General features: G+C 41.0%; 7 protein-coding genes across 9 annotated transcripts; 4 read left to right on the top strand and 3 right to left on the bottom strand.

Annotated features, from left to right (window-relative positions):
* The first annotated feature begins 10,757 nt into the window (after nucleotides 1-10,757).
* On the top strand, nucleotides 10,758-14,388 carry ttll9 (tubulin tyrosine ligase-like family, member 9). The gene is made up of 14 exons (XM_073470976.1): nucleotides 10,758-10,772; nucleotides 11,076-11,122; nucleotides 11,195-11,287; nucleotides 11,378-11,489; nucleotides 11,608-11,793; nucleotides 11,931-11,999; nucleotides 12,098-12,188; nucleotides 12,351-12,391; nucleotides 12,497-12,584; nucleotides 12,846-12,904; nucleotides 13,025-13,221; nucleotides 13,647-13,760; nucleotides 14,057-14,181; nucleotides 14,318-14,388. Exons 1-14 carry the CDS (start codon nucleotides 10,758-10,760, stop codon nucleotides 14,386-14,388), a joined length of 1,308 nt encoding a protein of 435 aa, XP_073327077.1.
* A 387-nt stretch (nucleotides 14,389-14,775) lies between these two features.
* fam217ba (family with sequence similarity 217 member Ba) lies at nucleotides 14,776-18,616 on the bottom strand. The gene is made up of 4 exons (XM_073469437.1): nucleotides 18,088-18,616; nucleotides 17,886-17,985; nucleotides 17,710-17,774; nucleotides 14,776-17,597 (listed from the first exon to the last, which is right to left on the bottom strand). The coding sequence occupies exons 1-4, from the start codon at nucleotides 18,192-18,194 to the stop codon at nucleotides 16,163-16,165; spliced, it is 1,707 nt and encodes a 568-aa protein (XP_073325538.1). The 5' UTR covers nucleotides 18,195-18,616; the 3' UTR covers nucleotides 14,776-16,162.
* A 291-nt stretch (nucleotides 18,617-18,907) lies between these two features.
* On the top strand, nucleotides 18,908-20,916 carry ppp1r3da (protein phosphatase 1, regulatory subunit 3Da). 2 transcript variants are annotated; one of them, XM_073470471.1, is made up of 2 exons: nucleotides 18,908-19,104; nucleotides 19,412-20,916. In XM_073470471.1, the coding sequence occupies exon 2, from the start codon at nucleotides 19,437-19,439 to the stop codon at nucleotides 20,349-20,351; it is 915 nt and encodes a 304-aa protein (XP_073326572.1). In that variant the 5' UTR covers nucleotides 18,908-19,104; nucleotides 19,412-19,436; the 3' UTR covers nucleotides 20,352-20,916. The 2 variants fall into 2 exon arrangements, with proteins under 2 accessions (XP_073326572.1, XP_073326574.1); XM_073470473.1 differs by lacking the exon at nucleotides 18,908-19,104 and adding an exon at nucleotides 19,214-19,300.
* A 1,498-nt stretch (nucleotides 20,917-22,414) lies between these two features.
* sycp2 (synaptonemal complex protein 2) lies at nucleotides 22,415-40,867 on the top strand. Its single transcript, XM_073469784.1, has 46 exons — nucleotides 22,415-22,480; nucleotides 23,050-23,110; nucleotides 23,223-23,363; nucleotides 23,450-23,581; nucleotides 23,674-23,778; nucleotides 23,903-23,927; nucleotides 24,272-24,357; nucleotides 24,444-24,538; nucleotides 24,635-24,669; nucleotides 24,759-24,901; nucleotides 25,016-25,068; nucleotides 25,408-25,453; nucleotides 25,605-25,709; nucleotides 25,827-25,887; nucleotides 26,141-26,289; nucleotides 26,389-26,463; nucleotides 26,737-26,817; nucleotides 27,555-27,663; nucleotides 28,354-28,502; nucleotides 28,591-28,659; nucleotides 29,037-29,100; nucleotides 29,200-29,245; nucleotides 29,363-29,442; nucleotides 29,587-30,011; nucleotides 30,108-30,223; nucleotides 30,314-30,356; nucleotides 30,449-30,519; nucleotides 30,608-30,653; nucleotides 30,754-30,797; nucleotides 30,903-30,963; nucleotides 31,192-31,357; nucleotides 31,451-31,515; nucleotides 31,610-31,795; nucleotides 32,886-33,002; nucleotides 33,359-33,509; nucleotides 34,216-34,508; nucleotides 35,370-35,645; nucleotides 35,806-35,860; nucleotides 36,082-36,210; nucleotides 36,718-36,911; nucleotides 37,166-37,260; nucleotides 37,531-37,630; nucleotides 37,861-37,919; nucleotides 39,995-40,073; nucleotides 40,408-40,464; nucleotides 40,700-40,867. Exons 2-46 carry the CDS (start codon nucleotides 23,087-23,089, stop codon nucleotides 40,754-40,756), a joined length of 4,758 nt encoding a protein of 1,585 aa, XP_073325885.1. The 5' UTR covers nucleotides 22,415-22,480; nucleotides 23,050-23,086; the 3' UTR covers nucleotides 40,757-40,867.
* Nucleotides 40,868-41,788: 921 nt separating this feature from the next.
* On the bottom strand, nucleotides 41,789-78,516 carry phactr3a (phosphatase and actin regulator 3a). The gene is made up of 12 exons (XM_073471026.1): nucleotides 78,414-78,516; nucleotides 55,889-56,053; nucleotides 53,380-53,547; nucleotides 52,562-52,777; nucleotides 51,823-52,051; nucleotides 51,311-51,561; nucleotides 49,261-49,414; nucleotides 43,774-43,829; nucleotides 43,344-43,405; nucleotides 43,072-43,212; nucleotides 42,338-42,414; nucleotides 41,789-41,873 (listed from the first exon to the last, which is right to left on the bottom strand). The coding sequence occupies exons 1-12, from the start codon at nucleotides 78,514-78,516 to the stop codon at nucleotides 41,858-41,860; spliced, it is 1,638 nt and encodes a 545-aa protein (XP_073327127.1). The 3' UTR covers nucleotides 41,789-41,857.
* A 1,019-nt stretch (nucleotides 78,517-79,535) lies between these two features.
* On the top strand, nucleotides 79,536-87,505 carry pigt (phosphatidylinositol glycan anchor biosynthesis, class T). Its single transcript, XM_073470970.1, has 11 exons — nucleotides 79,536-79,965; nucleotides 80,836-81,013; nucleotides 81,362-81,489; nucleotides 81,591-81,691; nucleotides 81,868-82,042; nucleotides 82,170-82,267; nucleotides 82,682-82,838; nucleotides 83,475-83,675; nucleotides 85,447-85,612; nucleotides 85,833-85,916; nucleotides 86,048-87,505. Exons 1-11 carry the CDS (start codon nucleotides 79,560-79,562, stop codon nucleotides 86,295-86,297), a joined length of 1,944 nt encoding a protein of 647 aa, XP_073327071.1. The 5' UTR covers nucleotides 79,536-79,559; the 3' UTR covers nucleotides 86,298-87,505.
* A 1,072-nt stretch (nucleotides 87,506-88,577) lies between these two features.
* Nucleotides 88,578-90,093, bottom strand: wfdc2 (WAP four-disulfide core domain 2). Of its 2 annotated transcripts, XM_073470262.1 has the most exons (4): nucleotides 89,987-90,092; nucleotides 89,674-89,817; nucleotides 89,351-89,488; nucleotides 88,578-89,266 (listed from the first exon to the last, which is right to left on the bottom strand). In XM_073470262.1, exons 1-4 carry the CDS (start codon nucleotides 90,072-90,074, stop codon nucleotides 89,133-89,135), a joined length of 504 nt encoding a protein of 167 aa, XP_073326363.1. In that variant the 5' UTR covers nucleotides 90,075-90,092; the 3' UTR covers nucleotides 88,578-89,132. The 2 variants fall into 2 exon arrangements, with proteins under 2 accessions (XP_073326363.1, XP_073326364.1); XM_073470263.1 differs by lacking the exon at nucleotides 89,674-89,817 and having other exon boundaries at nucleotides 89,987-90,093.
* Between the last annotated feature and the right edge of the window lie 30,479 nt (nucleotides 90,094-120,572).

Here is a 120,572-nt window from a genome sequence, read left to right on the forward strand (position 1 = left end):
CATTATTTTGAAAAGCATGACTTTCGCGTGCACGGAGAGTATCCTTGCCATGTCAGATATTCCCAAAATGAATCATAGCCTGGTGAGGATGCAGCGCACTAGTCAAATCAATCTCCCGCCAGCATCGAGTGGAAATCCATCAACGTCAGTGAAGATGTCCATGTGCGGCTCATTTCATGTGGTCCAGACGTCAGGTAACGACTCAGAAGATGTTTGTTCCTTTTTTATATGGATAGCTTCATGTCATGAATCCTACCTGTGACACGCGCATTGGAGTGGGAGGAAAGCGGTTTCCCTGAAAACAAATGTCTCTCCAGTAAAGGTGATGTTTGGAGCAAAGCGATGCTCCTCAAACTCACTTCGCCCTCTGAAAGCTCAAAGTCAAAGATAGAGGGATTTGGCGAGGTTTGGGTACACGCCCACACCTCCCTGAACACCCACTCTGTGCTATGTTTGTGTGTGTGTGTGTGTGTGTGTGTGTGTGTGTGTGTGTGTGTGTGTGTGTGTGTGTGTGTGTGTGTGTGTGTTCACTGAGATCAACAGCTCCAACTGAGTTCCTGTTGATGCACGACATGTAAAATCTGTCTTGCTTAAACAAAGTGAGAGATTATTCATCAACACTTCACATTACGGGCCCCGGGGCCAATTACATGGCCTCACATACAGCACAGCACTCCAGCTGTGCAATGGTGTGATTAACGAAACACTTGATTTAAAGTACAGGCAGACAAAAATACCTCACAATATAATGCATCTGACGCAACGTGCGAGTCGCTCTGAACTGATCGCAGAGAAGATGAGGTGCTGCTTCTGAAGTTCAATAAGTTAAATGTCTGCCAGTGTCGCGATGACCCAGACGAGATGTTCTAACATCATCTTAGAACGTTTAAACTCTCAATTAATTTCTGAGGAACAATCTGTGCAAGTGTTTCCAGAAACAGCAGACCAATTTATGACTTTTGGACGGAGAGTTGACGTTTTGAAGTTTAAACACCCACAAGGGGAAGGGCGGAAAAAAAAGGGCACCAGCTGTATGTGGTGGGGCACCAGCACGCAGAAAGTCATGAGGGTCACTTTATCATGTTTTCTCCACTGGAAGGGCACCTTATATTATAAAAGGTGCCCTTCCAGTGGAGAAAACATGACAAGTGCCATCTATATAACTTATATAGATGGCACTTGTCATGTTTTCTCCACTGGAAGGGCACCTTACATAGAGGGAACTTAATTATGTTTTCTCCACTGGAAGGGCACCCTAGAGGACACGTTTTCTTCACTAGAAGGGCAACTTAGAGGGTATTTTATCACATTTTCTCCACTGGAGGGGCACCTTAGAGGGCACGTCACCACATTTTTCTCCACTGGAAGGCAGCTGCCAAACAGGAAATTGGGCCTATTGTTTTAGCATTTGCAGCATAACTCTGTCTTTGAGATGTAGCCTATGCCAAGTCCTCACCCGCACCAAGCCCTGGCAACACATCACCCCCACTATCATCCGCCTTCACTGGCTCCCAGTCAAATCACGCATCACTTACAAAATTCTCCTCCTGACCTATAAATCTTTCCATTCCCTCGCCCCCCAATATCTGTCTGACCTCCTCCAGCCCTATACCCAGTCTCGGAAGCTGCGCTCATCAGGCACACACCAGCTCTCCATCCCTCACACCAAACTGCAAAACCTCGGCAACAGAGCTTTCTGTGTAACAGCTCCCACTCTCTGGAACACTCTCCCAGCTGAAATCCGCAAACAGACTTCTCTGGAGAACTTCAAAAAAGACTTAAAAACCTCTTTAATAAGGCCTATCAGCTCTAGGTCCAGCCCCAACAATCAACTTTTCTAGTTCTTTATTTTACATGTATTTTTGTTTATCCATTTATTCTTTGTTTTGTATGTTCCACTTTGTTAAGCGTCCTTGGGTACCCCAAAAGGCACTATATAAATTCAATTTATTGTTATTATTATTATTATTATTATTATTATTATTATTATTATTATTATTATTATTATTATGTTATATAAGTGTTGGAGTTCACATAAATATATCTCAAATCAGTGTTTTCATTTTTTCAAGCTCAGACAAATTGCAAGCACTTACAGTTAATGATTTTTAGTTTGGCTGCAGTAATTGTGTTTATTGTTTACATTACTAAAGTGGTGTGCATTATACTGTATGCCTTTACTATAAGCTGTTTTTGTTTGAAATGGTTTCATAAAGAAAAACAAGATGATCTGGCAGAATTATCTATGGTTTTGTATAGCTGGAGTCTCTACAAATCTCCATCTGCTTTTTGAGGTATTTTGGGTGAGGGGCCACATAGGGGCACAGACTCAGGGGAGTACACTTCTCTCTTTCCCTTGGACAACCCCATGCAATTGTATGATTGACTGCTCAAGTGCCTCGCAGTCTGCTCTCAAATTGATTCTGGGTGGTTCGTCATTGGAATGGGTTGTCGTCTCTCAGCATGAGCACCATGCACCAATGCCAATAAAGCTAACCACTGAGAGGCAAAAAATTCTGAATGAATGAAGCAGCCAAAATATTACTGTTGGCGCTGCTGCTGCAAAGACAGCGTGAGCAACATGGCCACCGCTAGCAGCCTGGCTACTGTCCAAAGCAAAAAACATCCATAAAAATCTGAATTTTTATTTGACCCAGAAACCCAGATCTAGGTGCCATGAAAAGGCAGAGTAAGGTATCCGGTTGTATAAATGAATAGGCAGGCTTTGTTACTGATCCAGTAGAAAGAATATTGGTTTTGGACAGTCTCTTGTCCTGATTGTAAGGGGGAACACATACTAGTGGGGGAACAGACTTTGACACAACACCGGTGCTCTCCAATGAGTGAATGCCCATCCGCTCACTCTTTTTTGTTTACCTCAGTTTCTATCACTCTCACTCTTCATCTTCTTTGCCTCCTCAATCAGCAGGGTTCTTTTTCCATAGCAGTGTAGAGTTTCCATAGGTACTCTGGTTTTTCCACCATTACCTGGGGATAGCAACCAAGGAAACAGTGCCTCTTCCTGTTTTGGCTGCCCAATGACAGCCACACTTCTTTGTGTCATAAACCAACCTTGATTTTTCTAGGAAAAATCCAGCCTGGCAGTAGATCAAATAACATATCTGGGTATAGCGACCACCGTAGCGCCTCTTCCTGTTTTAGTTGAGCAATGCCTGCTGTGCATCCTTTGTGCTGTAATTCTACCTTCATTTTTCCAGGAAAAATCCAGCCTGTTAGCAGACCGAATACCATAGTGAGAGCAAAACTTATCATGAATCAGTCTATACGTCCATGGTGTCACTTTTCTAGATTATATAGATTGTACCAGACACGTTCTTCCGACTGACATACCATGTGGAATGATGGCCCTTCGGTGGTCCACTCTTGTTTTCAAGACCTGAGCCACAAGCAGGCCGTACCATGGCCACATGTCAGCCAAGAGTGAACCGAATAAACCAGAACTGTCCTAAGTCTGGGCCACAGATCATTTCTATCCTGCTTGGCTGGATATGGCTTAGACTTAGGCCAGTTCTGGTTTATTCGGTTCGCCCAAATGGACCACCCAAGTGCCATCATTCCACAAGGTATGTGGGCTAAATGAATGTGTCTGGTGTGGCCCAGAACTTTGCTATCTGCAACACTGTGCAATCCCTATTTACTTTGGAATGATAAGTTAAAGCAAAAAAGTTGTCTATTGCCAGTGTAAGAGGTAAGAAACTAGTGAGCTCAGGTTGCAACGTGGTCTTTGCACCTCTGGAGTTTTTTGAAACTAACTGAAATGGAGGCAAAGATTAATCTGGTCCAGAGTGGCAGAAAAAATGGAGAGAATCATTACTGAAGGCATCACTCTTCATCTGTCACACAAGGAAGAGGTCATGCAGCAGGGCGATAACCCATCACCATGCAACCATAACAACCAAGGTGTTTTACTTGGACTCTCATACGTCCAAACAGCGGAATGTTGAAAACTGATTGAGTCAACCACCTGACTTCAGAAAAAAAAAACAGCATGCTTCTCTTTAACAAAGACCAGACTGAAGCTAATAATGGCAGCAGTTCAGACGTGGCACAGTATCTCCAGACGAAGTGCCTCCTGATGTCTTCGGGAATGATTTAGTACCAAATGTAAAATGCCAAACTAATTTCTGAAAGGACCACACCCGGCCCTGCTACTGGCACTGAAGTCACTTTAATTATATCTTTTAAAAGGGGCAGTTACGACATAATGAAATTTAACTGAGTGGCGATAAAGTGGTGGTCAAATTAATTTTAAAATTGTACTAACTAGTCAACGCAGTTAAATTCAACTTAATTTAAACGATCAACTCTCTTACCCAAACCACTGTGAATGTGTTTGTGTCTGTTTCTGAAGAGCTGAGCTTGTTGCACACAACATACACAAGCCGCATGGAGTAATCATGAAAGCTGCATGGGAACACCTTGAAGGCTATGCTATGTGTGCATAGGGATCTGAAAAAAAAGGCCAGCAGGAGATTTTATAAGGGGTGTACTTACAGTTCTTCTTAGATCACTATTATGAAAGCAAACATACCTCCCTGAGCCTCCAAGTCCAATTTCCTTTCACTTTGTGTTGCCTCCCGGGGCGATCATTACTATCAAACACCAGACTGCCAAAGCTGGGACAGAAGAAACCTGTTAATGTGTTTAGGTTTTCTGTGATTTTCTCACCTAACTGTGCTGTTTTCCCTTCCCTTCCAGAAATAATGAAATCCATTTAAATGCAAGTGTTGGATACATACTATAAGATGAGGTCTTCCCTGCTGGACTTGATGGATACACACTCAGACCCTGTGTGTATCTCAACCCTAACCGTAACCATTACTTGTCTAACCCTAACCCTAAGGAGACCTATTGTGCTCTTTGTTTTCTTCCTTTCTTTCAGTGTTTTATATAGGTCATTGTAGTAGTAACATAAAATTAAATTATGAACCTGAAAATGAGCATGATATGTCTTCACCCTAAAAATGTATCATTTACATTATGGTGATCAATATATGTCCCTGTAACATGAATCATGCATGTCCACAGAATTTAAACACAGAAAAAGACAAACACATGAAACAAATCTGTGCCTTCATGGAGAATAATAGGGGATTTTATCTACATGCTCTGTAGAGCTACCTTCTCACTCTCTGGGCTAAGTGTCCTGGATTTGTACTTTGCTGCAGAGGCATCCAGTAAACCTAGATCCGTCTGACTCATGACTGCCCTCTGGTTCCTTCCCAAATTCCCCAAGGCTACGGTTTTGTGCCATACCCCAGTTCTCTGGCACATTCCCCAAGCTGGGAAACAGAGAGAAATTCCACATAAATGAAGACCATATTATGTTTTCTTTCTCCTGACCAGAATTGTGGAAAACAGAATGCTATCAGAAAGTTGACTGCATGTGGTTTACCGGTCACATGATGCACGCATGCTTTCAAGGTGTCATTTCGGGGTTTTCTTGTGAAAGACCTCTCACAACCTGGTCTGGTGAATGTGATGCTGATGATGACAAATGGTTGTTTACACCAAACAGCCAATCAAAATATGATTGCATGCACGAAACACAATCTCCCTGAATACACTGGTTTGGCATATGAAGGCAATAAAAACTGAATGAAATGTGTGCAATCTCATAGTATGTGTCATTTAGATTTATTGTCATTGCACTGCAAAAACCCTTTTACTACCTAAATTGTTAACCTCATTCATTAGCAATAACATTATTTAAAAAAATCACTCCGGACCTAACAAGTCTTCTGGTATTTCCCACATCACTTTCTTTTTTTTTTCCTTCTGTTTTTCTCCTTGCTGAGAGGTCACACATATGGTTTCAGACCATCACACATCGATTGTAGGTTCACCATCTGCCTGCCAACATCTGCTTGCGTAGTGTTGATTGTAGCTGCTCTTGATCTAGCCGCACTGGACTCTAGGCTTAACTGGGAGACAAGTGGGAATGTAATACATTTCACTAGGATCCCCCATGCCACTTTGTCCTGTTTTTCTTGGCCTCCTCTTGTGTTTTATACGAAAACATTTTGGGTGTGCAAATCCAGGGGATATGAAGACTCATTACCCCCGGAGTGCTGAGCAGCTACTGAGGTAGGGAGTGGAGAAACAATAAACTGGTGGCATTAACATTTTGGAGGCTGCACAGCCTGTTGAAATGAACATGGAGAACTGTTATGTAAAATGGCTCTACATATCTGATAAGGGTAAGAAGACTGCACAGAAAGGAAGTAGATTTCAATATTGATGCGCTAGCACATGGAAACTTTTGATTTAATAAAAGTCATGCTGCTCTTTGTTCCTCTCCTACCCTCTTAAAGACCAGGTTAACCATCTTACTGTCTGCATCAGTGGGACAGATGTTTTTATTATGGTAATGAATAAGACAATGCCCTTGCCCACACACACACACACACACAAAGAAGCCTGGCATGAAAGCAATCATTTCCCCATTTGTTATTTACATCAAAAGATTTTGATATAAGATTTAAGATTTTTGTATTTAAGTACACTAGTGCAGTGCCCATTTAAAACTTGCTGTTCGGCACAGATTATCTGGTAATGTGAGGGTTTACAAATCCAGTTTTAAGCCTTCTGAGCTACTTAAAGACTCAACAGAGCTGCCCCGATAATATTAAAAACATTTCATATATATGATTTAAGATATGAATGGCGAAATTTTCCGAGCCGGACCACAACAACAAATAAGAGAGGCATCCTGGAGAAGCTGATCTTGATGCCAAGCAGCAGTAAACATTCTAGCCCTCGAGGCTAACGATAGCTAACAGACACAAAATTAAAATCTCACCTCCAGTTCTTCCTGAAGAATAGAAAACATGTGATGACTGCATCTCCCCATTCATCCAGACTTGTTTAACCTTCTGCTTTTTTTTCTCACTGCAACGCATTTTGTTTATGTCTGCTTCCCCATGAGATCATGTGAGAAGGATCACCTGTGAGCCCAGCTTCACTTAACAGAGCCATGATGTCACAGCGCTGAAGCCACGCACCCCACTGCTGGACAGAGCGGTGTTCACTGTTTATTTAAAATGTAATAATATTGAATGTGTTGCTTGCCTGAATCTGACACTGCACTTCATCGGGTCCTCAGCAACAAACCTGCCAACTGTGAAGTATATTAGATGAACGGTTCTCAAGACATGAGAATAACAGACAGACAGACAGACAGAGATTCCTTGGTTTATAGTTGGATAATAATGTGAATTATGTCAGCTATTTTAAAATTTTGTCTTGGTTTGTGTCAAATCTGCTTAGTGTTTTATCATATCAGGTGATCTAATACTGTTGGTTTTTTTTTGGTTTTTTTTTCTTGACTAAAAGCCATTTTGGTCTCATCTTTGTAAAAACAAGAAACGTAATTATTTTATTCTAGTTTTTGTCCTTTTGCCTTTTTAGTCAATTTACTCTTTATTTGTTATCTGATTAAGAATGCAGCTTTGCAGAAAATGACCGGTTTATTGGTCTGATGGTATCAAAGTAATCAAGTTCAATCATGTTCAAGGACAAATAACCACACATTGTTATGTCGCCAATTTCATGCCAAATAAGTTAACTGCTCAGATGTTAGGTGCTATTGTTTATGACTGCAAGGCCTTTCCCTCTAGCTTGCTAGTTTGAGTCTTAAGCTCGAACTGCTGCTTTAAATAAAGTTTAAATTGTGATATGCAAAGACAATATGTCAGTGGCAGCTTGGACCTCAAATTATGTCACTTACTGGTTCATTACAGTGGACAGATGGCACATATTGACTCAGTCCCATTGCTGCTTTTACTTTGTCAATTATCTATCCTCACCTTTGCTTCCTTCCCCTGAATCAGTGACTGAGCAGAAGTGTTTGGACAGGGCATCAAGGCTCTGCAGAGAGGTCTGTGTCTGAGTTGAACCCTCCACCAAACAGAACATGATTCCAAGGTGAGGATTATCACACTAAAGTCAGCGAGATGCCTCCCTTATGAGGAACAGCTGATGCTCCTGAATCCCACAGATTCCCTGCCTTGTGGTCGCTGTTGAGGAGCATACGATGTGCCAGAACTGATTACTATCAGCCACTAGAAATCGGATTACCTGCGGGATGCTTCACAGAGAGTGGTGGTTTTGAGATAAAACTGGCATTGTCCAACTAAGCCAGTCAAGGAGGGGCAGTTGAAAGAGATATCTGGAAAACCTGCGATTTAAAATGACAATTCATGAAGTTTGAATTTAACTTCCGAGCCATACAAAAACACTGGCTGCATGTTCGAAATGTCAGTTCGTCAAAAACAATTCCCATTCCAAGAAACTGGCAATCACAGAGTTGGTTTTTCATGTTGCATAAGGACAAAAATAAGGTTAGCAAAGTGTTTAGCCACAATTATAGACGTAATAGATAGAGCTACTACATGAGACTGATATAAATTCTCTGGAGGGATGACTGCCAAACCCAATGCAGGAAATTGGAATGAAAATAAATGCCTGCTGAAAGGTTGACCCTTTATTGGCTCCTATGGTTTAACCGATTATAGGGGTTAAGAAAAAGAGTTTTGTGGAGGCTCGGTTTTGAAAGTGAAAAATATGCTCTAAACTGTTGTCTCCAATGAGACATGAATCACTCAAGTTGAAAATGGGATTTGTGATGCTGCGGCCGTGATGAAAATGGAAACTCAGTTTATGTAGGAATATTGCAGTAATTTGACTTTTTGACTTTTCTAGAATGTTTGTGGTTGGCTAAAATGTTCTCACTGCAAAATTAGAATAACTGTGAGCAGCTGAGAAATTAACATGTTTGGACCAGATGCTCAGATGGCCGTCAAAGACAGGCTTTAAGTCTCCGTGCATCTTGCTCGGATTTCACCTCAGTGTCATTTGGTGAAGATATCACTTCTTATATAACCGTTTGGACAATTCATCAGTTATCAATCCCCCACATGCCAAACAGATTGATCGTGGATGAGTCGGTGGAGGCAAAATTAAAATGCCTTAATATTCAAATTACACACATTTCCTTTGCAGCAAAAAAGAGACATGCATGTCTGTGTTTTTTCTTATCTGAGGCCCGGTCAAGTTATTGATATTGATGAGGTGTGAAAGGAAAATGATTTTTTTTAAAGACAGCTGGTTTAGATATGACAGTGCTGCTACATTTCACTGGATTTTGGTCTGTTCTTCGCTATGGTTAGAAATAAGCCCTAACAACCTTCATGACAGCACTTAGTAGAAAATCAGTTCTATATCATGTTTTGTAACAGTCGCAACGTCCATGAAATTACATTAAAAATAAAGCACTTGACTCTGTAATGTATCTGCATGCTAGGGAGGTTTTAAAACTGGATTTAGGCTCAGCAAGTAGATCCAATTACACAGTAGTGAGAGGCCTGGCCTACAGTATGTTCTTGTGGACACTTTGGTGGTGAGCCAAACCACACATCCAAATTCAATTTAAAGCCCTCTTAATTCTAGTTTGTTCTGATTATTTATGTCAGAGCCTAAATAATGATTGATTGTTTGATTAGTGGTGGGTGGCTGAGAAAGAAAAAGGCACAGGAATCAGCATAGGAGATGATAATCTATACCCATTTGTTTAGCTATACAATGGAATTTGAGGTTTGAGGTGTATAATATTTAGAACAGGTGTTTAAAACAATAAATGTAAATGTTTTATTGGCTGGGCATGTATTGATCTTTTATTAAATCACTCAGAAATGGGGAAGAATTCCACCCTGTACTCCAAACCCAACATGATTTTATATAATAAACAACAACCAAAGGATCACTGAGACGTGTAGCAGCTAATTCCTTCGAGGAAAGTAATGCATGCTGAAAGAAAAGGCTCTTGTAGCCAGAAACATAAACACATTAGATATGGTCTATGAAGCATTAGCTGATGTATGAGAAGGTGAGTGTGCACTTCATTGTGTAGCCTCAATGTGCCACAGAGGGTCTTTCTTTAACTTCATAGAAAGAGGTCGAAGGTCAAGTATGATGTAGCTCTCTCTGCTCCAAACTGTTTTCTTTCATAATCTTCCTGACACGGTGAATCACCGTGGGCTCATTTGCCCCTCGGTTTTTGTCATCTTCTTTTGGTTAAGCAGAATACTGAAGCATGTACAGAATGTTAACAGACTGATATCTAGTTAGAACAATATAGGATTGACTTAAGTAAAGCAATCAACTTTATCTAAATTAAAACATGTTGGTCTATTTTTGACCTCAAGCCTATCCAAAACACTAATATGTTAACATAGATAACAGGTTAATACGTATTTAATTTGATGATCAGGAAATATCTAAAAGAAAAGTCTTAAAGAAACTGAATGAATCAACATATCCTTAGAGGAACCATTTTACTCAGTTAGATGAGGTTTTGGCGCCACTTAGTGGTGATTTTACAGTAAAGTTTGGAATTGATGATAGGTGTGCACTTTTGCTTTACTTGAAGATAAAATAAGTACACCAGCTTTTGATTAATGCTATTAGACACTGTAAACTCAAACGTTTGACTTCACATAATGCCTGATGGAGTAAGACTAAATGATTTAATTTAGGCTTACTATTTATTATCGGTAGTTTCGAAGAGCTACGGAAGCCTCAGAGGGCACACGGGGACGTTTCCCCTTTGTCAAATGGTTACCATGGTAACAGTGGTCCAACAACGTTAGCTAACTGCTAATTACATGTTACTTTTTACTAGCTTTAGATATTCTTAACACAGTTAACTATCGGAATATTTTATAGTGTGCGCCTCCATGTCGAAGTATAAGGTAAATAGAAAGCACTGTGTGTAAATGTTGTCTTGTGTGCTTTATACTGACAAGATCATTTATGTGATATATGCTAGTAAGCTGCTGCGTAGGTTACAATGAAGAGTAGCTACATAGGCTAGTTGTACTAAAGACTGTCTAAACATACCTGTTTGGGTGCTAGGTAGTGTGGTGGGGGTCAATTAGCTGGTAGAGGAGTTGCTAACTAATGTGGAGTTTAACTTAAAGTTTAACTTGATAACTTTACACTCCATAAGAAAATAAGCTAGACTAAGTCTTGCTTTGCTTTCTTCCCCTTTGCAGACATCTGGATACAGAGGTTCATATGACTATCCCAAAACTGAGGAGCGGTGAGTGTTGATGTAAATGAACATTTTTTAACAAGTACTGGTGACAGTGACAATGTTACCATTTCTCCTCAGGGATGTAAGAAGTTGTGTGCGTTACAAATGTGGCCTTATAAACACCATACAGGACGTCCTGCGCCAAAGACCAGGCTGGGTTGAAGTGAAGGAGTGAGTAGGGTTGTCTGTTCATCATCACATCAGCTTCCCTGTCATCATATGTGTGGCTTGAATCTGGTGCCTGCTCTTTTTTTCTCACAGTGATGGAGAGTGGGACTTCAACTGGTGTGATGTGGGCTGGCTCAGGGAGAATTTCGATCACTCCTACATGGAGGAACATGTGAGGATAAACCACTTTCGCAACCATTATGAGGTGAGGCACCATCATTCTAGCATGCCTTTAGAGTATAGAATAGAGATTTCAACAGCAGTAATCACATTTAATTCAAGCCAAAAATCATGCAGTCTTTTTCTGTGATTCTGTGTTTCAGCTGAGTCGCAAAAACCTCATGGTGAAAAACCTCAAAAGATACCGAAAAAGCCTTGAAAGGGACGTAGGCCGCATGGAGGCATCTAAATGTGATTTTTTCCCCTGCACCTTTGCACTGCCCAGCGAGTATCATCTCTTTGTAGAGGAGTTCAAAAGAAGCCCTGGCAGCACCTGGATCATGAAGCCGGTTAGCTTAAGTAGACTGCAGATGTAATCTAGCGCAGTGAAATGATCTTTAATCCAGTTTTTGGATAAATCCCAGAAACCAAAGTGAAATTAGTACAGATTTGCAAGTCATGAAAATTAACTGTTATGTTTATTTAGGTGGCAAAATCTCAAGGGAAAGGCATTTTCTTGTTCAGGAAACTGAAAGACATCATGGATTGGAAGAAGGTAATATTTATTTCATCAAGTAATATAATTAACAAAAATAGACATTCTTTATATCTACACATCCACATATTCAGATTGATCACATTGTTCTTACTCAGGATGGCACCCGCTCAGAGGAACAGAAGGATGCGGCTCAAGTGGAAAGCTATGTGGCACAACGCTATGTAGAGAACCCCTACCTAATTAATGGTAATAAGCTGACTGAAGAATGCACTTTTATTGTTAATCCAATTGGGGAAAAAATCATCAAATGTGCCAACAGATAAACTAATAATGGACAGATTGTGAGCAAGAGGATTAGAGAGCAGATAAAAGCTTTCTTAGTACTTTTTATGCTTTTTGTCCCCACAGGCAGGAAATTTGATCTGAGGGTCTATGTGCTGGTCACATCTGTATGTACTGCACCTTTTAAATCACAATGTTTCATACGCAACGTAAATTTTGCTGCATGCGTCAGTCAGTGTGGGTGAACAGACGTCTATGTGTGTGTGTTTCAGTATATTCCCTTGAAGGCCTGGCTGTACCGAGACGGCTTTGCCCGCTTCTCGAGCACCCGCTTCTCCCTCAGCACTATTGATGACAAGTGTATCCTTTCCTTGCCATCTCCATTCATTTGGATGTTGATTCACTCATGTGATAGTCTGAGTTGTTAATACCAATGTGCCAGTTTCCCTTACCAAGTTAAGCCTTTGTCTGAAATATTCAAGCAAAGTTAGTTTTAAATAGCCTGGTTTGACCCAATTTCTGAGGCAGTTGTTCCTAATTATGTCGCGGGCGTGCACATCCCTGTGGAAGGCGTGATTACGTCATTTAAGATCCCAAATTCTACTTAGTGCCTCTGTTCAGACATGCACCTCACCAATGTGGCTGTTCAGAAAACAGCGCCAGACTATGATCCTGACAAGGTGTGAAATTCAAGAACCTCAAACAATAGTAATCAGTAAGTCAGTTTTTCTTAAATGTATCCCCTTTGACAAATTCTGTCTCCTCTTTATTCCTGCGTTGTTTTATTCATCTCCAAATAGGGATGTAAGTGGCAGATGCAGCAGCTTCGAAGGTACCTGACTGCAAAACATGGCAGAGAGACAGTGGAAACCCTGTTCAAAGAGATGGACAACATATTTGTCCGCAGTCTTCAGAGTGTACAAAAGTTCATTATTAATGACAAACACTGCTTTGAGCTCTATGGGTACGACATTCTACTGGATCAGAACCTCAAACCGTAAGTTATTGTACAGTCTGTCTGTCACGTTCTCTTGAAATTTCCAAACAAGCACCAAGGCTTAGATGCTCATAGATAAACAAAGAAGAGCTCATGCACAGACAAGCAAACATGGCACAAATTCGACTCCCCTTCCTGATTTCTTAAAAACAAAGCAGTAAATCTGCTAGTGTTCGGCTCCTTTAATTGCGAAGTATGAAAACCTCATAAATCTCCACAGGACATCTGAAAAAAGCAGGTATGCTGTAATCCTGCTGTAAATAACACAGACACACTCTAATCACAGTGCCTCACTCAAATACACACATTAATTCTCTTGCTCATGCCTACCAAACAGTCTTTATACTGTTTGCTCGTACTTGTGGTTCGGCTTAAAAGGCTAAGTAAATGTTTGGTGAATGTCTTCATCCTCCATCTCTCTGCAGGTGGTTGATTGAGGTTAACGCCTCGCCGTCACACACACCAAGTAGTCAAGAGGATTACGAAATGAAGTGCCGGCTGCTGGAAGACACTTTGAACGTGGTTGATATGGAGGGAAGGTAAAGGCTACGTTCTCATCATGTGGCTCCGTGTACGGTCCATTCATTACATACATCACATTCTTTGATATTCACTCATCTATATCTTTTTAGCCTGAGTTAAGGCACATTTGAAAGTTAAGAAAATAGGGGGAAAGAAGCACCTTTGAAAACACTAGCAACAATAAACAACTGGCTCCCAATTCCTTTAGAACCCAAGGTGAATGCTGTACAACAGGTGATGAGATGGGTTTCTCTTATCTCTTTCTGTCACACCAGTGCTGCATTCTAATTAACAGTGTTTTTGTTCTCATTAGGCTGACTGGCAAGGAGAAAAGGGTGGGTGGCTATGATCTCATGTGGAACGATGGGCCTGTCAATAGAGAGGATGTCAACCTAGAAACATTTGGCAGTACATGCTTCACTGCCAATACACACTTAGGTAACTTTAATATGCTCTCTGATAAATGTGCAAAAGTTAACATGCAATTATATCAATGCTATTTGTTCATGTGGAAAAGACTTTATCATTCCCCTCTTAATAACTGCTGCACATATATACTTGTTCTTTGCTGCAGGGTGTGTGAATGACAGAGAGAACCAGCTTCGAAGGCTTCTCAAACCATTTCCAGGCCAGAGGAGGATGTAAGACACTCGTCATTTTTATGTCCCACTGTGACAGTACAAGATACGTGTCTGGGAAGACGGGCTCCAAATAACTGAAAGACATCAGTAATATATCATACAAAATGAGCTCTCCGTGGTGATCTGATTCATTTCCAAGCACCTAGGTTGAAATCTGAATATGCAAGTTCATGAAATCTACATTTTGTTCAAACCACAGCAGACCTTGTAATTTCAGATATCTGAGACATATTTACTTGTCTACAAATGTTTTTTCCATATGAGTGCAGTACTTTGCATGATTAATGACCACACATGTGCTAAGGTTTGGGATTTCAGCAGTGTCTCGGTAATAAAGACAGTTATGAACTGTGTATGTCTTCATGTGTTCGACAGAATGGAAAAAAATGGATCAATGTGCCTTGAGTGCAAAACATTTATTTCTATGCCTTACAAATACTTGCATTCAACATTGAGAAAATACATACCACAATCTTTCTGCGTGCGTGTCAACATAATGTACACATTTGTAATAACATCGCCCCTCCCGGCCCTTTATCTATGGCTTTGATACTTGACATGAAGATTGAGTAAAGAGGAGCAATCAGAATACATATCACATTATTTACATGAATGTAGTGCACATGGTAGATCACAACAAACGGATAAGACACTAATGTAAACACAGTGTTCTACACGCTTCAAGTATGCAGTGGAATATGATGATATGTATAACATTACCATGTTACAGCCTAACAACTGGGATGTTGACATTCCATTGAATGGAATGACCAATGGTACAGCACAGCAGACAATAAGTTACATTCAGCTCTTTTACTAAACATTTTCTACTTGTGCATGATGATGTAAACATAAGAATGACATGGATGAATACAAGTCGACCACAACACTTTTTCATAAATATAACTATGGTATAGAAAATTTGGAAAAATATGCATTTACATTCGTAGCAAACATTACACTGTCTTCAGTGACGGAAACAGCTCAGCTCTATGCAAAATACAATATATCATATCATAGACTACAATTCAAGCTGTTCAAACATGAAAAGCCCTTGTAACCAAAAATGTAATACCATTGCACAAATATATCTGAAACAAATTACATTACTGCAGCACACCACCACTTATTGCACCTCCTTCTGTCTTCAGCAAAAGATGCTTCAACTGAACATATGTCTGATAACATGATGAGGCACCAAAGAAAAGACAGAAAGCAAACATTGAGTAAAGTAAGTGCGATGAAAACAAATACATTCCAACATCAAAAAGTCCAATAGTAACTGCTATGGTTGTGTTCGATGACTAACATGGAATGATCTGTGTTTAACTACTATGGATTACTGATGGTGAAAGCTTTCCAGTAGTACAGTAGATGCTTATTTTATGCCTATTTCAACATTAGTAGCACACAGAGATGACTGTGTAGTGCAAGAGTTCAGTTTACATAGAAGCTGTGTTTATAATCCTACTAGTTTTTAGGGTCATAACGAGCCTTCTGTCACTGTACATTTGGAATGAAATACACTACGTACTGTATACACTGTATAACTCTGTTCTATTAATGTGTCATACTACGTTTTGAAATCATTGCTGTTTTGTCTCTACTCTAGCTGCTTGTTAGTTTTGACCTTTTGAAGGCTGTACACCACGGACTGATTTAGACTGCTGTACAACAGTTACGACATGTTAGTATTACACAGATTACACAGAAAGCAAGCATAGGTTCAAGCTCCTGTACCAAGTAAAGCACTATAAAGCACTGTAGGTCTATAGGGTTTACTTTGCAACAAAGTGCACATTTTTTGTTTTGCCATTCTGCTTACTGCTAAGCGGTGCTTTGGAGAGAGGCTGCGGCTCTTTAGCAGCTCTTTTCAGAGCGGTTTTAGAGGCCTGACCTGCTGCCTCTGTCCTCTGCCAGTCCTTCTCCACTCTCTTGGGGGTGAGGACCTCTCTCTTACTTGCAGCAAAAACACGTTTCTCTGCACCAGCTGCTTTGCTGCCACCAGGCTCCTTCTTCACATCCGTCTCAGAGTTAGCTCTGACACGGCTTTTCCTCACCTGACCTCTGCCGTTCGGGTTAGTCCCAGACTCCTGGGGTTGCTTACGGGCGTTGCCTGCAGCCTGCATGTGCCTGAGATGACTCCTTCCAGCTGAGGGGCTAACTGGGGTCTGGGCTCCTCCTCCGCCGCCGTTTTGTCCTCCTGGGCTCTGACCTTCGTTGGAGGTTGCTCGGGTCTCGCTGCTGCTCCTCTTCGCTGGTGCCCCAGGTTTGGCTCTGCGCTCAAGCAAAGGGCTGAGGCGCGAGTGGCGCTGGTAGGCGTAGGCAGAGCAGCTTCCATTGCACAATGGGTAGCGAATGTGACAGTGTGGGCAAACTGGGAAGCGGGAGTGCTGGTGCTGTGCTGAGGCAGGTGATGGAGGGTTGTTGACTGGTGCGAATGGGAAGGCTCGCTGGCTGTGCCGCAGCCCTTTCGGGGAGTTGAGTCGGGATGGTGGGGCTGTGTGAGGCCTCGGTGGGTGAGCAGTAGTGGCAGAGGGGAATCCCTGTGGCCTTGAGCGGCTCCCAGGCGGACGGCTGCTCTCTGCTTGCACTGTTTGGATCTGGAGCCACTCAAGCTGCAGCAGCCTCTCCAGGTACTTCTCTAGGGGCCCCACAGGCTTGGGTCGGGGGGCACCACGGCCCTCCGTATGAAGGAACACTGCCAGCTGTCTCAGGCTCCAGCTGTTGAAGGGAGGAGGCAGGAAGTCTTGGTAACTGTAGCTGGGTTTCTCACTTTCATCTTCGTCGCCCACAGTCCCACGGGGACCTGGGAAGTCCGGGGGAAAGTCGTTACTGTTGATGACCTCGGCTCGGAGGTTGAGGTGAGGAGGGGTGCAAGGGGTGCAGGGAGAGGGCAACACGGGCAGCCTCTCGGAGTCTGACAGATCGCTGGCGCTGTCAGTGTCAACATCCTTCTGGATGTAGTGCTGCTGTAGTGCCTCCGGGGTGGGGGCTGGGGAGTGTGTGAGGGGGTGTGCTGGCATGTGTCGTAGCCCTGATATTGGGGAGAGAGGCAGGGAGAGGGCTCGCCGATTTTTCCCCATGCCGCCGCGATTCGAGTGGAGCTCATTGCTGCATGGTGACAGTCGCTGATTGTCGCGCTTCTCCTCCTTCCTGTGCACAGATAAGTGTTTGCGGAGTTGAGGTCTCAAATCTCCTTCGTCTTCAGGGCTGTAAAGAGACAGACGTGTGTGATGAGGAGAAAAGCTGTTGGGGATTTGGGGATTTACTGTACCTGAAGCAAAGCATTCAGTTAAGACTGTAAACCCCTCTCCACACATACCTGGAAAGTTTGCTCGTATTCCGTGTAGAGCAAGTTTTGACCCTGGCTGCTTTAGACTGTGCACCCTGTAAAACACACATTATGGAGACTGTTTTGAGTCTTATTAAGCACACAGCCCACACCACACGCTGCAACACCATCTTACACTCTGATTTAGCAGAATGCCATTCACTCACCCTCTGCACTGCTGTCACTGTGTCCTTATCCTGACCTGGTCCTGGGAGGCCATTTTTCACTTGTCCCGGTGCTTTCTTCATCTTGTTACCTTTCTTTGAACTGTGGAAACATGATAGTGTGTGTCAGGCTCGCCTCAAACCTACGTCTGAGACAAAACACGACAGGTCCAATTCAGATGTGTCGCTGTAAAATGGGGCCTACCTGGTCACCGGTCCGGTATTTTCAGTATTTTTTACCCGAATCTTCTCTTTGGAGACCACGCGTTTCAGTGTCGTGGATGCTGTGCGTTCCTGCATGATGGGCCCCATGATGCAGGTCGCCAGGCAGGGATGTTGTTTCGAGTCCAGCACAAAAATCAAACGATACGGTAGCTAAAGAACCCAACCGACATCTCGGATCTGATGCTCTATTCTGAGAATGAAGCTAAAAACACCCATTTTCTCAAAAGTGCTGCAATGCATCATGCGCAGATGTCGACAGTCGTTTCTCCGCTGCAGGTTGAAAACTCGTCCTTCCTCCGTTGCCGTCGACTCGCCTCTCTGTCGAAGAACGATTTAGCGAATATTTTTAAAGATTTGGTGACAGAAGACGCATCTTTTTTCCGACTGTCATCTTCCTCGCCATTAAAAATGCAACACGGGCTCACGGCGCATACGCTTTGTTTGGCTCGCCGTCCCAGGCAGATAGGTTTGTTTACCTGCCGCTGACTGGCTCGGCGCTTGTGTCGGAGCGGGCATGCGCGGTGCATCATGGGACTTGGAGTAGAAGCATACTAATCGCTCTTTCAAGCCACACAGTGAAACGCTCTTTAATGAGTCTACTTAGCATTCACAAACTATGCAAAATTCAAGTGGGGGAGCGGTGGATGCTGTTTGATGAAACGGGTTAGAAAGAATTGAAACGAATACAACTGTTAATCTTAAATCACTCAATCTCCCAGACAACGTCAGTGGTATTCTGGTGCGTTTGCAGCTTCCTGTTATACTGCGCGCATGTTTAGCAGATCTCCATCGAGGGCACACTACAGACATGCATGTGATTTGGGGGGATATGACGGTGGATGGCAGTCGCAGATCAGGTTATGTGATCGCGGCCGATAGCGGAGACTCCATGACGCACGGAAACGCGCAGCTCCAGTGAATACTGATGAACATGGAGGAGCGAGCTTAGGCTTCATCGTGCAGCTTAGATGTAGCTAACGCGTCATATCTTTATATGGTGAGGTGAAGTCAACGTCTTGTCTTATTAAACTATAATATAAGCAGTAATGCTGCAAATGTTCAGAGAGAGTGGTTTAGGCTGTATGCATTCAGGCACGTACTCCCAGAGCACACGCCCACTCTTCTCCTGTTTGTTTGTTGTCAGATTGACACGAACAGAGTCTAATTCGCAGCAGGATATCATGCATCATCAAGTAAAAGAGTGCACAAATGCTTCAGCTGTCAGTATGTTTTTAGTTAGAGCACATTCTGTGCATGGATGTGATATAATACTAATGCATTTAAACTTCTTTAAATCTTTACAGGTGAGGACACCAGATCTCACAAAATATGGATAGAGGGTGGTTTATTGGACATGACAGGATTCGGCCAATGAGATCAGACGAGCAGATGCCAAGCAGCGTCTCAAGATCCTGCATGACTATCAACCTGACTGAAATGCTTCGAGCAGACAAACCTAATGCACCAAAAAAGCCAGTTCCAATCCGCCCCCCGAGCCCTCGAGTCTCTCCGCCGAAGGCACATGAGTTCCACTGCAGTCACTCCTGTGAACCCCCTCCCAAACCCATCATCCGACAGCGGTCACACTCTCTGCCCTCCACAACAGAGAAGAAGAAGCGATGCAGGAATGTCGGTGTGCGGTTTGTTGACTCTTTGGGGGTCGACCTGGAAGACGTTAGGCTTTTCAGATCTGGAGAGGATCCACGTGTACCACATCATGTCACCTTTAGATTGTTGATGGGAGCAGAGTTGGCAGATGGAAGGCATCTGGAAATATCCTTGCCATACCTGAAGCCAAGTTTTGCCCAACAACCAGGCGAGCAGCCAGGATTCCTGCAGCGTCTCCACGAGCAGAAAGTGTGTCTGGAGAGAGTCTTGTGCTTTGAGCTGGGTGTCATTGGAATCAGCCAGGTCCTCAATTTGGACTTTGAGAAAGATGTCACAGCGCGGTTTTCATTTACAGATTGGAAGAGCTGCACAGAAACTAAAGCCTCTTGGGTGTCCACCATCACCAAGACCTGGGAAGGAGGAGGGGGCCAACTCAGCTGTGATACTTTCCGGTTTCACCTGCCTGTTCCTCCATTCCTGCAGCCTGGAGCAGTTTTGCAGTTTGCCATCCGGTACAAAGTCGGTGGGGCTGAATACTGGGACAACAATAATGGAGAGAATTATAAGTTAGTTTGCCATAACTACAAGTTCACTGTGCCAAAAGAATGCGAGGATAGCATGGTGCACTTCATTTAGCGTGCTGACTAAAGGTAGAAGAATCTATTTAGAGCACTTTATGATGGTTGTCAGCACAAACCACTGAAAATGTGTAACTGCATCGTAACATGTAATGTTCATTTTGTTCAAGATAAACTGTTAACTCTGGACAGACCTAGCCAGAGCAGAATTAACCAACACTGGTGCACTTATACCTGATGCCAACTTTAGTCCCACTGTTTCACTTTGGTGTATTATTTTTTTCAAACTTGCGCTGTATTATTTGATTTTCTTGGCGATTCGAAAATTGCACTTTAATGTGGGAACATCTAATGGAAGTGACAAACACTGAGCACTGCACAAATACTCTGTGCATTTGAAATAATTGCACATTTTCTTCCTGATGGGTATTTGACCTGGAAAACAGTATACATTGCAGGAATTTGGTCCTCTGAAACCATTTGCTCTGTATTCAGAGCTTATTTTTGAGTCAAATTTTGTCAAACAAAATGGCCAGACCATGCAATAGATTCAATTTGAATATCTTTGAATGAATCAGAAAAGAATGCTTATTTTGTATAACAATAAAGTACAATTGCACACATTTGTCTGCTTGTATTATATTAATGTGTGTAGTAGTATAATTGATATTCTGTCTGAAAGCTGAAGTCCGACCTCCTCTCTTAGTTATGACTCATTAGTTCTTCTCCTAGCTTTCTTTTTGGTAGAAAAAACAAACATATTTTTAATGAAAAAATATTTTTGTCAAGTTTTTGGATATTAAACGTCAAATTCCATTATCATATTCATCTTAAAATAGTTAAATGGCATTTTTAATTTTTCTTATTGTCCCCCAAAGGGTTAGGGTTAGGGTAACCATTCTTCAGTGAACGACATCCTCTGTCCTTAGAAAAACTTGCTGAGGAAAAACACCCTTTTAACAGGGGAAAAAAAATGATGAAAGAAACCTCAGGAAGAGCCACAGGAGGGATCCCTCTCCCAGGACGGACAGACATGCAATAGATGCCACATGTACAGAACAGAACAACAAAATCACAGTTTACAAGTTGCATTGACAGAATATCTGATACAAATTATAATATATGTAAAGTATGTGGATCCATGAGACGACTGAGCAGGCCAAGGCATCGCCAAGTCATGCCGGAGCCACACGACCTCCTCTCCACCGCGGTGACCTGGAAGAGGGCAGGCCACACAAGATAATTAGCAGTAAAACAGAAAAGATCAGAGGTGAAGAGGCATACATTTTTACAGAAATACAGATATAAGGAGATAGTAAAACAAAGGAGAGCAATGGTCCAGCGGAGCCCAGGGTATGATGATCCATATGCATCAATATGTGAGGCAATATGTAAAGTGAATTATTTTATTATAATTTACTCAAATAACACATACACACGTGGAAATTATAATTCAATTTCGGAAATACATTTTAATTTTTAAGCTTATACTATCATTTTGATAAAGTCCCTTATGGGCTTCCATATCTGTCAATGCTTTCAGCTAAATGGGAATAACTATGTTGCTTATGTGGAGATCATGGATGTATAGATCCATGGTGGAGATGCTCTGGATGTATAGATCCATGGTGGAGATGCTCTGGATGTATAGATCCATGGTGGAGATGCTCTGGATGTATAGATCCATGATGGAGATGCTCTGGATGTATAGATCCATGGTGGAGATGCTCTGGATGTATAGATCCATGGTGGAGATGCTCTGGATGTATAGATCCATGGTGGAGATGCTCTGGATGTATAGATCCATGGTGGAGATGCTCTGGATGTATAGATCCATGGTGGAGATGCTCTGGATGTATAGATCCATGGTGGAGATGCTCTGGATGTATAGATCCATGGTGGAGATGCTCTGGATGTATAGATCCATGGTGGAGATGCTCTGGATGTATAGATCCATGGTGGAGATGCTCTGGATGTATAGATCCATGGTGGAGATGCTCTGGATGTATAGATCCATGGTGGAGATGCTCTGGATGCAACTGTCCAGTTTAGGAGTAGACGTCTGTCGATAACGTCTGCCACGCGCATGCGCAATGACCGGAAATGCTTCGCGCGGTTTGCGCCTCACCGACTGTGAACCTGTCAAATAAAAGGTATCATGTCCTGATTTTGATATTCAACATCACAGTAAGTAAATTAATGTAACACAAATTATAAAGTCCGATGTCGTATCCTGTGCGATGTATGTTTACGGTGCTCAGTGCCTCCTGAACGTTAACTCGGAAAGCAAGTCAGTTAACAGTAGAGCTAGCTAGCTAACGTCACCGCTGCATTAGCAGCAGATATATTTAAGCTAACGTTACTTTTAAATAGTGAGGCTATTGATTTGACTGGTCAGCGCAGGTCCGTAACCTATAAAGATTGATGTAATCTTATGGCAAACTAAATGTACAGCAGCAGTTATGTAAAGTACTGAGCTAAAGTGACTTTAGGTTTACATTAGCAGCGTTAATGCAGGAATGGTCGTTACATTTGCTAGTGTTAGCCAGCTAGTTTAACTAAATGGCTGTAATGATTAGCATCTCACTAACGGTTTGGAAAACGGTCCCACTGAACCAGTCAGAGAGGTCACTGCACATGGAGCTTGATTTACTGCCTAACTAGCCTAACAAATCACATCATGTTGGAATTATCCTAGTTTTAGATGAGGTCAACTCATGTTCAAGTAACGCTGATGTTCGCAATTGCCTCCACAGTCACTCTGAAGACAGTAGGGTCCAGCAACATTAAAGAATGGCACAGGTTCAGGTCTCACAGGTGGGAATACAAACCTTATCAAAACTACTATCAATTACAGTCACTTTAACAGTTGTCGTTCAAGTTATAGGGAAAAGTTAACTTTGATTTACACTTCTCATGTCATGTGTAGTTGGAGAAAGTCATTGAGGAGGCGTTAAAGAGTGGGGATGTCCAAGCACTGGATGTGTTCCTGCAAGGGGGCATACATGAAGGGATGTCAGTAAAATGTGCCCACCAGTTTCTCACCAAATTGGATAAGCTTGTCAGCAGGGTAAGATGAAGCCAAGCACTCCCACTATGCCATGATGCTCTGTTGCTTGCAGGTTCATTGATGCCATGTTTGTATTGTTTATGCAGAGTTTAGATCAAAAAGATTCCAAATCAGCCAGTTTGGGTTTCGCTATCCTGTACAAGTTTGGGAAAAACCTGAAACTACCTGGTGATCGTGAAGGTCTGTCAGGATTAATAGCAGAAGGCCTGCTCAAAAAGATAAGTATACATGTATTGCATACAGGCACAAAGTGTATAAGTCTTCTATAAGTAGCTGTACATAGTAATTAATTGAACCTGGTTTTGTGCACATGGTGCAGTGGTTTGAGAAATGCAGGCAGCTGTGGATCCAATGTGGCCCGCAGTGGGATGAGATCTTGTTCAACCTCTCTGAGGACTTCTTTGATGCCTTAATGGTGAGCTAATGTAGAACAGTAAAACACTCTTTGTGTAATAAAAGTACTGTTACTTGTACCACTCACGTTATTATAATAATGTAATATCATAATGTAAAACAATTTTTGCTCCTCTCTTTTACAGGTGGTTCATGAGTCATGCAAAGAAGGTACACTCTTTGTGTCTATCCATCCTTAGTACGGTGTTGTCATCTTCAATTAGCCCTTTTTAGGACCCAAGTTAAAACTTACATGCTTTTATTCCCCCTGGAATGTTTTAAAAAAAAAAAACATTATTTATTTAGAAAAGTTGTAATCTTAAAATCGCTGTATTTCTTGAATGTTTTTGTTTGTTCCACAGATAGGAAATTGTTAAATTCTCTTTACACAAATTTTTTCATCAGACAAGGCCAGCTCCTTAGAACCAAGTCAAAATGTCAAAAAATGTCATGATGTGTATAAGAAACTGCTTTGTCCCTATTCACAGTATTGCCACATACATATTTTTTTGTAGGAACACACAAAATCACAGAGTCCTTCCTGTATCCTGTTGGTCAATTGGCAGTAGACCCCAGAATCTACGTCCTGATCCAAAAAGAGGTTTGATAGGCTTATTTTGGAGTAGCATTAAAAATCTTGAATCATGTATTTGCTCTTAAGTTACCATTCTAATAATGTTCCAACAGGCTATTCAGAAATTTAATTTAATTCTGGACAAAATCCCTGTGGAGCTCAAGCGAAAGAAGAATATCCTAACATCACAGGAGGCCTCAGATATTATGTAGGTCGTAGTGGTTTCTTATAGTATAAATCGCTCTTACCTTTTTTAACAGTATACACATGCTCTTGAACTTTTGCTTGTATCATATTTCTGCAGGCTCAAGCTGGCTGGTCAGATAATAGAGGGTGGTGGTAAGTTTTTTTCTATGAATATTACCATTTCTATTCTCACAAAAAACATATGCAGACATAAAAAAGGTACAACAGTTTGTTTGTGTCAGATTACGACTTGCAGACAGCCCTGATGGAGGCATTGTGCAGAATGGCTACTCCTGACCAGAGGAAGGAGCTGGCAGATCGATGGTTCAGCATGCAGCACATGGCCAGAGCATTTGTCAACATCCGTGATTCTGAGTTTGAGACGGTAAAAAATTGTAATTTATCCAAGTGCATCACCTTTGCCTCTCATTTACATTTACATAAAATTACAACAGCTGCTCAGCTACAAAGAATTTAATGTTAATGCGTGTGATTTCAGGATTGTCGCAAGTTTCTGAACTTGGTGAACGGGATGCAGGGTGACAGGAGAAGGTACAGAGATACCATAGCTCAGCTAAAACGCCTCCCCAAACTGTGTGTGGGGAACTTTAGGTGTCATTAGTTGCCACTTAAAATAGTAATATATTGATTTAACTGTTTTCTCAAAACCTTGAGTCTAGCACAATGAGTGAATAAGAGTGACTGTTCCTCCTCTATCCCCAGTGGTATCACCCACCTATCGATATGTAATTGTGTACTAGCTAATTTCTAACAATATCTTTTCATTAAATTCAATGAAAGTACAAAGTATTTGGGGGGGGCTTGATAGGACAAAAGTATGGAACACATGAATGCACATAACTGTATAACAATGTCCTCTCTGTGCTATAGAGTATATTCCTACCCCTGTTTGGAGGTTTATCTGGGCAAGTATGAGGTCAGTGTCAAAAGGATTTCTATGTTTTACAAATTGGTACAGTTTAGTCCATTTAAGCCTTAAGATAGCTTGCATATAAGGTGAAATGTTACATGATGTATTCCTCAGTGTATTAGGAGATGTGTTAAAAGGATTGTTGTTATGGTTCCAGCTGCTGATGCCCACTGATGAGAAGCTGGAAGAATTTTGGATTGACTTCAACCTCAGGAGCCACAGCATCTCCTTTTACTTCTCTTTGGCTGATGAAGAAGCACAGGTACCTCAAGATCATTAATGAAAGTGGAAATCTAAGAATGCAGCATTTAGATTATCAACAGGAGATGTACAGTGTATCTGTTAGAGCCTGACATAATGTGGTCTCTCCTTCATTAAGGAGGGCCAGTGGGATACTATATGCATCAATGAGAATGAAGTCAAAAGCTACACTGTCACAGGTAATCAAAACTTTTAAACTTGTTTTATGGCATTCCATGCATCCATCCATACATGGATAGAAAAATAGCACTTGTCTGCCAAACCAGAGGCATTTTGATACATGAATCAACTTGATAGATCTATGTGTCATTAACCAAGAGCGCTAAACTTCATGAAGATAATATCCCCTTTTGATTTGTATGTGACTACATTTGTTCACATTTATGTGTGTGTTTGTGTGTAACCATAATACAGCGTGCTCTTTATTTCCAGAGGAGGGCAAGAGGCACATCTTGCAGTTAAAGCTGTCGGAGGTGCTGGTCATGGGTGCGGTGGAAGGATCAATTCTTACCATCCACTTCAGCTCCTCCCTGGACATCCTGCAGGCTGCTCGTAGTGTCTATGGACACAGTAAAAACAAAGTAGGCTGTGGCTTATTCACTCCATCCTTATAGGAGGCCACAATATCAGTAAGAATATTTATTTGTCAGTTTGCATTAACAAACAACTCTTCCCGTCAGGACTTTGTGGGAAAGAAAGGCACATCTGTAGTGAAGACTACAGTTAAAGTTCTAATGGAAGAGAACAGCTCCCAGGTAAACAATGGTCTGTTAACATATTGACACAAATTGTCAAATACAAGATGTAAGTTGTGTTTCATAAATGGGGTATGGCCGAAGACAAAACATCTCGTGGCTGATGTTTGTGTTTAGAAATTAGGTCTTTTTTAATGTGATATTATTGTATCAGAAGCGCATTTTGAAAACAGCTTCCTCTGTGCAAACCAGCTTTATAGCTGTGACGTGTGTGTGTGTGTGTGTGTGTGTGTGTGTGTGTTTACAGTATACTTCATGTCCCTCTCCATGCAGGTTGTTCCAGAGAGTCAGGTGTCCCATGGTGAAAGTGAGAAAAGCACTGTCCCTTACCCTTTGCCTGCCCCGTCTGCACCTGTCCAGGTGACACAGCTTTGTATGGTATATTAAATCAAATATGAAGAAGTTAAGAGTCCTTTAGCAGAACACATGGGTTTGTCAATGACAGCTGTCTTTTGAAAGTTCAGTGAGCTCATGAACTCACACAACCAGGCTCCCCAGTTCTTTTATTTTTGTGGTTACAGTAATTAATACTAATTCAGTCAATATGTGGTCAATATATTATTTTTTTCTGATGACCTATTTCATGTAACAATACAGTACATACCCTCAATATACTTTATGCCTATAACTCATCAGTAGATTCTTTGAGAGACAGGATAAAGGATAGTGAAAAAGGCCTTTCTCAAGACTGTTGTGGCTTTGATGGACTTCAGTTGAGACTGTGCACAAATCTAATTACTCTACTATCCTGTGTTATGACTGCATTGAAAAACAAAAACAAATATAATTTAAAAAGTGTAATTGTTGGTTACAGTTCCACTGTGAAAATATGCACTTGACACTTAGCTGTAGATCACTCACTGAAACAATGGCCAGTAGGGGGCGTAGATAGCAAGGGAACTAACCATATCAGGTTCAAGTATTTGCTCTGCCAAGGAGTCATGATCCACAGTATGTGATCCTGTACTATTAGCTTAATGTGGAATAGATTCCTATATATATGAGATCATTTGAGATTCACATTTAATTTGACAATTAAAGTAGGCCACACTGAAAATTCACAAACACAATCATTCTGATTCTCCCTCCAGACGGTGACCCCAGCCAAGATGAGGATGTCAGAGTCCACCACCTTCATCAGCAGCAGTGGAGGAGGAAGTGTGCACAGTGCCCGTTCCCTCTCTGTTGTGATGCCATCAAGTAGGTGACACTAGAAACTGTTTAAATTTCTGTCACATCAGTGTCATTGTTATTGTATTATGTTGAATGAATACAGGGTCAATAGTACAATACTCAAACATTTATTTGCATTAAATCTGTTTCACTGAACTCTTTGATTACATGTTTCCTGTTACAGTGCCTCCTGGACTTTATTGGTGTCCAGGAAAGATGAGCAGTGTACTGTTGACCTTTGTTTACAAGATAAACATAAAACAACATTCATAAATTTAAGTGTACACTGTTTTTTTTAGATCACATTACTGTGTCCCTTAGTTGGGGAGGAAACCGCATATATATTAGTAGGTCGCATCTATTGAGAGATGTAAACTAGTTAAATAATTATAAACTAAACTCAGATGTCTTGAAAGATTTTTCTTTTTTTTTTCAAAACATTTTTTTCATATCTTTCATTTCATAGTCTCCGTTGGACAAATTCATTCTTTACAGTGTGTCAACTTAACATCTATCAAGATTCTTGTCATATCCATATTAACATCCACAAGACTTGTGGTTCAAACCATTCCAGGCAGTTGTAACGTCTGATGGGAAGCTCCTTATGAAAATTCTGTTCTTATTTTCTGCAAAGAAAGTGAAGATAAATTTAAGCTAGGCGTGCAGATTCAACTCTCAACTATGACAATGTACTCTTCTCCCATTTAGACACGTCAGCCAAGGGTAAAGGCAAGCCATCCCTGGAGATGGTTCGTTCTTGTGATAGGAAGGGTGACTCTTACCTGGGAGAGCTAAGGACGACTGCTAAGACCTTCAGTCATGGCGCAACACCTAACAACTCATTAGTAGGTAGCATGATAGAGCAGGTAAGAGACATACTTAATATGCTACCTGAAAAATGTCATATTGTCTTTGCTTTTGACAATTTGCTTTAAATCATGGTGTCTGTCTTAGAGTGACACGTCTCTACAGAGCATGGCTTCCAAACAGGCCAGTAAGAGTAAAGATGGCAAACACAAAAAGGTATAATCACCAAATTATTATGTTAATAAATAAGTTTAGCTAGTATGTGTTGTCTACTTTTATTTTACTGTTTTAAGTATATGATCATGTGACACGATTGAAATATAAACACAGCTATATTTCTTTTCAGTCTTTTTCATGATTACATGTATTTATTATTAAATTTAAATCTGATACCCCAAGGCCCAGATAATGTTTGACACTATTGGTCCCAACCTCCCCACCAAATAGGATTTCTATTTAGCTTGACAAGGAAATCTTGTAAAATTTGGCCTGACAATCCTGTTTTGTATGTTATTTCAGTGGAAGGAAAGCTGTATTTGCAGAAATTACAGTATAGCATTTTGTAACATTTGTTGTCTCTGTTTGTCCTACAGAACATACCACTGGCAAAAGCAGCAGATATGGTTCTAGCTGGACAGGGAGAAGAAGAGCCGATAGGTATTGTATCGCTATGGTGACTTGACTTTGGCTCAGGCCAGAAATAGAGCTACATTGTTTTTCTAGTCTTGAACTCACAACTCATCTTTTTACCTACAGAAAATAGTTTTGTGCCTGATACCCAACCCAGCAGTAGCAGAAACACGTAAGCACTGTGACTGTGATCAGCGTAGCCAATGCTCTGATAGGTAATGTTGTGTGTATTTGTGTTAATGCATTATGACATGGATATCTAAACATTTTTATTTGTTTAAAAAAATAGATCCTCTAACTGGAGCAAACTGTCGGTTTCTGAAATGCTAATGATGCCCACACAGAAAATTGCTTCTCTGCCAAGACCTGGTAAGCAAAGAAGTCAACAGATATCATATAAGACGTCACTAAATGTTATGCATATTAAAAGCTAGTACCACACACACAATCTAGCTAGATAAAAATGTATGCCATCTAACTTTTATTTGGTTATGAATTATTTTGTCCCTTTAGAGCCTCGTTCAAGTTTGTCACAACAGCAGGAGCACCAGTCCTCAGCACAGAGATCATCAGTTCCACTTCACGGCCCAATCAGCCAAAAGCAATTCCACACCGAACTCACCCAGCGCCTGAAGCCATTCCTCAGCAAGGGGAAGCAGGATCTTGCACCTCAGGAGCCAGCTCTACCCCAGAGAAAAATGTCTGAGAACAGAGAGGGCTCTAAAGACAGAAGCTCTGTGGAGCGGTGTGTTCCTAAAGAGCAGCAGGTTCAAAGAAATCGCCTGGTCAAAGGGACGAGCAAAGGCCAGATGTCACTGGAGGCCGATGCTTCTCCAATCAAAGCCCCAGCCAAGGCCTCCACGACCAAAGCTGTGCAGGAGAGAAGACCAGCCAACATAAAGGGTGAAACAAACAAGGCCCCCTCAAGCAAAGAGAAGGTATGAACTCTGTAGGCTTTAAGTAGCTTAATGTCCATTCAAAGGTTATTAATGATGTATATCATGACTCTCACACCTTCTGCTGTCTCTACTCAGAGAGATGTAGAGCTTGCAGGCAGCATGGTGAAGCTCATCTCCAGCCGGTATGAGTCCACAGCAAAACATACGACAGAAAATATCCCTCAGAGCTGCAGTCCTCCTTTGATCAACAGGTATACACGATGATGATTGTTGTGTTACATTTTGTTGTAAATACACACACTGCTTGCATACATGCCACTTATTGACTGTTTGTGTTTTAGTAATAGGCCGATCTTCAACATGAGCTGGTTATCTACTGTTAAAGTAAGTGATCACTACTTGATTTATGGTGAGCTGTAACTTAAAGTTACTTTACTCCTGCTTGATTTACTAAAGGTGATCTTTATCTGCTAAAGAAAGAACTATCTGGAGCTGTGAGCCTAAAGAAATCAAACAACAAAACTGCAACAAGCTATAAAAAACAGAGGTAATTTAATTTAGTTAAATTGTTTAGATGTTTCTGTGGCTTTTAGTGCATTTTAGGATGTATTTAATGCCTTTTTTCTGTTACACAGAAAAGACATTTATGAATTCAGCATTGATGCACCATTGAGTATTTGGGTAAATATTACTTATGTTAGTATTGTATATCATTAATAAATTATACCTGGGTTATCGGTATGCCAGTGTAGTGTTTAAAGTCTGTTTTATTGCTTTTTAGGGAAAGGACAAAACCTTCAACAACACTTCTGCCATATCGAGCAGGCACGTCTGACAATTGAGAATGGCCTTGGGGTTTATTTTTTATGAAATATAACCTGTGAAACAGAGGATTTTGTCTAATTTCATACTTGCCATATTATTTTATAGTAGCATCCATGACTCCTCAGCATTCCCCAGCACAACCAAGAAAGGACAACTTGTGGCAAAAGTATGCTTCCATCATAATTCATTTGTTTTTTTTGTTTTATTATAATTGTGCGTGTGTGTGTGTGTGTCAGTACTTGCTGCATGTGTCCTCACATGCTTCTGCTCCTGTCAGGAAAATGCAGTAGTCACACTAAAAAGTTGAAGTGCACTGTATGCTAACCAATAAGACATCTCACTCTCTCTTTCCATGCATCAGTCTACCTGTCTTCCACTACTTTGTGTGTTGCAGGTAAATAGGCATGTGAAGAAACATCTGTTCAGTGACTCAGACACAGACTGTGCCACGACAGAGGTCAGCTGGCTGAGGGAGTCGGGCAGGAAGCCCAAACCCAAAGTTACCAAATACTCCAGACAGGCGCCTGTCAAGCCCAAAGCTGTGTCACCTCATGCTTCATGTAGGCAATTAAAGCCACACGTTCATGCTGTTCACAGTCTGACATCCATCACATCACATAAACATAGTCATAATAAGTTTTGTTTTCTTGCAGATGAATCTCAGGATATACCACCATCCTCTCAGAAACTTCTAAATGGCAATACCAAACCCAATAAGGTAAGGCAGTATTGTTGTTTTCAGTACATAATGTGCTTTGAGCCTGTGATGCACTATCCCATTCAGCCACAGTGTGTCATTGTTGTTTAATCAGAAGAAGCCTGATATGAAGGAGAGAGTGGAGCAGCCAAAGAAAACAGTGAAGCCAGCAGCAGCACCTAACAGACCAAATGCAGCAAACAGGAGGCCTCAGAGAGCTGCAGCCATCACTACCAAGAGCTACAAGGAGCCAGACACTGATGAGAGCCAGTCAGAATCAGAGAAGCCTCCTGTTTCCAAGGCAAAGAACTTTCCTCTATCTTATGTAATTTTCTCTTTTTTAAAGAGTACATAAATTGTTTAACATAACATAGTTGTTATGTTATTGTGTATGCACGTTGATGAGACAACGTTTGTGCTGATCAGAATATATGATCTCCATTATCTGTCTGAGTTACTATGTATTGTGAATCTGCTTATACCAGGTACCATTTTGGTATTTTGTCAATGAAAGTAATGATAAGACCAGTGTGATCAAAGTCAGCATTGCAATGGAGCAATCCAACAAATAATGATACCATATTTCATGCGGTCAGAATTGCAGTACAGTTAGTACTGTACAGGTAGTACACGTGAACAATTGAATGGTATATTGTTTGAAAGCCAAGTACTTGGTGTTGAGCACAGTTCAATCAAAGAGATGGAAGTTAATTACAGTGCTGTTGCAAATAGAGTGAAATCATACTGTCTTTGCCCACTAATAATAGTCCCCCTCCATCGATCATCTGGAGCATGCTGAGAAAACTCACAAGGCTGCTCAAGTGATGAAGAAAAAGACTGCCAGCCATCAACCAACCAAAAGCTATATAAAGCTGGAGAGAAAACATGGCAGCAACCAGTTAGAGTTGGTGTCAGAGCCGAATCACCAAATCACCAAATTTACTGATTTCACATGTCTCAACAATACATATCAACCGCCCGCGTTTCTACCTGGAAGTGACTGTTGTTGTTACAATCAATCTGAGCTCACAGTGCTCACAATGCCACAGATGGATACAGTTCTTCTCCAGGCATCATATATTGTTTTCAGAGCAACAAGGATAGAATTCAAATAGTCTTGTGGCTGGCCAGTTTAGCTACAGGCAACTTTTCTCAACAAGCTTTACATTGTTGACAGGCCACACATCATCTACCTTACTGAGCTCTGTGGAATATACAAAACTTCTAGTTAGTAGCTGATTATGTTGTGTACAGTGTGAACGGGTAATATCATTTTTGAATGTGGCCAAACTGATCATCATTTTGGAATCATAGTTTGTATGAATAGTTGAAGAAATATTCAATTTCCTTTTTAGTCTGTCTGCCAACAGAAATGTTTTGTTGGCCAACAGGGGAGAAATGAGAAGACCTGTTTAGAGGTTCCTCAGATAAAGAAGAGAAAAAGCACCTCCTCCATGAGACTGGACAGCAACAAGCAGTCAAATCTGAAAAAGCCATCTGATCTCAAGGTGGGAGACCAGAATTGAGCACATCTGGTGATACTAGATTTATTGTATTGATTGATTGTTAATGGTCCCATTTGGAAAATTCTAGTTAAATTCTAAAGAGATTCTGCAAAATTCTGCTAATAAATATCAGCATAAAGAAAAACCTAGCTGGTGCAAAATGTTATAGCATTTATGAATAGCTGGTTAGATTACAATCATTGTTCCCAAACATCCATCTAGATACAGCATATATTTAACATCGGAAGTGTATCTTGTGTTTTCTTAAGTGTAGTAAGCTGGCAATGAGCCATGGTCCTGAAAGTGAATGGGTTTCGTGCTTGTTGATCATATATAACGGAAACACTGTTTTTCAGCAGCAGAGGCCTGAGAACGTTGTTCCAGAAACTTCAAAGTTCTATAAGAGAAATGCCTCGCCTGCCCAAGAACAGATGAATGCATTGAAGGATTCCTGGGCTGCGCGCCAGACCTCTTTTCAGCCGTGCCCTCCTTCTATCGAGAGGATGAGATGTAAGACTGTGGAAAGCCACTTGCCGACATCAGAGTTAGATAACAGTCATTTGACTCCTTTGACATCAGCTAATTTCTGTTAGATATTTCATGCTGAATCAAATGGTTTGTTAATTCCATCACAGTGGCCACATTACTGAATAACTTTTTTGCCACTTTGGCTTCTAAACTTGTTTCCCGTCACTGACGAACATTGCTTTTGCTCGAATTGCTTAAGCAAAGTAGATTGTGTAGCAACATAATGTTTGGTTTTCACTTAATTAAGCAACACTGCATGTTTATTTAATTAGCTCAAGAATGAATGAAGGCACCCATCTTTGGAGATTGTTCAGACTGACCCAAGTCCTTGTGTTAACAAAAAGCAAAAAGAGGATTCAAATTTGTCAAATTTATAGAGTATTGTTCACCTAAAACCCAAATTGTACTTTCTTCACTTGGCCTGCTCAGTTTCAGTCACGAGATACTTTGTATTAAAGCTGTAAAAGTGTTAAATGTGTAATAATGTTCATTTGCACTAGATGTGTTTTCACTCTCACTGCCTTTATGAAGAAAGTTGTAAGACCGTTACATAAATGACCCTATTGCTCTCCAACCTCTTCACTGTAAATTGATATTTAGAAAAGCATGTATATATTGACCTTCTATTCTCTGTGCAACTTCTGAGGCCAGCTGTTTGAACATCTGTGCTTATTTTGGACCCTCACAGCTGCCGAGAGGTCAGCCCCAACCTTGGGTTTGACCTGCTCCCCTCTCCTCACCCCGCGGGGATCCCCACTCCCTGCCTCCCCCGACCCTCCATGCCAGGACACCCCCTCGCCAATCCTGCTGCTACCCAAACCTCGCTCTACAGTCAGCAATAAAGGACACTTCAAGCCCTCCTGCTTCTACAGTGCAGAAAAGAAGCACAGCTCAACCAAGACTCAATCCATCCAGTCTGGCCCCTCTCTCCCCTCACTGACCCCTGTAGGTCAAACTCTAGCTGGACCTAGTGCAGAAGAGGTAAAACAGCACCTCTCTGACACCTTATGTAGGTCTTATCATCACGTGTGGATATGTGCTAAAGGTCACAACAACATTCAGAGATTTCAAGTGTAGCATAATACCACATGGATCCCTTTCACCCCAATACATCTCGGCTGTGTACCGAGAATGTTATGGACTTCTTCGGTTCTAGCGACTGGTGGGGAGTTCCCTGGTATTTAACATCTTTGAGTGATTCACACACCTTTACACTTCTTGAAAGTCATTGACGTCACTCAGCAGTCATGTGAGAATGACTGGAGTGATGTGAATGGAGGTGTGAGTTATTAGGTGACTGAAGGCCTTCATAAACAGTAACCTAGAATGTAAAGACATGGGTTTGTGAGCTAAACATTGCTGGTTGAAATTCCCATACCAGCTGAGAAAATGTGGTGTAGAAGAACTGTTTTTGAGTTTTGAGTTTTTTCTTGAAGCTGTTATATGTCATATTGAGTCTCAAACTGCTCCACCCTCAACTGCCAACAGTTGTCAGGAAGCCATTCACAGGGGGGTAAATGTGTGTAACCAGTCTAAATTCAACTTTCCCTGATATATACATTATGTAATTATGTAGATAATGTTGGAATTGCTCATGATGATCTGACTGATTAAGTAGCATGATTGAAATGACCTAAATAACTCCAGTCAGTGCAGATAATAGCACTCCAACACTTCATCTGTGCCTCTTTAATGCATCGTAGAAAAAGTCTTTATCATTTTACTGTCACTAATCCATGACAGACATGGTGATTAGACCCACTAAATCACTTGCCATATTTCCTCTTGTCCATCATTTTCTCATCACTTTCTGTCCCTCTTCTTTCATGTTTTTGTTTCCAGAATAGTCCAGTCCAGCAGCCCTCACCACCTTCATCTCCACTGTCTCGACCCGCTGTGCCCCTGTTGACATCTACACTGCTTGAGCTGGACAAGGTGTCTCTGCCCTCTCCTCCTCAGTTACCATTCCCTGAGGACACCGTCAACCATGGCCAACATTATGGTTTTAGCATGTCCTCAATATCGCAGGTTTCGCTGAGCGTGTCATCCACCAAGTCATCAGTAGTCAGTATAGGAGTTAAGGACAGCCCCACTGCTGTCTCGTCTATCAAAGCAGAGGTAGGTTCTAACCACACTTGATGTTTTATGATCAATTGATTATAATGGATGGATGGATGAGAGCACTGAAAGAGCATTAATGAGGAACTGAGTTATTGTAATTTTTAAATAGCTGTAGCCACCAAACAAACAACTAATGCATTACTGTCCATCCTAACAGAAATCACCACCTTCAGACCGAGACCCACAGCATGCACGGCATCTTCATATCTCAGGTAAAAGACCTTTCGTGTTCATATAGAATTCTTACTTGCTACTGTCTGAACTCAAAGCTACCTCACCTCTTCCCATAAATAAGGTTACAATAGTGTTACGAGTCCAAATTTCCCCAAATGGGTCCCATAGTCAAATCACAGATCTGTTGTGGAGGAAATCCTTGAGTTAAGAAACAGTTGTGTACTAGAAAATGTATTTAAACTGCTGCTTCTTGTTTCAGGACCCAGTCGCAAGCGCCACATTTCCTTGTCCAGCAATTTCGAGGAAGACGAAAAGGAAGAAAGGAAGAAAAGCAAGATGAGGGTGCAGCGTTCGCCTCGGATGAAACCCAGGAAGTTGTTCAAGTCCTGTAAGACATGTTACTACAAACATCATTCTAAAACTGAAAGCTGGGACACATATACTCGATTTAAAACAGTACAAAGGCACCCTTTTTTCCAGTTTTACTTGGCATCGCATTGAGTGTCAGGTGGTCTGTCAAAGAAAAGATCTTGTGGTCCGAATCCTAGTCTGAACAGCTGTCTGTTCAACATTAGAAATTCCAAAAGCACAAAGGTTCATTTGTTTTAGAATAAAAGGCATGTGAGGTACATTTTTTACGTATTAGATTGTATTCAACAACCAACAGAAAATGATTTCTTGAAGTAGTGTTAGAACATGTTTTTTTTTATGGTCGGCCTTGTTGAGATACGCATGCAGTGAAGATAATTGTTTTCAATGCCTTCTTTATAATTTTGGATGAAAATCATATTTGCAACCTGTATAATTCAAATGATACATTTGTTTTGGTAATCAACAAATTCGACTCTCTGACATTATTTCCTGCAACGGATCATTGGATGTGTCTGTCATACAGTTGTTGAGGTGTCTGCTGACAGCCATGTGAGCCAGGTGCTGTCTTCTTCCCAAACGATGAGCTCCAGTCACTGGGAGGCTGATGTCGGGGATGAAGACATGGACATGGATGAGGATTCAGAGTTGCCAAAACTTGCTGTAAACCCGAGTAACCTGTGCCAGCAATTCAGCTCTGAGCTAAAGAAGAAGTTCGAGGTTGGACATACACATACAACACACATATAAATAGTCACCAAGGCAAGAGAGTACTGACACACAACAGTATTAAAAACTAATGAAACAATGTGTTTTGTATGAGGTATGGTACCAATGTGTAGTTTTAAACTTAATGTATTCTCACAACTTCTCTTGAGCACGTCACATCTCATGTGTGCTTTGTTCTCATAATCCCACTGAAATGTTGAACATGATGGCCTTACTGAACCACTGTCTATTAAATGTGTTTGTAGAACCGTTATCAGATGATGGAGGTTTACAACAAGCAGTCTTTGAAGACCGTCCAGCAACATGTCTCCTCGCTCAACATGCAAGTTACCAAATACAGGTCAGTTAGTATGTAATTGATGTACACATTTGACTTTTGTTTTCCATTGACATATAGCTTAATTTGATGGCTGCTTACCCTCCAATGCGTGTGGTGAGAGAACGACCGCACAATCCACAGTCAGGAGTCAGTGTTCTAAGTTTACTCTGATAGTACATGAGTACTCTTCAGTGTCCTGTCTTTCTGCAATCTGAAAACACTCAACTTTTTGTTAGCTTTTCATTTTAGATTTCCACTTTGCTGGTTTATTCGCTCTCCTCTTCTCTACAGGACTCAGAGGCTTGAACGGGTTCAGGAGGTTCTCTTAGAAGAGATCTGCAAATTGGAGCAGGATGACACTGTGCTGAAAAACATGGAGAAAGACCTGGCTGTATGTAACTCTGTCTTAGTCTCTCTCTCCCTCTATCTATATGTCTTTCTAATATACACGCCCTCTTACGTAACCTTTTGGTGGAGAATGTGAAAAGTAATATCAGTAAAAACAGAATATGCAATCATAGAATATTCTGGTAAATGAGACTGACTTGAAACTAACTACTATGTGATCTGTTCTTCACGTTGATTTGACCTTAAAAGCGTTTGGTTTCTGTCCTCTCACAGATGTACTGGAAAAAGCAGAGCGTGGCGTTCCATTCTTACAAGGAGCAAGAAATCAGGAGGTGAAATTTAGGCCTGTGTGTGTGTGTGTGTGCGTGTGTGTGTGTGTGTGTGTGTGTGTAAGCACTGAAAGAGCCATGTTGTTAGTCTTATGCTGTTTTCCTGCCACACTCTGATCAATGCTGTTGCCACAGGCTTAAACCCATATGCTTTAGAAAAGGTTGAATAAAACACTTGTTTATTCATCGAAGCATGGATTAAAAGGATTAAGCAGAAAATATGTTTTTTCCTCAGGCTTATCATCATAAGCTAGATATGCTATTTTTTGGAGGGATGTGGCCGGCGCTTCTTCATATGACTAAGCTGAATTCACTGATGTTTATTCCGCAGGCTTTTTCCGACCAGTATCCAGCCAGGCCCCGCTAAGGGCCATCCTATCGGGAGAAAATATAATAAGGTTATTGATGCTTTTAAAAAAGGAATGAATGGCCATGATTTTCCTGTTAAATTTAGAGCAACCAAATTTAGAAATTAATCAATCCACCTTTTTCCAGTTCCAGTCTGATATCTGATTTTGGATATCTACTGATACCAATCTGGCTTTTCGGTGTTTCAAAACTAAAATTTCTCCAAACTAAGTACATGATGGGTTAGCTAACTGTTATTAGCACGCTCAGTTACAGACCCATGTTACATCACAGCAGGGTACTGGTCCAGTGGCCCCACCTGCATGTCAAACTCACAGAACTCTAGGAGACAAAAAATATGCGGACTACTGGATATCTGTGTACAACTGTTGTTAAAAAGGAATGTAAAGGAATATTTCATCCACAGATGAAAGTTCAGTCATTATCTAATCACCATCATGCTGGTGGAAGGTCAGGGGAAGTTTCTTAGTCCTTTTTTTCTGGAGGTTCACAGCAAACCAGTGTTGCAGTATTGTCCTCAACAACTGAAGAAGATGCGAACTTGTCTTAAAATGTAAAAAAATCCCAAAACAAATTGAAATGTGAAATGACTTCATACAGCTCGTTACCTGAAAAAGTTGTTTATTAGTTATTTTACACTTAAAACAAGTCATCGTCTATTTCAGTTGGTTAGGAGAATAGTGCTTAAAAGCTGTTCTGCTGTGAAGCTCCAGAAATATTTTGTGGACCACAAAACTTCACCCGAGTTTTCCATCGGCATGCGGGTGAGTAGATAATGAAAGAATTATGATTTTTGGGTGAACTGTTCCTTTGGCTATGGGCTTAAAATTAAATTACTATATTTTTTATTTATAATTCAGATTTCAGAAAAACAGACTATGGAAAGGATCTGTGGGGTCCGCCCAACATCTTATGAGAGAATTGTGTCAGTTACGGGACCCAATTGCAATATTTGATTAATTCTGTCCAAACTCTATCCAAATCCATCAACATGCCTAGCCTCTCTCCATGCTATGAATAAGAAGTATGATATGAGCAGTGTCCTGTCATACATGCCAATAATATACAAAGAATAATAATAATAATAATAATAATAATATACAAAAAAGACACAAAATGTCTGATTTTGCTCAAAAACAAGGTTTTTGAGTTGACCCCATTCATTGTTTCCTCTGTCTGTAGACAGTGTGAAAAACACAATGTATATTATCCTGCTGCTTCAGTGATTCAGAGTGTTTGCTGTTAGATGGGTGCGCTGTGGCTTATTTGTGGCCATACAGCACAGATGTTATGCGACATAATGACAGGACGTGACGAGGCGAGGCCTTCCATTACACAGAATTTTGTCAACGTCTTTAGTTCTTTGTCATCTTGCTGGGTAGCTCCATCTGGACCAAAATGCACAAATCTGTAGAATTGATATTTCAGATCCATGCTTCCATAAACAGACTTCCTTGTAGGCGTTCTGCTTTATAAGACTTTGTTAGAAATGTGTTGGCTTCTTAATCACTGACATCTTCTGCAGCAGGTTAGTGTGGACTTTCAAATTGCTGAGACATGATAAAGTGCACTTTTTAACTTAATAATGTGCATTTAATGTTTTCAGTGTTTTCCCTTGAACCCGCCCTATCTTTACATTTCCATTACCTTTATCTTGTGTGTTCTCCCACATTCTTCGGCTGCGTGACTTTCTGTCTCCTTCCCTCCAGAAACGAGACCCTGTCCACAGCCCTCCAGAGTAACGTGTGTCACAGCGTGGAGTATGAGGAGAGACTATTCACGTCCCAGGTCTGATCCTCAAGCCTAAACTTCACAGCTGACATCTAATGTGTTGTCATATTGTTGCCCAAGTGTTAGACTTCTAATTAGCTGTGTGAATCCAGAGCTCAGGAAGATCAGAATGAGGAATATTCATTCACAGTTCATCTGTTTTTAAAAACTAGAACATGTCACCTCTGCCTGTCAACCTATCTATCCAATCGGTTTTCGCTGAGTGTCCTTTACAACATTTTGCTTATCTCATTGTCTCATGTGTCAACTCATCACCTTTACCGTTTGTCCTGACTGTGTCATCTTCTATGTTTCCACCGTCAAACCCTGCTGCCCTGTCTGTTATTCACAGATGTGCCTGATAAGAAAAGACATGAAGTCAGTCCAGGACAGACTTCTCAGTCAGATGGTGAGTAGACATGACACACAGGTCAGCGTGGACTAGAGCAGAAAAAATAGGCTGGTTTTCTTTCTGTCTTTCATTTAGTGTCCTTCACTCTGTCAACAGAACAAAAAGCCTGTACTGTCCTTTGAAGGCTTGTACAGAACATACAGTAGAGTAGAGAGAGTCGTGAGAAAGTGTTAGCTCTGAAAATAGTTTCTTTCCTGAATGTTTCTTTTTGTGCTTGTGTACTTTTTTGTAGCAAGAGGGGGAGATTCGGAGTGTGAAGAGCAGTCTGCATGCTTTGTTTTTCCCCTGATGGAGCCAGGTTTTCAGCTGAACAAAGTCCTGCCAAAGTTCTCTCCACTATAAACAAGGTTGTGTATTTCACCACACCGTGCACACTGCGCTGTGTACTTCAGCTCTGCTGATTTCATTTCAAAGTGTTTGCCTCAAGTGTTGATTTTTCCAGGTTCTGCTTTTATTTAATGTTTATTCTGACCTGGATGCGTTGTTGTTATTTGTTTTTAATAGAAATGTTATGCTGATATTTATTATCTTATGAAATCTATAAATTCAAATATTTTTAGCGTTCTTTCAAAGTAAGTACAGATAATATTTGTTTTCCATGCCTTAAATGTTCTTGGTTCTGTGATGTTTTTGCTATAAGTTTCTGATTTCTTCATGTAGGTTAGTTAAGTTGAAAAACTAAATATTTGAAATGTTCAACATATCACTTGTTTTTAAATAACCTCTTTTACCTGACTGAATAAACGGTTTGAAAAATGAGAAAAGCCATTCTTAAAAAAGACCTTGTATTTTGAAGACAAGTAGTGCTTACAAAGGTTATTTCTCTTTTCAGTGAAGACATTGACGGTCTCATTCAGATTGACATACTGTATGTACAGTTAATATCAAATTCATCCCCGAACACCACCTTCCCTAGACTGCACAGTCTTTACACAGTCCAAGTGACACATTATTCATCAGCTAAGAAAAGGTGAAGCTGGTCACATGCACAACTTCCTCCCACTACACGGATTCACACCGCCTTGTCAAAGGAGTCCATGAAATAGTACAAAAAACAACACTGACTGAATGACAAGATTGTTTTTTTTCTCCCTCCGCTCTCATCCTGAGAGTCAGAGGCTCCACCAAAGTCCTCTTCCACCAGCCAGCTTCCATGTGGCGACGTTCAGTAGTCTCCAGGACACACTGCCGCAAACATTACCATCATCTTCTCTCCCACACCCGCGCCCTCACACCGCTGATATGATAGTCGAGGGTGCTGGAAGAATGCTAAAGACTCGCTGAAGACGAAGAGGCTCCAGGCTCTTTGAACTGTCACCGCTGAGCAGCTTCTAGCAGCTTTGGAAAATTTCTCAGCTCAGCATTTCTTCACAGAAGAATCTCCCTGCTTTCATGGTCGGTGGAACCTGCAGAGAAAGAACATGAGGATGAGACCGCGTGTGAAGGGGAGAAGTACAAACCGTGAGAGCAGAGGGTGCCTTTGTCATCAGCTACGAATGCAGCTATTAATCAGTTCTGTGGAGCTATTTTTAGCCCAGCCATTAAACGCTTTGAGGGGCTGGAGACGTACTCGCATCCAATCCTCCCTCTGGGTCACTGTTACAACTCACAACAAGGACCCCCGCTTTCCAAACAAGCTTAGCCAAGGACACCGTTCCATTTTATCATTTCTCCCTGCATGGCAGTACGAGCTCTCCCGAGGACAACCTCCCCCGCCTACCCCCATTTAGAAACACTCCCATCTATCTTTAGCTCCTCGGTGCTTTATGGATGAGCAAGGAGAGCTATATTTAGACCACTGCTGCCAAGAATACAGCACGCATGCATTTCCCAAACACACAATACACACGCATACCCTCAGAATACTGACCTCGTTAGGTGTTTGCTTGAGGCATGCACTTCCATCTCGGTGCTTTTAAACTCATTCAGCTCTTTTCGGATTGCAGCCTGTTGAGAAGAGGAAAAAAGAACATTAGCGTGTCCCTAAGTACATCCTAAGCCATCGCGGTGCTGCAACCTTTGAACAGCCAAGTGACAGCAGGAGGAAGAGATAATATAATCAGCCTAAAAAAATAAAAGAGAACCAGGGATTTGGGGAGATAAGCAGATAACAGCTACATGCAATGGGAATAGTCTTGATGAGCAACAGATCACAGAATTTGGTGGAATTTTGTTATCAGACTGACCCAAATAGTGAAGTGTTAGTGATAAGTCGGGTCACGACTGATTTGATGGGTCATAAAGGCTGGGGCCGCAACTAAAGATTATTTTCATTTTTTATTAATTTATCAATTGTTTTCTCGTTTAATTGATTAGTTGTTTGGTCTGTTAAATAACAGTGAAAAATGTTGATCAGATCATCAAGATACATAGCTAACTGTCCTAGAGGAGTAAAGAAACCAGGAAATATTGACATTTAAAAATCTGGAATCAGAATTTTGTCCTTTCTTTTCCTAAACAAAATACTCAAACCGATTAATCGATTATCAAAATAGTTGACGATTAATTTAATAGTTGACAACCAACCGATTAATCGTTGCAGCTCTAATAAGGGCTGACGTGTGGCTGTTATTTCCAAAAAAAAGTTTCTTCACAAACACACACCTTGTCAGCTGCCGAGAGCCGAGTCCAGGGCTTGTCTGCTCTCCTGTCGTAGTCCTGAGCTTTGGCCACCTCCACATAGTCACTGAAGCGGATCAGAATCTTTCTGTCTCGTAGCTCATCTACTGTGGGCCGCTGGTTGAGCTGGAAACACACAAGAAATTAAACATTTAGAGCCGGCTGCCATTCAATGGGAATTAGGTTTGTGTTTAGTTGATATTGTTGTGGGTGTTAGTTCTCATCACACACGAGTGCTTTTAAATGGAAATTTGTACCTTTCTGTTTAACCGCTGTTTGATCTCCCTCCTCTCCTCTTGCTCTGTCTGGTCGTTTCTCTCTGGGAAAAAGAAAACAGACAACATTTAGACTTTGTATCAGCAAGTCCATTTTATAAAAAAAAAAAAAATATGAGCATCATCACCATTCAGGTTATTAAACTGATGTAAAGTGTAAATGCATGTAATCCTTGAATCCCTGTACAGATTGAGCTCCTGCAGCTTCAGCAGGTTGTACAGTGAAACAGAAGGAATGTGCACTCATGCGTCCTTTTCTCCTGAATAATGTACCACACTGGGCGATCTGTGCTATTATTCATGCACCATCCTGCCCTGTCTTGAGTGTTTTCGATCAGAGATGAATTCACATATATTTTTTTTAATTGAATATAGTAGTTTGGAAAGATACATCGGGAGTGCTTGAACTTACGTTTCAAGATGTTCCGACTCTCCAGCTCCTCCACATTCGGTCTCTGGCTCAGCCTCCTGCGGAGAAACACCAGAACCACGTTTTGAACCATTTTTTCTCCAACCCCCGTCCCTGTCCTGTCCTGTCCTCTTTAAACCGGCTGTAGTTTCTTCACTGTGCGCGTTCTCGAGAGGAATCCCCTATGTCTCCATCTCGCATCCAAACCGCGGCTGTGTTGTTTCGGCAGAGGCGCTCCCCACATCTGGAATAATAGTCGAAGAAGCGCGATTCTCCGGTGCTGGAAGAATTCTCCACCAAATTATATTTCGATGTCAAGATGCTGCATTTCAGGTGCAGCTGCCCCGGCGCGTTTACTGTCCACAGCCTCTGATCCTCTGTACTACCCTCTCCGTCTCGGACTACAGGCGCTTTTGAACTGGGTCGTGATGTGCTGCCGGGGCGCGACTCCCCTAGTTTCCCTGGTTACTGCATGCATAATTTGCAGGGGGCGGAGCTTAGCGGGCTCCCACTCACGGCATCCCCAACCTCCTCCTGCTCTACACTGGGCTACTGGCACACTCATTTTAGTCGGGTTGCACCAGTTCATTTTATTTTTAGTCACGTAACAGACATTTTTTTTTTAGAGGAGGTGAAATGATCTATGTCAAGCAGGGAGTAAAATAACAGATTGGTAGATCGATTTCCTTTTTAATGATCTGATGCAATTCCAACATCTGTTCTTGCTATAATCAAGTTTAAACGTTCAGATCTCAGTATTCCGAGCCGTCACCTCGCCATCAAAGCATCCAAAAGGTCTCCCAAATCAAATGTTTTCCCGGAGTCCCCTGTGCGTGTGAACTATTCATACTTTTTGTATAAATAATAAATGTAAGCTGCACAACGGGGCTCAGCTCCAGACAGCATGCGGCACGCCCAACAGCACACCTCCAGAGGTGGAAAGGACAGAGAGGGGCAGAATGCCACCACGCAGCAGGACTCTCTTTATCCCCTCACCCAAGATGACACTGGACACTTTATAGTTCAAAGTTAGGTCACATGTACTGAGACCTGGACGCCTACAAAGCAAGTGGCCCAGTGTGTGCCACGGGGGTAGATGGGCGTTGAATAGCTTCTAAACTGTGTTGGTACTATAATTTGTGTCACAACAGATGCCAGCATTTAAACATAGAAGGCATCAGTAGCCTACTCGGCTGCGTTATGTAATACGTGTTTGTCTCAGGTTTGTTCTCTGCTTCAGAGGAGCAACACTGGCAGAGGAGAGAAACTGAATCAGATTTGTAGATATCTTTACATAATGAATACAGGTCAGCAGCCAGTATGTCTTAATTACCACATGCGTGACTAGACATCCAGCAGAAGAATGAGGAGTACAATAGACTTCTCTGACTCCACAAGTGAAGATTTAAAAAGGAACAGAAACACAAAAGAAAGTTATCTCAAGCACTTTCAGTGTTTTTGACATAATCAGAACGCAGGGATTTTATCTTTTCCTGTTTTCATTTGTGTCCTCTTCCTCTATCTTTGATGAAAAGGGGAAGCCTTTATAGTTTTTGATCAAATCAGGGATGTCTCATCAGGAGAGGAGCAGAGCCATCACGACCACTCTTCTCTGGCCACACGACTCCTCGCTAAACAAACAGAGAGACAAAGTGTTCCCAGAGCTCTCACAGCGCTATTACATTTTAAACAGATGAAACAGAAAATCACTTCCAAAGCCCCAGTGAATACGACCATCCAGCGTGTTATTGACCCGGCCGCTGAGTTGCTTAGCAACAACACTCGGTATCTTTGAGACAATGGAGTCCTCGCGCAGAAATTCTCACTTCTCCCTAGCAACACACTAATGTGGATTTCACTATCACACACAGAGCAGAATGTGCTTTACACAGACTGTGGCTATTTTTAGATTCACACCACCTTCTTTTTTTCATGCTTGTCAGCGAGCTGAATAAACCAGAGATCAGTGTCAATATTAAACATTATTCTAGTAACACAGTCAGGGTTTCTTCTTTGTGAGATAAAAATCACAAAACCTTACTTCTACCTGCTGCTCTCAGGTGACACATGAGGGTTTATTTGGGGCAGTGGTGGAATGCAAACCAAGATCATTTACTCAAGTCTGAATCCAAGGCACTTGTACTTACATATCAGTGTTTTTGTGTCAGTTTGTACTTCTTCTCTACTACATCTCGGAGGGAGGTATAGTGGTTTTTACTCCACTACATTTGTCTGACAACTTTACTGGCTTGTTGCTTTTCATGTTATGTTTTTCATACACTTCCTATCCAGTGAAAATCATGTATGTTCAAATGTGGTGATTTTTACCTCCGCCAAGGAGGTTGCATTTTCACCTGCGGCCTTTTATTGGTTTGTTGGTTTGTTTGTCAGCAGGATTAGACAAAAACTACTGAACGGATCTACAATCTATCTACGTGAGTCGGCAGAAATGTTCACAGACGAGGTGACGTTTTAAAATTGTATTCACGTTCGCAGACTTTCTTACTCTCTGACTCACTCCTGGAAGTTATAGCGACAGGTGACCAAATGAAACGCACCATTACTTTGAATAAGCTCATTGATCTCTCTGTGTTTGAACATTGTTGGAAACATTTGGGATAATGTAAGTACATAATTATTCAAACTCGCCTCTGTCCTGCCTAGTGTCGTGTAGTATTTGTAATTTTGTGTGTTTTTTTAAGGTCTGTTGTTGCTTCTGTTTTATCTGTTTCTTCTTTTCTCTGTTTTTATGGTCTGCTGTTGTAATTTATTTTACTTGTTAAGCACTGTGTGACCTTGCTCATGAAAGCTGATATATTAAAGCAACACTATGTAACTTTAAAAGTCATTCTGGAGAAAGATACTCGATGGTTGAGTCGCATTCTCATTGTCAAATGCCAACGCTTTGGGATAACAGTTCAGGTCCGACGCCGAAGACCCAACTTGGTATTTGACGAGCATACCCCACCACTTGCCCAATGTTAGCTTGGATGGATGCCCATCCCTCCGCGACACTGCAAAGGATAAGTGTTACAGATGATGGATGGATGGAAAGAGACTCAACAATCTCCTATCTTTCTGCAGAAAGTTACATAGTGTTGCTTTAAATAAAGTTACTGTTTCTAACTCAGTGGACTAGTTTCACAGTGTGGTATAAGTACTTAGTAAAGGATCCTGAGTGCTTTTTCCACCACTGATTTGGGACAACCGAGAATATCATAACACACATTGACTCACGGCAGCTCTTTCTCACCTCCACTCACTACATCCGTGTTTAATTGCTGCAATAAGGGTTTCAAAGGTATCCCCCGGTATAACACGATGACGCAGAAACGCCTGCTGTCATATGGGGTTTCCATTTGCTACCCAGGATGTTCTGTAATAACGTGAGTTAGAATAGAAAGTCTAACCATGCCAGCCAAGGGAGGAATGAAAAATCCAAACAAAGGAGTAAAAAAAAAAAAAAAACAGTGAGTGGGTGGCAGAGGCTTTCAGTCAGGCTTTATATCAGCTGCCAACTGTGCAAGGAGACAAAAATGGCCATTCCCAGCATTCTTCCTTTTTCAAGTACAGTAGCAGCCCCCCCACCTGCTCCTCCCCCCTATTATTTCTGCTGATATAACTCCCCAACTACACATCTGTGGAGAGGAGGGAGCGCAGGGGGGAGATGCATTATTGAACAGTGTCAGCGGCTAATATTAGAAACAGCGGAGTGCGGCTGCAGCACCAGTGCCAGGCGGGGAGTCTCTAAAGATAGAAAGGTCATCAGTCACTGACACACTGGACAGACAAGGTGTCATTATCTACCATAAGCCCAGGTGCTGTTTTCTGCTTGATCGGCAGCAAATGTAGCAGTAGGTTTTCATTGGAGCTGCGGGTGGGATGGTGAAATAAAAAAAAAAAGAGCTGATTGAATCTGTGGTGGGAGTCACCCGGAGAAATCCAGAGGAGGAGTGTGTGATGGATTGTTTTGTCATTCAGTATGAATTCCCGGTGGAAATGAGCTTTTTTTCTCCTCCTCTTCACCAACTGAGCTATATTTAGCCAGGATTTCCTTCCAAAATGGTGCAGTATGCCTTCAATGTATTCATATACTGAACCATAGGATGAAAATGCATTTTCTTGCATATGCTTGACACTGTAGGTGAAGGAATAATATTTAAATAACTTATTTAATGCGAGCAACAAACTTGAACTGCTGGCTTTATGTGAAGCCTCTAAAATCCTGGCACAGAGGAATCATTTTAGGTTTCTTTCCAGCATGAAGCACTCAAATAAAGCTGCCCTAAGAATCCTTGTCAATCCCCCCGAGATCATTAATTTATTCCGTCCTTGTAGAGACATTTAAACAACTATAAATTACAGAGTAAATCTGTTGAACCCTCAGTTTGCCTTTATATAACAAGCAACTTCTCTCACTGCTGTGCTACAGGTGCACCCTCTTTGTCTTTTAAGACACACACCCTGCTCGCTCAGTATTATGCAAGCCAACAGTGGTGCTCCATCCTCACCTCACCTTTACATAAGCTGTTGAACATTGTGAACACTGTTTTTTTCCTCAAATAACAATAAGATGTGTCCTTCCAGTTAATACCAGGAATAGATCAGGGAGGCAGTATTCTTAGCCGTCTCACAGACAGACGATAGGTCTTGTTCTCTAGAAAGTGTGGGTGGCACTCTGTGCTCTCCTGTGTGTTATTGCACAGCTGGTTATGTAACTATGTGGCGTTCCCCCAGTTTGATACGCTGGTGTTAAAGAACTTGGGTCTTGTGACACATTCACACACGAGACTGCTGCTGTCGGTCTTTGGACGTTACGTTTCTCGGTTGTGTTAGAAAAGCAAGTCGTTCTATTAATGTCCTGGCAGGAGAAGCAGCGTCTGTCTGTACATGCTGCACTCCAGAAAACTGTGAGAACTGTGTGTTTGTTCTTTTGAAAGCATCCAGGAATTTACTTAACACTAGTGTGATTCTTGTGCCAAAGGATTACCGGGACTTTATTCCATTTGGTTTGAATAGATATACCACTTCCCCACTTCTCATCTTCTCGGTTTTAGTTTTTTTAGAACAGTTGCCACGCTGCAATATAATAAAGAGACTTACCAGCGCGAGGATTGGCCGTGAGTAAAAAGCATTACACCCAAACACTCTCCCCTCAGCAGTGGCAGGTTACACAACATAAATCAAGTCTGTGCAAAACAATTAGATGATCCGCGCGGATCTGATTTTTTATCTCACCTCCTACTGTGTGGTGTTATGTAACAGAGGCAATAAGCATATACTGTAGGGTTACCATGCAAAAAACCCCGCCCAGACCTGTCAGCGGTTTGCATCATTGCACCATGATAATATTAAGGGATTACAGCGAGAAAGATACTTCAGCAAGCACAGAATACATTTTGCAAACAGGCGTTAAACAAACAAAAGGTGTATTCATCTCTAATACTCCAAACACAAATGTAGAAATGTAAAGAATATTTCATGTCTTACTTGGCAAGTTTCATCTCAATCTGCTGGCGGATTTCCTGGCGCTCCTGGTCGCTCCTTGCTGGGAAGATATTCCTGTCCTCCAGCTCCTGCTTGCTGGGCCTGTTTCGTAGTTTGACAGCCAGCAACTCCTTCCTTAGCCTGCGAGGAAGTGTGCCTGCAACCACGCATTAACACACATCAACACAAAGGGAACTCTAACTTGCTATCATGCATTGTAGACTCTCAACTCTTAACTATATGCAAAACCCTACAGTATATGAATTAAGCCTTCTTATCCCTCATACCAAATGCCAATGACCACTCAACCTCCACCAAACATCCACACCAACTCATCGTTACTCCCACTGCAGTTTGGAAGTGTTTGGACAGACATTCTGTTGTTTTTGCTCTGAATGAAACAATGACTATAAGGTTAAAGTGCCAACTCTCCACTTTAAGGGTGTTTGAGATTGTTTTTAACAACTGTGCAAACGACAGTACAGCTCCAAAAACCCAGAGCCACAGGTTCACTGTGTCAACCGTGTCAAGCTGAATATTTACTGATTTAATGAGGACCTTGAGGCAGAGGCCGATTGTTGCTAGATGCAGACTATGCAGTTGCATCGGGCTCCTGAAGCCACCAGGGGGCCCCCAAACAGCGTACTGGAGTGATGATCTGGACTAATTTTATTTACTGGCTTTCTGGAAGGTAGAGGGATATTTACATATCAGTTTGTTTGTTTTTTTCCTTGAAAAATTTCCTCATATTAGATATAAACATTTTAACAAATGTTTCATTTATGCATATTTGGCATTTGTTATGATGCAGATTCTGTAAAGCCTGTAAGTTTTCAGGAGTTTCTTGATATAGGGGAGCCCCAAGGTTTCCCATATATTGTAATTTTCTCTAGGTTTAAATTGCCAGGGTAAATTTCAGATGCCTATTTAAGTACACCACATGCACAGACAAAGTTGGGGCCTCTAAACAACATTTGGCATAGGGCCCCCAATGTAAAGGGGCTCAAATAGAGTTTTGCAACTATTATTTCTTCAGATAGTATGACTGTATTAAAATTGCATTAATTGATCGTTTTGAATTTTTTTCAACTGTTCACTTGTTATTTTTATGCTTAACGTATTTTTTTCTGTCCCTTTTGAGTTTCCTGTCAATGTTTGGTTGGGTTTAGGCCACACAAATACTGACCACTTTGGGTTAAAATACACCCTTTCACAACGATAAAAACGTTTTTGAAAAAAGAACTTCTCCTATGTACGTATTTGACACTGTAAAAACATAATTGGTCAGTTTTATTGATGGTCTGGAAGCAACAGTGTGATATATATATAATGCTTTCTTTAAGTTGTTATGGTGAATTTGTTTGTGTCAGTTATCTATTTACACACCCAGCAACTACAGAGCAACATCAGCATTCAGCTGGAGTTGTGTTCAGGACCATATATTTTGGCTCTGTTTTGGTCTCTACCAACTCCTACATAGCTCTTTAGCAGCTGAATGCTCCACAGTGTTTACCAGTAGTTACTATCTTTGTCTGTCTGTTGTTTGATGCTGAGCACGTAACATACAGCAGATTTATCTGAGCTTTTTAGGGAAACTTCTGCCTGCTGTGGTTGGAAAGACACTGATGGAAACAGTAAGAGTGAGCCAAAACAATGTTGTGGACCTAAAGTCCAAAACAATGAGCTGAAAGACACTAAAATGCTCAGGAGAGCTAGAGAGAACTGTGAAAACGAGTGATAATTCTCTGTGGGTTTGTCACTTTAAGCAACTCCTTTTATATTACACATTCATTTGACCCATTGTTAATATGAAAACATTAATTAGTGCAGCTTTAAATTGTGCTCATCCCAAACATTTATTAAATGACATGACAACAAATTAAAGGCCTGGTAGTATACAGGTTGGGAGCAAAGGTTGGTCTCTGAGACACCTTAACCTTGTAGTCATTGTTTTTTAAATCCAATGTGTAAAGTAGAGGTCCAAACAATAAAAAAAAAATGTGTGAATGTCAAAATGTTTACAGGCCGTACTGTAAATCACACTTCAACCCACCAGAGATGACAGAGTCGTTCCAGCCTTCCAAGTCAGTGGGGAGGCCTGAGGTGTTGGAGAAGCACTGGTCCAGCCGCACGTTCTCCTTATTCTCCTCCGCCTCCTTCTTGGGCCAGTCGGAGCCTCCGCCTCCCACACAGCCGCCCCCCAAAGATGATGTGTGTTGGTTCTCGGAGCTGCAGGAGCGAGAGAGCCGTCCGTCCGAACACCAGAGCCGCGGGGGTGAGCCCTGCTCACACCCTTCGTGGACACTGAGGGAACACAGGGGAGACAAATTAACGTTTATAGCAGCAACATCTGGAATTTAAATACAGAAGATTTTCATTCCACAAAGCAACATATATATCATCAACATATCCTATTAAAAGGGTTAATCCTTCCATTAAAGCCAGCATTAGCTTTAACACCAGCACGACAACAAACAAAGCAACATATTTGTTTCTCACAGTCCCAGTATGTCTGAGTCAGGACGCTTACACAAACAGATGTACGAGGTCAACCTGAGGACTCACCTCTCCTGTCTGTTCTTGGAAGCGAAGGCTCTCTGCAGTTCCTCCATGATGCAGCTAGGGGGCATGGGAGGGTGCATCATATTGCCTAGATGTGGGGACCCTGAGGAGTTGGCCAGGGACCCTCGCAGCGGCAGGGTCATTGAAGACAGGCTTTCTGTGGCCCTGGGTGGAGGCTCCTTGGGGAGGTAGGAGTTGGGCAGGTGAGTGGGGAGTGACACAGGGCCTGAATCTGAAAGGGAGGGATGAAAAGATGAGAAATGGAGGTGAATTAACAGAATTTCTCTCTTTTTTCATTTTCTTAACCTCATCATTTCGTGCAGGCTGTAGTTTATCTCAGGATACTGAGCTGAAGTTTGGGAAACGCATTTACATTTGTACTTACATTAATCATCTCATGACCCCTCAGATTTATCTTACTGACCTCCAGGATTGGAACCACTCGACTAAACTAGTCTATAGTGTGTAAGTTTACAATTCAAAGTAGCAGTGACAGTACAATTCTGATGACATGGGGATTGCTGTATCAGTTTTAATACTAATAAAAATAATATTTAATATATAAGTCACAGGGTGGCGAACAAGCTCTTCTACTCTGTATGGAAACATCTGCGTTTGTTATCTCTTTCTGTTCAGATTTTCTTCATTTTCAACCCATCTGTAGTTCAAACTGAGCAGAAACAGGTTTCATACAGCCGCCCTGTGAAGCACTTTCGCTGTATGTGACATACGAGACACTCACCATCTCCACCACTCAGCTGGGGCAAAAGTTTCGGAGGTACTTGTGGTGGAGAAGTTCCTGGAGGAATCTCCTCTTCTGGTCTGTCTTCCATCTGCTCTCCCAGGTCCTGCAGCCCCTCAGGTAAATCCCCGGCAGGGTGCAACTCCTCGCCACCATCCTCATCCGGTAGTTGTATGTTCTCCTCCACCCGTTCACAGTCCTGGAGAGGGGCAGCTACTGCAGAAAAAAAGAGATCAATTTGTTTGAAAAAAGTTACGTCGCATTTAAAGGCAGCTGGTGGAAACAGCTTATAAGGCAAATCAGGCGGTTATGAAGCAATTACTATACATCACAGCCTGGTTATAACTGGCATGACTGATGAAAACATTGCCTGCTTAAACTAAAACATACATATTGTAGACCTCTCACAGAGACAGAGAGTGGCAGGCGGCAAACAATGTCATTGAATTGTCTTTGCTGCCCTCTAATGGTTCATTTGTGGAGGTTCGATTCAAACACAAGTGTGTCAGTTTCGTCTGCTTCATAACTTTGTGAATATCATAAAAAATACACAATTAATTCAAATAATTACTCAACAGCAGGTTTTCTTGGTCAAAGAAAGCAGCATAAAAAACAATCCCTCCCTCTCTATTAGATTGTTTCAAGTATTTCATCAAATTGATCACAGCAATCTCACACTCTCATATTGATCTTCTATGAAGCTGCGGAAAAGACACCCACCCACTATACAAATCCATTTTTCCCTCGCCTGTTGCTTCTGCAGCTCTATCATGTCCATTGATTAGTTGACTGGACAGTACAGCGAAGGATTGACCCACCTGGAGGGGGATGCTCCTCCTCAGGACCAAGGTATTCCACACTGCTGACTGTGAGGTTTGGGTGCAAAGGTCCCCCGAATCCTCCGAGCAGGACTGTGCCATCTGAGCAGCAGCCCTGGGTGGGGGAGTTCGGGTCGTGGCATAGAAGACTGCTGGATAATGCTACATCTGGGAAAGGATCAGAAGTGGAGAATGATGTGCAGCTGTGGTGATTTCTGTGTTGTGGATAAACAAAACTAAACCTCAATTCACTGCAGGCTGGGACTTTTGGAGGAAATCAGTCCATTTCCACTGCAGGGACCAGGGTCTTAATTAAGTTCAAGGGACATTATTCACCCCCCAAAAAGTCCCCTGCTTTCCAAAAGTTCATGAACCTTGGGGATGGGGCTTGCAGCACTGAACATTTATGATTGGTCGGGTACTCGCAGCATTTGTTACAGCCACCGTTTTTAGTCTGCTTCCACAAGTTTGTTTTTTGTTCATTATGCTTTGACACATCAACACAGACTTACAGAAGAAAGCATACAACAGGTTATTATTATATAGTTATTATATTATTGTCATTTTATTTATATCATTGTTATTGTCACGTGTGAAAACAATTTGTTTGAAACAGCCATTTTTCATATGTTAGCGGACAAATTGCTTTTTGCGGTTGTTTAATGGTGGCCTTAAAGGGCAAATCACCACCGCATATAGAAAAACACTACTAGAAAACACAAAAAACAACTGCAAATAACAAAACACTACTGCAACAACTACAAATCAAAAAACACAACCGTGTTTTTCTCGCAGTGTTTTTTCATTTGAAGTTGTGATTTGCACTTCAGGGCCATTGTAGTCTTTAGACTGTGGAGGAAACACAGACAACAAAAGGCTGAAAGAACCTTTAAGATTGTTGAAAAGTACTCCCTGCCCTAAATTTTAATACGCTAAATTTCCAGGTATGTTGAGTGTAAATGTGTCTATTGGGAGCAGAGTTAGAGCACCTGCTGGAGGGACACACTGAAACACTGTCAACAGACCTCTGATGTGACCGACTGTCAACATTTCCCTAAGTGACATTCCCTCTTTATGTCACCTTGATTCAATAACGCTCTCCATGACAGCCAGAGCATCACATTTAGCCTTGTGTTCAGCAAATATAAAGCTTGACATACTGCAGATGCCTGCTATGCCTGCTTTTAAAAGCAGGCCCACAAGGTCACTGTGTACTGTTTCAGCGGAATTGATTATTGTTGCGTTATCATTTTACACAATTCAGACTTCCAAATTAATGGTTGGGAGCAAACTGGAATAATTTGAGTTTTGTTTTACAGTTTTTGTTCCTCATCTTGCAGGAAAGTGCTGCTACTAGTTTTTAGTCCCTGAATGGTTCAGGCCCAAAATACATCTCTGATATGCTTGAAGGCTCTTAGACCAACAGACTCAGGTCAGGTGGTACAACCCAGAATCAAAACCAAACCTGGTAAAGAAACATTTAGCTGCAACAAACTGCCAGAAGATCTTAGATTCTGGAAGTAGACCACTGGTCACTCCCGACAGGGAAGTGACGTCTAAGGTTTCTGACTAAGCTCCATTTGTGGGTTCTCTGTCTGGTGCTCTAAAAACACACAGTCCTGGCTACTTCCATATATTTTTGTTTTATTCTGCTGTATGTGCTTTGTGCTTTTTATAAAACGTATATCTTTTAATCCTCTTTTAAAGTAATATTCTATGTTTCTTTTAATCCTTTTGTTTCTATTTATCAAAAGCTCACCGAATTATAGAAACAAACGTTCCATTGTTGTTGCTATGTGTCTCTCATGTGTTACCATTACATTTGAGCTGCAGAGCTAAGCATCCAAGTTTTTCTGAGAAATAAACACCAGGAGATGTTTGAAAATCCCCAGTAGGTCGTTTAACAAAGCGTACCGCTGTTCTGAAGGTGTTTCCAGAATTCCTCAAAGAGTCGTTTAACCATCTGGATGAAAAAATATAAACACAATAAAATGTGTTTTAAAATCTGTTTGTTCATTTTGTACAACATGAACCAAACTTAAAGCATTCATCATTTATATTCGTCTCTGCTGATGTTGCATTCTGGATTTGAGTTTTTTGAGCAGAATAACGTTCACATTCTCACTGAGTGCTAGGACATAAGTCATTTCTCATTCCCTGGATAGGAAACAGAGCAGAATCTTTTGTCTCTGAGCAGTTTTTTCATTCAGATGGTTGGACAATTCTTTGATCTGGGAATACATTCAGAACAGCAGTAAGTGTAAAAATCAAACAACACCGAATCAAAAATATGAGTCAGTGCGAAGCCAGCGAGCACCGTTTGATTGTCTCTTCCTAGCAAATGCTGCGCTGCTCATCTCAGTGGTTTCAACAAAGCAAAAAATGTATAAAAGTCTTCTCTAGCATCATTATAAATTCAAACAGTTGGAGGATGACTTCACCCAAACTTGTTCGTGCATCTGTTTGTGGATGTGAACCTGGAAATCTACTTCTACATCCGGCGTCGTACCTGTGGAACTCTGCTTGAGCTTCTCGTTTTTCTTTTTCCTCCACTTCCACGGCTTGAAGATGCGCCCCAAGGTGGCCAGCTTGCTGTTGCGTCGGATGGGTGGAGTGTGGACCCCGCTCACCAGGCAGCCGGTTCGCAGCACCCTCTGCTGGTCCACCAACTCTACTGCAGTGACAGTGGAGATAGGAAAGAAGCCCAGAGGAGGGTTGGGAGTTGTTACAGGGGGATGAAATTGGGTGAGGGTGTGAAGCAGGGAAAAAGAGGGCAACGAGTGTGAAGGGTTTAGGGTGGAGGGATAATCACCAAGAAGTAGGTGAGAGGAGACAGAGAGAGAGGGAGAGAGAGAAACCAGAGCACAATTAGTATGCCCACCTTACTGAATAAACCATGATGGACTCCAAGTGCTGTGAACAGATTGAATTAGACAGACTAATCTGATGAAGGCACACTCCCTCACGGCTGTTATTTCCCCACGAATCCCCTCCCACCAAGATACGCGTCACACATCAAAATAAATAACTCTCGCTCTCCAAATTTGGAGGGAACATAAGAGCACACAGACACAGAGAGACTCATAAGACTACAAAAGAAGCATTTCCCCCGAGACCAACAGGTGTGCCAGCCTCGCTGCTTTCCCAGAAACAGCATCAGACTCTGCTGCCTGGAAAAACAGGGCTGATTGTTTTATTGTGTCGGCCGTCTTTTTTTCTAATGTACTCTGCTACATGTTTATGTCCTCTGTCCGTGTCCTCCAAGTGATCAGTGTTTTCACACAGGCGCACATATCTCTGCAAGATGTTCCATAGTGTCAAAGAACAGGCACTAAACATGGACAGCATGCAGTGTGTTTTTCCCATTGCATCCCAAAAATGTGTTATGTGTTCATGTCTTCCATGTTTCTTATGATTGAGAAAGACCCTCCCTGGGTTCACATTAAATAGGCTAATGAAAATACACATCAACTTAAAGACACACAGAAGGCCATAACCAAACATGCTTTAGACATCATGAAGTGAGTTAGTGAGCTGATTACCTCTGCAGAGGAAGTTATGTTTCCACATGGATTACACAAAAACTACTTTCTCCCCCGTTAAACTTTTGGTGCGGGTCTGGATAACAAGACAGATCAAGGAACATTTCTCACTTTCTTTTACATCAGGAGATAGGGCGTTTTCAACATTTTCATTAACTTGTCAGGGAATAATGCATGAATCTTGATGGAAAAAAATCAGGCCTATTTCGGTGGCTCGTATCTTTAGCCTCTTTGGCCCTGGCGGAGGTATGCTAAAAGATTCAACAGATTTTGTTTCAGTTTATGGAGCAACTTTTCTCTAGCATCATGTTATTATAATCACCAACTGATACATGCTAGCATGCTAACCAGCTAGCAGCAGATCCTAAAACCTCCTCCTCCCAGCAGTCCAAAGCTCCGGTGCTAGCACTGTAAACACCAAACACACCATCCAGCTAGCTGCACTGCTAACTGAGCTAACAAGCTAACAGTAGCTATAGTCAAGGAAGTATAAACAGAATACAGTTAGCAGTTACTCTGGTGATATACTGCCCCTATGTACTGGGTGTATGAATTCAAATGCACCTTTAACACATTTCTAGGAAACTTCTAACAGGCTTCACTTCTGCTGATCACGCCAGCTTAACTTCCAGCTAGTTCCTGTACGTCCCCTCAGCAGGACACTGAACTGAAGTGAGTTGTTGCAACTCATTTCCAACTAGTTTCTGTCAGGTCAGTAGGTACAAACCAGTTGCAAGTCTCCAGGAAATGTATCATTAACAACTATTCATTAATTGCTTGTTAGAAAATAGAAGAATGTTATTCATAAAAAATATGACATTATAAATATAATTATTGTGGTAATGTAGGGCCAGTTTCAAAGAAATTTCAAATGCTTGGTAATTACCACCTACTTGCCATGAAATATCCAGACCTGTGAAATGAAGTGTTACCAATTCATCTATATTAATGAATGAGCCGTCCCCATCTACTGTGCAACTATCCCTGCACTGAGATCCTTTTCCTCTCTCTCCAAATGTAAACTTGTATTTCAATGAATGATGGCTGTGACTCATATCAGCCAAAGTGTGGGTCTGCAGATCCATGTGCGCACATCGCTGCCGGGCTGCCCGCATGCGGTCACAAAGAGAGCCAAGAAAGAGGAAATGTACAGCGATTGCCATGTATTCAACAGCTACATACGTCAATGTGACAAAAAAAAAACGCAGCCATATCTGCCTTCGGGAGGCTGATATCTTTGTTCAAATATTCAGCTAAGGAGGAGGCGAGGATTTGTGATGGGGGAGGTTGGGGAGAGGAGGAGGAGGGCGGCGGGGGGTGCAGAGTGGCTCAGGGTGTGATATGGAGTACAGTGATGGAGGAGGGAGTATACAGCTGACTCCTTTTCATTTTTTTTTTCTATTCTTGCAGCTCCTTGCTTCTTCCCTGAAGCACATGGGAGGGGAGTAGGTAGTGATGGGAGTGATGGGTGGATGAGAGGAGAGAAGAGGAGAGGAAACAAGGAGAGAATAGGAGGAACAAGGAGAGGAAAGAAAGGGAAAGGTGGAAAGGAAAAGGGAGTGAGAAACAAAGAAAAGAGAACCAAGAGAGAAAAGGAGAAAGAGGAAGAGAGGAGGAAAGAAAATAGAATAAATTGTAGTGGTGAGAGGCAGGGGAGAATCAAGCAGACAAGTGGAAAAAGAAAACTACTTGCAAGACAGAAAAAAAGAGGCAGAAGTAAAGGAGAATAGATGAAAGGAGGTAATTTCCAGTTTAGCGTTTGACCGTAAAAGTTCCGGGAAACAGGTCAGTTGACCATGCACACCCGTCTCACCGTGTCATCATCACTTCTGTCACACATGCAGCGTGGCAGACGTGGCGCCGCACGCAGAATCCAGGTCAAGCTCGAAGGAAGCGCACCCAGTCGCGCAGAGAAAAAAAAAAAAAAAGCTTAAGAGAAGGAGGAAGGGGGGGGTAGGAGGGGGGAGAGGCGTTGTGTTTGTGTGTGTGGAGAGAGAGAGAGAAGAGAGAAGGGGGGAGAGGAGGAGGAGGAGGTGGGGTCAGGCCCGCTGCTGTTGCCATGGCGACCACATCCAGATGCTGCCGCAGCAGTGGGAGCCAGCGGGAGGAGCGAGCCAGTCTGTAGCTTAGAGGAGAGGAGGAGAGCAGAGGAGCCCCCTATACACAGACACTGCCTGCCACATCTAAAGCCAGTGGCAGCGCCCAGTGCATTGTGGGTAGGGGGGTGAAGCCACATGGAGGAACGAGATCTGTCTGCATTTTTGAAAGAGGGAAGGAGATGGTGGGGGGAGGAGGAGGAGGAGAGAAGGGGGATTCCAGGGAGAGGAGGCGAGAAGGAGAGATGGGAGGGGGCTGTTGCTATACGGAAGAGCTTGCAGGAGAATGTGGGCTCATCCAATCACGGAGCGGCTATTTATAATGCATATCAAGTAACTCTTCATTTTTCATAGAAGGGGTGGTTGTTGAGCGAAAATGACAGGAGTCTGGGCAAAGCACAGGAATTAGGTGAAAACACATGCATGCACATGGAGATTTCATTTATCCGCCCGGATGAGGATGTATGGACGTGTGTGCCAGATAAGCATGAATGGACTACATGCACCATGTGGGGATGATGTGCGGTTCTAATTAATATGCCAATGCTAAATAGGATTTATTAAATCCATGTGTCATGCTGATGCAGTGGACCAATAGTCTGTTTGCTGTCCGCCCATAGTCCTCTCCAACACAAGTCTGCACACTGTTATTCCAATCAGGCGGTGGCGTCACGGCTTTACACAAGATAAAAGATTAAACTCCAAACAGAAAACACCATATAATTCACTAAAATACCTCAGGAATGCTGGCAAACATAAACTTTGAATGCTGAAGTAGTGCAGAGCGAACTCAGAAATGATTTAAGAGTGGAATAAAGTGGGCAATATGATAATGTGACTTGGCAAGAAAGCTCCAACAGAGAGTGTTAGTGTGCCACCAGGGACCACACCCCACTTAACCAGCTTGTCAGCACATTCAGGAGCATAAGATCTCTCCCCACATGCACACACACTGAGCACATCCCCCTTCCCTGTGCCTAAGGTGAGCTAACAAACAGATATGTGCTGTACTCAAACACAGGAAGTCCAACATTGAAAGGCAACTTTATCAATGATGAAGTGCCACACACCCAATCTCCCTGTTGCGACACTGACAAAGACTGTGAGTGAGCAACAAATACAGCTGAATCTGTTTCTGACCTTTTCAGATTTCACAATGAAAGGGATTCACACTGAGAAGTAGTATAGTATCAGCAGCATAGTTTCAGCAGTGAGCTTGTACGAGGGGAAGCCTTGCTTTGCTGAATCACCTGACATGCCGATCTAATGAGTGGGTTTGTGTTTTTAAAACTGTCTCTTATTCTTTAGTATTAAAAGACAGAACAAAACAGCGACTGAGGATTAATCTAGTGGGACACAAATGTGTCAATTACTGCGACTCTTCTTACAAGCACAAACACAATCAGCCCTCAGATTTCTGGAATAGCAAAGTTGAAAAGGCTTTGGAGGGCTGTCAAGTGGTGCAGGAAATACTATTTGTCCTTTGAGTTACAGTACAACATAACTTAAAACGAGTACAGTCTACAGTTCTATTTTCATTTGGTTAGCTGAGGCAGACAATTTGAAGAAATTTGCCTGATACTTTAAAGGGGCTCTCCAGAGCTTCTGTGTTGTGCTGGAAGCCGGTTGTCTATTTATGTTAGTAGACTCCTTTTCTAAACTAACGTTAGCTTCCGTTGCTCTCTGTTAGCTGAGCAGAGAGAGGCTCTGAGACGAGGCAATCGAGAACGTGTATAAAGTCGCATCCTTTGGACTGTCGCAGAAAATCCGACACGAGTACTTCACAAAGAAATCCACTGTCCAGCAGCATTCAACAACTAAAGGAAATTGTCCACAGGCTTGTATAGGTAACCCAGAGAGACAGGGAAGCTCTCATTTCTCATTTAGTTATGATCATACGCTCATCATCGCTAACATAGGGACAATAAAAAAGCAATTTATGCATGTAAAGTGCAACAAATTGTTAAATAGAGCCCCTTTAAACGTTTTATTTTGCAGCCATTCTAGTGGCTCTAAGAATGTCCGGTCTACCATGTTTGTCCAGACTGAAATATCTCAACATCTAACAGATGGCTTACCAGACATTCATGGTTCCCCAAGGATGAATCCTGATCATTTTCAGTGTTGTAAAAGGTACCAAAAAGTCGCACTTGAGTAAAAGTAGAGATATCCTGCATTATATATATACATTTAAATGTATGTACTTATATACTGTATACTATCGATTGACCAATTACCTGCTTGGCTGATTATTGGAGCCAATATCTGACATTCTTTTGATTATCTAAATTAGTGTTTTATTTAATCTGATTGCCGATAAAATAATTGAATTTAAAACGTTCTGCTTTGCCTCTGAAGCAGCATGCAATCTGCAAAGTGACGAGTAACTGAAGTTATTAAATAAATGTAGGTGAGGATTAGGGGTTAAAATATTTACCTCCAAAATGAATTAAAAAGTACAAAGATGCAGAAAATGGAAAGTACACATTATACCCATCTGAACATTAGCATGCTAGTATTGTTATTGTGAGCCATGGATCCAATAAGGGAGTACAGCGTCACAAAGACTTCTACAAAACTGTTGGACGCCTCAAACTGCAAACGTGGTCAGTTAAAAGTCTTTCTATTATGAAAGAAAAAAAATACGTGACACCAGATGTGCGGCTAACATTGCTAACTCTTGCAGACTTTCCAAATGTTATTGGACAGAATGGCTCAAATTCTGAAAGGAGTCATTTTGAGGGGGTTGTGACGCTCAAAATGGCTCCTTTCACTATCAGAAGAAAGTATCCATAGTTTGAGAGCCGCTTCATTCACAGCGGAAACTAATGGAGCCAGTGTGCATCACGTGTTGTCGTAATCACACGATTTGGCCACTATGTCAAATTGGCTGCAAAGCTTGCCGCTGTTCCTTGTTCCTTGCTTGTTGTGAGCATGCTAGTGTTAGCATTTTGTTAGCATGGCTGTAGATTCCTTATCGGCTGCAAACAAACCTGTGGCTAATAGCAAAAAATATGTATATATCACTGTCTAACTTTTCCGACAATAAAACAAATCACATCAGACTGACCCTTGACTCCCATCATCTCTGCAGGCCTCACAGGGCCTCGGCTCCTCGCTCCAGCCACCCTGCTCCTTCCACCAAGGCAACTGACAATGTGCCCTTGAATGGACCACCTCCTTACCCGCTGCCACGCCAGCTAACCTCCTCACTTTACCCCCCTGGCTTTACAACTGTGCTGCCATCTGTCTGTAGCCCCGCTGCCTCGGGGGCCCGGCCACAGTCAGGGCACACAGCTAATGACTCGCAGGGAGAGAGTGAGGAGCAGAAGGAGCTGAAGAAACGCAAAATGAGAAGAGAATGAATGAGAAAAGAAAGATCAAGAATGGTGGCGGTCAAGTATAGAGTGATTTGTTAGAGGAGCAGTAGAAAGAATAATGAACACCTTCACAAAATTACTCTATTCAGGCTCCAAAAAGAGAAAAGTCCATCCAACACTCACATCGATAATCCCTGCAAGCTTTGAATCATAAAGACTTCTTTCTCTATGAGATTTATTTTGTCACTCCTCTCAACCTTGTTGAAAAAAATTACCCTAAGTACAGATTTGCATGTCCAATCACCAATATTCATCCTTTTGAACTGTGTTTCAACAAAGCATAAATAATAAAATCACTAATGAGAGAAAGATCTTTCTTCTCTCCGGGACAGCTTTATTATAAAAAGCTTTTTGAACAATTCTGCAACCGTAAATTCATCAAGCAGAGGGCCATAACTACCAGTGAGGACACCAAGGTCATGTCCTTGTTTTTCGATTTGTCATTTCCATTTTTCATAACACAATGTTCTTCATTAGGAAGGCGAAGAATAGTCGTCTCTCAAATGAAAGCCCAATCCAGAGTACAGCATTCTCCTGGGAACTAAATTACCAACATTAAAGGAGAATAACTGACTGTCCACGTGTAAAGATGACTCATCCTCGCATGTATGTTGTGTACTGTGGCTTGTTTGCGAATGAAACTAATTCCTGTATGTCGGGTGAAAGGCAACATGAGTATGCAAAGGTCAGGCCTCCAGATCATCAAAGTGATTACAGTCTAAGTGTGAAACTCCAGTGTGTGGGCTACTGGCATCAACAGAAGTGAAATGATGTCAGTGAGGCCAGCAACCAATAGGAAATGCCTGAGGCCCTTGTTTGTTGCCATATGTTGGTGTTGAGAATGAGGACTAGTGGGTGGCATCGTGTGTAAGCCTTTGCTGCGGCATCAACAAAGAGAAGCAAGAATCTGGTTCATTCTCACTTTGTGATGAGAGGCTGCTGCTCTGTTTTCACCCGGCAGGTTTGATTTTCATGAGGGTTGATGGACAGATTGATGTTGGGACGAGTACAAACTGATTCGACTTTGATGGTGATTGCTTAAAAGTTGTATGACAGTGTTACGCAATGTTATATTCTTAAACAAAACAGTCTTTAATATTAATGGGGCAATGATTTAGTTTAGTGTCATGGAAGTACAGTAGTTCTACTCAGACTGTGTACTGTGTAGTGTTTTCTATGACTGTAGAGATGCTTTTTCAATTCTGAAAAAAATACCCCTAGTGATGTCATCAGGGTTAATGGGTTCGACTTCGAGTCTTCAAACTTTTAACAGGAAGTGTTTTTTTCCAACTGGGGGCCACAATTTAAGTTTTTTGTCGTCACAACATGGCTGTAAATTGTCCCATGGTCTACTGTGGTGTCATGCTTACAAATGTTGAAACACAGTCTGGAACGGCGATCACTGGCTTGGCCGTCCTAATGCCTGTAACTCCACCATCATTCCTTCCACCTCCTCATATGGCAGCAGGTCAAAAACTTGTAATGTGAACGTGAAATGGGACGTTTGGTGCAAATAACACAACTCACAACTCTGACATCAGTGCGATTTTTCATTGCATAAAATACAAAAATACAAAAATCATCTCATGGTTTCCACAGGTCCTTGAAATAGAAACATTTTTATTACTAAATGTTGGTAAAGAGGTCACGTTCCACTGTCTGTGTGTCTCCTGCAGCATGTTTCACTGTTACACAGCAGCACAACTGAGAAGTGTTCACACAGTCAAGCTGCTCTCTCTTTTTTAATTGTTGTCTGTGAGCTTCTCTAAAGCCTGCTAGTTCTCATTATGAAGTTCTCAGTGCTGTAACAGTAATTAACCTTGATATGCCGTGTTGGGTGCTTGAATTTCTGTGTCTGAAAAGTCCTTGAATTGGATTTTTAAGGTGTGGGAACGCTGCCATCTTTATTTAACCTACAGGATGCTAAAACTTCAAATCTCAAATGTTGAAAGACTCTTATAATAAAGTTAATTAATGATCATTTAGTTTTCTCAGTTTGTTTAAAGCCCCTTACAACATGGGTTTACATTTTAAATACTCTTTAACATTATGATCCGAATACAAACAAGTTCAAGAATTGTTTAGGACTGCTGAAGCTTTGCACTCTTCACATGTTTTTAAATGGTTGTTAGCCTGGACAGTTATTGATGATTAATGATAAAAATTGGCACCAAGGCTTAAACAATACACAACTGATCAAAATATAGAGCCTATGCATACACAAGCGCATACACGCATGACACATTTACACACAGACACGCCTCTGCATTTCAACCAAAAAAAGACGGGCTATCTTCGACCGACTGTGAAAGCCTCGCAGCAGCCATCACATCCACCCAGTGTGCTGAAAATGTTCCTGCTAAAAGTGCTTTTCCTGTCACCCACACAATGGGGCGAGCCTCAGAAAATGTCCTTTCAACCTGCTCTCCCAACAACAACCACCAGAAGAGGGAGAAGAAGAAGACCCTGAGTGTGTCCAGGAAGACTTCCAATCCATAGTTCAGTTTTGGGCTACGTTCCCGTTACAAGAAATCTCATCCTATTCCATCAAAAAGCTCCCTCCAATCAGGTAATGGAAGTCTTGGTTCACCCTTCGTACCTTGGGCTGTGTGCAGTCTATCACATTAATCTAACAAACTGCGAGATTCATATTGACTCATTCAGCTCCTTTTATATCTTCAAAAGTGCTGCTTGCAAAAGATTCGCCTCTTCACGGAGACGCTTTAATTATAAAATTACACTTTGAGACCCCGCTGTCAAAAAAGTGGCAGGCATGCCTGTGTTGACAAAGACTTTCCCGCCAACATAAAGGTCGAAGCTTCGATCCTGCAGCAGCCAATATGTCTATCAAAAGTGTTTCAAAAGTGTCCTTGAACAACATCCTCAGTCTTTTACAGTTTACCTCAAAATGATTTAAGCAGACGCGGCTTCCTGGATGCAGCCGGCACTCTCAAAGTTTATGCACAGGTGAGCTGGCTGTGGGTCTTCACTGGGGCGTGGGTGTTTCCAGTGAAGGAGGCTAGTTGTGGACTCCAGTATCAGGAGTCAGGTGGGTGAGCAACGGTGTGTAATTTGTTCCTGTTATTTCGACTGATTTAGGTCAGTGCCTGAAACTTATATAAAGCAAACTGAGGGAGAGAATATGAGAATAAGTATCCACTGAACCCACAATGTGTGCCACTGCATGAGTGTTTGTGGACGTGTTTTTGTGTCTACACTTGACTCAAAAAAGCTGATAGCATAGCTCCACCGGGCTCCCATCGCTCTGCGGGGAGGAGAACACATCACGGTCTCCAGGCAGGAAAGACAATGGGAGGTGCACAGAGAAACAGTACAAATCATCACTGTTAGCACTGTAATCTCCAAACAAGATCCCACAGCATGGATGCCACTCATATTCGGGTTCCCTCAAGTGTGCAGCAGTGCGAGCGTGGGACGGTTCGGGCCTGTTAAAAACAACTTGACGTAGCTGCTCGAGCGGCAGCTGGAGCCAGAACAGGGAGGCATAAGTGTATGGTGGTGTGCAGAGCTGCTACTCCTCAAGGGAAACACAAGCGGGTAAAAATAGCATGACATTTTGCACCACGTTACTGTCCGAAAAGCTGTGTTCATCCCATGCGCTGGACCTTAGATGGATCACGCCCAGGCCAGGATGAACAGCGGCCAACAGCTCATTCTGTGACGGCAGACAGTATGGACATGTGTCAGTGCGCTAACTCCCCTGTAACCTCATTTGTCATGGATATATGGATATACTTAAACAGGCCAGACGGTGCATGCATGATTGTATTTGTCATTAGACCATGTAATAACCATGTCAATAGCCATTTCATGCATGTCATGGAAGAAGTACTGAGGGCATGGGGTCAAACAAACACACTGTCTGCTGGTTTTAACTGAGAGACCAGAGCGAGGAAATGTGATGTGTCCGCTCCCACCTTGACTTTAAGATGTGACAGTGTTTTTATACATCCTACTCAATAAAAACTCTTTAATTAAGTACTCTTCAATAAAAAGTTAGGGCTGGGCAATATATCAATACCATATCATTATTGTGATATTAGTTTAGTTTTTAGACATCATTGTCTTATGACATGGCTATATATGACTATTGTCTTGACAGGGCTCCAGACAAACTATTTACACTGGTTGCACCAGCACATAGGTGCACCCAATAATACATTTTAATTGCTCAATTTTAAACTGCCAAATTTTAGGTGCACCAGTGCGACCAATAAATATATTCAGTCACACTCAATCAAAATAGTCCCACCCTGGAGCCCTCCTCTAAAAATATATCCAAATTATTTTAATCACCCCATCTTACTACGTGTTTATCCAGGTCAATATGACAAGCTAGATCCTATATATCTTTCCTGAAATGATGTCAACAGAAGGAAAGGTTGCTGTTTTGACAATTGTTTTGCTCTGACTGGAGCAAAGCAGATTCAGTCCTGCAGCAGAATCTGTTGTGAGAGCTGTCTGGGACTGATGGCAGGCAGGAAAACTGTCTACAAAAGATTTTGCCCAGTGACACAAACACATTCACTTGTGTGACCACACAAGCTCGCCTGCAGTCGCTTGGTGCCAGAGTGGCTGAGGCTGCCGTGGTGAAAAGGACATTATCTGGTAGTGGAACTGGTTTGGGCCGTATGATGAATCAGTGTTGATGAAGAAGTTGCTAGAAGCGACTCGCTCATCAATAACGGCCACAGTTCTCTGTTCTACAGGCTTGGCCACGGTTCTAACAGCAGTTTTAATGGGATTGGATTGGAGCTTTTGGCTTACATGGATGTATGGGATGATTGAATTAAATGGAATTTGTGCCTGGATCTGCACAGTGAGCTTTCCTCATTAATGTGTCATCGGTGAAAAAAAAAAGAAAAATGCTGGGTTTTCTTTCCCGGCAGATCACTGGGACCGGTTGAGCGGTGGCATCTGTGATCCAGGACAGACTCATCAGCACACAGAACACGGCTCTGCTCGGTCCAGCAGCCTGCTGCGATGCAAAGGCTGGTGCTGTCCATGGTGCTGAAACTCACTCTGCTATTACACAGCGAGGACTCCAAGTCCAAAATCACTCCCTAACCCCACCCCAGTGAAGTATAGTTCATTTCTACCATTATTTTTTTTTTGATTATCTAAAATCTTGGTGTGAAAATGATCCACTACAGTACCCTCAAAACCTCTCTGTGTCTGCAACTGTCCCTCTCAATATCCAATAGATAGTGAGTTCATCATACTATCGCTGCATCTAATGACTATTTTTCGCATCAATTATTCTGCTGATCATTTTCCTGATTAATCCATTAATCTTTTAGTGCATATGAATTAACTGCTGTCTCTAAATTACTCGTCTTGTCTGACCAGCCGTCCAAAAACCAAACTCAATATACAAAAATAAGAACAGAGAAATGTGGCAAATCTGGAACCAGAGAAGGTGTAAGGCATTTTTGTCTAAATAGTTGCCAATTAAATTTATGTTGAGTAAATCATTAATCATTTCTTCTTTGTGACATAGATGTAAAAAAAAAAATACAGTGAAGGAGAAAATGTATGATTACTGTACTGCTGATTTCCCCTTGGTGTGAGTGCAAATTAAATATTTGAGGGTTTTGGACTAAAGAAGCAATTTTTAAATGTTACAATGGGCTCTACGAAATAGAAATGTCCTTATTTTATAGACTTGTCTTACATTTTATAAGTAAAAAGCTGCTGTAATTGTTATTTTCTTATTAAAACAAATAAACACTGTTACAGAGTGTTTGGTCAGTAACCCGTGTCTCTCCTCCTCCGGTTTTTTGGTATACCTGCCCACTTTATCCAATCAGGACAGAGAACTCCATAAAGAGGCGGTCCTGTCTGCTCGTGAATGCACAGAGAGCAGGACCCTCCTGTTTACCTGCAATGATGGAGCAGGGAAAGCTACCGGTGATGCTTTATACTACCAAACAGGCCAAGCAATGAAAAACGCTTGCAGAAAAGAAGAGGCAAAGAGTGCTGCCTCAGAAAAAAAGGAAGGAGTCGTGCAAGAGTGGTGACATGAGAGGGAGGGGATCGAGAACCGCAGAATGGACAGGAGGTTAGCTAAAACTACGACAATGCTTACAGCAGCTTTAATCAAAATACAAGGAAAAGAAAGTGTCCATTTGTGGCATTTTCACTGTATTACAAAACACACATTACTAAACTCTCTTAAGGTCCATCTTTCACCAGGTGTTAAAAACTAGCTTAGGCTTTGAATGCTGTGGCATTTGGCTTTGGGCGATGCATTAAAATACATCTTAAAATGCAGATTAAACTAGTGAGTGTTTGATATTGGAAATATTGAATGATCTCTCACCCTTCATTCACGTTCCTCCTCTTTTCCACACACATAGTCAGTCCAACAACACAATGAAAAGCTTCGATTCATTTCCTTTTTACGACGATATATCTTCTACTACAGTTATCTGATCTGGTTATGTATTTAATTTACCATCTCCTGAGAGGCCCTGGCCGAGATGCTCAATAATCCTGCAGTGTAAGTGCCCATCTAACAGTCACTCTGTGGAGTTCACACCACTTTCTCTCATCTCTGTGGCAGTTTAAAGTCTTTCTCATCATACGTCCCCTGCCTCGAGCACATGAGCTTCCTTCTTGTTTTCTCCCTCCAGCCTTAATCTGGGCCTCCTTCCCGCCTGTCCCCTATGTTTCCCCATCCAGACAGGAGCGTTTATCTGAGATGGGGCCCGAGACACCGCTCTGCCCCTGTACATCTATCTCTGACTGAATCTGGCAGGTTTGTTAGGAGAGAGGGACACTGCAGCTACAAAAAGGTGTGTGGATACAATACATCGATTTATGAGTGTCTCTGTGTGAGAGAGAGGGAGAGACACTGGGAGTGCTGCTATGGATGTTACTGACTTGGAGAGGTGGGAGCAAAAAGACATTTAACCAACTTTTTTTTTTAGCTAACTTTTGTTAACAATGAATAGGGTTAGCTGCATGTAATGATGAATCCAGATAAGTATAACCCATCCCTGCAGCTTGAAGGAGCTCTCTATATATTTATGGCTCTCAATCCACATCACAGGGGCTGCAATTGTTTGTCAAAACACCACATACCATTACAAATGAAGTGCTGCAGAGATGCTTGGTTGATACAGACCCCATCAAAAATCTCATCATCATTTTTCAGATATTTTTCAGTGAAAATGAAATGCATAGATCACTATTCCCACCAAAATCATATATCATATCACAATCTCAAAATAATTGCAACAACTGTTTGCATATTTTTCAGCCCCCCCTCATACAAAGTTGATCATTTATCAAGAAATTTAAATGCTTCCTATCACCAGAGTCTCATGAACGGCTGCCCGGACGGAATAAATCAATCTAAAAAGCACGCGACAAAGCCAAAGGTGTGGTCCTACAGACTAAATCAGGAAAATGCCTCAGGAAAGGATTAAAAAGAGGAAGTATTTAGTATTCTTAGTTTCAGGGCTCTATAGGATCCATGGAGAAACTGGCCTGCTATAGGAGCTCATGCAGTGGCTTCCCAAATCAGACCCACACAGCCACTGCCTCTTTGTTAATGGTCTCCTATAGACCATCCATCATCTCACCGTGGCCAGTTAGCAATAAGGACAACTTCTTGGCTTTCTTTCAATGGAGGCCGCCGCCTCCTCATCTCTTTCTCTTCTTGCTCTGCTTCCCTTCTTCAATCTCCTCCCTGCATCACTAATTCAGTCTCCAGTTCTTTTTCTTCTCCTTTCCTCCAAAAAATGTCTCCACTGTTCTACAACCTCGATGCCCAGAGGAGTTTCCTCTCTCTGCTCCTCACCCTCCACAGCATTGAGCCTGCAACTTCCTGAACTCCATTTAACCTCAGCCTTTAAAGGCTAAATAGCTCCATTACATTCTGCCTTTACGCAGGGGTCTCTGACAGGTGTTCAGTGCTGCTCGGGTCTTCATTCTCTGTTCTCCCAGGGCTGTCTGTTCAACTGCCTGACTGTCTCGTTCTAGCATAAACCGCCTGTGATTTTTTTTCTACTGCACGAGTCTGCACAGACCTGCCAGTTCCCCCTGCAGATCAGTCCACACATGGGTGCACACGGCAAAAATCACGCATACGCGCAGGTGTAGGCACGCAAACAACAGCCGCAGCAACACATGGCTCAAACGCTGTCAAATGCCTAATCTGCTCCCGCTCCCTCCCGGGAGCAGGCATGATGTAGGGTTTTTTGTTGTTGTCGTCATTTTTGTGCTCCATTTTCATGGGCGACTGAAAGACAGTGAAGGCGTCCACAGAGAGCAGAGCTCAACAATGCGTCCAGATGCAGCTTATCCGCCATTCACTGCTCACTGGTTGTGGTTTCACAATGTGACAGTTACAGACAGAGAAAGGAGTGGTATCATTATAAACTGAATATCCTTTGTATTTAGTTCGTTCGAAACAAATTAAGACATTCGATGACTCTTTTGTGATGAGATTGTGATGGTGACTAATTTACTTTTGACATTCACTGACATTTCACAGACTGCATAATGAATAAAAAAAATACTGGATGTAGATGAATAATAAAAATCACTTTGATGCAGCCCTCTCCATGAGACAATGAAGAAGAGATTTGTCATCCAGTACAGATATTGCTTCACACACTGTTAAATCTGACAAAGTGATTTTACTTTAAAAAAAAATTGTAAGAAAAGTTAATAAAGAGACAAAAAATTTTAAGTTGTTAAAACTTTTTAGCTCGTGCAATTTAAATTAAAAAGTCTACTTTACTTGGTAATTCTGAGGTTATTCCTTTCCTGGCTTTTATAACGTAAAATCAGCTCTTAAAGTCTACAGTGCAATTTCTACAAAGATATTCTTTGGAAAAATTTTAAAAGTTGACTTTACTTTAAAAAAGTCAGGAAAACAATTACCTCAGACTTTTTAATTTAAGTTGTACGAGCTAAAAAGTTTTAACAACTTAAGAGTATTAGTCTACTTTACTTTGTATTTTTGAGGTAATCGTTTTCACGACTTTTTTAAAAGTAAAGTCCCTTTGTCGGATTTTGCAGTGTGTGCCATTGTGGCCAGTGTTGCAGATCAGTGAGCCGGACTGCTTTATGTCAATACTGAATGTATTTATTTTCTGTGGAGGTGATGAAGCATGCTGATTGTGAAGCATTTCATGCACTCAGATGGTTAAAGAACGCCTCCCCAAGTTGTGATTTTGACTGTTTAAACAATTTTCTTAAAGATCAAACCAGCTGTAAAAAATAATCTTCAATTCTTTTTGCCATAGATTCTCCGTGAACTAAGCTGAGATCTGTCGACCATGACGGCCACAGAATATGTAACTCTGTGTGCACTGTATAGAAATTTCTGCACCATGTTTTTAGTCATTTTATACAGATTTTTCCTTTAATTTGTCACCTGTCTCTAAGCCATAAAATAACTCATTCATATCGCCCACCCACACTAAGTACAGTAAACTTTAAAATGCCTGAGTGAGTCAGTGCGTGTAGTCATGGACTGACTAAACCGTATCATCGCTATCTTAAAGTCCCAGCTTTAAAATATAAAGCAGGTCCTTTTGGAAGATTTGCTTCCCGTAGTCTCAACTACATCAATTAGTAATAAACAACAGTGAGCATTTCATGACGGTAAGAGCAGATACTTGTCAGGCAACCAGTAAGCTGCTCTCAGCCTCTAGATGGCTGAGTGCTTCTCCTTGCCCTCTGCGAGGACCTCTGTGCATCACGGAGGACAGAAATGAATAGCTCTCCAGTGGCTACTACTAACAGGTGGCCTTGACTGACTCACAGTCCCTACAGGCTGACCATGACGAATGAGTCGTGACTCCGCCATGAATTACAGCTCTGCTACTGAAAATAGGAAGTAAGGACTTAATTAGGATGGGCTTGATGGAGGTGCAGGTGGTTCATCTGAAGACCACATCTAGTTACAGCATACCTTTGTTCGTGCAGATGGCCTGATGTGTTCCAGTGTTTTCTTGGATGGCAGCAGGAGAACAATTCAAAAAGAAAACAACACACGTACTGAAGATGAAAGTTTGCACGTTCACCACGGTTGCATTACTCACGGAGCACAAATATAAAGCCCCCAAATTCCCTGTGAGAATTAAGGCGACACCCAGTGAGTCTGTTGATGACCAATTCATCTGCTAATTTAATCCTCGAAAGAATAGATCAATTGTTTCATCTTCAAAATGTCATGAAATAGAAATAAAGGCCCATTACAATTTCTCCCCAGTCCAAATTGACCATCCAATTATGGAAGCCAAGAACGATCGTGCTTGCAATTATTTACCTCAAGGCCAATATCTCAAGATCAAGAGATAAATATTTCATCACCTCGAGATAACAAGGCTCCTTTTCTCATGATGGCCGGTAAATTTGTCTCATTGTGTTGAGAAAAACAAAATACCGCTCATTTATCACGAGAAAACTTTCAGCTTGATGTGTTGATCAATATTGTGTACTGATTATTAAACAAGCGCAGGATGTTCACACAGGAAACTTCTGTTGGTGTCCAGTGTGAAACCAAAAGTAAGTGGTGAGTTGTTTTAACTTACTCACGTAGTTAAGTGACATCACGTAACTGCAGTTACATATGCAAAATAGCTATATTTGTAAGTGATCAGTTACATAAGTAACTTAGTTATTTTAACCAAAACCACAATGTTTTCCAAAACGGAGCCAAGTAGTTTTCTTGTCTAAACCTAACCAAACTGCGCCTGTCGCTGATACGCTACCCAGTCGTGCTGTTTTGAGAATGGTTATATATGTCGTTTTTGGAGTGACTGGCAATCGACCTATTCAGTTGTTTAGGTATGAGGATGTGTTGTCATCTTGTTATCTTGAGATAACGAAGCTCATTTTCTTAAGATTACAAAACAATTGAGTTTCATTTGTGTGACAAGCTAAAAGTGCTCTAGGCTACGCAATATGGAGCCACTACTTAACAATATTTGTCTGACAAACCATCCAGAAACACAGGAAGAAATGTCATCCATTCTCAATTTCACCTCAAACACTAATTTATTAGTTATTTATCAGTTATTGGCAATTACTGTGCATTCCCACGATTACTTGACTGTGATGAGGTGTGTTTCTGCTTAGTAATGCTTTGTAAAAGTCAGCATGATGTCATACTGAGATATGTTACTGAGATATTTGCAGAGTTGAACAGTAATAGCTATTCTGGTGTCTAATTCTCACTTCATCAGACTAATTTAGACTGAAAACTTCTCACTTCTCAGTCACTGTCGCCTGCGAGTTGTCTGATCAGACGCACACACAGCTGAATACAAGGAGTTCACGCCCTGTCTCAAGACTGTGATGTTGAAAATCATTCAGAAAAACAGATAGATAATACTTTTGTGGTTTTTGACATCAGCGTCAGTTCAGTTGTCCAGGACTAATGTCATGGTGTCCTCATGAGTGCCACTCACCGCAAAAAAGAGTTTGACATTTTGAGAAATATTCTGATTTTCTTTCTTACTGATTGTTCGCTAAGAAGATTGATACCATGTGTTTGTACAGTTAGCATGAAGCTACAGCTACTAATCAGCTAACTTAGCTTAGCACAAAGACCGGAAGCGTAAGGAAACAGCTAACCAAGGCAGGCTAGCTGGTTTTCCATGTTTCCAGTCTTTGTGCTGTACAAAGTTAGCCGGGCTCTTTCTTCATGATTTTTTTTTAGTATTCACAAGTATTCACAAACTAAATACAGGATGTTCATTAGTGAGCTTTAGAGGTGCAGGTAGACAGATTATGGTACCTTTCGACATAGCAAGGTTAACGCTGAAATAAGCTAAGCTAAGCTAACCTTAGTTACATATTTAGTGCACAGATAGGCCTATGAGTGTCTTTGAGCATGTCATCGAATCACAACCAGATCCATGTGTGCATAAAGTGCAGTTTTGTAATAATGTTTGCCCACTTGAATGTCTACATCATTAAATTCATGCCACAGCAACTCATTCAAATCTTATATCCAGCTTGCATTTCCATTCATTACGTAAGGAATTCTTGTTGCACTAATACCATTTTGTGTACATTATTACTTCCTCATTTTAAACAAACCCTTGTTAAATGGGGAGCACGTTATATAAGGCCCGCTGACTCAGAATTTCCCATATTTACTCATCAAGGCCAGAGCATAAGGGAGGTATTACGTACAAGACATTGCTGTGCTTTTGGGTGAGTCATTGTCACGGCTCAATATCAGCTTTCACAGGGTTTGATATTTCCTCTTGTTCATTAGGGGGGCTCCACTTATACCTGCAATCCTCAGAGATTCTTCTGATGTCAGATCTGAGAGGATTATCCAGGTATCAGTGAGACCAGCAGAGGAGGATGAGACCTAACAAAATACTGATCAGTGGACACCAGTCGTAAGACACACTGTCTTATAACAGAACAAATTGGGTCCGACAGTTCTCGGGTTTAAGCCGCCATGTAAGCGAAGATCCACCATCCACCTTGAGTAAGATGATGAATCCCTGTGAGCTCAACAGCCACTTTGCTCTCATTTAATCTGCTCACTGACTTAACAAAGACAGGGAAAGTGAAAGGAAAGTTTCTCCATGAATTATTACAGGAGGAGGATGGAGCAGTGGTTCATTTGGACCTAAACTGATGCTGAAACGATTAATCAGTTCATCAAATAGTTGATAAGAGTCCATTCATCTCATCTTTCATCATTTATTTTCTTCATCATATCATTATTTAGCAAGCAAACACCCCAAACATTTGCAATTTCCAGATTCCAGAGGATGATGTGCTGCTTTTCTCTATTTTGTATCAGCAGTGGCCAACCCAAGTGTCTTCAGTGACCTGGGAATGAGACTCAATAATCAGCTATCGTACTCCGGAATTGTCTACTTCAGCTTGAATTGATTATTTTAACATTTTGGACTGTTAGTTGGACAAAACGAGAATTCTGAATAGACACTGCATAGATATGAAAAAAAAATCTTAAACAGGTTAACTGATGATTGAAATAAAAGTTAGTTTCAGCTGTGGTCTGCACCGTATTTGTTACAGGTGAGAGTCACAAAGTAACCCACAACACATTTCACAATACGTTGCCCGCGACCATAGTATCACGATACCACGATTCTGCGATAATCCATACATTGCAAGACAGTCATCTGTCGATACATCAGGATATCTGTCTAACTGAAGAAGACAAAATACCCCTAAAAAGGCAAAGTGCAGGAATTATGTATTTATTCACTGCACTGCGGTTTCAGTTTCACAGAATTTGACATGAACTGAGATGAGAAAATGTACAAAAAAGGGGCATAGAGTCTTCGCTCAGTGCCTCTTTATCACACACACACTGACTGCAACTTGTCCTTGTGTACCATCAATTTAATGCAAAATAGCCATAAATCTGCAAAAGCTTGAACTGCCAGAAAGCACAACAGTTCTGGAGTTAAAATGTTTAAAGGAAGGATACAACTCACTAAATTCTTTTCAATCTGTGTAGATTAAGTTTACAGAAGTTTACACCACAAGGAGTTATGAAGTAGTGACTCCAGTAAGTCAAATCTGTTAAGAGAGCTTGTTATAATAAATATATCCATATTTGGCGCCAGTTTAATGATAATTGTATCACCGGAGAAAGCGATACAATACATATTGCTGTATCAGTATTTGGTACCACCCCTTTATTTGTGTATTTATACTGAATGAACACATATATTCTCATTCTACTCCTTCTGGTGTGACTCTTTTCAAGCTTCACTCCTAAATCGTCCTCACCGCTGCTCCTCTGACTGTGTACATCTTCGTATAGGACAGAGGCATTACTTCATGGAATAAAGCCACAGGGACTGCCCCGCTTGGACACGCTCCCTGTCCGCAAAGCTTCAAGGTGTCCTCTCCACACCATTACCTTGGTCGACACTCTGCGATGACTAAGTGGAAGTTTGAGTGAAAGTGACATTTTATTAGCAGGAGAATCTAAAGGGTCCTTGTCTGAACAAACTCACTAAACAAGTTTTTATACGGCTGCTCCCGTTACTGGACTTAAATAACTTTGAAATATGGTTGTAAATCAGCAGCTCTAAGAGGATGTCTCCATTCAAGCCAAGCTCTCGGAATAAAAACAAAAGAAAACATTATCAGGGTCAGAACTAAAACACCTTGAAATGTTACTCGTCTCACGTATTAATAAATAGTAGAACTGGGTTGTTGGACAGTTGTATTGAGTCCTGCACTGACTTGTCCTTCTCTGAGGCTCCTTACTGAACGTCCATTCAAGAGAAAACATTGCTCTGATTCTCTGTGATGGTCAACTGTAGCTGATGTCTCCATTGACCCTTCTCCCCAGTGTTTAGTTGAGTGGATGAATACAGTGTCAGCTTCTGCAGCTGCAAGGCCCAATGTGTTGGGGGCAGGCAGTCTCCGCCAAAGTAATCCTTTGGCAAAGACTGGTGTCCCAGACGCTAGCGCAGTGATGATCCACACAGAGAGGGGGTGGGCGATGTTGTGTACTTTAGGTCACCAGACACTGACATTGTCCTTGCAGCGACAACTCTGTTTGCTGTGTCTTTCATTTGCATAGTGTATTCACATGTGAGACAGTGATGCAGTTGTGCATATTCCATCGTAAGAGCTTAACTCTCATCACTAGCCGGGCTGATCTGCCAAAGCTGCTGTGTTGTTTATTCAGGTGTGTCAAAGACCCAGTGTGACATTATCACATCCACCTATGTGTGAATGAAATCATCCATAGGAGGGTTGAATTCAGGGAGGGTCCATTAAAAATGTGCTATGGGGCAGCTGATGAGCGCGGACAGGTGTGATTTCGGAGATGTGAAAAACACTGAGCCTCATTAGTGAACAGTTGAAAGGTGAATGACACTGGGCCTTTTTTTCTCAATCATTCAGTCAAGCATCCTCGGTGTGTGTGCGTGTGTGTAAAACTCACCATGTGTGGGAGTACGCAATGACTCTTTCCAAGCCCACACAATATGACCATAAATAGCCCCACTTACATAAAAATCAAGCCATGCTTTTTGCACTAAACCAAGAGCGAGAGGCGTTTTGCACAGAGCCACATGAAGTCTGTTTGCAGGAGTTCATGGGAGGAGTGCAGAACATGACTGCTCCCTGGTGTTCTCCTCTTAATAATGAAAGATCAATTCATTATTCCATATGCAGAGGGGATGACTAACAGACCACAGAGATAAACAAGGGCTCCGTGTTGGAGAGCGCACCTGCAAGCATCCATGAACTGCTGGATCGATCCCCTGTGAGTGCAAGGCTGTGCTGAATTGGGGATATTTCCACCTATAGGCTGCATCACGTGGACGGCCCGGTCATTGATCACAACAGTGATCGGATCAAGGGAGGAGGGGTGGCAGAGCTGTCAATACGCACGAGCAGAGCCCAAAAAAAATATATGCATGTGCCTTTTTTTAAATAATAAAATAAAGGCAACACCAAAGCCCATGTGGCTCCTGAACAACGAGGCTATAATGGTGGCTGAGATAAGACAACAAATAGGCTCCGGCTCGCGTCATGGAGCGCACATGCACGCGGGATCATTTTCGTGATGAGAAACACACTCGCTGGCATCCTGCAGAAAGCACTGGATAGCGTAATTGTTGCACGCGTTAATATGATATTAAACGGCCTGCACGCTGATTGCTAAATACTACTTGCAGCCATAGCAGCCCGTCGGGCTACAGGCGTCTTTATAACGCACAGATCTGGATGGGGCGCGCAGCCGTTCATAGACGCTGATATGGCACATTAATTTTCTATTTGCAGCTCCACGATTCGGCGTTACAGTCCGCGTTTTACGTCCGAGCTTGGAAGCATATGTGCTAATTACCCTCTTGGTGTTGTGATATCCCACCGGGCGAGCGAAGGATGCCTTTTGGAGGAAAAAAAAAACCCGCTGCATCCCCAAAACAAGCAGCAACATTACAGAAAAAATAAAATAAATTTGCGTCCATAAGCACATAAATATCCAGACAATGACGCGTCTGTCTTACCTGTGCCGTGAGCCAAATCGATGCCCGGTTCGGTGAGTATGTTCGGGTCACTTTGAGATCTGCCTCGTTGCAGACAGCCGTCTAGTCCATCCGATGTAGCCATGGGGAAACAGCGCAGGAATCCTGAATAAAATATTGAAAACCCAACCAGGAGGCAGGCAAGGTCAGGAGGAAAAGCAGCGAGCGAGTGCAGATTTAATTCGCTCTGACAACAGCCGCTTTGAGCATCTACCAGGGAGCCATGGCTGAGCAGAAATTCTGTGTGTATGTGTGTGTGTGTGTGTGTGTGTCTGGGCTGTGTGTGATGATGTGTGGATGTGGGAGGGGTGATATGCCCCCGATGATGCCCGTCCCTGTCCAGCAACACGACCAAATGTGCAACACAACTACGAGCATGCTGCACACATTGATGCATCTTTAGAGCTCATACTGACTATTTATTTATTTTATGTTTTATTCATTTTATTTTATTTGCAACACACATTCATCGTTTTATACCCCCCCCCCCCCCCAACCCCCCGCATCGTATATCTAGGGTCCATAAGAAGCCAGGGTACCGCTATAAAATGCCAGATTAACTCGAGCAAACATTGCAATAGGCTGAATTAATCAAGACTTGAAATTACATTGCCTGTCACTGGTTAATGAGTCGGAGAGGAGGATGAAGTACATCTGCTGTATTCTTAGATACAGACATAAATAAAAATATATGTAGCCTATTAATATCAGGGATATTTATCTATTTTTTTTTCTTACAGAGGAACCTGGATGAAGCTACCTTTGCTGCGTTTTTTTCTCCCAGGTTTAACAAAGCACATATTTTAAGAATGCACGTTTCATTTTTATTGATCTATGATACAGAAAGCTCGACCCGCATATTGTTAGAAGCACAATGAATAAAGCATAATGAAATATGAAAACGCCAAATCTTCTAAAACGAATTTAAATAACATTACTTTTTCTTATTATAACATAGATGATGCTCTGTTATTAGCACTCACTCGTGAAATATTATAAAAATGACAATATGTTGTTTAAAACAGCAGGTTCACGTCACAGGTTCAGGAATCCATATGGAAGCCGCTCATTGGCTGGTTCCACGCATGACGCGCAAATGCGGAAGTGAACAACCGCCGGAAGAGGAAAATGGCAGCTCACAGGTGCAGCCGCTCGGCTCTGCTGCTTATTTTGTGCGGTTTGTCACTGTTTACAGCCGCAGACAGTCAAGAAACGACAGTGAATGGTGGCCAACATGCCTCTGCGGTGGAAAATCCACAAACAGCCACCGAAACAGCGGAACAAACGACCGAGCAGCCCGCGGTGGAGGAGAGACGCTGGGAAGCAACTGAGGTTGAAGAGGCGACTCCGGATGATGCTGCAGCCGACCAACAGGACACTTCTGCCCCCGAAACCGTGGTGCTCTCATCGGTGCCACAGCCCAAAGACGATTTTCAGGAGGAGCTGGTCATCAGGCCGCTGCACTCAGGAGATATTTATGCCAGTTTCCAGTTCCGCACCGTGTGGGAAACTGATTTCACAAGAGGAAACAAAGGTAAGCTAACTGTTAGCAGTCATTCATAAACACGCCATTCATTGTGAGTCAGAAATATAAATGTTTTTGTTTTTGTTATGGTTCAGAATGCATCTGGGAATTCATACCCTCCATTTAAACGATGGAGCTCATGTCAGTGTATATGGAAGTTGTGACAAAGTCAGTAAATGATCAAATGTATCTTCTTTAATGGCCATAAATTGGTAGAAATTAAGTTTTTGCATTCAGTATCCACGTTTCCTAATAGTTTTTTTAAACCGTGAACAGATATGATCTGTTTTTTCTTTAGTTTTTAATTTTGTCATTTTTGAAGTTATCTGTGTTTTCTCCTCTCACTGACATCAAGTTAACTTTTATTAATAAAGCACGTTTAAAAACAGCTGCAGCTGACAAAGGTGCTGTACAAAGCCAAGTCTATGAATTAGAACAACAATCACAAAGAACCAAACCTCACAGACAAAATAGACAGAACATAGAAAGTCACAAACACACTATACAGGAATCCTCCGTCAGATGGCCTCAGGCGCTAATCTGTAAAAGTGTGTTTTAAAAGTGGGTCTTCCAAGTCAAAAAATCCTTTGCAGGCACCTTGTTCTGTACAACATGCCATATCTGTTCTTATATAAATTAGTCCCACTGTCTTTGATAATCATATTAAATTAATATTTACATTTTAAAAGGAAAAGTGACAAGACAGAAGTACTGTTCATTCGATTGGGCTTTTTTACTTAACTGTAGCCTCACAGTACTCTTTGAAGGAGTATTTAACAGGCTTTATACACATCCCATAGATTCTCACCTAGTTTTCTTGATCAGCTGATTTTATTTGCTCATCCTAACTGTCTAATATTTTGATCTTATGTGTTCCAGTGTCCCACTACCGGCTATTTCCCAAGTCTTTGGGCCAGGTCATCTCTAAGTTCTCAGTGCGAGAGCTGCACATCTCCTTCACGCAGGGCTACTGGAGGACAATGCAGTGGGGGCAGCCCTTTCAGCCGGCTCCTCCTGGGGCTGAACTCTGGGTGTGGTTCCAGGACTCTGTGACTGAGTGAGTACGGCCCTCTGGTGGCCACAGAGCATCAGGGGTGAAATAAATGTTCAGTAATTAAGGATTTATCAGCAAGAAGTTATCTTAAACAAAGCACTATTTCCCCTTTGAAAATGTAAATGAGAGTTGTGAGGGTATTAAACAGATGACCTGTTGATCTTTACAAATCAAGCACTGATAGTCAAGCAATGACGTAGCCATCAGTGCTGAAGTTTAAATCGAAAATTGAATCAAATCACGATCTTGAAATTGAAAGACAAATTGAATCAGGAATTTTTAGAATCGTGACACTCCTAGTTTATTTATAATTTGCTGTATAATTGACTTCTTTTTTTTTGCCCTTTTTAGCGTGGATAGCACGTGGAAGGAGCTGACCAATGTGTTGTCTGGGATCTTCTGCGCTTCACTGAACTTCATTGACTCCACCAACACAGTTCAACCCAGTGCGTCCTTCAAACCGCTGGGTATAGGCAATGGTACAGAGAGGCTTCTTCAAGCTCCCTTTTGTAAAACTCTCTTGTGATGAGTCCGCTGCATTACATAAAGACTGATTTTGTTTTTTGTGTTGAACTTGAAGTGACGGACCACCGCTTCCTTCGCTATGCCACCCTGCCACGAGAGATTGTTTGCACTGAAAATTTGACACCTTGGAAGAAACTCCTGCCATGTGGTTCCAAGGTGAGTGCGTGTGTGTGTGTGTGTGTGTGTGTGCGCGCGTGTGTGTGTCTTTATTATGTCTTTCTTAAACGTCAGCAGAACTCAAATGCCGTGTGTGCTCCTTTGTCTGATTCACATTCTAATGTCATTGTCAATGACTGCGGCCAACTCTTTATCTTCTTCTGTTGCACTTGCAGGCTGGTCTCGCTGTCCTGTTGAAGTCAGAGAAACTCTTCCACAGCAGTTTTCATTCCCAGGCGGTTCACATCAGGCCCATGTGTCAGGACTGGGAGTGCAAAACCACATCCTGGGAGCTGAGACAGACGCTGAATGTGGTGTTCGACCTGCACACCTCTGCACAGGGCAAACGAGGTGAACAAAAAGCACGCTCTTCCGTCATGTATCCCACATTTAAGTTAAGAATTTCTTTTTTTTTTTGTGTTTCGTAGGAGGAAAAATGCCTCCAGCCTAAGTTAACTTAATCTGTTTGTTCCCTCAGAATGGTCTCTTTTTAAGATGTTCTCTCGGACCCTGACAGAAGCTTGTCCGCTGGCCTCCTCCAGTAAAATCTATATCGACGTCACAGACAACCCTGAGGTTTGATTCCCACATTTTATAGTGTCATTGGCTCTAAATGCCTCAATGCAAACTTTGCAGAAAGCAAAAGAACATAGGTTTTAATTGTGTTATTTGCAGTATCAAGTTGGAGATATTTTAAGGTTCCCTGCAGAGTTTTTGTCCTCTAGTAGCACTATGGATCTGTTTATTTATGAGCAGGTCTCTGTTTTGTTTATGTTTGCTGCAATGCGCCAATAAAAGCAGTGAAGAAGAAGACTGCCTGCAAGTAAAGATGAATGCAAACAATGCAGGATTTAAAATACTTAAAACACTGAATGTAAAAATATGTTTTGTTTGTTTATAAGAAAGCTAAAGAAAGCTTAGATTAACAGATTTGATGGTATTGAGATGTGCAGTATTCATGGGTAAGAGAAACTGGATATCATTTTGCAGGGGGAGCAGTTTGAGGTGAGCCCGGCCACTCCTCTGCTGAGCCAGGCAGTGGTGCTGGGGGACAGACGAACCTTCTCCGTCTACGATCTGACCCAACAAATCACCTTTGGCACTGTGCGCTCCCTTAACCTGCTGATCCGCTGGAAATCCAGTGAGGGTGAGTGAGAACAGCAGATCAGGACACACAGTGTGTTGTAAGAGGCTGAAAAATACCATGACGCAGTTAACAAGAATGTATCAGCTGCATCTGTTTGTTTTATTTCCATCTTTTAGCTACTGTTCTGTCCTCAGCGTTGTCTGCTTGTTTGCCTTTTAATCATCATTTTAAATGCCTCTTGACATTATTCAAAACTGTTTTTGGCCAATGAATCCGCAATCTGTTCCTTTGCAACCTGTTCTCTGCTGTGAGACTGAAAGTCCTCGAGAAGCAGCATCTGAAGTCACTCTCAGATTGCAACATGTGAGTTTTCAAGCCAAAAAAGCAAATAAGGAAACAATTTGTGTCTGTGACCGTTGTGTTCCAAAGCAACACTGTTTCATTTGTTCCTGTTACATAATCTCCTGGTAATTTGTCAAACATTAGGGTGACACTTGGTTAGTAACAGATGTTTCTAACAAAGTTGAGAGGAGAAACAGACTGGAGGCCTGATTTGAAAACAAAGTACAGTCATACATCATTCTCCAGCTATTACATTTGAACATAAGCACCGCTTTATTGTCATATTTCTCTGCTGCGATGTTTCCCACATGGTTCATCATTAAGCCTCTTTGTCTTGCACTCGCCCACCTGCAGGTGACATGCTGCGTCCCCTGCTTCATGGTGAGCGTTACGTGGCTGGTTACGGGCTGCAGACGGGAGAGATTCACACCCTGATGTACAACAACCACCCATACAGGTCTTTCCCCGTGCTGCTGCTGGACTCGGTGCCTTGGTATCTTCGCCTCTACATCCACACCCTTACTGTCACCAGCAAGGGAAAGGACAACAAGCCCAGTGAGTCACTTTAGAGAGTAGAAGAAGGACGTGTGTGCACTTAAAATTGCAATCAAGGTCTGAAATGGACAACTATAAATGTGCCAAATTCTGGAACAACTGGTCAGTGATATATAAATGAACAAAAACCACTAAAAGCTGGTTACTTTTTGAGATTATTGAAATTGCACCAGCCTCATAAAAAGAGTATTATGGAAATTGGACAATGTGGCATTTCTGTGTAAATTAATGAAATGTTTATGTTACAGTTTTTCTCAGTTGTAAACTCACAGAAACTGGAACTGTGTACACAAGCCTGACAACTTGAACCTCATGTATCAAAAACAAAACTAACAAAACTCACTAGGTCACAATTTCACTATTTTCACTCAGAGTCTAAATCACACAAGTCACATAATTTAGAACACTTTGTTCGCCTGGAAAAATCACCAATTGGTCTCACTCACTTCATAGCTGTTTAAACTCAATTGGCAAAACCCTTAATCACCATTTAGAGTATAAAAGATGCCTCAGGTGAAAAAATGGAGCAGCATGAAGAACAGAACTAACAGAGTTAGTGCAAGGAAGGCAATCCAATATTTCTAATGGAATCAGTGCAATTTTTGTTTGAACTCGAACGATGTTGCAACATTAAATGCAGTTTACAGTCTGACTGTGGGAAGCTGGTTGGAAACAATTTCTAGACAATTTTATACTGTTGAATGTGTGGCATGGCCTCGTGAAGCCAAAAGTATATTCATGGTAGTAATTTATCACACTGTTGTTTAAATGATGCTCTGTAGGAGACATTCATATGATAGCTGTGTGTATTGTTTTGGTAGAAAGAGTCGGTTTTGACAAGAAAGAGCATGGTTTGAGTGTTTCATATCCGCAGAAAATTTGTGTGAGTATCTCAGTTTTGAGTTTAGGGTTTTGAGAAATTGAGCTGTAGTGTAAGCACATGTGACCATTGAGAAACACTGTTAGTAACCTAACATTACTAATTAGGTTAATAACTTTACGTTCAGCTGGCCATACTTGGTTATGTTATCCAAAAAGTCAATTTTAGATTAAAAAACAATTCACTTTCAGCCAGTTATTGTTCAAACTATCATCAGGAAAAATGTCTTTTCAAATATGTCCCATACCGCAACCACAGATAACAGACCAACGGCTGTTTCTGCTCAGGATCTGAATATTATTAACTGCAACTGAAGGGTCAACAATTTAATGATAATAATTGTCTCGCAATGATTTTTATCGGCGGCAAGTGCTGCTTAAAGATAAGAAGAGTCTGATTCTGAGTGGTTTGAGGTGCTCTGAGGCCCTTTTGAAAATAACATTCTAAAAAAGAATAATAATACACTAATTGTACTTCTTCTAACTTCTTGAATAAACTGTCGTAGGGTTTATTTTGCTTAACAATTGTTGTGCAAGCTTAATGAGTTACACATGCTGTACATTCACACTGTTTCCCTACAGGGATCATAGTTTCATGTAATTACATGCAGATGCTTCTTTTCACCAGAAGGAGGAGAACATGAGTCGTGTTTTCTGTCATGAAAGCTGAACTAGAAGATGCTTTTTTTTTAATCTACTCTATCTGCCTACATACCTACTTAGTGCTCTACTTTTGCTCAGACATTATATATACATTTTATGAAACAAGTATTAAGGTAATATTGTCACATTGCATCATGTGATTTCATAAAACTACAAAGGGCTATAGTGAACATTAAAATACTGTATCAATCAGTCATAAATGGTATTAATGTTTTTCATCCTCTGCCAGGTTACATCCACTACCAGCCGTCTAAGGACCGTGTAAGGCCCCACCTGCTGGAGATGCTCGTCCAGCTTCCTCCCAACTCTGTCACCGAGGTCACAGTGCAGTTTGAGAGGGCTCTGCTGAAGTGGACTGAATACACCCCCGATCCCAACCACGGCTTCTATGTGGGGTATGCATGTAGAGTTGTATTCAAAACTGAACAAAGAAGCTGCATATGTGTTGCTTCTCATGCCCCTTCAGAGGTTGTAGGTGTTGTCTGATATGTTGCGGCATAACATCAGGTGAAAATCTGTAAAAGGTTCAATTTTGGGGTCTTGATTTATTGTTGACTTTTTAAATGTCATTATGACTTTTTTTAAGTGACTCACATGTGTTTCTTCAACATTTAGGTCTTCAGTAATCAGCTCTCTTGTGCCAAGCATTGTCGCCATGGATACTAACAGCACTCGGGAACGCCCACTGTTCAGCAGCTTGTAAGTACAGAGTTGTTTCTTTTCTGGGGAAAATGCCTGCTGCTGCCACTCACTCATGTGTTGCTTGATCTCCTGTAGAGAAACTAATTTGTCTGGAAAGTCGAATGATTAAATCTCACATCTCCCTCCAGTTTTCCCTGTAAAGAGGAGTCCAGCTACTTTGTGCGAGTCTACACGGAGCCTCTGCTGGTCAACCTGCCGACTCCAGACTTCAGCATGCCTTATAATGTCATCTGCCTGACCTGCACTGTGGTGGCCGTGGGCTACGGCTCCCTTTACAACCTACTAACCCGGAGCTTCCAGATAGAGGAGCCCAACCCAGGACTGGCCAAGCGGATAGCCAACGTCATCCGCAAGATGAGGGGCGTGCCACCACTCTGAGGCCGGACACCGTGCCCGCTGCCTCTACTTTTAGAAAGGATGTTTTCCTTTTGGTGAAACCACTGTTAAACATGTGACATTCAGGGAAGAACTCAGTCAAGCACTGGTATGAATGTTTTTAAAGCAGTTAACTTGAAGGTTTTGGTTTGTATCCAGGATAATTTCCTGCCGGCTAAGGACAATGTGGTACTTGGATGAAAAGTCAGAGCTTTGTTATTGTAAAAACAGAAGAAGGAACCAAAGCTGTGCAGTATGCAGCAGTGGTAACTGCAGCAGAGTGTTTTTGGTTTGATTGTTTTTGTTTTGTGGATGTTTGAAGCCATAACTCCAACACATCGTAATACAGCCACTGTGTCTCTGAGGCATTTTGCTGCTGTGAGGAAACTGTGACCGAGACTGATGGCTTAAAACAACATTGGATGGAAAAAGCCCGACCACCTTTGTTCACATATTGTGTTCCTGACCTGCAGATTGCTTCCTCCCTGCTAGGAAAGATAAACTAACTCAGTCAGAATGTCACGTTTTCTCAAACCTCAGTTATGTCCGGATATCAACTGACAAAACACTGAGTTCTCCATCTCTAACCTCAAATTCACACGAAAATCAAAGTCTAACTATGGATCATCCTCTTTATTTAATGGTTCCTGATGCATTTGTATAATCTGACACGTTTTATAGTAAGTTTAATATATGAGAAAAGAACAAATGCCCGTAATAATACAGAAGAATTATCGCTATTTAGAATTTCATTGTTGGTCGGACATACCTGCAAGCATGAACAATAAGGTACTGTGTCTGGACCTACCTATAAAAGGAACATCCCTATTACCCAACATTTAATTTGCACTCATTGGTTGTGTTGATGCATGCTTGAATGTGAATTGCAGATGTGTGCAGGTCTCTTCATGATTAATTGCCTTTAGTTTGTCAGGTCGTTGACTCATTCACTCATCAGTTCTATGCAGTTTAACTACAGCGAAGAGAAGTCTGTTTTTATTGAAACTACCTTCCCCTGACGTGAAATACTACCACGTAAGAGCAACACTATCCTCTGTTAAGCTTTTCTGCCTAATAGTCCATTCTGTTTTATTTGCTCAGAAAAAGTGAGCACAATGAGAATGTTTGAAGCGGTACTGTGTGTGTGTGCTTGGGTCAAAAAACTAAAAATGTTCTTTATTGCCTTTTTTAATAAACTGATAAACTGATAATTTTATTTAATTAACTAGCCGTGAACGAAGGAGCAGCACTCTGAACTGTAAAGGGGCTAGAGCTGTATTACTTCCCACCGAGTGCCCACATTTTTGTGTAAACAAACTTGGCCCCACTTTGGGCAGACTCTGGGAGAATAAACACAGACTGCTCTGTGTTTGGCCGGTCAGCGATTCTCACCCCTGCACGTTTGGCAGGAGCGTGGAACAAAAACAAAGGGGAAAAAAAGCAGCATTCCACATAAATGATGTTCATATCTGGTCAGCTGCAAACTATGTTATCTCTCTAAGCAAGTAGACCAACACAGCCAGAGAACGGATCTCTGAGTCTGTATTTTAATGATAAGCAACATAGCCTTCGCCTTGTTTAGCACACATGTTTGTGTTTAGCTGGACAATTAGACCTTTTAGTCAGGTTTGCGAATGAAATGTGGCTGTTTGTATAAAAAACATTTAAAGATATGTGAGGCTGTGGTGCAGAGTTCTCGGGGTAGCAGACGTTCTTGGCCACCTCTTGGCCGTCTCGTTTTCTGCCAGTAAGCACTTTTCATTCTTGGCATATTTCATCATTTGTTTGTTCAGCCAAGCTCTCGCCTAAAAAGCCCATAAAGGAGACGAGTGAAACCAGAGACCTATAAATGGCAAGGTGATGAACACGGAGCACATTTCTAGGTCCTTGAAACGTGTTTGAAGTTCAAAGAAATGTAGATCGCTGCGTAGCCTCAAACTCCACAGGAGACAGATTTTTCATTCATTTAGAACACACTAAAATGTCACTACACACAAAGAAATAGCTTGAATGCAGAAACACTGCAGGGAGACATTGAATTCTACCCTATCAACAGCAGATTATTCTCCACTTCTTGCTTTTCCAAACGTCGATTAGAAAACTCCTTAACTATATTCAAGAGGACAATTTACTCAAAGAATGAGACTCAAATGTTTGCTAATGTGGAGCTGAATGAGTAGAAAAGTGAACATGATATGTTTTCACATTGCTTAATACACTTTTTTATGTGAAAAAACCCCCAAAACAGACCTTTAAACAGCTAGGTGATGAACACGTAACACATTTCTGGGTTCTTGAAACATGTTTATTGGTTGAAATACAAAGAAATGTAAATCGCTCCGTACCCTCAAACTCTACAAGCAAAAGATATAAGTACAGTACATTTTCCATCCATTTAGAATATACTAGAATATCACTCATACAGAAATACTTGGTTACTTTAAATGCATCAAGTTTGAATACAAAAAACACTGCAGGTCTTCTGAAGACCATGAGTTCCACCCTACCAGCATTCCTCCTGACATAACAGCAGATTATTCTACAGCATTTCCAAAAGTAGATTAGGAAACTTAATCAAAAAGCATTCACAAAAAATTGCAGATTCTTGAGTGTACTTAAAGTATAGGCACATACAATGGCTCCTTAACTATATTAAAGAGAACATTTTACTTTCTCCCCCAAAGAATGAGACTTTGTGCAAACGTATGCTCAAATGTTGGACTGATTGTGCTGATTGTGGAAAAAGTGAACATGATATGTTCTCACATCGCTTAATACACCTCCGTGTGAAAGAAACCAGACAAGTGCACACATGTAGCCGAGTCGCTGACTGTCCAATCAGCAGGGCTGGCTGCAGGCGTGGCCGCAGGTTGTCTTGCAGCACTTCTGCTCTCCGGGACACTGACCATCATGGTAGCAGTACTCAGCACACATGGGGGTCCCCTGGGGTAGAGCGCAGCGGCCCGGCTTCACTGACACCAAAGACAGAAATAGTTACTAAACACTCTTTACACATTTATGCGACAACACACACACTACTGGAGTGAGTATCTAACCTGTGTATGGGGCAATGCACTCATGTCCACATCCATTGTGGCAACACTTCTCCTTGTTGGGGCAGTCGCTGTCATTAGAGCAGAACTCAGCACACAGCCCGGAGCCCCAGCGCCTGCGAGGACACACTCCTGGCTTGGCTGAGGAGACAAGAGACATGAATACATACAAAGAGGGCTAAAGGTGACATTTAAAAACATGGCTTCTGATTGGAAGGGACTTGTCTGTTGCCCTATGGACTGTCCATCCACGTCAGTTCAGTCTCAGAGGATTTAACCAATAAAAGCTGTCCATTAGGGAGAAAGTTAAACATTGTGGCTCGTACTGAAAGCAGGAGGGACACAGACAGCTCCACAGTCAAAGACACAGCATTTGTGGTCTGCAGGACAGTCTTCATCACACACACAGCCCTTATGTGATGGGACAACATTAAGGAGACGTGGGCAGTGGCCTGGTTTTGGGAGAGTCACTGAGAAAAGGAGGCAGTGAAGCAGAAAAGGAGACAGATCAGCTGGGGTTACATTAATGAAGGTGTCCTGTTAATGTGGAATGAAACAGACAAACATACACTTTTGTCCCAGAGGAAAAACTGTCAGATTATACATTGAACACATTTTAATAAAAAAAGACAAACATACCTGTTAAATTGCCATCAGCCTCTGCAACCAGAACAAACGCACCGAGGGTAATAATCAGTGCACAGGCTGCAGACCGGTGCTTCTCCATGTTAACTTCTTGCACACAAGAATGTACCTCTGTTTGGACAAATATCCCAGTACACAACCTGCAGGCTGAGCAGCTCAGTGTGGAGGCTGCGGGGTCCTTGTGCCTGTAGAGTTACATTTCCAGCTCTGCACTTCATTCCTGCAGCTTTTTGATGGGATGTGATGGGATGTGATATATGTAAATAAGTTTCTGTTTCTTTTCAAGTTGTTTTTGTGTTTTATCCTGACTTAGACTATAAATACAAAGCTTTAAAAAAGGCTCTTCATGAGTAAAACACTGCTAACATTTCAACCTAGAGTGTGGCTATTGCTGCACTTTATGCAGTTTAACATATTAGGATTACAATATTTATATTCTTGAGCAATTAAAGGGTAATTCCACCAATTTTACATCTTGAAGTAAAAAGTATTTACAGGTCTTGGGGAATACTACTGCATATGTGAAAGAGTAGTATAAAGTCCTTTTTGGAAGCTGCATGTGATCTGATAAATTGTCTCCAGTGATGACAGTGATGACAAGTTGCATTGTGGGTAGTGTAGGCTTCAGGTTTTGTCAAGCAGTCTAGTCTAGCATTACAATCCTATAAAACTGTTGGACACATTATGTACAGTTTAAAAATGAATGATCAAAATCAATACAGCAGAACCAGAGTCGATCACCTTTGTATTTCACGCATTCTTCCTGGCTTGGTGCCTACCTTACCCACAATGCACCACTGGATACAATTATTCAGATTACATGCAGCTTCCTCTGGAGCCACAAAAGTCTTAATACTACTTTATTATGCAGTAGAACTCCACAAGACCTGTAAACACACTTGAATGTGTAAAACTGGTGGAGTTACCCTCTAAGTTGTGGTATGTGGATGAATAAATGATCATTTGCAGTTGTTATCGATCATGTTTCTGCACTTCAGCTTCATGCTGCTATTAATTCTCTTACTAGGTTATATGTTTGTACTCCTACATTTAACTTGGCTGCACTTTTACCAGCATTTCACGTGTTACAATGTTGTTTCTGTCTGTGTTGCCTTATTTTCTCGTGCTTTCGTTGTCCCTTTAATGTAAAATGTCACTTGATTAAACACTTAAATGATGCTTAAGGTTTACATTATGTCACAATCGATTGTCCCCAATGAATATTGTGTGTTAGACAAAGGAGATTCATAGCCTCCATGGTGTTGGGCCTCCTTAGTGTGACCCTGTATTGCCACCTATTGGCATAATCTAGAGTTACATGTAAGTTGTTTTTTAATTTTCTTTTTTTATTCTCCCTCTCTGTCCATGTACATTTTATCTCCTTTTTATTCACATTAAATTTGTAAAGTCACATTTATTTTTGATTTGGCACCAGTAAAATAAAAAATACATGAAAAATTGAATATTGTCATAAAGGCCAGCTATTATACATTGTCATACTGCAATGTTCACATCACAAAATTATCTTGCTTTTGTGTTAATTGAAGGTATTTATATAAAGTCAGACAAACTGAAAGAATCTCTCTGCTGGCTGTCCTCTGTCCTCACCTGGAGGACTGTACCTTTGCTTTGGTTAATTAAACAACTCCTTGTAGTGGGCTCTGTCTCGTTGTGTTCTTATCGGACATACTGTGGTGATTTCCAGTCAGCATCTGGGACAATTTATATTCTAAAGGGCACATGTCAAAACAATCATGTTCTTACTGACTGACTTAGGTTGCACATTTAAAAAAAAATTAATACTGCAAACTGAGAAAAAGAAGAAATTAGGTCTATCTGTGATGTTTATTTTCACACTGCAGGTCCAGATCTCCGCCTCCGCCTCTGATGGTTCCTTTAAAGTTTGGATCACACTTGTTAAGACAGGTTTTTAGGGGCCATTTTGGGTTAATGTGCAGCTAAACTATGGTCCTTTTCAATTGAAGTCAAAATATGCCAACCATTCAGAGGAGACAGAGAGAGATGATCACATACTTATAAAAAGAGTTGTTCTCCCAAAATTTTAATTACAGGGAGAAAAAAGTTGAACAAGCTGCTTCATTGTGAGTCAGCTTTGAGGGAAGAGTGTTTTTGTTTGACATTTTATACACTGTCTTTTCTTTTTCTTCTTCTTACCTTTTCATTTCTGTCTACATCTTCTTCTGTCAAGTTTAATTTTTTACTCTCTGTAGGACTCTAAAATCAAATAAATTTTTTTAGTCTCTATATTGAACAGTTAAACAGACAGTAGCTTACGTGTGTCTCTGCATGTTGCTTCTCACTCTTCTCTTTCCTCTGTAGATAAAATCTGACTTTTGTCCTTCAGTGCATGAACAACAACACTGCATCCATAAGCCATGATAGTGGCACATTAATGAGATAGTCTGCACAATTACATCTTGTTTCTCCACGAGACAGCAGCATGTATTAGATTTCAGATGAGTCTGGCCGAGCTCTCTTTGCAGTGAGACCCGACTGTCTATCTGATTCAGTCCACCTGATCCTGATAAGGTGTTGCCAACGCACGCAGTCTACTGTGCTGTGTCATGGTGTACCAGTCAGTACGGGATAAAGCAACAGATTCATTAAGGGTCGCCCAAACAGTTTTCATAACAACTGTTTGTTCAGTAAAAAAGAGCTCCAATGAAACTGTTCACAGTGATGACAGTGGAATATTCTGGGCAGTGGTGGAAGACGGAGGCTACTCACATCTTAATTTAAGTGTCTTAAGTAAGAGTAGCAACACCACTTTGTTGAAATACAAGTAAAAGTCCTGCATTCAGAATGTGACTTAAATAAAAGTACAAAAAGTATTGACATCAGTATATATAAAGTACGAAAAGTAAAAAATTGATTATGCAGAATGGCCCGTCCCAGAATTATGTATTTTATTATTGAATTATGTTTATTGATGCATACAAGTTGCAGCTGTTAATGGTGGGTTTTATGTTTTATCTACATATACTGCTACTGTAATAATTTGTTTATTTATTACATTTTGTATTATCAATCTGAATCAGGAGAGTAACTATTAACTGAAGTTATCAAATAAATGTGGGGTAAAAAATACAATACTTTCCTCTGAAATGTAGTAAAGTAAAAGTATAAAGTAGGAGAAAATGGAATAAAGTTAATTGCAAATAGCTCTTAATTGTACTTAAGTACAGCACTTGAGTAGATGTACTTAGTTACTTTACACCACTGATTCTAAGTAACAGGAACACTGATTCAGAAAAGACTTTCTGTTGATTATTTTCAAATGTAATCTTTTAATAGTGTGAGCACCATTAAACATTCACCTTTATTGTGCTGCACAAGTATTTAGTTCTGTTCCTTAAGAAAAAGTAGTCCCAAAGCTAATTTACAATATTCCATTACAGGAAAACATCCTGTATTTTCATCATCTTACTACCTAGGTGAAAGTATTCTCAGCAAAATGAATAAATGAAAGATTTACTGAAGTCAGTGATGGGATGTAACGAAGTACATTTACTCAAGTACCATGCTTTAGTACAATTTTGAGGTATTTGTAATTTATTTTAGATTGCATGCTGCATCAGAGTAAAAAAAATATTTATTTTATGAGCAACCAATTAAAAAAAAAAAACACTGAATGCTGAATACTGGATCCGATAATCAGCCTGGCCAATAATCAGTCGACCCATCAAATACAGTTTAAATAAACGTGCAAATATATGAATAATTTACTTTTACTTGTACTTAAGATACTTAAGTACATTTGATATCAGATACTTTAAGTCTTTTGATAAAGCACTATTTCTTTGGGTAACTCTCACCTTTACAAAAGTAATAATTTAGCACAATAGCTTTACTTTTATTCAAATCTGACTTTTTACAACACTTAGTGAAGTACAGTACTTGAGTAAATGTACTTAGATACATTCAAAACCTACAAAAATCTCAATAAACAACAAGACAGTTATTATATAGTGAAACTATAACAGGCAGCGGTAACCGTGCACTTCTTCCAATCATGTCTTTATACAATAGGTTAGTATGAGCTCTGCTGGGGGTGTAGTCTCATTTATAACCTCTGGGTGGGGCTCTCCACTTGAAGATCTCAGCAGCCTGGTCCTGTTTTTAATCATCCAGCAAATCAATCTGAATATTATTACCGATGTCCAATAAGTTCTGTAATGAAACATGATTACAGCCGAACAGAAATCACCTTCTAACAATAGAAATAGCTCATAATTAGTGTCATTATATGTGTTTAGGTCAAAATGATCAAATCTGATGGTATCATATATTTCCTCTGTCCGAATCTGATCTTTTTTGATGAAATCTGTCTTCTTGGTGTCTCTCAGATGTTGCAATGTAGTGTAACTATGTAAATGTATTCTGTCTGGCTTTGATTTGATTGACAGCTATCCCCCAAACCCTCAGACAGGGAGAATCCAGAGGGTTATTATACAGGGTGCAGTGAGCAGTGAGGAGTAATTTTACCCCCAGGAGTGAAAAGGCCATGCAATTTACATGTCCAACTGCATTGCTTATAGCGAGCTCAGCAGCCCGACGGGATCTTATAGCTGTGAGCTTTTTAAGATCTAATATCTGTTACTTTCACACACTTTCTGACATGTCTGACACTTGCGAGGCTGTTCAGGTGTTTGCATATACATGTATGCTCAGAATGAATGTATACAAGGTTATTGTATTTCCATATTTTGGTGATTTATATATGTATTATGTTGCATTCTCACCACACCAAACCCTAGAAACACCTTGCTCCTGCTCCCTCCCCTCCCTTCCATTTCCCATTTTTTCTTTTTTCCTCTTGTCCTTGGGAATTCAATCATGGAATAATGTTGCTGGGAACCTTTCCTCTATGTATTCATGTAACAAGGCTGGGCTACTGGGTGTTATTGTATGTCCTTGAAATGATGTAGATGCTATCAGTTTCACTGCTGGCTGTGAATGTCGAACATGTGAATGGGGTGGAAAAAAAGACGGTTCAATGTGACTGTAAGTGAAAGTTAGAGCTTGTACAGGGGAGTTGTGGGAAATGTTGAGAGCTTAAAATAAGGCAATAGGACCGTTTTTATGGCCTCCTTGTGCCTTTTTCTTTTGTCGCCAACGACAGGCTCGTAGATGGAAGACGGAGATGAACAAAAGCAAACTGATATGCTTGCATAATGGAAGCAAGGAGAGGGAAAATATGGCTGACATGAAGAAAAATGTGTCAGCAAGTATTAATAGTTGACTGCAGTTTTTTAGCATGACTGCCTCTCTAAAACTCAATATCTACCTCTGGTGTGACACCTTAAAGATAACAGAAAATATTAAAGCAAATTCTTTTGGGGATATGACAACATGTCTGCACATATATTTTACAGATATTAAATGAACGAAAAACATCCAGGAAACAAATTATGGTGTAGTACAGAAATCATATGACAAACATGATAAATGGCCATAATTTCCCACCTCGTGCTCTTATTGTTTCCAGACTGACCCAAAACAAGTCTCAGCGCCACCCCTTGACCTCGCTGCCCCTCCCCCGCTGGCTCCCATAGTCAATCATGTATTACATTGTGCATTAACCTGCCAGTGACCTCTGTATGCTAAACCCAATTGCCATATTATCTCCACCATAATGTTCTACTCTTAGTTATCTTCCTGAGACTGAATCAGATTTTGTGCCCCACTTCACCCTCAGGCATAAAAAAAATGTCTCAGATGACTGTAAGGCCCTATGGAGGGATGTGCGTTTATGGGTGTGTGTGCGTGGTGGTGGTGGGTGTTTCATCTAAATCACCAAAAATGGGATCTGAGGTAGAAACTGCATCACTAAAGAGGACAGGATGGTTTTTTTTCTGCTGCTGGAAAGGAAAGTTTCTGGCTGGAGTGAAAAGACAGAGTCATTATTGTTATATTTATGTGTACATTGGTCCACAGCCCAAAATGTATCACAATAATGGCTCTAATATTGTGAAATATGTTTTTCCCCCTAGTCTTTTCTGTGGTAATGCGTCCATGTCATATGACTGTCAAGAAAAAAATTATCTTTCCACTTCATTCTCAGTGGAAAATCAACATTTTAAGATTTCTGCATAGAACATGTTTTAATAGTCTTTTTAGCAGTGAATCCTGTTCAGTGAATGTGTATTACCTTACCTAAGTTTTTCCAAATATTTTGTCACGTTGTGCCAGATAATTGTCAAAATGAAATTTTTTCTTGTTTCTGTGTCGGTTGCTATGGCTACAACCCAGTCTCATATCAAAATGTCTAATAGCTACATTGGGCCAGGCCCAAATTTGTTTTAGTTTCACAATAATAATATTGTAGGATACTTTTTTTGCAGCCTATTCTTTTCCTGCGTCCATGTCATGTGACTGTCAAGTTTCTGTCTGTGAAACAAACAAATAAAACAAGCAAAAAATGGCATTTATTTAATTCCAAGTGGGAAATGCAATAGATTGTTTCTGCATTGTTATTATTTTTAGCAAGAAATGTATATTCAATTTTCATAATCTTCATTTGGTAAATGTGTATGCTCTTTAGTTTGCTAGTACAAATATTTTTTCAGGTCTTGCCAGAAAACAGTTGAAATGCAGCATGTTTGCTGCTATGCTGGTTGCAATGGACTGCATTGCGTTTTAACTGTTTTCTGGCAAGACCTGAAAAAATATTTGTAAGAACTAAAAAAAGGATCAAGATGATTTTTTTTATTAGAAATGCATTTTTAGCATTTTGCTCTTTAGAGATGTCCCTTCTGACACTTTTAATGTCTCTAATTATCTCTTATTGGCTTGAGAAATTATTACTTTTGTTATGACGACCAAATACGCTTGACCGACGCCCCCACAAATGTGTCTACTTATCCCGCTAATACTGAAAATAATGATAATCCTGTGATTATGTTTTGAAGTCAAAATAATGCTAATGCCTCTAATGATGAAGCATGCTGAGAAATCCCTCCCCGTCATCCCATTGTCTCCCGTGGCGGAGGAGCTGGCCCCCGCGGCCCCATGGGAAATGTGTAATGTATTCAGCCAGGCCTTGGGAGTAAAATGAAAACAAATGTGGTGTAATAAAGGAGAGAAGATGAAGCGATTCTGTGATGATGCTCTCCACCAGCCTTATAAATCAAAATAAAAGTGGAGCAGGTCATATGTGCCCCCACCCTCACTGGGTACACACATACATATATATGTATATATACTGTATACACTCACACCCACATGCATGCATACTAATACAGGGGAGAGAGAAGAAGAAGGCAGGAAGAAGAAGAAGAAAACATGTATAACATCTATTTTAAGCAAACATGTTTTATCTTCATGTTACATTTCTTAACATTATATAATTGCAAAAAAGGTTAATCCTCAAATTTTGCCCAATTACGATGACATTTCTTATTGACGTCTTAGATTTAAACTTAATACATACCAGTATCTTGACTCTGGTAGTAAAAACAGATATTTTAACAACCCTTTCTTTTTTTAACCGTATAAGCCTTAAAACAAGGCGATGTCTGCTTGTGACCCATCGCCATGGTTGGATATGACATAGAGTTTTTCTGTTTTATTTGAGTATTTCAGAGGCATGAAAAGATTTTTCTTTTTTTGGATCCACTCCTTAGGAACACTGAAACCACTGGGTATTACTGATGATTTTTACATGGGTGTTTTGTATTAACAAACTACAATAGATTGTGTATACTCTATGTTCTATGATGGCTGTAGCCTAAGTTTCTACATAGCATTTATCTACAGTATATTGTTGCATGTTCTTGTTGTGCATATTGTGAAGTTTGTTTATTTGATATGTTTTAGTTTGATACAGGGTGAGCTGTGTTTTTCCCCTATTTTTTAGAAGCCTGAAAAGGGTAAAATAATCTAATAATTCACAAGAAAAAGCAATTCAATTCAATAAATCTTTATTGTCCCCAGAGGGAAATTCTCCTGCAGCATAAAAAACACATAAAAAAACATGGGAGAATCATACTGTACGCACGGCAACAACAAAGACGCTATAAACAACAAGTAACAGGAAACATTAATTTACCCAGTGCAATGAGTAAAAAAGTACTGATAAAAGTTGGAGTTTAGTTCATGGGTAATTGCAACAATTTCACTATGAAGGAGCCTTGAGCTCTGGAGCTCCCTAACCAAGGGCCCCTATACCTCCAACCCGGAGGCAGAAGATGGAACCCCTGGTGCAAGGAGCGGGATGGGTCGGCCAAGATGGACGTGGCCTTTCTGACCGGGCGTCTGTCGTACAGAGCTGAGAGACTGATCTGTGACACCACCCCTGAGATCTTAGACTTTGTCTTTGTCTCACTCCTCACCTCAAGCTTCCTGAACTAACAGGTTAGGACAAAAAATAACAATTGATTTAACAAAAGATCCATAAAACCAAAAGATTAGAAGAAAAATCAGAAAAAATGAAGATACTTTTGTATTTTTTCCTGCTTCCCTAGCCTGGTAATCATCTCATGATCCCACAGATTCATCTCATGGGACCCTTTGGCTGCCTCGACCACTATTACTGTAATTAAACACGCTGGGAGCTGAAGGCGGTGGTAGTGCTGCCCTCCACCTGTAGGGGCTGCTGTGGTGTCAGTGTACTTACTGTATGAAGCCAGTGGTCCGTAACAGAGAGACAGGAGGCTTGCTGATGGTACAGTAGTGGCAGCACTCATTATACAGAAAATTAAAAAAAAATTAAAATGGAGGAAAAAAAGCTCACAAACAGCTGGTTATCTTGGCCCAACTGAAGACTCAAAGATTCATTGACATGGGGAGTGAGGTTGATTTGAAAATTGTCCCCCTCATATACGCGTGGGCTGTCAGGTTTTAAGGTCAATAAGAAGAGGTGTACAAGAGGGGATTTTTTTCTCTTTCCTCTGCATTAGCATCGTGAAAGACACTCCTCCATTCCTTTTTCACACATGCAAACTTTGAAGACGGATTTGAGACTTTTCTGTGACAAGGTGGTTGCTTATTACACAGATAAAGAATAGTAAACAGAGAGTACAATAAATAATTGATGCCTAATAAGTTGAGGGAGAGCGCGCCAGGGCTCCCTTTCTTTTTTATTTTCGGGCCAAGAATAGAGAAAGCCTCCTGAGTTGTTTATTTCCTCCATCCTTTCTTTCTTTTCATGTCCTTCTCATTTTACGAGCCATGAGTCAACACAGCACACGTAAATGATATTTTGACACAGAGAGCCATGAATAATGCATTTGAATTTACTTTTATGCCAGAGTTAGACCCCTCTCAGCACCCTTTCTCTCCCTACCCATCTCTCCTTTCTCCCCTCCCGGTTCCCCCCCTTCTTTCAGTCCCCACCCCCCGTTTCGTCTTTACCCCACCCTCCTCTTTTTTCCTCTTCCTCTCTTCACTATTCATCCTCATCAGAGCTCAACCTCATTTCTCCTCTCCTCGCCCCTCCCTCCTCCTCTCCTCCTACACCTCCATCAGACAGCAGAGAGGAAACAGGGCAGGATCAGACTCAAGCTTTCAGAACTAAATATCTACTGTATCGCTGTTTATTATCCAGGTCTTGCTCAGGTGGCTGCTCACTGACGCATTTGCATAATCATGAGATAGGAATTGGGACACAGGGCGAGATATTTATTTTTTTGTGCAAAAGTTGAGTTTAAAGATCGAGTTCCTTTTTGTTTCTTACTGAACAAATAAAAAAACACAACGCTTTTGTTTTCTGTTTCACACCAAAGATTTATTTCTTCCAAATCTTGTGAACAAATTTGTGAGCACTTCTCCGACTCCATCCACCTGACAGGTGTGGCCCCTCAACATGACAGCAGCATGATTATTGCACAGGTGTCTCAGGCTGGTCACAATTAAAGGCCACTCTAAAATGTTTTATCACACGACAGAGTGACACACGTCGCAAGTTTCAAGGGAGCCTACATGTTACGCTGACTGCATGTCCACCAGAGGTTTGAGATGTTACTTATAGTTTCATTCCAGCGCATCCTTAAAGGCCAATGATGAAAGCAGCTTATTACAGCCGTTATTTATGTTTATTGTTACGCAGCGACCTCTAGTGGCTGTAGTTATTACGACGGCACAAAAAAGGAAGTCAGGTGTCATAATATGTAGAGCAGCAGTGTGCATAAAGAGGAGGTTGGGTCAAACCACAGTACTTTCACCCAGGAGACCACTGTTCATGTCCCGTGTGAAGCTAAAGAGTTTTATTTAGTAATGTAGGTACATGTAACTCACATCACGTACATAACGTATATATTTTTTAGTTAATTAACTTAAAGCAACAAAATGGAACTGCTTGGAGAAAGATAGCTGATTGTTGAGTCTTTTAATCCAAACCACCAATCTTCTCCTTAAGCAAACTGTTTTGCTGCCTTATCCAACCAAACTGCAACCTTACGACGAAGGTACGGTGCGGTTATTGGTGGTGCGCTGAATCTTGATTCAAGTAATTTTTAGTCAGACTTCCAAAGCACTGTGTCAGCACTGGAAAAAGGTCTGGATGCACCAATTCCCATTCTGGTAGAGGATGGAATAAAAAGCTCTGGCTTGTTTGCATGACATTAACCAATCAGAATTGTCTTGGGCGGCGTTCAGCTCAGGATGGAGCAACGGTGCCCCTCAACAGAGTATCGGAGGAAACTTGGTTTGCACTTGGAGAGGTGTGCCCTGGAAAAAGAAAAGGCAACAGTGCTGGCTTGTTTATGTTCGGGCTGTTAGCCAACAGTTTAGTGTTAGAGTAACTTGGTAGTTTTGGCATGTAGGTTAATAACTTGTAGGTTGTTTCATGTAGCATTGGGTTTTTGAAAACAGATAGTGGAAGGAACAGGGGAATAGGTGCCTGCTTTATCCCAACAGTCTGCATCCTGTAATTTTGAGAGTCACGGGCAATCAACCTATTCAGTCGTTTAGGTATGAGGATGTGTTGTTTCACTTGTGTAGTGTACTCTGGGTCGATGGTCTGAAAAGGTACATAAAGTTAAAAAAAAAGAAAAAAAGGATCAATTAAAACAGATGATTGGTTTAACCTCGATTTAAAGGACAAGATGTTGAGAGTGACATTTTCTAATCAGCTTTTTCAAAAAGCAGGTAATCCCTTTACAAATGTCCCTCTACACTACCTAATAAAGGCCTCTGAGGTCAGCGAGGCTCTGATGAAGCCAACGGCATGCATTGATTCAGTGTCTAAATTAATCATCCATAACTTGATCTGTTCCGATAAAGTCATCAGCGGCCGGCATACTGCGTGATCAGCAGCAATCACTCTTCCCCTGCCACGTCGCTGACGTTTAGCCCGGGGGCCCACAAAAATAAACAAACACAGCGGTGTTTTAAAAGCAAATTCAAAACTTTTGTTCTGCTGCTTAAGAGCTCACTGGTAGTCATGACAACGGAAGTGAGGATGGGAGACATCGTCATCATCTCCATCATCGTCATCAGGGGTTTTCCAAGCTAGGATACACGTTACCTACTATAGTCATGTATTGTTTTCCAGAAGGTCCTCAGACAAAATGATACAGCTTGATTTTTTTACTTTCTGGGATATCCTGTAACTACACAATGTGGAAATCACCCCACTGACAGTATTTCTCATCATCTGTTATAGTTTTTTGTCCCTTTATCATTTGTTTTGTTAACCCACACAGTCTTGTTGCATGATGTTGCAACTTTGCTGTTTTAAATATAAACAGCATTACTCATTTTGAGCAGGACTCTCTAAGAAACATCCTGATTGCAGAGACTATCCAGGTAAAATAAAGGCTACATTTGTATAAAGGCTACAAGTGTCAGTGTGACACATACTGCAAAACAAATCTCTGCAGAAGCCACTCCAGATAAAACCCTATCATACAATACGTATCGACGTGCAAGTCTTTGACATTAAAAAGTTTGGGAACCCCTTATCCAGGCCATAATCCAGATGGAGATACCAGTCGCCGGCTGCAGCCTCCTGTAATCTACTTACTTTACACTTCTGAGTAATACAGTCCTCATCCCTCTGGTGTGAAATCCCTCTGCTGAGAAGTGGCTTCCAAGGAAAAGCAGGGATGAATAATCTGCATCGTCCTCATCGGCCACAGAGTGGTTCTTCATTCATAATTTAACGCACCCCTCCCCACCACCAACCCCCAACCCCCACCCCCCCCACCCCATTACATTTGATGAAAGCCACTGACCTGAAAATACAGAGGGAATGAGCTCCTTCAAGTATGGCGTTAACATTGTCTGTGCCGGTCCTGTGCATGTTGCCAGCAAACATCAATAAATGAGTCCGGCGACAACACTGGGATCTGATGTCGTTCCTGTTCGTCCACATGGGAATATGACACTGAGCAGGTTTCCACACAGATGTCTTATATTTGAAAGAGGCACCTCGAGTATAATGCGTGTTTAATAATGCGATTTAAAGCATAGCTGGATGTTTCGCTGCAAGATACACAGTTAAAGGTGCAATATGTAAGAATTTTAGTTCGAAACATCAACAACATTGTGTTGCAGTGATATCGTCTGAAGTTAGCATGCTAGGTAGCTAGCCCCTGGCTGTTTTGTTCTGATAGCAAACAACACCAACATAGAGTTGGGCAGTCAGCCAATAGTAGCACTAGCTGCACTGCTAACTGAGCTAACTAGCTAACGGCAGCTAAAGTTGGCAGCAGTTGGTGGTTTCTTTGGAGATAATCTGCCCCGTATTTGTTTATAGTATGAATTCAACAGTTGGCCAATTCTTACATATTGCATCTTTAACTACATAATGTTAAACTCCAGGATGATCAAATGTTTTAATAATCCAGTCATCTCAAACTGAACACCACATAAGGGGCTTTTTTGGAAGTAAGAGGACATCAAAGAGTATTTTTTACATCATCATACATTGACACAGTGCAGTGTGCATGTGTGCAGGCAGTATTGGAAGGTCTAATGTATTAAATGCATTTCTCTGCGGCTTTTCTTTCCCATGCTTTGACCCAGAAACTGCATTTTCCCCAGTGGTGTTTGAAAAGTGCAAAGATACACAGTTTGCAGTTACATTTATTTAGATTGTGCATATGTGTGTGTGTTTGTGTGTTTGTGCATGTGTGTGAGAACATATTAATGGTCTGCTTCCTTCTGGCCACACATTTTCCAGATCTCAAACCTCTTTTAGCAGCCATCCCTTTGTTGGATTGCATTGTGTCGAACAATGGAAAAAGCTTAGCCCGCAATAACAAGTAAACAATAAATTAGCGCATCCTCCTTTTCCCACAATACACCGCCTTGTACTCACAACACAAGAATAGCTCCATTTAAATGGGTATTAGATGAACTTTAAAGATTTTATTTTAGCTGGAATCAGTTAATGTTATATAACCAGTTTTTTGGCCGACACAAGTTTGATGCTCTCTCTTTTCTTTTCTTGTAAAACATGACCAGTGTTCACATTAAATATATAGGCTGTTTAATCGCAGCTAAATGCATTAGTCATCGTGTTGGCCCGAGGCAAGGACTGTGTTCACAGCGCATCATTTGCTGTGATATCTAAAGCTACCATATCCCTTTAAGCTAGTTTCACTGAGTGTATTTCTTGTTGCAGTTAAGTGCATATTTAACCGACTCTCTAGTTTCCCCTGCATAGTTATTCATATCAAGCTTTTCAGAGATAAGCCCGTCTCAGAGCACAGTTTAAGAACTTCCACCCCCCACTCCAAAAAAAAAGTGGAACAAAAAGAGGAAGCTCCAGCGTTGTCAACACTGTACCCCTCCTGTATCAGCATGAAAATCAGGGTGTATTGAGAACCTCAGTGTGACTTCAACGCACCACATGAGTCATCTGGGATTATGAGTCATATTCAGTACAACAAGAGCCCCAGCTTCACCACACACCTACAGACAAGGAAACTTTTCACAGACTGAAGTTACCACCTCAGCATGCCTGCGACTGTCGACTGAGCAAAAACTGGGACAATCGTTTTTTTCTTTTTTCTATCTTTTTTTTTTTTCTGCAGCCCAAATGTTCAACAGATGTGATTGGATCAAGTTTGAACTGACTTTAGAGGAGTAAACAATCTCCACGGTGGTGAGGAAATGGTGGCTGACGCGAAGCCTTTGACCTTTCAAACGTTGCAGTGCTTTTAAAATTTCATACAGTGGTTCTGCCTTACTGCGTTTAAAACTGCTCCGTAGATAGATAGATAGATAGATAGATAGATAGATAGATAGATAGATAGATAGATAGATAGATAGATAGATAGAGTAGTTGCATTGCATGCAGAATCACAAATGCACAAACACGCCAATGTAAACATGCAGGAACAAAGGCCCTCAACTCCGACTTAATTAAGTAAACTCCATCTGAAGTTGCAAACTCTCTTTGAAATAGATGCATCTGTGCCATTATAGGGAAATAATTGTGGCCACTTTCATCCCCCGCGCAATTAGTCTCTCTTCTGTGAAGTCGTCAGTCACATAAAGGACAAGAGCAGACAGAACCTTTGTCACTTTAATCATTCCTCTGTTTTTTTTTCTTTCCCTCCACGCTGGAATGGAACGAGTTCTCTACAGTTGAATGTCAACAACTCAACGTGTCCTTCAGGCCTATTTCACATCATTAGTGCTCTTCTTTGAGTTGATACTGTGACACCACCAACCTGTGCTGTATGTTGAGGGGCATTAGTAGCACTTTGTACTATGTTTGTTATTTACAACACAGATCTTGAGACAGCAGTCACATTGCAACACAAGCTGCTTCAAGACCAATGTGTAGTATGAAATTATGCCACAGCCGACAGACGGACACTTTATATGAAGTCAATATCTCAGTACAGTACGCAGAATGACAGCTTGTGATACGATCGTAGAGGTGCGCAGAATGTAATTATAGTTAAAGACATGAGTCATCACACGACCGGTGAAGTTTTTAAAAAAATCAGCTTTTAGTAATGTATGTATTTATTCATGAAAGTAGCACAAGCATGCATCCTAACACAGAGAGAGACTTCTGGGGAAGAGTAACACCTCAGTTTTTTGTGTTTTTTGCTGCAGTCGTATAGAAAATTACAAACATGCTCAGATAAACAATCGATTATGAAGTACTTTGATGTAATATGTTTATTCACAGGGTTGGGTAGTAATGGATTATTTATTGATTTTTCTTTTTATGAATTTGATTATTATCTGTCCAGATTATATTTGAAAAAAAAATGTAATTCGATTATAGTTAAATTGTCACAGATCACTTGATTAAATATAATATATTTAATGTATAAATGTAGTATTCATTTTGATTGTGTTACTAAAATATGGCAATTTTAAATTATAAAAAACTTTTTCCATGATAGGTAAATGCTCTTTTATCTCATGAGAAGCACTTTGTTTCAAATATAAGAGAAACAATTAATTCACCAAGGAACTTTGTTAGACAGTTACATGTTTCTTTAAGAATAATAGTATCACCAATGAGCAAACAGACAAATGAGAAGTGTTTTACTGTTTTTGTGAGTGTAATGTGAGTTGACTCACTGTAAATACTGAATATGCCAAATGCCTTTTATTGGCATTGAAAATGGTTTGTTTTTGTTTTTTAAAATATTTTGAAAGAGAGAAATTATTATTTTTGAGACTAAACTTTTTCAGGTTGCATCTATTTGTTTTCGATTATTAGGTAAAATAGTTTTAGTGTTGTTTTTCAAGTAATCCAAAACTAATACAAATGCGTTCAGATTACTTAGATTGTTACATTTTCTTTGTAATCCAATATATCATGATACACATATAAACAACTGCCATGTCATTTGTATTTATAAAACTGACTACATTTCAAAGTAATCTGACCCAAAGCTGTTTATTCAGTGATACTGTGGCTTTGTGTTTGTGTTTTGTTACTTCACACACACACACACACACACACACACACACACACACACACACACACACACACACACACACACACTTTTTTGTGTTTGGTTTCATAAGTTTATTTTTCTTTCTTTTAATCATGAGTGTGACTGACGGTGTCTCAAGCATCTATTCCAGAGGGGCTTTTAGAATCAAATCTACATATCCATGAAGGTAATAATAGTAATACAACAGTCACATTTATTCAAATTTAAATGCATCTTATATATAATTTTAATTTGTATCACATGAAGGAGATGTAACCTTCTTTTCATTGTGCAACCCAATGTTGTATAATGACAAATAAATGACCCTGACCTTAGTATCTTGGAATAATCTCTTTGTATAATATCAAGTTTTGCTTTTAATACGTGGAAACATTATGCTGATAATACCTCGCAGTGCTTTCACTTGTAAAGGACTATTTATATATTGACATATCGCTGCCTTACTGTAAGTAAAACATCTGAATTCTGACTTTTCGCTCTTTTGTTCTGCCACTAATCACAGATAAAAGTGAATTATTGTCTTGTTGTGGAGCAGTTAATCTCTGGTGCACGCAGTCACTCTCCGTGGCACCGCGGTGAAGCCAAGTGAACCAAAGCTACAGTTTGAACACCCCCACCCCTCCTCCCCTCCGCAGCACCTCCCAATAAAACTGATCTGCTCTGGCATGTATTGTTTTGGAAAATAAATCAGTCGACTCTTTCCACTTCATGCACTCATGACATCATTTGTTTCCCCTCTTAACTCAATTATTGTCACTTAGTTCATCTGTACGGCAACAATGACCTGTAGCTAAAGTATACAGGGCCCTTCCCACTCTCTGAAGCATGACAGAAAGGACTAGGAAACGGTTACGCCTTGAGCCTGTAAGTTTGTCAAAGTTAAATACAAGAGAGCATATTATACGCCTTATTTTTCTGTCGCCCAATCCTCTTTTTCCCGCCTCGAAAATAAGCTTCAAGGTAATTGTGTCATTGTGTCATAAGGCACAAGAAAAAATGGTAATCCATTAAATTGTATTCCGTGTTCTCTGTTGCTTTTGTTGTACAGAGCGACACCACAGGATTTTGGAAAGGTGAATTATGAATAATTGCCTTTGATCCAAAAAGCCTGACGAGTAATAACATTTAATGCTATAGCTGATCAATGAAACCGAGGCTCCATGTTTTTCATGTTCGATGAGACAGTTTGTCAGAAGGAGGCGGCTCGTTTATTATCATATTCACAAAGAGATATTGTGATCTGCACCGGCGATAGTGTCACAAAGTTGTTAAGTTGACTTTCGCTTACTTTACTTTAGTCTAACCTTCAACCTTTGCTGCCTGATGGGCTCATCAGTGGCTGAAAGTTGGCTGCAAAAAAAGTCATCCTGGTGAATAATTTAGCATTAAACATGAGAGGGGACAGATGTTATTGAACACACGTTCGAAAGGGTCTTTGTTGTGTCAATTAGTTGATTAAGTATCATCTACTCCCCTGTTGCTGCCGGAAACCTGATCTGTTTTTAAACGGATTCATATTACAGGGGCAGTGGAGAGCAGGAGAAAGAGGACATTTTCAATTACACGTCAGCATATTTGACTGACCGTCAGCCACCATTTGATCAGGCTTTTACTTTAATTGCTTGCATTTCATTAAGTGTAATCATTTATGGTGGAATTTAATCAGCGGGGATGCAGAGACACACTGTGTGGAGGCAAACAGCAGAATACGCTCAATGAAAGCAGGAGTGGTTCGAGACAGTCTCATCATCAGGGTTAATTTAAATCTAAAATTAAAAATATGTCGGTGTTTAATTAGGTTCATACCACTTAACTCCTGATTTGTAACATGTGGGTCAAAGCCATACGCTCAGTAAGTGGACAAACAACTGTGTAATAAACACTTGTCAGCACCAAATTACTGAATGAAAAAAATCTTTAGTTATTAACAATGAAAACTTACCCGCTGGAAATGAGCAACATGCTCCTCACCTCTAACATTTTAAAGGCTTAAAAAGACTCTTGAAATACTTTCAGAGAACTGGAAGCCTTTGTTTTAAATACTATTTCTGCCCACACAAAATACTTTTCTTCCTACACAGAATCTCTAGGATGCCTACTGCGGATGTGATCATTTGCAGAAAAAGAGGAAAACAGCAGCGAAACACAAAGACACAAAGAAGACAGAGAGCAGGAAAGAGAGAAAGAGTCAAACACAGAATGAAAAATGGACTGAGGCACCAAAAATCTTTTACTTGAAGGTCGAGTGTGTAGGATTTAGGATGATCTATTGGAAGAAATTAAACATAATATCCATAATGATGTTGTTGTGTATAATTACCTAAAACTATAAGACACACTGTGTTTTCATTACCTCAGAATGAGCCTTTTATATGTACAGAGGGAGTGGCTCCTCATCCACGAAGTCTGCCAGGCTGCTACAGTAGCCCAGAATGGACAAATTAAACACTAGCCCAGAGTGGGCTTTTTGCTTTTTCCCGTTGTTAGCAGCCACCATAGAGGAGGGTGAGGAGAGGGGTTCTTACTGCAGCCTCACTGTTAAATCCACTACATCAGACACGCTGGACCAAAATTTTACTTAAAGGTCCCATATTATGCTCAATTTCAGTTTTCATTTGATCTGGGTGTCTGCTAGATAAATGTTAATATGCTTTAATGTTCAAAAAACACATTGTTTTTCTCACAGTCCATCTCTGCAGCACCTCTATTCACCCTCTGTCGTTTAAAACTCAGTCTGCTCTGCTTGGTAAGCTCTCACAAGCCTGAGTCTGTACCGCCTATCAGCTCTGCCAATAATTTGGGCAGTGACTGTTTAGTTGTGACATCACAAAATTACAGAAGACCTGCTGGCTCATTTAAAGGCAAAGCTTCTGAATACGGGTCATGGGGCATAAGTCATGGAAATCTCACATTTCCTTCAATATGGGACAGAAGTATTACCAGCACACTGAGCTAATATCAGCAACTTAAAGGGAAACCAATTGTACACATTAAAGTGTGTTTACAGGTTTTGGGGAGTACTATTGCACATGTGAAAAGAGTAGCATAAAGCCTTTTGTGGCTCCAGAGGAAGCTGAATGCCATCTGATAAAAATTGCCCCCAGTGATATCACTCAGCGGCTAAGTTGCATTGTGGGTAATGTAGGCGCCAGGTTGTGAAAAGGAAGAAAAATGGGTGGCATAAAAACAGCTTTATGTCTGGTTCTGCTGTATCGATTTTGATCATTAACTGTCCATAATAAGTAAACAGTGTTATTGTTCCTCCTCGTAACCTGGTGCCTACATTACCCACAATGCACTGTTGGGTAGTTTAATCTTTTCAGGTATAATGTGTAGCATTTCCACATTTAAACGTCTAAAAATTAACTAGACCAATTGTGGTTGTTTGATAATGAACACAACTGCCATGGACCCACACCACTTCAAGCCCTTGTTTTCATTGATTTGGATGAGAGACCCCTCGTGGCAAAATGACATCCTATGTGTTTAACAATTAATCTTTTTTTTAGATGAAAAGTCTGTCTGAAATTTAACCCGTAACTAAAGCTCTTAAATAAATGTAGAGGAGGAAAAAGTATAGTTTTTCCTCCTTGAGATGTAGAGGTGTAGAAGTGGCATTAAATGGAAATACTGAAGTAAAGCACATCAAACTAAGTACAGTACTTGTACTCAGTTACACTGCACCACTGTGAGACACAGACAAGAAGCACTGAGCCGAGCCTTATGATGAGTGCCTCGGCCCAGCAGGAAGTCTTCATCCTCCTAAATATTTAGCAAGCACCTGATTCTCAGCTGATAGCCCAGACCTGGCCATATTAGGTCAGGAACATCACAAGACCTGCTCCTCCACCACCACCACCTGCCAAAAGGACACACATCAACAGCTTGTCTCTTTCTCTGTCAGATTCTCTGCTTCACCTGCGAGCAGGAAATCATTTTGCAGAGAGCCAGATTATCCCTGCAGCTGATGGAAGATATGTCACCTGTGGATTTGTAAAAATCTTTGGTTTGCTGATCAAAAAGGTTTTTTTAATTTTTTTATCCAGAATATGAGTACAGATAATAACTGTTGTGGAGAATTTCTGTCTATCAGCGAAGCAGGGGAAAGCACTCAGACTTAATTACTCTCACACTACAATTAATAAAGCTGGTTTTGTTTTGAAAATAGCAGATGGAAAAGGTAGTGATGTCAAATAACAAATGAATGAAGAGTTGGGTCACCCAAATTACATAAAAACTTTATTTGCCTTGGTTTTGAGATAGTCCTTATAAACCCTGTTGAGTGTGTCTTCTGTGGATCATCTAAAGTAACTGGGACACTGTGTCTGGAAAGGCACATCGCTGTTGAATTTTTAAAATGTAAAGTTTTCAATGCTTTAAAAATCCATTCACCTCCATTGTACTGGAGTGAAGGCAAAAGTCTCAGACACTGAACTTCTAACCCTGAGTGATCTGCTTGCCTCCATCAATGGGCAAATCCCCTCATTTTCCATCTAGTGCCACCATGAGGTTGACACTTATAAGTTTGTGTGAGGTGTTTTTTCGGTACTATTGTCCAGATTAATTAAATGTAATAAACTTTGCAGTGTCCTCAGCATTTCATATAGCGGCATCATCAGGTCAAACTTTCAATCTGTCAGTGATAAAATATCTGCAAAACAAATGACAGTTCCATCATCTTCAGGTTTGCTGTTTGTTTTGTGTTAATTAGCTAATGTTAGCATGCTGACAAGCAAAACTAAGATGGTGAAAATGGTGCACTTTAAACCCGCTGACATGAGTGAGTTAGCATTGTCATTCAAAAAAATCTCTATGCGAGATATTTAGAAACTGAAATATTTTGAAAACTACAGGATTAATTTCAGTGAATTTTGTACAAATGTTGGTGTTCATGGTCTTCGGAGGATGAATCCTAAAGACAATAGTGATCCCCTGACTGTTCCTCTAGCATCACCATGAGGTGACACTTGTGATTTTGAGTGAAGTGACTTAGCATTTTGCAATTAGCTATTGAGTCACATTCATGTCCACTTCAGGATGAATTGTGATGACTTTGTTTTTGGAAGTTCCTTTAAGTTTTCATACAGTGCCATCATCTGGTCAAAATATACATTTTTCTGACATGAAATAAATGGTTGGCAATTCCATCACTCTCAGCTGTACTCCATGAGTTGGTTCATAATCTTATTTTACATGCTTTAATGCTTAAAAAACACATCAGTTTTTCATACTGCCCATTGCTGCAGCACTGTATTCCCCCTCTGTCTGAACACTCTGTTTTAGCTCCTGTCTCTTTAATGCCCGCCTCCGGAATACCCAGTCTGCTCTGATTGGTCAGCTCACACATGACTGAGCCAGCACCATGAACAACAACAGAGCAGCTGTGCTAAATCAATTTATATGTGCCAAACTAGCCACTTGGCATATGCAAATGTTTGGCGTGGTTATATAGTGTGATGTCACAGAATTTAAGGCGGGACTACTGACGAGGCATTTCAGGAGCAGTGTTTTCTGTGGGAGAGTGGAGCTTCTATTCGTGGGGACTTTGACCTATTTAACTTTCAAGATCTTTTACATGCAGCAAGAACTTATATAAACACTGAAGGAAAGGAAAAATACGAAAAAGCATAATAGGTCTCCTTTAACATGAGTGTGTTAGCTCGTTAGCATGCCCATTAGCGTATAGCTCAAAGGAAATTACTTTTGATTAAATGTTGTGTGTTCATCTCCACAATATCCACAACCAGTTGTTGGTTTCATCAACCATGCTGGATTTGGCTTGTTAAGGTTTTCTCACTCTGTGTCTGTGCTGTGCTATTCTCACCCCGTGTCATCTCAGCGCTAATCCATTCAGTTTGGGCCGAAACGCCACAAATAAACAGAAAGAGAAGACAAAACTGCAGGAGACAGGCATAAACAAAACCAATTCTCTTTGACTGCCTTCTCTGACATTGTTTCTCAGTAAGAAATGGGGAAAACCATGAGGTGGTTTCATTCATCCTATATGCACAACGCAACGCGTGGGTGTTCACCTAACAGATGGACATCCTGATCTAAATTATAATCAGGTTATCCAGTGAGAAGAGGGACAGCTCATCACTGATGGGCATGTAATTTGCATAAAAGTACACACTGCCGTGAAAACCCCCATTGCCTGTGACATATGCCTTCAGTTCACTTTATCTAGGAATGCACAGTGCCCGAATCACAGGGTGACAAGACAACAGGCGTTAAAAAAAAAGAGAGAAACTGATTCACGAGCATCGTAGAGAAACAGTTCACTCCTCTTGTGCCATTTGTTTTTTCATAAGCTCCGAGCGCTGTTAATACTTTGTGTATCAGTTTGTTCTTGTTTGCCAGACTGTGTTCAGGAGCAGCCTCTGGGGCTTGTCTACTGTCAAACAGGCTCTTCTCCTCTGAATTCCTCTGTTTTCTGTCAGTTTTAAGCGATAGAAGACAAGGGTGAGGGATGTCGGCAACAAGCAGCTGTACAGGAGTGTGTCGTCTGTTGATGCTGGTCTCTCCTGGCGCATGTAAGAGCTGTCACTTTCCCTCTCAATCACAAAATCTGTGTCTGAGTAAAAAACATGGAAGGCAGCGATGATATTAAAAATCTTAGAACACAATGATACATTTCAATTTGTGAATATTATTTTGAATCTGAAGGAAATTGAAGCCAGAACTTATTAGTAACATGCATAATTAAAGGCACAGATCAGAATTAAACAGTTAAATTAGAGAAGAGAAAGGGAAAGAAAAAAAATCTTGCTGTGTTTATTTTCTCAGTTTCCTGTGCTTACTCTTTTGTATCGTAATGGCAATATTTCCACAATGTTCCCCACCATCTGTGGGAATGTGATACCTTTCTATAGCTGAGTGAAAGAGGGGTGGGGGGAGGAAGTGGTGTTCTCTAATCCCAGAATCCCTCACATCGAATCATGCAAATTTGGTGCACTTTGAAGCGAATCCAGCTCCTACCATATGCAGAGTGAAAACAACAATCTATTATGCATGCATTGCACCAAGCTTATGGTAATGTTATTTCACTGCTTTTCCTATAAAGTCAAATTTGCAGATGCACAACATTGCTAAAGTTTCTTTTAAAATAATATTTGTCTCATTGTGAATACCAGGCAAAGTGTTTGGAGGTAGCTGCTGAGATCTGTTTTGTCTCTCACTATAGGAGTGATGCTTGAAAATTGGATGGGTGATATTTTCTTCTTCCAATCTGTGTTTGAGAGGTTGCATTTTTCCTGTATTCACTCTGAGTATGTTCTCATGATTCAAGTTGTGCTCTTCAAAGACAACAACACAATTGAAAACTTCCTGCCATTCAATGTGGTTTGTTTTTCATGGTGTGCGTCACTCCCAGGCACCACCGAGCTTAGCGTTCACGATGCCTTTGTCATGTTGTTCATCAGCGACAGACCATGTTATCCTGTCAGAACAACATGATGAAGTTAGTAAGTTAGATCTGCATCCGCTACAGATCAACTTTTAATGACCAGGTATTTGTTTAGGCTCTCAGGCTGCTCATCACAACAAACTGTTGGGCACTCTCACATTATATCTCACCAGCCAAAAAGCTGTCAGCGCGCTTTGTTGCTCTCCGTCTACGGCTGGATTAAGAACACAACATCAATGATATTTCCATTTGTTCAATGGATAATTAGGGCCCACGACATGCCAAGAATCATTTTCCATCTTGGCTCATCCTAATTTGGGGGAGGAATCATGCAAAGTGTAATTGGCAAGACAAGATGTGACTGGTGTCTCCCGAGCGGATCCATGCTTTGTTACAACATGCAGTACTTAATGAAGAGGCTGGCGGCTCGCTTGATTATGTTGTGTTGTTGTATAAAATCATATGCATAATGCTTCTGACACTGTGCATCTATCTATCTATCTATCTATCTATCTATCTATCTATCTATCTATCTATCTATCTATCTATCTATCTATCTATCTATCTATCTATCTATCTATCTACTTATTTGCTTGCTTTACATATTCTTGTATCTTCAGGATTGAAGTTGTTTCATCTTGCTTTTCTCGCTCTGAGCAGATCTGAAAGAAGAAACTTTACCGAAAGCACCATCAGCAGGTTTGAGACTGTCTGGGTCAGTGTGGGTGGTGTGGAAGGAGGGATGGCATCCCATTGAAAGGACACACACAAACAAACAAGCACACACATGCAGACAGGCACACTTTGCGGTGTACCTGTGACAGTACCATTATGAGAGATGACAGTGTGTCAGGCAGTTTCTTGTTGATTATGAAACCTATTTCACACACTGAAGCACTGTTTTCCTGCCGTGTTGCATGGGCCCAAAGCTTGTACATAAACAAGCCTTCTTGCTAAACTGTAGAGTGACAGTATCAAGGTGTCACTCCTCACTCTCGATGGTTGATTATGAGGTGGTTACGAATGCATTTCTTCTATTTGAATACATAAGCAATCCTTTAAATAACACCCAGTTTTTCCCTTTTATTTTCCCTTAAATTTATTTCATTTATTTTATTTTTTAAAGGAGACCTATTATGATTTTTTGTGTTTGTCCTTTCCTTCTATGTGTTATATAGGTTCTTCTGCATGTAAAAGGTCTTGAAAATTAAATAGGTCAAAGTCCACACCTACAGAAGCTCCTCTATCCCACAGAAAACACTGCTCCTGAAATACCTCGTCAGTAGTCCTGCCTTTAAGCCTGTGACTTCGTGACATCACCACGTCACCATGTCACACATTTGTATCATTATCCTCAGCGGCTAGTTTGGCATATACAAATTAATTTAGCACAGCTGCTCTGTGGTTGTTAGCTGTACTGGCTCAGGCGTGTGTGCGCTGACCAATAAGAGCAGACTGGGCATTTGGGAGGGGAGGACCTTAAAGAGACAGCAGCTAAAACAGACAGAGGGGGGAAAAAAGTGATGCAGCACTGATGTGTTTTTTGAGCAATAAATCCTGTAAACCTGTTCTAGTAGTAACCCAAAATACAATTATGAACGTGAAAATGAACATATATCTCCTTTAATGTTTAACATGTTCCCCGTCTTAGCGTCTTAGCATGGTAACATTGGTTAATTAGCACTTTAAGATTCTTATTTTTGAACACCATCTGACAATACTGACAACTCTTCATACAAGCTATATGATGTTTACACTGTGAGAAATATACTGATAAAGCCCAAAACAAATGTTTTATGGCTGCACCTTTCCATCAAATGGAAATATTCTAAAGAAATAAAAATATATTTTGCGTATTGTTTGTATACACATTTTCTCAAAACTCAGCCTGCTCTTTTTTGCGTCTTTGGAAACTTTCTCCACTACAATTTAAAATACAGCTTTGTGGTTTTGAACAATGTTTGGCTGCACATCATGAGTTGGTAATTACTGAACCACCAGTGAGGACAGAGTGGTTTACATGCTTCAGGTTTTCAGTACATGATACATCCCTGTGGTGCATCTGGACCTTATCAAACTCGGCCTAATGACTGGCTTTCATTGCAAGACCCACGAGTTTGTATTGAACTTGGAAGATCTGCTTTTAATTTCCATGCCTCTTTAAAAAAACACCCTAAAAATTACCACTTGTATACCATTTGGTGAATTCAAATCCATGATCATAAACCATTCAGCTTCTGTTTGTATCTGTTTCAGCTGAACTTTGTATCTTTCATCTTTCATCAACTGTATTTATATATTTGCTTTAATTAATGGTTTTATTTTTGTCATTTTAAACTGTTACTGTATCATCAATGATCTTCGAGTTTCAATGAATACATGTCATATAAACATATACAAAACTGAAATATACACAAACATGCATACAGCAGACACAGTGGCACTCACATTGCCATTATGCACACAAAGCCTCACAGCTCGAGCGTACACCTTATAAAGCCACAGGATTTGGGGGAATAAAACTGTTAACCCACTGTTGAGTGTGAGTGTGGCTCGGCAGGGGTGGCTGCATATCATGCAGGATGAGAGACGGGACGTGGGGTGGCTTTATCACTCAAACTGGCCTCATGGAGCCCGGTGCTCTCTGCCAGCCAGACTCCAAGTTATTCTATGCCAGTGGAGCATTGATTTTCCACACTGTTAGCTCACATGATTCCCCCTTTCCTCAGAGGAAAATTGCCGGGATGAAAAAAAAAAGGACTCCCTGTGATCGATTGGTCCACTGCGCTACTGAATTCAGGTTACAAGCTGAGGGAGATGAGGAGAGAAGGGGGAGCAGGGTGGGAGGGAGGGTGAGGATGAAGACAGTGCACAGCGGGGCGTTTGCATGTTAGTCTCTCTGAGGTAAATATGGACCTGTAAAACTGGGGCTGAGGAGGAGAAGGTTGTAACGCAAGAGTGCACAGATACTGGTTTTACATCTTTTTTAACATTTATTATAGAAAGAAAAATGATGCTTTTGTATGTAATAATCAACTTGTTGCTGTGTTACCTTAAAAAATCCTTCAGTTGCTTTAAATGTTATTAATCTTGCCAAAAAATATTCTTTGGCTTATGGATTAATGTGGGCTGGATACCTCAAAATCCTAAATACCTGAGAAATATATCTGTGAATCGGCTGATTCTTTTTGGCTGTGCACTTTTCTTTATGTAACAGCATTCTATAGTCAATACTTCACACATTAAACCCTTTCTGAAAGAGCCAGTAATAATCCAAAAACACTTGATGCAAAGCCAACGACGCCAATAAGCAACAGAACACAATAATGCAGTCTCCTTCCTTGACAAAAAACTTGGCAACAAGGAAAGAACACCAAGTATATGGAGACGGTATGAAAATAGCCCATGCCATCAACGGCCAGTCACTTAGCCATTTACTATTAATAAATAATGCTCTGTCTTCCTCTCAGCCACTGCTTCTACTAGTTTTAAATGGTATACATTTTCATTAATGTCAGTGGCTTCTTCTTTATTGTGCCATCCTGCATGTTAGGTGAGCCTCTCTCTCAGCCTCTTAAGACCATTATGTTAGCAGTGATGCATATGAACTCATTTTCACATGATGGATGTGAAGGGTGGGGGAGAGGCACAACGGCCGCATACAATAGCTCATCTAAGGGTGTGAAAACAGTGGCTTCCTGTCCATTTTACCATGAAACATCACGTCATGCATAAAGGTATACACTATACCGTACATATTGGATAGATTTTTAGCCGTGTTAGCAGCGCAGCTCGAGGGAGGGCAATGTCGGTTTGGCGTTCAGTCAGGCCGCCAGTACAGTCAAGACAGAAATATCACAACAACTACACCACAGACTGTGGTGCAATTTTGTCTTTACATTGATTTGTCCAACAGACTACTTAACTGCACCTTAGTGTGTATATTACCACCCAACCGCACCAAATGTATATATATATATATATATATATATACAAACATATGTATATACACATACAGTTTTTATGTACATACTCTTTTATTATATTTATACATATTCTATTTTTTTGTTGCATGCTCTTTCTTATTTTACTATTTTATTATCTTCTTACACGGGGGTTGCAATGGAAATTTCATTGACATGTTAATGTCCAATGACAATAAAGGCAATCTTGAATCTTGAATCTTGAATCTTGAAGAGGATGAACCCTGATAACTCTGATCGCCCCTTGACTTTTTTTTCTAGCGCCATCTTGAGGTTGTGGTATCGAGTGAAATGCCTCAGTGACTATTTTCCTGAGCTTGTCCTCATCAGAAAAACAACCATTTAGGTCGAAAACAAAACAACCCACATCTACATTTTTTGTTGGGTGGTGACCGCAGCTGTAGTAATTATTACAGCTGCAAAGGAGTGAAAAGTCTATATTCTTGAGTGCTGTTTTTGTTCAGTGTGAAACAAGAAGTCATCATGGAGCTAAAGATAAAGATAAAGATAAAGATAAAGATAAAGATAAAGACACGTACAAAGAAACCACTTAGTTCTGGTAAGAAAAACACCAAGGATTGGCTTAAAATACATGTTTTGGTCGCCACAGACACACTCGGAATTGTCCCAAGGCCTTGTTAAAACATGTTACCTGCTAACATTTTCTCCTGCCGGCCGGGCTGGGGTGAGCCAACTCTTTCAAAGGTAACCTGATTTAATCCCTCCAACAGTTTTTGGAACAATTACATATGAATAGGCGCCCTCAAGGACTATTTCCACACACTGGAGTCTTGAGTGGCCCAGCAGGTAGACATTAGCCTTGCGCCCATGAGTAAATCCCACATGTAAAGTGACCGTTTTCATACAACAGAAAGGAGTTAACTGTGACTGAAAAGGAAATGTGCCCATGTGTGTGTTCTTATTTTACTATAACACCATTACACTTCCTGCATCAGCATGTGACGATATGAACAGGCCATAGTGCTCTTGTTTAGTTTAAGAGTCTACCATAAACTTTTGATGTTGTTTGATTGAGTTTCCCTGTTAGCATGAATAAATCAAATCACATGATTTCTGTCAATGACGAGCTAGCCCCTCCGCATTTGTCAAGATGATTACAGTTGTCATTTTATTTTGTTATGTCAGAAAATACACATTAGTTTGACAGTCATGAGTTAAAGGTGTACTATTTGCTGTTTTGAGCCTATAAGTTGCCGTTATTTTTACATGTATCATCAGAGTTTGACTTGTAGATTGAAAATGAGCATCTTGCGTGTGTTTCCATGTGTTAATTAACATTTTAAAGCATTGCTATACCAGAAAGCCTTAATAATTTAGATTGTTGTTAAGTATTAGTGTGTGTATTAAAAGAGCTGTCAATCACCTGTAACTCATAGGAGTAATTGTAGTCCTGTGTTTTCAGTTTGATGGTGACCTTTTCATCTAGATTTAGATTACATATTACACCGTCACCACAGAAAGATGTTTATGGGCCCGAGACACATACTAACTGTTAACACATCATCTTAATCATGTTTATTGTAATTAGAGAATGACCTCACGGGGATAAAAAATAAAAATGATTGATTATTCTAATCAAGTCATGTTGTAACAGCACAGAATCAGGTTAAGATGTTTCCTTTACCTGCTATTAGTAACCTTGTTAGGAATCACATTCTCTGTGTGCAAATATTTACTAAAGCTCAAAATCAGCACATAGCATAACACTATTCCAATTATCCTCAGACACAACAAATTCAACATTTTCATCTCATCTGGAGGCGATGGAAGCAAAAGGCCAACAATCATCGTTTTCCTATTTTTCTAAACAGGGCAATCCCTTTTTTTTGGGGCCAGAATGGGTGATAAGCTTTGTCACTTTAATTACATCAACGTAAATATTTCATATTGGCCAAATCAGATCTTGTGGCTGCAACATTCTTGTAAATGGAATTTTATCTGTAGCTCGGGACCATTAGTGGCACTGAGTTCTGAGGCAGCCTAGAGGACGGTAATTAAGTCCACTCAGCCGTGACTAAACATTTTTGACATTTTTCCTAGTCCGGAATGAACTGTCAGTGTGCAGAGAGAGTAACCATCTTGTCACTTTGTGTTTGTATAAGAATAGCAGAAAGCTGGGTGCTATGCTGCGAGTCAAGAGTTTCATATCACGAAAAAAAAGAGAGGAATGAAATGCGGAAAAAGAGAAAATGGTGGTGGCTTAAACATGGGTTTGTCTGTCTATCTGTGCAGAATACATGTGTGCGTGTGTGACTGAGATAGACTGAGAGGAAGAAAGACAGACTGTCTGTAACCCATTTCTAATTCTCAGTTATTTCATTTCACAACAGCACTGAGAGGAGAGCAGCCTAAAATACAGTAAGAATTTAGAAATCTTTCTCTGTTAATGCAAAGAAAAGTAGGACAAATTTGACTTTGCTTTGCATCGTGCCGGTTTGCTGATGGATCAAAGCTGTCAGAACAGCCCAGTTTCTCATGGTGGCTTCTGTTAGATTTTCTTTATATTTGTTTGGACCTTCAACCATGGTGTGTGTGCCTGTGTGTCTGTGTGTAAGCACGTTCATTAGCAAGAAACTAAGGTCGATTTCAACAAAGTTACTGCATATTGTGATACATTTTGCATCTCATTTCAGTGAGGTACCAGGGTACTAATATGTTTCTTCTCTTGTGCGTACAGATATAATGAGTTACAGTGGAATCGAAAGCAAAATTCAGAGATAACAAGGTGACTTTGAACTTGCCTCCGAAGATATTCCACTGGCATCCTTAAGAAGAAGAAAACAACCAATGCCTTAATAGCCAATACAAGCATTCCATCAACTTTGGTATGCTTGAGTAAATTGAATACCCCTGCTTTGCCTTTTGTTCTAGAAAATGCATCAAATTGATTGAAAGAAGCAATTACGGTACCAGGGAGCGGTATTGATTTTATGAAAGTGTGCAATTACTTTAATTGGGATAACCGTGTCTCGATTAGATGTTCGTCGTGCACTATGTTAAGAAAAAATGTCTGCATTTTACAGTTGTTTTGATATTGAGCAAATTCTATTTCCAGTGCAGCTCAACCTTTGTACCTGATTAGCCTGCTCATTTTCCTCTGTAACCACTTTCTCTGGGGATTCAGAAGACATTCAATCAACATGGGTTCAATGGTAAAGTCAATGGGGAACATTAGTGCAAATTCTTTTCAATGTCGCATGTTTGGATGATTTTTCTGCACAATACTGGGTTTGATTTGTGCGTCACACACACATGCAGAAAGCCCTGTTATG

The sequence above is a fragment of the Pagrus major genome, chromosome 7, assembly GCF_040436345.1.
Source record: "Pagrus major chromosome 7, Pma_NU_1.0".
Lineage (NCBI taxonomy): Eukaryota > Metazoa > Chordata > Actinopteri > Spariformes > Sparidae > Pagrus > Pagrus major.

Excerpts from the sequence above, each read along its gene's own strand:
- phactr3a (XM_073471026.1), bottom strand. The coding sequence starts at position 78,516 with ATGGCTACATCGGATGGACTAGACGGCTGTCTGCAACGAGGCAGATCT. Across the intron at positions 52,778-53,379 it reads GGAGGAGCATCCCCCTCCAG|TAGCTGCCCCTCTCCAGGAC; the intron begins GTGGGTCAATCC and ends TTTTTTCTGCAG. Across the intron at positions 43,213-43,343 it reads AACAGCGGTTAAACAGAAAG|CTCAACCAGCGGCCCACAGT; the intron begins GTACAAATTTCC and ends GTGTGTTTCCAG.
- pigt (XM_073470970.1), top strand. The coding sequence starts at position 79,560 with ATGGCAGCTCACAGGTGCAGCCGCTCGGCTCTGCTGCTTATTTTGTGC. Across the intron at positions 81,490-81,590 it reads ACCGCTGGGTATAGGCAATG|TGACGGACCACCGCTTCCTT; the intron begins GTACAGAGAGGC and ends TTGAACTTGAAG. Across the intron at positions 82,839-83,474 it reads CCGCTGGAAATCCAGTGAGG|GTGACATGCTGCGTCCCCTG; the intron begins GTGAGTGAGAAC and ends GCCCACCTGCAG.
- wfdc2 (XM_073470262.1), bottom strand. The coding sequence starts at position 90,074 with ATGGAGAAGCACCGGTCTGCAGCCTGTGCACTGATTATTACCCTCGGT. Across the intron at positions 89,818-89,986 it reads GGCTGATGGCAATTTAACAG|TGACTCTCCCAAAACCAGGC; the intron begins GTATGTTTGTCT and ends TCCTTTTCTCAG. Across the intron at positions 89,489-89,673 it reads CTGTGTCCCTCCTGCTTTCA|CCAAGCCAGGAGTGTGTCCT; the intron begins GTACGAGCCACA and ends TTGTCTCCTCAG.
- ppp1r3da (XM_073470471.1), top strand. The coding sequence starts at position 19,437 with ATGGATAGAGGGTGGTTTATTGGACATGACAGGATTCGGCCAATGAGA.
- fam217ba (XM_073469437.1), bottom strand. The coding sequence starts at position 18,194 with ATGGGGCCCATCATGCAGGAACGCACAGCATCCACGACACTGAAACGC. Across the intron at positions 17,775-17,885 it reads CAGTGACAGCAGTGCAGAGG|GGTGCACAGTCTAAAGCAGC; the intron begins GTGAGTGAATGG and ends TGTGTTTTACAG. Across the intron at positions 17,598-17,709 it reads AATACGAGCAAACTTTCCAG|CCCTGAAGACGAAGGAGATT; the intron begins GTATGTGTGGAG and ends GTCTCTTTACAG.
- ttll9 (XM_073470976.1), top strand. Across the intron at positions 12,392-12,496 it reads TCTATGTGCTGGTCACATCT|TATATTCCCTTGAAGGCCTG; the intron begins GTATGTACTGCA and ends TGTGTGTTTCAG. Across the intron at positions 13,222-13,646 it reads CTGGATCAGAACCTCAAACC|GTGGTTGATTGAGGTTAACG; the intron begins GTAAGTTATTGT and ends ATCTCTCTGCAG.
- sycp2 (XM_073469784.1), top strand. The coding sequence starts at position 23,087 with ATGGCACAGGTTCAGGTCTCACAG. Across the intron at positions 23,364-23,449 it reads TGGATAAGCTTGTCAGCAGG|AGTTTAGATCAAAAAGATTC; the intron begins GTAAGATGAAGC and ends TTGTTTATGCAG. Across the intron at positions 33,003-33,358 it reads AAAAGCCATCTGATCTCAAG|CAGAGGCCTGAGAACGTTGT; the intron begins GTGGGAGACCAG and ends GTTTTTCAGCAG.